Source organism: Malus domestica, chromosome 02, assembly GCF_042453785.1.
Source record: "Malus domestica chromosome 02, GDT2T_hap1".
In the NCBI taxonomy this organism is placed as follows: Eukaryota; Viridiplantae; Streptophyta; class Magnoliopsida; order Rosales; family Rosaceae; genus Malus; species Malus domestica.
The window spans coordinates 5,476,663-5,586,482 of NC_091662.1; the positions used below are offsets into that span (position 1 = coordinate 5,476,663).

Below are 109,820 nucleotides of genomic sequence, written 5' to 3' on the forward strand. Positions count from 1 at the left end.
TTTCTTCATTTGAGCCTGGAGTTCTTTGTCGATGCCTAGAGACCTTTATTCCATACATTGTGTTAGTTGGCACAGCACAGAACCCATGGTGGTTATATGTTGGCACGTGAAAGTTGTGCATGCCATTGCTGTCTCTAAAGCTTTCCAGGCCGAATTCACATCCAACGCTCCTCGAATCATTTGATACAAAATCGTTGTTAAATCCCATTCTGGAACTCAGGGTTCACCCACTGCACTATGTGGACAAGATCATCAATTTCTATGATTGCAGGTTGGCCAGTAAAACTCTCAAAATCAATTTTTTTCATTCTACCTTCGACAATTATAGTACCTGCAGACCAAAAAAAAGTAATATCAAACCACTCACTGTTCATGCATTTGTATTTATAACATGATAAAAAAAATCTAATAGAACGCAGAAACTTGAACATACTCTAGATCAAGATAACCCACTCTGCCCATGACCGACGTTACCACACAAGTCTCATTATCACTGAAAACAACCCTGGACAGACCGAAATCTTCTATTTACGCGTCCAAGCTTTTATTGCACTGCGCTTGCTCCTCTCTTAATGCAATTCTCCTACTGGATTCCCTTCTTAAGTGAGCTGAAATACAAATCCAATTTATCTGTGTTTAAAGTATTCTAGATAACTCGACCTGATTTTATTCAAGGATGAAAGATTGAAGAAAGAAGTTACATATTGACTAAACAGATTACCTTCTAAAAAATTGGTCTAAGAAAACTGTGTTAGTTGAGAGAACCTGCACACAGTGAGAAGAAACACAACCTTGTACAAAAGTGTATCTCAACATATGGAAATCACTCTAGGTGAACTCTGGCATGGTGAAATCGTAACACGAGTTTCTTCATTTGAGCCTGGCGTTCTTTCTCGACACTTAGACACCTTCATTCCAAACACTTCCAAACGAGATAGAGAGTGCAGCCCCTTGGGCAAATATTGTAATTTCCCACATTTATATAATTCCAAATGAGATAGAGATTGCAAGCTGGAGACATTGTGATCCGGCAGAGATATCAAATTGGAGCATTCACTGACACGCAAATCGGTAGACTTATTAATCCATCACATCCCCTAATTATCAACTCAGTGAGGGAGGTGGGAATAGCCTCTAGATTAGGGTAAAAATATATATCCATCTTCTGAAGAGAGACGGGGGTTTGTAGCCCGTGACCCGACAAAGTCCTCAAATTTGGACAATTACAGATCTGCAGTGTGCAAAGACTAGTTCAAGAATGGAGCCCACGTATACTTGCGAATCCATCGCAGTGTTCAATAGACAATCAGCGGAGGGATGTGCAACCCTTTAAAGACAAGTCCCCCTCGAGAGTAGTGCATCTCTCAAAAACCAGATCATGAAGTGAGGCAGACTCTGAAGTACGTCTTAGCTTTGGGCAATCAATTATTTTCAACTCCTGAAGAGATTGGGATGGTGAAATTTGGAAGGATTCTAGATTGCCGCAATCCTCAATTTCCACCGTCTCAAGTGAGGGGCAATATTCTAACCCACAACACAAGCTCGACAATTTCTCACAGCTCCTAATTCTCAATTGATGGAGATTGGTTACTCGACAATTTCTCATCATTCAAGATGCAAATTTAGTACCCTTGAATTCCTCAATCGTCAAGCTTTCTAAGTTGGGGTGCGGTTGGAATCCTTCAAGAATATCCTCGTCAAGAAAATTGCCATTTCTTTCTTTAGGAGGGACCCGCCCCCATTTTAATATCAATTTTCGTAGGTTTGCCTTTTCCACTAATTTTGATTTCACTGCTTCTTCCTTGTCTCTCACATATTCTAATGCTCCAATAACTAGTTCCCCTTTCAATTCATTTAACCTGCCCAACTCATCAATTCTATGACGCCTTGCTCTTTCCAATTTAAATGAAGGTAGCGTCTGCAGATGAGTCAATCTTGTCATCCCAAATGGAACTTCCACATCCTCGTCGAAATAAACATGTCTGAAGTTGATCAAATTTTCCATTTCCTTAGGAAACGTCTTAAGACTATATGTTCTTGACATTTTTAACGTCTGAAGATTATAGAGCTTGCCAATAGATTTTGGGAGTTTTTTTACTTTTGTCCTTTAAATGTTGAGATACCTTAATCGTTTCAACTTTCCAATTGAATTGGGCAACTCCTCAATTTCAACATGGAAAAAATTCAACATCTGTAAACCTTTAAACCTTTGAAAGATGTTTTAACGAAATATTCCCGGTACTATTCACTTTTGACGAAAAATCACATTTTTACCGTTCCTTGATATTGTTCACTACACCTTTATTTGTCATTTTTCATTCAAACTATTTTTTTTTTTTAACTTTTCATTAGTTTTCCTTTGAAAAATAAATAAATAAATATGGCATCAGTCATACAAAGTCAAGCTTTCTAAACCTCTTTTATGGACAGATACGGATTTCACGGTTCGAAGCTCAATCAACAAGTAATATGGACCACTCAAATTGAATTCAATAGTACTAATTAACTCATTTGCTGCCTCACCTTACATAATCTAAAGACTTCAATGTCTCTTTCACACAAAGGGCCCAAATTTTCTGGTCCTTAAGCTCTGAATACTAATGTCAGGAGGGGATCCAAATTCCTGTTTATTATCCATCTGTCAAATTGTCAACTGTTTGCTTTAGCTTGTTGTCCTAGTTTCTCTCTTCCTCATCCTCCTCTAGCTAGCTTTTGGACTCCGGCATCCGAATCACATGTCCATGCGGCCCTAGACACATTAAAGCTTACCTACTCAATGTAATGACTCCATTCCCCTCTCCAACTACCTTCATGGCCCAACACCTCCAGAGGTTTCAAACGAAAGAATTTCTAGGTTCTTGTGTCCGAAACCCCAGCTAAGTTTAATAGACGAGGGGTGGGAACATAATATCTTGTATCGTGGGCCTCACAATCATGGAGATATAGTGCTTTTTAGTGTCCAAGCCATATGAATTAGGTGGTCCGGTTGCTCTAAACTAGAATTTTATCCTCAATTTGACAAATTAACAATGGCTAATTGGCTATGCGTCTCCCTCTCTATGTTGTTAATAGTGTCGATATTGTCCCATCACATCAATTGAAGAAAAACCCCTATCAGGAATAATATGTATTAACAAAACATGATGCTTTATTTGAGAATTTATTTGAGAATCATAGCCTTTGGATGAGTTCACGATAGATAAATACCACAAAGTATAGATAGTCAAAGTTCAAACATTATTGACGGATGGTGAATGTGAACGATAATTCAAGAGTAGTGAGAAAGATGATTGGTATTAAGTCTTTGGTCACTATTATCTTGAAAGTTGATGACCAAAATGACAACTGCCTCCTTCTTTTGGCTGCAACAGCAGAAATAGGATGCTTACATGGAACCTGCATTTGTGGAATATGAACATCTGGAAATTACTCCGGGTGAACTCGTAACACGAGTTTCTTCATTTGAGCATGGAGCTCTTTCTCGATGCCTAGATGTACACCTCCATTTCCAAACACTCTGTTAACGCACAGCACAAAACTCTCTGCTGAGAGGTGGAAGTTGTGCATGCAATTGCTGTCTCTAATGGTTTCCAGAACGAATTCACGTCAAACTCTCCTCAAATCTTTCGATCTCAAAACCCCGTTCTGGAACTCAGGAATCAGGATTCACCAACTCCACTATGTAGAGAAGATCATCATTTTCTATGATTGCAAGTTGGCCAGTAAAACTCTAAACATCAATTTTTTTCAGTCAACCTTTGATAATTATAGTACCTGCAGATCAAATAAAGTAATCATAGATCATTCACTGCTCATAGATTTGTTTGTTTTTTTAAATCAAAATTCTAAGAACACGAAATCTGAACATACTCAAGATCAAGATACCCCGCTGTACTCATGGCCGATGTCACCACGAGTCTCACTGTCACTGGGAAATGCCATGGACAGACCGAAATCTGCTATTTTTGCTCCAAGTTTTCACTTAAGAGAATGTTGGCAGTATTTACATCTCTATGCACAGTACGTGGATTGCACCTTTATGCAAGTAAATAGTCCTGTGAGCCAAATTTCACAATATACATATGTTGAATTAGGCATATGAACTTGCACAATTATATTAGCGTACGAAATAACACAACGCACCAACCTATAGGCAATATCTAGTGTTATCCGAAGTCTCATTTCCCAAGTCACATGTGAGCTTCTATCTGCATTTGCAGCCATTGACGTGACACTTCAATATTTTGAAACCCTCTGATGGAGGACAATGCTTATAAAATATAGATCTACATACCTGAGAGATATTCTTTTAGGTTTCCTTTAGGAATGTACTCGTATGTAATATAAGTACCAAGTAATCGGTATCAACACAGTATCCAATAAATGAGGCCAAGTTTCTATGATGTATTCTCATCAGGAGCTCAACCTGCAGCGACAAGGAACTCATCAATCTCTAACCAACGAGACAAGGCACTTGCAATTCCAAGGAATTAAAATCCTAACTGTCAAACCTCTGTTTGGAATCCCCTAGCTCCTTGAGTTGACGATGGAGAAAGTATTTTAACCGCAACTTGAGTGCCATCTTCCAAGTAGCCATGGTATACAATCCCAAATCCTCATTTCCCAATTTCAGTTTGAAAGTTTTCGGTGATTTTTAAAACCTCATCACAAGTAAACTGGGACTTCATTGATGCTACCGGTGTGCTACAGGTGTTTTGTTATGTTTTTCTCCATCTGCAGCTTAAGGACAAAAAGTTATGAGTTCAGACTAACTGGATAGGAATACCACTACGCCTTAGTAGCAGTGCCGTTTCTAACTAAATAAGTATCAAGGTTATAAAATGGTACCTGGTTTTCTTATTCTTCTCAGCTTCCAGACCAGTAAGAGCACTACAACTTGAAGGAGGGCCATTGTTGAAAGTAATGATCCAAGTATTGGAACAACAATGTTCTTCTTGCACTTGCTTGAATCTGAGCTAAAAAGAACTTATCAGCAGATAGAAAATATAAATCTGAAGGACGCAATACCGTTCGCTTTCGTTAAAGAAAATGCTAACCTACTCAGCACTCTCCATGAATGAAACTTGCACATAGCAGTACGACGAGGAAACCAGTTGAGATCTTCACCTCTCTGTCTCATTGCAGCCTGTGAACTACCTGGTATTTAAAATGTGTGACAATGTCCTGACCAAAAAAACAGAAAAACGTATATGACGGTGTGGATTTGAAACCTCATGCTGCACAACTTGCAGAGTACATACAAGATCCTTATTACATGGGGATGCTTAGTCTACCCCAATCAATGGATCATGCAATGTTCATACTAAGAGAGCAATTTGGTCAAGCCAACGCATTTTCTAGTCAAAGCATTTAAAACATTGTTCCTATTAGGGTTATGTGGTGTGATACAAGTCAGGGAGACAACCCGAAGTATTAGACAAAAGTGATTAAGTCGAGGACAAAATAGATGCATACTTGTATTTAGCCTACACTGATTCACTGCACAACAGATCCCACACCCATTTTTAACCGACCAAGTTTTGAACATGGGATGAATGAGAGAGTTTGAGGCTACCTAGCATGGTGCTGTCATGGAACCTGCATTTGTGGAATTTGAACATCTGGAAATCACTCTAGGTGAACTCTGGGGTGGTGAGATCATAACACGAGTTTCTTCATTTGAGCCTGGAGTTCTTTCTCGATGCTTAGACACCTCCATTCCATACATTTTGTTAGTTGGCACAGCACAAAACCAACCATGGTGGCTCTATGTTGGGAGGTGGAAGTTGTGCAAGCCATTGCTGTCTTTAATGGTTTCCTGACCGAATTCACATCGAAATTTATATGAATCGTTCGATGCAAATTAGTTGTTAAATCACCATTCTGGAACTCAGGATTCACCCACTCCACGATGTGGACAAGATCATCACTTTCTATGATTGCAGCCTTGCAGGTTAGCCAGTAAAACTCTAAAATTCAACCCTTGATAATTATAGTACCTACAGACAATAAAAAGTAATCATAAATAAACCACTCACTGTTCATACATTTGTATTTATAACATGATAAAAAATCTAATAGAACATGGAAATTTGAACATACTCGGGATCAAGATAACCCGCTCTGCCCATGACTGATGTCACCACACTAGTCCCATTATCACTCGAAAAAACCACAGACAGACCAAAACCTGCTATTTTCGCGTCCAAGTTTTTGTTGTACTGTGCTTGCTCTCCTCTCTTAATGCAATTCTCATATTTGATTCCCTTCTTAAGTGTAGCTGAAATACAAATCCAATTTATCTGTGATTAACATATTCTAGATAACTCGACATGATTTTATTCAAGGATGAAAGATTGAAGAAAGAAGGTGCATATTGACGATACAGATTACCTTACACAAAATTGGTCTCAGAAAAGTGTATCTGCACCATAACACCATGTGGAACATGTCTTAGAACATATTTGAATGCACATTGGATGTTAAAACATATACAGAATGACCACGGATTCGTAAACAGTTGCAAATGTACTTCTATTTACTCATATTTAAGGACTAAAAAGCTTAATTTCCACAAAAGTCTTAAGTGCTGTTCCAAAAAGATTGTGAAAGCAAAGAAATTAATGTTCTTCCACGAGGCTAGAAAATGTATGATTTTGCAAACTAAATGCAACTAAGACAAGAGAACAGAACCAATCACGAATTACTGTTTCGGGAAAGAAATCTACACTTGACAGTTGGAAATGCGAGAAATCTTGGGCCAGTCAAGCAGGGTGCTTCTTTTAATTTAGAACACAACAGTAAAATTTGAACTGGCTTCCCTACTGTCAATAGATACTCCAGGTTCCCACAACGGTGAGTAGATAGATCATCGACACATGAAAGGTTCCGTCATCACTCTGGTAAGACCCTTCTGAATCATCAAGTGCCATTGTTGATAGTAATGATCCAAGTATTGGAACAACAATATTCTTCTTAAGCTTGCTTGAATCTGATCTAAAAATAACTTATCAGCAGATAGAAAATATAAATCTGAAGGACGCAATGCCATTCGCTTTTGTTAAAGGAAATGCTAACCTATCGGGCACTCTCCATGAACAAAACTTGCACAGAGCAGTAGGACGAGGAAACCAGTTGAGATCTTCATCTCTCTGTCTCATTGCAGCCTATGAACTACCAGGTATTTAAAACGCGTGACAATGTCCCAACCAAAAAAACAGAAAAAACGTATATGAGTGTGGATTTGTAACCTCATGCTGCACAATGATCCTTATCACATGGGGATGCTTAGTGTACGTCAATCAATGGATAATGCAATGTTCATACTAGAGCAATTTGGTCAAGTCTAACATATTTTCTAGTCAAAGCATTTCAAACAATGTTACTGTTAGGGTTATGTGCTGTGATACAACCCGAAGTATTGGACAAAAGTGATTGAGTTGAGGACAATATAGATACATACTAGTATGTAGCCTACACTGATTCACTGCATAAAAGATCCCAAACCCATTTTTAACCCACCAAGTTTTGAACATGGGATGAATGAGAGTTTGTAGCTCCCTAGCATGGTGCAGTCATGGAACCTGCATTTGTGGAATCTGAACGTCTGGAAATCACTCTAGGTGAACTATGGTATGGTGAAATCGTAACACGAGTTTATTCATTTGAGCCTGGAGTTCTTTTTGGATGCCTAGGCACCTCCATTTCCAAACGTTGTGTTAGTTGACTTGACACGGCACAAAACCCATGCTGCAGACCAAAAAAAGTAATCATAAACCACTAACTGTTCTTACATTTGTATTCATAACATGATAAAAAATCTAAAGGAACAAGGAAATTTGAACATACTCTGGATCAAGATAACCTGCTGTGCCCATGACTGATGTCACCACACGAGTCCCATTATCACTGGAAAAAACCATGGACATACTGAAATTTGCTATTTTCGCATCCAAGTTTTCGTTGCGCTGGGATCGCCTCCTCTCTTAATGCAATTCTCTTACTGGATTCCCTTCTTAAGTAAGCTGAAATACAAATCCAATTTATCTGTGATTAACGTATTTTACATAACTTGACATGATTTTATTGGAGGATGAAAGATGGAAGAAAGAAGCTCCATGTTAACTAAACAGATTACTTTCCATAAAATTGGTCTAATAAAACTGTGTTAGTTGGGTGAACCTGCACATAGTGAGATGAAACACAACCCCGTAAAAAAGTGTATCTGCACGATAACAATCAAATGGAACTAAGACAAGGGAACAGAACAAATCGTGAATTACTGTTTCGGGAAAGAAACCTACATTTGATTGTCGGAAATGTGAGAAATGTTGGGCCAGTGAGGTAGGTTGCATTTTCTTTTAATTTAGAACGCAACAGAAAAAATTGTACCGGCTTCCCCACTGCTGTAGATGCTTCAGATTCCCACAGCTGTGAATAGATAGATCGTCCACACACGAAGGGTTCCGTCATCACTCTGACAAGAGCCTTTTGACTCATCAAGGGTTCCGTCCACACACGAAGGATTCCGATTCTTCACTCAACTAATATCCCGTTTACTGCAGAAAACGAGAGTGAGTGAACAATATTGGACAAAATAAAATATACATGGATAATTGATTGGAAATAAAAATAAGGGCTCCAAAAATTAAAATTACCTCTGATAACTGGAATGTGATAAATCTTTGGCCATTCAGGGCCGTCCTTGGCGCATCTTTCTTTGAGACGGGGACACCATCGGATCTGTAGCTTACGTAATTTGGTTAGGCGTTGCATAGCTTCGACCGTAGGCAGATGCATCAGATTCTTACATTTCCAAATTTCCAACTCTGTAAGAGATGTAAGGTTGCCCAACCACTCTGGAAGAGCCTCCACACCATGGAAATATTTAATAGACAAAGATGTTAGAGAAGTAGAGTGTTGAATTGGCTGAGGCAGAGACTTGAGCTTAGGCCACCCGTATAATATTAATTTTTCCGATGGGACCTGAAGATCCGGGAAAGAATCGAGCTCCTTGCAGAACTTACCGATCCACAACCTTTTCAAACGAGATAGAGAGTGCAGCCCCTTGGGCAAATATTGTAATTTCCCACAATTAGACACAGATAGAGAGGAAAGAGATTGCAAGCTGGACAAATTGTGATCCGCCAGAGATATCAAATTGCGGCAATCATCGACAGACAAACTGGTAAGAGACGTGCAGGATGCAAGCCCACTCGGTATACTTGTTAATCGACCGCATTTCCTAATCTTCAACTCAGTGAGGAATGTAAGGTTGTCTAAACTGGGAATAGCCTCTAGACGAGGGCAATTAAAGATACTTAGACCTTCGAGAGAGACGGGGGTTTGTAGCCCATGACCCGACAAAGTCCTCAAATTACGACAATTCCAGATAATTAGTGTGCGAAGACTAGTACAAGATTGGAGCCCATTCAGTATACTTTTGAATCCATTGCATTCTTTAATAAACAAATAACAGAGGGATGTGCAACCGTTTAAAGACAAGTCGTCCTCCCCGTCCGCCTCCGGTGAGAAATCTACCGAGTTCTCGATTTGCAAATGACGGAGTGAAGACAGACTGTGAATTGAAGTGCATCTTAACTTTGGGCAAAGAGCTATGTACAACCGTTCAAGAGATTGGGATGATGAAATTGGAATGGATTTTAGATTGGGGCAATCCACAATATCAATACTTTGAAGTTTCCGCAAGTGTCCGAGCGGTGGGACCTCCTCACATTTTTTGCAATTGGATAGTTGAATCTCTGTTAACGAATCACTCATCATACATGATGCAAATTTAGCACCCATAAATTTCACAATCCTCAAGCTTTCTAAATTGGGGGGCGACTGAAGGCCTTCAAGAATATCCTGGTCAAGAAAATTGCCATTTCTTTCCGTATAATGGCTCCTCTTCCATTTTAATTCCAATTTTCGTATGTGTGTTTTTCCCACTAAATTTGATTTCATTGCTTCTTTCTTGTCTCTCACATATTCCAATGATCCAATAACTAGTTCCCCTTTCACTTCATTTAGCCCGCCCAGCTCATCAATTGTATGACGCCTTGCTCTATCCAAAGTAAAGGAACGTAGTGCTTGCAGGTGAGTCAATTGTGTTATCCGAAATGGAAATTCCTTATCCTTATTGAAATAAACATGCCTCAAGTTGATCAAATTTTCCATTTCCCTAGGAAACGTTTTAAGATTGTATGTTTTTGACATTCTTAACGTCTGAAGATTATAGAGCTTGCCAATAGATTTGGGGAGTTCTTTTATTTATGTCCTTGAAATATTGAGATACCTCAAGCGTTTCAACTCTCCAATTGAGATGGGCAACTCCTCTATTTCAGCCTTGTATAAATTTAACGTCCGTAAATCTCTAAACCTTTCAAACATGTTACTGAACTCAAAGCGTCGTGGAGGAAACAACGACCGCAATCTCGTAACACTCCCTTGTAGAAATCTTTCAAGTGTGGTGGAAGAAATCCGGGCAACATGCTGAATCTCAAGTGCTCTATCGTCCATCCAATCCAAGTCTCGCGTTAAGCTTTCAAATTTGAATACTTCCTCAGCAAGATCATGCACAAGATCATGCATCTTGCATTTGGTATTCCCATACTCATCTTCTCTTTCTCTTCTATGTGCATACTCATAGTTTCTAGCATCTTGAAATAAAGAGTTTTGCAATAGAATATTAAAATGTTCATTACCTTTATCCTCCATGGGAGAAGAATGGAGATATCCTTGAGCCATCCAGAGCTGGACCAAGTCATCTTTTTCAATTTCACAATCTTTTTCAAACATTGAGCAATATGCAAAACATTGCTTCAATGATGGCTCTCTTAAATTATCAAAACTCAACTTCAAGATCGACATGATTTGGTCCTCTCCATTTGGTAATTCCCATATTTTACTTTCTAGAATTGACGACCATTCCTGTGAACGCATCAAGCTTCCTAAAACCTGTTGATACATAAGATAATTAGTTTCTATATGTTTTAGAATATAAAAAGCTGATCAGCAAAATAATAACAGTGCCAAATTATAGTTTTATTGAATTTTGACTATAGTTATTGGCAATATAAAAGACGCATTGAACTCAACTTTGTTTTGTATCGATGAAAAGTGAAAGACTGCTCTTGCTAGAAGAGAAATACTTAAGGGACTTGCTAGCCAAGTAAGAATTGGTCTCAGAATTAATTGAAAGATACTTTATTAGATCATTTAAATATAAGTTTTAAATTTTTTTTTGAGTACATCAATATATTTTTACACCAAAAGATTGGAGAGTTCGGCTAAACCACACAATGGACAACCTAATTTGGTATCGAATTCGGCATCCACAAGATTTGAACCTAAAACCTTTCACTTCTAAATGAAGAAGAATATTATGATACTGTAGTACTAAGGGGCTATAAGTGTCAATTAGATACTTATGATAACTGAGTAACTGAATGGTTCGTAACAATGCACTAGGAATGTAGTATTTTGAAGGAGAGCTTTGATCCACATTTTCTAGAGCGTTTACATGTATATATAAGGTTAAGATTCGGAGACACTCATTTTTGAAACATATTTTAACACAAGTTTTCGTGGCTTTCATTCTGTAATTTTTTTTTCAAGGATCTCAATCGTTTATATTTCAATTCATCATTCATAGATCTTTCTTGTAAAAATTTAGACAAATCCAAACTCATTTTGACATTTATTGGTAGTGAAGAAAAAAGCCGATACGATTCTACAAAGATACACTAAATTTATGCAGTTGCACGATGAGCACAAAGTGAACTATTCTTTCGCCTTTTACTAAAGAAACACTGAATTTGATCCAATGGTCATATGACTTCAGATTTGGATGATTTTTTGATAGAGATGATATTTTAGGGAAGACATAAAATATAAGACGGTTAGATCGTTGAAATACGTTAAACACACAATATATATATACACACACACAGAGCTTAAGGGGAGGGATCCCCATTTTTTTGAAAAAAATGGGGACACGCTCCCCACCGTTAGATTGACTTTAATGAAATTGTGTGATTGAGATTGTGTGGCCTGTGTTTTAATCTCAACCACACAATTTCATTAAAGTCAATCTAATGGTGAGGAGCGTGTCCCCATTTTTTTGAAAAAATGGGGATCCCTCCCCTTAAGCAATTCCTATATACATATATATATATATATATGTATATATATATATATGTATATATGTAGATATATGTATATATGTATATATATGTATATAGAGAGAGCTTAAGGGGAGGGATCCTCATTTTTTGAAAAAAATGGGGATTAGGTGTGGGGCCCACTTCACATCAAATTTCAACGATTCGAACCGTCTATTTTGTTAGTTTCGATTCATAGATCATCCTTGCAAAATATTAGCTAAATTGGAAATGTTTAAGACATCTAATTGGGTTCAAGGAAATGAACGAATACTTTGTTATATAAGAAAATATGAAATTTGATATTGATAATTAAATAGGCAAATGGTTTCGGATTGAATTGAATTTTTGCAAGTATGATCTATGAATCGAGACTAACAAAATAGACGGTTCGGATCGTTGAAATTTGATGTGAAGTGGGCCCCACACCTAATCCCCATTTTTTTCAAAAAATGGGGATCCCTCCCCTTAAGCTCTCTGTATGTATATATATGTATATATGTATATATATGTATATGAAGGCTTTAAGGGAAGGGATCCACATTTTTTTTTATATAAATAGGGATCTGTTGTGGGGCCATACCACATCGAATTTTAACGATTCGAACCGTCTATTTTTCAAATTGCATCTCATAGATCATTCTTGCAAAATATTAGCCAAATCGGAAATATTTAAGACATCTAATTGGGTTCAAAGAAATTAATGAATACTTGTTATATAAGAAACAATGAAATTTTACCTTGATAATTAAATAGGCTAATGATTTCGGATTGAATTGAATTGTTGCAAGAATGATCTATGAATCGAGACTTTCGAAATAGACTGTTCGGATGAAGTTCGATGTGAAGTGGGCCTATGGATTGTTCAAAAAATGTGTCTCCCAATCCTAATCCATATATATGTTATATAAACAAAATTGACCCTTTAAAGCTCACTATTATGTTTTTCATGCAATTTTCCTTTAAAATTGTTGGACAAAATTAGATATACCAAGTTAAGGCTTTTTATAATGGCGATTCTGTTGAATATTTAATCATACTTATATTACTAACATATAATAATATTCTTTTTTACCTGTAACTGAAGGGTTTTTAAGTTTTTGACTCATATGAATGGTGATGACACATTATATTTATTTGAGTTTGAGTTAGAAATCTAGATAATTGTATGTTTGACTCTGAATAAATAATTAAAACTTAAAATTATGTAATTGATGCATTATTTAGGAGTTCAATTATCTGCTATTTTTTAGGGAGAAAGAGGCATAAATAGTAGTAGTTCGAACAAAAAAACATAATTGGACTCACTTAAAATGTAGCCTATGATTTTGGGCCTCTATCTAAAAACCTTAATATAATAATATATGAATACATATCTTCGCCGCCAATGGTACACCAGCACACTTTTTAGCTATGGCCCTTCCAATGCACTCTTGATCTGAATCTAGAGAAGAAGCATTACCATCTGGTAATGCTTCACCCTTTAATACAGACCAACAATCCTCCACCGATAGGCCCTTCAAATCACACCTCGGCATTGTCTCAGTGATTGATGCAACCTTAGCACTACGGGTAGTAACAATGGCAATGCTTCCGGGACCTGAATTGAGTTTCGACAAACAGTCCATAAACTCCCTCCAAAAATTCTTCTCTTCATTCCAAACATCATCAAGTATCAGAATATATCTCTTGTCTGTCAACCTTTCTTTGAGGTCATTCAGCAATGCTTCCCGAGTTGTAAGTCCTGTCCTGTTTGAGTTAAGGGATTCTAACATCCGATTTAGAATCGAATTAACCTCAAAAGTGTCGGATACACACAACCACATTTTTTCAACAAAAGGCGTACGAATAGCATCATGATTGAATATTGATTTTGCCAAAGTCGTCTTTCCGAGTCCTCCCATTCCCACAACGGCCATAACCGAAAGGTTATTTTCCTGATTCTTGGACATCAAGATTTTAATGATATCCGACACAATTTTCTCCCTTCCAATGATCTTGTCATACTGACCGAAGCTCGAGTCAGTTTCTCTGTTCCTCATAATTGGAGGAGGGCTATGATCTACTGGCCTTACAACTAAGCCAATGGAAGGTGCCTCACTCTTGAGACCCGCCAGTGACGCATTGATGTTCTTAATCTTTTGTGCCATCTTTTGACGAAATAAAATGGGATTGGAAAGCGAAAAGAAGTCAAGTACCTTCTTCTTCATGTGGTTTTGAATTTCTACTTTACGCCGGAGAACGTCGTAGTTGATGTCCTCCAAGACGTCATCGGCATCGTGAGCTACGTCTTTCAGTTTCTTGACCCAGTTTCTGACTGCCATGCTCCGATCCTGTGGTTGGTGGGCAACATCGCCTAAGTACTGTTCAATTTCCTCTAACGATACAGCAAGCTCAGTTGCTTCTTTTTTAAATCCTCGGAAAAGACAGATTTCTTGAGCAGCAAGCGAACCGACCGACTTCAGTATTCCCTCCACCGGATAAGTGATGAGACCTTGTAGCACATCCATACTCGCGCGAGAAAGGGAGATTAGAGAGTAGAAAGCAGAGAACTGAGAGAAAGCCAAGGAAGGACACAAGAAGAGCGAATAAGATGAATGAAAGGCTTAACAATAATTCAAGAAAATGTGGTATAAGAAGAAAGGACCCCTTATAATTGACGCCACTTACCTGTGAGCGTCAACATAATGTTCAAGAGCAATATTAACCCATCTTATCAGCAAAGATTCTTTCTAAACAACTTTAGTAAATAGTGGAGGCGGACTTTGATTAGTCAATATTTATTGGTCTTCCATGGATTTTTGTCAGGACTTAGTACTGGTGACTATTCAACCCTACCCGGTCCTGTCACTTCATCTTCTACATGATTTCGCGTAGGCAGTGGTATTTACACATTTAACTTTACTTTTCATTCTTAATTTTACTGAATGAATTGAAAAAGAATAATTATACAAAATTAACAAAAATGTGTCAGAAATAAAAATGATTGTGTGAATAAGACTTTCACATAAAATGTGTTTTCTTTTACACAATCGAGCTAGAAACTTGTCTCTTACACATCGAATTGACTATGGTAAACCTAAACCTAACGACAAAATGCGGTAGCTATTACGATCAAACGCTAGGAATTCGTCTCCAACCCTACACATATCTGATAAAGAGCGATTAAATTGGTCTTGGTTTTAGCAGTTTATACATACGTCAAATCCAACGAAATCAAACCAAACTAATTATAGTTTGATTTAGTTCAACCTAAAATTGCATTTTTTTTTCATTATAAAAGTCATACCAAACTTCTTAGATTGATTTTTATACAACGATATATATACAGAGATAAAAGTTAAATCAAAACTTTTTGGATTGGGGTGTAGTATAAATTTGTATTGAACTCTTCATTCATGAATTTCAAACTTAAGACCTATTATTTATAAGTAAAGAAAATTATTGTTAGATCATAATATTAAATGACACCCTCTTGGATGGTTTAGTTTGAACAGTATTTTCATACAACGATATATTTACGTTAAATTGAGATAAAATGGACAAGAATACTCTCCGAATCTCTATTTAGGAACTTCCACCACTATCTCTGAGAGCTTATTTAAAGATTTTAAAGAAATATTTGGGTCTTTAAAAGAATATTGTTTTTTATGAAAAGTTCTTATAGTGTAATCTTCAGATTAATATAAAAACTAAAATATTGAAAAATTATTATTCATGGATGAAAAAACCTAAAAAAATATCTCTACCCTTAGTTTTTCAACAATTAAAAAAAAATTACGTGAAAAACCAAAAATGAAAATTTCACGTGGGTGGGAATCGTGGGATCAACAAACAAGGTAAAAGACAAAAAACCAACTGGTGTGGGTCACTTTTCTCCACAAAATCAACAGAGGCCCACTATACAATTTTCACATTTGAGATTTTCTTTTGAAGTATTTAGCGAGTTTTTATCAAGGAACAAAATGCCGATAATATCGGTGATATTTCGCCGATATTATCGGTTTTTCAGGGTACCGATATTTTAATAGGTATCCAATGGGTTTTCGTCAAAATATTGCGATATTTCCGAAACTATCGCGATATTTTGGAACTGTGCTACTCGGAGAAGAACGCCGGAGCTTCTACAGCTCCGGCCGATTACAAACGCAAACCTTAGACTCCGATCTAATTACCAACGTGAAGAGGAAAGAGAGAGGAGTAAGTTTATACCCTTGGTTCGCCGTGAAATGGCTGAAGGTTTTCGGAAAGCTCCTTAACAGTCACGGGTTCGCCGGAGTTGGGTGAGCTTTCCCTTGACCTGATCTCGTTCCATAACACACACATAAGCTTACCTAACTGGAGAAAATGAAGAAAACTCACCGGAGGTTTCTGGGTTTCGTCAATCTTGCAGAGACAAGAGGAAGAGAGAGAAAGACGAGGTTTTGATGGTGATGCCGTCTACGGAACGATGGTGTGGGTGCCGTGTACTAGGGTAATCATGGGAGAAAGAGTGAGAGTGATGAGAGGGTTTCGAGAGAGAAGAGAGTGTGCAGAGAAGGAAAGAAAGAGAAGAAGAAAGAAAGGGGGTCTCGGGTAGGATCTGGTTGATCTCGGTGACGATGGTGATGAAGCCAGAGGAGGAAGAGGAGGAGGGAAGGCGGCGGAGGGAGAAGGAGTAGGAGGAAACGAAGAGGGTTTTGCAGGGGCGGAGATTGCGAAGAGGGAGATGAGGGCGATGAGGAGGAGGAGGGATCGTTTACTCGTTCTCTCTGTCTTCTCTTCTTTCTCGTTTCAATTGGCAATTTAGGGATTTAAGCAAGTTTTAGGCCCCCAAATCATCTACTTATATTGCCCTAAAAAACTCCAAGTAATTACAACATCGTATTAGAATTGTAATTGATCCTTGTTAGATTTGGTTTAGAAATTCTATGTAATTTAGTGATTGTTTCATATTAGGTTTAGATTTGAATTTTTTACTCCATTCAGATTTTAAAGGATTATAATAGATTTAAAAATTTATGAATTTTGATGAAGTTTAATAATTTTTAAAACTTTTATGTAAAATTTTAAGTGAATTCCCTCAAATTTTCAGGGAGCGATTTGAGAATGTTTAAAATATTATGTGAAATATTTCTAATTTTTTCGAGTTTCCCAACTTTTTAAAAATCTCTTCGAATCAATTTCTAAATGAATACATTTGGAATGTATGAATATCTTAAAAATCATGATCGAATACCCAAAAAACTTTAAAGAATCACTTAAAATCCTGATTAAATACCCTTAGATTTTTAAGGAGAATTAAAATGTTTATAAGCCCCAATTGGATGTACCGCTTAATTTAACTAATTGACACAACACAACAAAACTAGTTAAGATTACAAATTAACACAAAAGACGACTTGATGCGAGGTCATATCTAAAAAACTTGCCGCAATAAGCCCCAATTGGTGTGTTTAAACTTCTTTCATTAATTACTACATATTTTCTACACTCACAATGTTTGTCAGCTCGCTATATAATCAACTTGATAATGTTAAATCCATCATGCAATGCATTTCCTTCCAATTTTTTGTGATAAACTAATAGATAATTGACTAAATAAACATCCTGCAAAGTTTCAATAAAAATTTCCAAGTTTTTCTTACAATTTTCGTGGTTTCCATGTAATTTTTATCGATATCGATATTATCCCGATATTTCCATCGATTTTCCGTGTTTTCGGACTACCGATATTTCCGATATTACCGATATTTAATACCTTGGTTTTTATATAGGGAGTTTTAACGAAAAACCCACGGTACTGTTCACTTTAACGAAAAACCACATTTTTACACTAAAAAGTCAAACCTGGTACTATTCACTTTACCTTTTATTTTGTCCTTATCATTAAAACTCAAAGTTTTCAAGCTTTTTTCATTAGTTTTCCTTTTTATATATTTGAATATTTTTTGACAAAAAAAATATTGGAATATTTTAAAGACTTTATTTTCGACTCTTTAAATACTTTTTGTCTTTATGTTTAGAGATTGTACTATTATAAAGACTTTGTTTAGATTCTCTATTGGAGATGTTCAAACATGACAAAAAGGTGAAAGTAGAGCAAGACCACATAAATATAAATTCATCTTATCTGTAATCTCTTTCGACAACTTTAGATGATAGTGTAGACCCAACTTTAACAAAGTAAATTAAAGATATTTATTAAAAAATAATAACAACTTCGTTAGTACATTCAAAAGTGTATGTATGATAAGAAGATCCTAAGTATTCGTTTTTCAGTACTAACGAGAGTCATCAGATTGAAATACCTCCAAGTAATTGTAAACGATTCGAATTCACGGAACAACTATACAAATTCAACATATGTCATTTGGTTTCCAAGTTGATCACTACGTGTATTTCAATCAAGGATGAAAAAATCGATAATATCGGCGACATCGTTTTTTTGAAGTTCCGAAATTTTTTTAACTATCCAACCTATTTTCATCAAAATATCGCGATATTATCGATAATACCAATAATATCGCGATATTATCGATAATACCAATAATATCGCGATATTTTCGAAATTATCGACAATATCGTGATATTTTATTAAAAAAATACTTAAATATGTTGAGAAAACTCAACACATAGTTAACTTGATCATGGCCCAAAGGCCAAACAAGTTTTGGTTATCTCTCCAGGGAAGTGAGTTTTATAGCAAAAATTCATTTCTCACTTCCTTGCATGGGCGATGTGGGACTCGCCCAATGGGGGAAAAAATCAAAATTTCGGCCGAAATTTTACACTCACTTTAAACGGCCATAACTTTGTCAAAACTCAACGAAATCAAGCAAGACAAAAACTAAAGTTGTAGCCCTCGAAGAGACTAAGAGAATGGTACCTCACACTATGTCTTAATCGTAGTGGTTTGGCCGGAAAATGCCTCGAAAGTCACTGAGGTCGCTGAGGTCGTCGGAAACTGGGTAAGATTCAAATGAGTATAACTTTTTCAATACGCAACGAAATTGAGTGAAACAAAAAGGAAAGTTGTAGCCCTCGAAGAGACGAAGATAATGGTACCTCACACGATGTCTGAATCGTCGTGGTTTGGCCGGAAAATTCCTCGAAAGTCACTGAGGTCGCTGAGGTCGTCGGAAACTGGGTAAGATTCAAATGAGTATAATTTTTTCAATACGCAACGAAATTGAGTGAAACAAAAAGGAAAGTTGTAGCCCTCGAAGAGACGAAGAGAATGGTACCTCACACGACGTCTGACTCGTTGTGGTTTGGCCGGAAATTGCCTCGAAATCTACTGAGGTCGCCGGAAACTGGGTAAGATTCAAATGAGCTTTTTCAATACGCAACGAAATTGAGTGAAACAAAAAGGAAAGTTGTAGCCCTCGAAGAGACGAAGAGATTGATACCTTGCACGTCAGCCAAAATTCAATTGACACACTCCTAGCTTCCAAAATTCAATACTTTTACTTTATATCAAGTTGAAAAAACATAATCGGCATCCAAATTAAAGTTTAATCTTATTCAATGTATTGATTTTCAATCGTTAATTGATATACTATAATTTGGAACTTCAACGCCTAGACGCATGCTTATGTGTAAGAAATTTAAATTGTCAAATTCGGCACATTATTCTTCATCATTTTATTCACTTCCCTTTTTTTTTTTTTAATATCCTAAATAAAACCTCCAAATATTGTACTAATTAATTATATATAAATGATTATGGTGTGTTTAAACTTCTTTCATTAATTACTACATATTTTCTACACTCACAATGTTTGCCAGCTCGGTATATAATCAACTTAAATCAGTTAAATCCATCATGCAATGCATTTCCTTCCAATTTTTTTGTGAGAAACTAATAGATAATTGACTAAATAAACATCCTACAAAGTTTCATTAAAAATTTCCAAGTTTTTCTTACAATTTCCGTGGTTTCCATGTAATTTTTATCGATATCGATATTATCCCGATATTTCCGTGTTTTCGGACTACCGATATTTCCGATATTACCGATATTTTCTTCCTTGCTTTCAATAATATCTTGTTTAGAATTTGTTTGGATTTGCAGATCCTCCATCTTCTAACATAGAGGAAATTTCTCCAACACTGCCTTCCTTGTAATTGTTGTAATGAGATGCGTTGTTGTTTTCATGGGGCAGGTCCTAATGAATCCTATAGCTATTGGACCCCATCCCACTTGTGTTTGGCATCGGTGGCACCATTGTGTTTGGCAATCAATGCAAAATTACGTACAATAATTTAAGTATCAAACAAAATGTAAACTTCATTTTGAACATATGGAGTAGGGTTTGTTGCAAGTATATTATTGGAGATCGAATAATGACATGAGACTAATAATAATTTCTGGTGTAATTTGTTAATTTTCTGAGTATTCCACTGACTTTTTGGAAGGCTGGCTGGTGGAGGAAGCTGCTTTTAGCTTTTTATTACTTCTTGAAACTACCCGCTTCGGATTTGAATTTACCAAAAGCAACTTTCAGCTGTTAACTGCAATTTATGCAGCTGATAAGAGATATAACCCACTCTACACCTCGTAACGAAAAAAAAAACCCTTCTATAGACACTTTGATCACGTCATCTATAGAGTTATTTAGTGTAAGAGCTTTTCTAATACGTTGAAACTCATTTTCAAGTGAGAGACATCAAATTTGACTCACATAAATAGTAAATTTGAAAACATTTTTTGTCGAAAAAAAATATGTTTGTTACTTAATTGTTATATGTTGGATGTCGAGTTTCTATTAGAAAATATTCTTGTATATAAAAGGAAAACAATTTTAATTTCATTATGTACACATGTCAATATCACTGGCAATTTGACCAAATGGCTACTATTTGGTGTTTTAACTGCAAATGCATGAAATCAGTGAGAGATTTTTCAATGTGATCGATACACAAAATAATATATCACGTGTCACTATATAAATTTTTATGTATGTTAAAAAGTTAATAACTTAAAAAATAAAATTTCTCACAAATTCTATAAAAACATGTGATGTACCATTCGTGTTCCGATCACAATGAAAAATTTCTCGAAACCTTCACGCTTGCTTCCTCAATCACCAACATTGACCATTCTCTCTTTCCCATTAAAAAAATTAATAAATATGGCGTCAGTCATACAAAGTCAAGCTTTCTAAACTCTTTTATGGACAGATGCGGATTTTAGGGTTCAAAGCTTAACCAACGGGTAATTCGGATCATTTAACTTGATTTTAATAGTACTAATTAACTCATTCTGCTGCCTCATTTTACGCAATCTAAAGACTTCAACGTCTTTTGGACCTAAATTTTCTGGTCCTTAGGCTCTGAACCCTAATGTCAGAAGGGGAACAAATTCCTCTTTATTATCCATCTGTCAAATATTCAACTGTTTGCTTTTAGCTCGTTGTCCTAGTTTCTATATTCCTCATCCTCCTCTAGCTAGCTTTTAGAGTCCGGCATCCGAATCACATGTCCATGCGGCCCTAGACACATTAAAGCTTCCCTACTCCATGTAATGACTCCACTCCCCTCTCCCTCCACCTTCATGGCCCAACACCTTTGGGTTTCGGACAAAATAATTTATACATCTAGAGAGGTTCTTGTGTCTGAAACCCCAGCTAAGTTTAATAGAGGAGGTGGGATCATAATTTGGTGTATCGTGGGCCACACAATCAGGGAGATATACTGCTTTTTTAGTGTCCAAGTCATAGGGATCAGGTGGATTGGTTGCTCTAAACTAGAATTTTATCCTCAATTTGACAAATTAACAATGGCTAATTGGCTATGCCGCTCCCTCTCTATGTTGTTAATAGTGTCAATATTGTCCCGTTACATCGATTGAAGAAAAACCCATATCAGGAATAATATGTATAAACAAAATATGATGCTTTATTTGAGAATTTATTTGAGAATCATGGCCTTGGATGAGTTTACGATAGATAAATACCACAAAGTATAGATAGTCAAAAGTTCAAACATTATTGACGGATGGTGAATGTGAATGATAATTCAAGAGTAGTGAGAAAGATGATTGGTATTTAGTCTTTGGTCACTATTATCTTGAAAGTTGATGACCAAAATGACAACTGCCTCCCCTTCTTTTGGCTGCAACAGCAGAAATAGGATGCTTACATGGAACCGGCATTTGTGGAATATGAACATCTGGAAATTACTCCACTACGTAAGACAAGATCATCACTTTCTGTGATTGCAGGTTGGCCAGTAAAACTCTAAACATCAATTTTTTTTCATTCAACCTTTGATAATTATAGTACCTGCAGACCAAATAAAGTAATCATAGATCACTCACTGCTCATAGATTTGTTTTTTTTTTTTAAATCAAAATTCTAAGAACACGAAATATGAACATACTCAGGATCGAGATACCCTGCTGTGCTCATGACCGAAGCCACCACGAGTTTCACTGTCACTGGGAAAAGCCATGGACAGACCGAGATCTGCTATTTTTGCGTCCAAGTTTTCACTTAAGAGAATGTTGGCAGTATTTGCGTCTCTATGCACAATACGTGGATTGCACCTTTATGCAAGGAAATAGTCCTGTGAGCCAAATTTCACAATATACATAAGTTGAATTAGGCATATGAACTTGCGCAAGTATATTAGCGTACGAAATATCACGAAGCACCAACCTAACGCAATATCTAGTGTTATCCGAAGTCTCATTTCCCAAGTCGCATGTGACCTTCTATCTGCATTTTTAGCCATTGACGTGACACTTCAATATTTTGAAACCCTCTGATGGAGGACAATGCTTATAAAATATAGAACTACACACCTGAGAGATATTCTTTTAGGTTTCCTTTAGGCATGTACTCGTATGTAATATGAGTACCAGGTAGTATCATCACAGTATCCAATAAATGAGGCCAAGTTTCTATGATGTATTCTCATCACGAGCTCAACCTGCAGCAACAAGGAACACATCAATCTCTAACCAACGAGACAAGGCACTTGCAATTCCAAGGAATTTAAATCCTAACTGCCAAACCTCTGTTTGGAACTCCCTAGCTCCTTGAGTTGACGATGGAGAAAGTATTTTAACCGCAACTTGAGTGCCATCTTCCAAGTAGCCATGGTATACAATCCCAAGTCCTCCTTTCCCAATTTCAGTTTGAAAGTTTTCGGTGATTTCTAAAACCTCGTCGTAAGTAAACTGGGACTTCATTGATGCTACTGGTGTGCTACAGGTGTTTTGTTATGTTTTTCTCCATCTGCAGCTTAAGGACAAAAAGTTATGAGTGCAGGCTAACTGCATAGGAATACCACAACGCCATAGTAGCAGCGCTGTTTCTAACTAAATAAGTATCAAGGGTATAAAATGGTACCTGGTTTTCTTATTCTTCTCAGCTTCCAGACCAGTAAGAGCACTATAACTTGAAGAAGGGCCATTGTTGAAAGTAATGATCCAAGTATTGTTCAAAGTAATGATCCAAGTATTGGAACAACAATGATCTTCTTGTACTTGCTTGAATCTGAGCTAAAAAGAACTTATCAGCAGATAGAAAATATAAATCTGAAGGACGCAATACCATTCGCTTTCGTTAAAGAAAATGCTAACCTATTCAGCACTCTCCATGAACGAAACTTGCACAAAGCAGTAGGACGAGGAAACCAGTTGAGATCTTCATCTCTCTGTCTCATTGCAGCCTATGAACTACCTGGTATTTAAAATGTGTGACAATGTCCCGACCAAAAAAACAGAAAAACGTATATGACAGTGTGGATTTGTAACCACATGCCGCACAACTTGCAGAGTACATACGTGATCCTTATTACATGGGGATGCTTAGTCTACGTCAATCAAAACCTTCCCCAGAAAACTAAATCCCTAATATCAGAATTTCAAAAACCCTAACCCTTGGGATCCTGCTGACAGCGCTGGGGCTGGGCTGACGGTGCTGGGGTGACGGCAGTGGGGTGATGGCGGTGTGGCGACGATGTTGCTCCAAGCGGTGGCGTGGCGACCAGACCGGTGTTCTGGGCTTCTGGGCTTCTGGCGCGCGAGAGAAGAAGAAGCAAGAAGGCAGAAGGCAGAAGGCAGAGGTAGACGAAGGCGATCGAATTCGAAGGTATGGTATGAAGACTGAAAATCCTTACCCAAACGGCGTTGTTTTGGGTTTGGATGGTTTTCAAAAAACAAAAAAAAGGGTATGACAAGGCGCCTGGACGCCCTGAGGCGCGCCTCCGCCGCCTCGGCGTCTCCGGCGAAGCATTTCGCCTACTCCAGAAAAACTGAGGCGTTTGCCTCACCGCCCAGCCTCAAAGGCGCCCTAGGCGCGCCTCGAGGCGAGTTCTTTAAAACATTGCTTAGAACTTATTCGAATGCACATTGGACGTTATAACATATACAGAATGACCACGGATTCGTAAACAGTTGCAAATGTACTTCTATTTACTCATATTTAAGGACCAAAAAGCTTAATTTCCACAAAAGTCTAAAGTGCTGTTCCAAAAAGATTGTGAAAGCAAAGAAATTAATGTTCTTCCACGAGGCTAGAAAGTGTATGACTTTGCAAACTAAATGCAACTAAGACAAAAGAACAGAACCAATCACGAATTACTGTTTCGGGAAAGAAACCTACACTTGACTGTATGAAATGCGGGAAATCTTGGGCCAGTCGAGCAGTTGCTTCTTTTAATTTAGAACACAACAGTAAAATTTGGACTGGCTTCCCTACTGTCGATAGATACTTCAGGTTCCCACAACGGTGAGCAGATAGATCATCGACACATGTAAGGTCCCATCATCACTCTGGTAAGACCCTTCTGAATCAAGTGCCATTGTTGATAGTAATGATCCAAGTATTGGAACAACAATATTCTTCTTGAGCTTGCTTGAATCTGATTTAAAAATAACTTATCAGCAGACAGAAAATATAAATTCTGAAGGACGCAATGCCATTCGCTTTCGTTAAAGGAAATGCTAACCTATTGGGCACTCTCCATGAACAAACTTGCAGAGAGCAGTAGGACGAGGAAACCAGTTGAGATCTTCATCTCTCTGTCTCATTGCAGCCTATGAACTACCAGGTATTTAAAACACGTGACAATGTCCCGACCAAAAAAACAGAAAAACGTATGAGTGTGGACTTGTAACCTCATGCTGCCTGCACAATGATCCTTATTACATGGGGATGCTTAGTGTACGTCAATCAATGGATAATGCAATGTTCATACTAGAGCAATTTGGTCAAGCCAACGTATTTTCTAGTCAAAGCATTTCAAACAATGTTCCTGTTAGGGTTATGTGCTGTGATACAACTCGAAGTATTGGACAAAAGTGATTAAGTTGAGGACAATATAGATACATACTAGTATGTAGCCTACACTGATTCACTGCACAACAGATCCCACACCCATTTTTAGCCCACCAAGTTTTGAACATGGGATGAATGAGAGTTTGTAGCTACCTAGCATGGTGCAGTCATGGAACCTGCATTTGTGGAATCTGAACATCTGGAAATCACTCTAGGTGTACTATGGTATGATGAAATCGTACAAAACCCATGCTGCAGTCATGGAACCTCCATTTCCAAACGTTGTGTTAGTTGACACGACACAGCACAAAACCCATGCTGCAGACCAAAAAAAAGTAATCATAAACCAACTGTTCTTACATTTGTATTCATAACATGATAAAAAATCAAATAGAACAAGGAAATTTGAACATACTCTAGATCAAGAGAACCCGCTGTGCCCATGACTGATGTCACCACACAAGTCCCATTATCACTGGAAAAAACCATGGACATACTGAAATCTGCTATTTCCACATCCAAGTTTTCGTTGCGCTGGGATTGCCTCCTCTCTTAATGCAATTCTCTTACTGGATTCCCTTCTTAAATAGGCTGAAATACAAATCCAATTCATCTGTGATTAACGTATTTTACATAACTTGACGTGCTTTTATTCGAGGATGAAAGATGGAAGAAAGAAGTTACATATTAACTAAACAGATTACCTTCCATAAAATTGGTCTAATAAAACTGTGTTAGTTTGGTGAACAGATTACCCTGTACAAAAGTGTATCTGCACCATAACAATCAAATGGACCTAAGACAAGAGAACAGAACAAATCGTTAATGACTGTTTCGGGAAAGAAACCTACACTTGACTGTTGGAAATGTGAGAAAGGTTGCATTTTCTTTAAATTTAGAACACCACAGAAAAAATTGTACTGGCTTCCCCACTGCTGTAGATGCTTCAGATTCCCAACAGCTGTGAAAAGATAGATCGTCCACACACGAAAGGTTCTGTCATCACTCTGGCAAGAGCCTTTTGAATCATCGAGTGACAATGATTCCGATTCTGACTAATATCCCGTTTACTGCAGAAAACTAGAGTGAGTGAACAATATTGGACAAAATATACATGATAATTGATTGGAAATAAAAATAAGGGCTCAAAAAATAAAAATTACCTCGGATAACTGGAATGTGAGAAATCTTTGGCCATTCTGGGCCGTCCTTGGTGCATCTTTCCTTGAGACGGGGACACCTTTGGATCTCTAGCTTATGTAATTTGGTTAGGCATTGCATAGCTTCGACCGTAGGCAGATACATCAGATTCTCACACCAGGAAATTTCCAACTCTGTAAGAGATGTAAGGTTGCCCAACCATTCTGGAAGAGCCTCCACACCATCGAAAGCAGAAATGGACAAAGATGTTAGAGAAGTAGAGTGTTGAATTGGCCGAGGCAGAGACTTGAGCTTAGGCCACCTGTACAATGCTAATTCTTCCAGTTTCGATGGGACCTGAAAATCTGGGAAAGAATCGAGCTCTTTGCAGAATAAATCGAGCTCCTTCCAGTTTTGGTGTGATACAAGTCAGAGAGACAATCCGAAGTATTGGACAAAAGTGATTAAGTCGAGGAAATATAGATACAAACTAGTATTTAGCGTACACTGATTCACTGCACAACAGATCCCACACCCATTTTTAACCCACCAAGTTATGAACATGGTATGAATGAGAGAGTTTGTAGCTACCTAGCATGGTGCTGTCATGGAACCTGCATTTGTGGAATCTGAACATCTGGAAATCACTCTAGGTGAACTATGGAATGGTGAAATCGTAACACAAGTTTCTTCATTCAAGCCAGTTTCTTCATTTGAGCCTTGAGTTCTTTCTGGATGCCTGGACACCTTCATTTCCAAACATTGTGTTAGTTGACATGACACAGCACAAAACCCATGCTGCAGACCAAAAAAAGTATTCATAAACCACTCACTGTTCATACATTTGTATTCATAACATGATAAAAAAAATCTAATAGAACAAGGAAATTTGAAAATACTATAGGTCAAGATAACCCACTGTGCCCATGACTGATGTCACCACACGAGTCCCATTATCACTGGAAAAAACCATGGACATACTGAAATCTGCTATTTTCGCGTCCAAGTTTTCATTGCTCTGGGATTGCTCTCCTGTCTAACTGCAATTCTCTTACTGGATTCCCTTCTTAAGTGAGCTGAAATACTAAACCAATTTATCTGTGATTAACGTATTCTAGATAACTCGACATGATTTTATTCAAGGATGAAAGATTGAAGAAAAAAGTTACATATTGACTAAACAGATTACCTTCCACAAAATTGGTCTCATAAAACTGTGTTAGTTGAGAGAACCTGCACAGAGTGAGAAGAAACACAGCCTTCTACAAAAGTGTATCTGCACCATAACAACCATGCACAACAAGCCTTAGAACATATTCGAATGCACGTTGAATGTCGTAAGTTATACAGAATGGCCACAGACTTGCAAACACTTGCAATTTTACTTCTAATTAGTAATTACTAAAAGCTTAATTTCCACAAAAGCCTAAAGTCCTACAACAACAACAACAACAACAAAGCCTTTTCCCACTAAGTGGGGTCGGCTATATGAATCCTAGAACGCCATTGCGCTCGGTTTTGTGTCATGTCCTCCGTTAGATCCAAGTACTCCAAGTCTTTTCTTAGAGTCTCTTCCAAAGTTTTCCTAGGTCTTCCTCTACCCCTTCGGCCCTGAACCTCTGTCCCGTAGTCACATCTTCGAACTGGAGCGTCAGTCGGCCTTCTTTGCACATGTCCAAATCACCGGAGCCGATTTTCTCTCATCTTTCCTACAATTCCGGCTACTCCTACTTTACCTCGGATATCCTCATTCCCAATCTTATCCTTTCTCGTGTGCCCATACATCCCACGAAGCATCCTCATCTCCGCTACACCCATTTTGTGTACGTGTTGATGCTTCACCGCCCAACATTCTGTGCCATACAACATCACTGGCCTTATTGCCGTCCTATAAAATTTTCCCTTGAGCTTCAGTGGCCTACGACGGTCACACAACACGCCGGATGCATTCTTACACTTCATCCATCCAGCTCGTATTCTATGGTTGAGATCTCCATCTAATTCTCCGTTCTCTTGCAAGATAGATCCTAGGTAGCGAAAACGGTCGCTTTTTGTGATCTTCGCTAGATTGCTCCGGTCATTAGTGTGGATAAGTATATAAATGGATAGAGATAGGAAAGCAAACACAAGATGTACGGGGTTCACCCAGATTGGCTACGTCCACGGAATAGAAGAGTTCTCATTAATTGTGAAGGGTTTACACAAGTACATAGGTTCAAGCTCTCCTTTAGTGAGTACAAGTGAATGATTTAGTACAAATGACATTAGGAAATATTGTGGGAGAATGATCTCGTAATCACGAAACTTCTAAGTATCGGAGTGTGGTGTCGTCTTGACTTGCCTTATCTGTCTCATAGGTAGATGTGGCATCTTCTCTGGAAGTACTCTTCCTCTATCCAAGGGTGGTATCTTTAACTGGTGGAGATGCACAAGGTAATGTATCAATTTCACTTGAAGCTTACTTGTAGTTTCAGGCTTGGTCAAGCGCGATACAAACCATGTAGTACGAGTCCCCCAAGTCGCCGAGCTAGGGGGTCTGCTGAAAGAGGTGACAGACAAGGTAAGCAATCAGAGCTCCGACTGATTGTTCACCTTCTCCCCATCTTGCAGCAGCATGAAGGATAAAGAGAAGAAAAATGAGAAGAGATGATATGAGATACTTTTGCTTTTGAAGAAGTAACTTTCCACAGGCTTATTCTTGAATTGAGCTGGAGGGTTTTCTGGTTTCCTCCAGAGTATAAGGCCGACTGAAGAATTTGAGGGTCAAAACAAGTCCATCAAATCTAGAGTACATTCCACCCTGCTGATATGGGATGCTTTTGCTTTTGACAGAGTAATGGATGTATCGGCACGTGTGCTGTTACGCTTGTCTCCACATGCTTCCTTGTATCCTTCGCACTTGCCCTATCTGTTCCTCAAGTAGATGCGGAATCTTCCCTGGAAACATAAGATGTTGAAGATGAGTACTCGAGAGCAATGCCAGGTAAGTAATCAGGTAAGGGGTTCCAGGCAGTCAGTTCCTGGCTGGAAGCTTGATTCCAAGTGCTGACTGATTGCTCTCTTTCTCCTTGTCTTGCAGGTAAAAACAAGGCCAAAGGAAAAGACAGGGAAAAAGCATGATATGGGATACTCTTGCTTTTAACCCTGATGATATGAGATATTCTTGCTCTAGTATAGCTTGTTTGCATAGGTATTATCGGGGGGAAGGAAAGCTGAATATTTCGAAAGGCTTCGTTGGGAGTGCCCTCTCAGATATGATGAAGGGTTGAGCATTTTTGCAGGTCTGCCTGTCTGTTGGGGATGGAGGTCGACATATATAGGAGTCTCCCTAAGAAGTAGTAATGTTATTCCTTTACCCTGCTTGGTCATAGCACGGTAGTGGGAGCGGCCAGTTTCACATGTTTTAACTCTGTCAGAGCACTTTGAGAAAGTGGTCTGTGGTATCTGGCTCTCGAGATTCGGAGAACGATGCCTCTTCGATTTTTGAGAAAGCAATCATGCTAGGGGTCTGGCTCTCGAGATTCGGAGAGCGGTGTCTCTTCGATTTTTGAGAAAGTAATCATGTTGGGAGTTTGGCTCTCGAGATTCGGAGGGCGGCGCCTCTTCGATTTTGGAGCAAGCAATCTTGTTGGGAGTGTTGTCTCGAATGTGAGTAAAGGTTGGGCATGTTTGTTAGTCTACCTTGCCACGAAGCACAAAGGTTGACACACAGGGATTTTCCAATTATCCAGCAATGGTACTGTTCCTTTACCCTCTCTTCGATTTTGAGAAAGTAGTCATGTTGGGAGTCTGGCTCTCGAGATTCGGAGGACGGTGTCTCTTCGATTTTGGAGCAAGCAATCTTGTTGGGAGTGTTTTCTCGAATGTGAGTAAAGGTTGGGCATGTTTGCTAGTCTACCTTGCCACGAAGCACATAGGTTGACAAACAGGGACTTTCCAATTATCCAGCAGTGGTACTGTTCCTTTATCCTTGTGGGTAATAATATGGTAATAATATGGTAGCTAGACCTTCAAAATTTATGTGTCTAAACTTTGTTAGTGCTACTTCTTTGCTATTCTTTTACCTTTCTTGGTCAGAGCGATGTAGTGGGAGCTGCAAGCTTCACGTGCTCAACTTTGGCAGAGAACTTTGGCAAAGTTATCTGTGGTACCCATGAGCTATTGTTGCGTGTGGGAAGTGGGTGATTGAACAGTAAGATTCATGTGCTTTCTACTTCACCAGAAGTCTTCGACAGAATGCCCATAATTTCTGCAAAGCTGAGTGTGCGTGTGACAGGTGCTGACAAGGCTAGAAAAGTAGGTGCCTCTTCGATTTCTGAGATCGGCCCTCGTGGTCTCTAAGCAGCCCAGCTTTTGAGAAAGCGAGCGCCTCTTCGATTGATTCGGAGAACGATGCCTCATCGATTTTTGAGAAAGCAATCATGCTGGGGGTCTGGCTCTCGAAGATTCGGGGAGCAGTGTCTCTTCGATTTTTGAGAAAGTAATCATGTTGGGAGTCTGGCTCTCGAGATTCGGAGGGCGGTGCCTCTTCGATTTTGGAGCAAGCAATCTTGTTGAGAGTGTTTTCTCGAATGTGAGTAAAGGTTGGGCATGTTTGCTAGTCTACCTTGCCACGAAGCACAGAGGTTGACACACAGGGACTTTCCAATTATCCAGCAGTGGTACTATTCTTTTACCCTCTCTTCGATTTTTAAGAAAGTAGTCATGTTGGGAGTCTGGCTCTCGAGATTCGGAGGACGGTGCCTCTTCGATTTTGGAGCAAGCAATCTTATTGGGAGTGTTTTCTCGAATGTGAGTAAAGGTTGGGCATGTTTGCTAGTCTACTTTGCCACGAAGCACAGAGGTTGACACACAGGGACTTTCCAATTATCCAGCAGTGGTACTATTCCTTGACCCTTGTGGGTAATAATATGGTAGCTAGACCTTCAAAATTTATGGGTCTAAACTTTGTTAGTGCTGTTTCTTTGCTATTCTTTTGCCTTTCTTGGTCAGAGCGATGTAGTGGGAGCTGCAAGCTTCACGTGCTCTACTTTGGCAGAGAACTTTGGCAAAGTTATCTGTGGTACCCATGAGCTATTGTTGCGTGTGGGAAGTGGGTGATTGAACAGTAAGATTCATGTGCTTTCTACTTCACCAGAAGTCTTCGACAGAATGCCCATAATTTCTGCAAAGCTGAGTGTGCGTGTGACAGGTGCTGACAAGGCTAGAAAAGTAGGTGCCTCTTCGATTTCTGAGATCGGCCCTCATGGTCTCTAAGCAGCCCAGCTTTTGAGAAAGCGAGCGCCTCTTCGATTGATTCGGAGAACGATGCCTCATCGATTTTTGAGAAAGCAATCATGCTAGGGGTCTGGCTCTCGAAGATTCGGGGAGCAGTGTCTCTTCGATTTTTGAGAAAGTAATCATGTTGGGAGTCTGGCTCTCGAGATTCGGAGGGCGGTGCCTCTTCGATTTTGGAGCAAGCAATCTTGTTGAGAGTGTTTTCTCGAATGTGAGTAAAGGTTGGGCATGTTTGCTAGTCTACCTTGCCACGAAGCACAGAGGTTGACACACAGGGACTTTCCAATTATCCAGCAATGGTACTGTTCCTTTACCCTCTCTTCGATTTTTAAGAAAGTAGTCATGTTGGGAGTCTGGCTCTCGAGATTCGGAGGACGGTGCCTCTTCGATTTTGGAGCAAGCAATTTTATTGGGAGTGTTTTCTCGAATGTGAGTAAAGGTTGGGCATGTTTGCTAGTCTACCTTGCCACGAAGCACAAAGGTTGACACACAGGGACTTTCCAATTATCCAGCAGTGGTACTATTCCTTTACCCTTGTGGGTAATAATATGGTAGCTAGACCTTCAAAATTTATGGGTCTAAACTTTGTTAGTGCTGTTTCTTTGCTATTCTTTTACCCTTCTTGGTCAGAGCGATGTAGTGGGAGCTGCAAGCTTCACGTGCTCAACTTTGGCAGAGAACTTTGGCAAAGTTATCTGTGGTACCCATGAGCTATTGTTGCGTGTGGGAAGTGGGTGATTGAACAGTAAGATTCATGTGTTTTCTACTTCCCCAGAAGTCTTCGACAGAATGCCCATAATTTCCGCAAAGCTGAGTGTGCGTGTGATAGGTGCTGACAAGGTTGGAAAAGTAGGTGCCTCTTCGATTTCTGAGATCGGCCCTCGTGGTCTCTGGGGAGCCCAGCTTTTGAGAAAGCGAGCGCCTCTTCGATTTCTGAGATCAGCCTTCGAGGTCTTTGAGCAGCCCAACTTTTGAGAAAGCAAACGCTTATTCGATTTCTGAGATCAACCCTCGTGATCTCTAAGCAGCCCAGCTTTTGAGAAAGCAAACGCCTCTTCGATTTCTGAGCAGGCGCCTCTTCGATTTCTGAAGCTCCGTCGAGTGCAGATTTTTATAGGGGCTGGCATTAAGTTCCAAAGCACACTTGAATCTCCACCAGTAGAAGCTTCATTCTTGCACTTCTAAGATCTTGATTTGTCCGACCTCTTCTCTCTTCAACACCTTTGAAAATGTCTGGCCCCTCCGACCGTCATTTTGACTTGAACCTTGTTCAAGAGGCAGCCCCGCCTTCTCCAGACAACATATGGCGCCCATCCTTCGTCTCCCCTACTGGTCCTCTTACCGTTGGGGATTCCGTGATGAAGAATGATGACCGCTGCGGTGGTGGCCAGGAACCTTCTCACTCCCAAAGATAACAGACTACTTTCCAAACGGTCTGATGAGTTAGCTGTTAAGGATTCGCTGGCTCTCAGTGTTCAGTGTGCAGGTTATGTGTCTAATATGGCCCAACGCCTATTTGCTCGAACCCGCCAAGTTGAATCATTGGCGGCTGAAGTGATGAGTCTCAAACAGGAGATTAGAGGGCTCAAGCATGAGAATAAACAGTTGCACCGGCTCGCACATGACTATGCTACAAACATGAAGAGGAAGCTTGACCAGATGAAGGAAACTGATGGTCAGGTTTTACTTGATCATCAGAGATTTGTGGGTTTGTTCCAAAGGCATTTATTGCCTTCGTCTTCTGGGGCTGTACCGCGTAATGAAGCTCCAAATGATCAACCTCTGATGCCTCCTCCTTCTAGGGTTCTGTCCAGTACTGAGGCTCCAAATGATCCCCATCCGGTGCCTGCTCTTTCTGGGGCTCTACCGACTGCTGAGACTTCTCCTAAGCAACCTTTGTGAAAGCTCCCTCTTGTGTGTTTATTTTGACTCATGTATATGTACATATTTATAGTTTATCGGAGATATCAATAAATAAGCTTTCCTTCATTTCAACGTATTGTGTTAAATACACCAAAGCCTTCTTCGCTAAGTTCTTTGAATTTTCTTTTGTTGAAGCTTGTATGTTGAAGCTTTCTGAGTGGAGCATGTAGGTTGGGGTAGTGTTCCCTTAATTTTCCGAGTGAGGAAAACTTCTCGGTTGGAGACTTGGAAAATCCAAGTCACTGAGTGGGATCGGCTATATGAATCTTAGAACGCCATTGTGTTGGATCCTGTGTCATGTCCTTCGTTAGATCCAAGTACTCTAAGTCTTTTCTTAGAGTCTCTTCCAAAGTTTTCCTAGGTCTTCCTCTACCCCTTCGGCCCTGAACCTCTGTCCCATAGTCGCATCTTCTAATCGGAGCATCAGTAGGCCTTCTGTGCACATGTCCAAACCACCGTAACCGATTTTCTCTCATCTTTCCTTCAATTTCGGCTACTCCTACTTTACCCCGGATATCCTCATTCCTAATCTTATCCTTTCTCGTGTGCCCACACATCCAACGAAGCATCCTCATCTCCGCTACACCCATTTTGTGTACGTGTTGATGTTTCACCGCCCAACATTCTGTGCCATACAGCATCGCCGGCCTTATTGTCGTCCTATAAAATTTTCCCTTGAGCTTCAGTGGCATACGGCGGTCACATAACACGCCGGATGCACTCTTCCACTTCATCCATCCAGCTTGTATTCTATGGTTGAGATCTCCATCTAATTCTCTGTTCTTTTGCAAGATAGATCCTAGGTAACGAAAACGGTCGCTCTTTGGTATTTCTTGATCTCCGATCCTCACCCCTAACTCGTTTTGGCCTCCATTTGCACTGAACTTGCACTCCATATATTCTGTCTTTGATCGGCTTAGGCGAAGACCTTTAGATTCCAACACTTCTCTCCAAAGGTTAAGCTTTGCATTTACCCCTTCCTGAGTTTCATCTATCAACACTATATCGTCTGCGAACAGCATACACCAAGGAATATCATCTTGAATATGTCCTGTTAACTCATCCATTACCAACGCAAAAAGGTAAGGACTTAAGGATGAGCCTTGATGTAATCCTACAGTTATGGGAAAGCTTTCGGTTTGTCCTTCATGAGTTCTTACGGCAGTCTTTGCTCCTTCATACATATCCTTTATAGCTTGGATATATGCTACTCGTACTCCTTTCTTCTCTAAAATCCTCCAAATAATGTCTCTTGGGACCCTATCATACGCTTTTTCCAAATCTATAAAGACCATGTGTAAATCCTTTTTCCCATCTCTATATCTTTCCATCAATCTTCGTAAGAGATAGATTGCCTCCATGGTTGAGCGCCCTGGCATGAACCCGAATTGGTTGTCCGAAATCCGTGTCTCTTGCCTCAATCTATGCTCAATGACTCTCTCCCAGAGCTTCATTGTATGACTCATTAGCTTAATACCCTTATAGTTCATGCAATTTTGTACGTCGCCCTTATTCTTGTAGATAGGCACCAAAGTGCTCGTTCGCCACTCATTTGACATCTTCTTCGTTTTCAAAATCCTATTGAAAAGGTCAGTGAGCCATGTTATACCTGTCTCTCCCAAAAGTTTCCACACTTCGATTGGTATATCGTCTGGGCCTATTGTTTTTTTATGCTTCATCTTCTTCAAAGCTACAACCACTTCTTCCTTCCGGATTCGACGATAAAAAGAGTAGTTTCTACACTCTTCTGAGTTACTCAACTCCCCTAAAGAAGCACTCATTTCATGTCCTTCATTGAAGAGATTATGAAAATAACCTCTCCATCTGTCTTTAACCGCGTTCTCTGTAGCAAGAACCTTTCCATCCTCATCCTTGATGCACCTCACTTGGTTTAGGTCCCTTGTCTTCTTTTCCCTTGCTCTAGATAGTTTATAGATATCCAACTCTCCTTCTTTGGTATCTAGTCGTTTATACATATCGTCGTAAGCCGCTAACTTAGCTTCTCTGACAGCTTTCTTCGCCTCTTGCTTCGCTTTTCTATACCTTTCACCATTTTCATCGGTCATCTCCTTGTATAAGGCTTTACAACATTCCTTCTTAGCCTTCACCTTTGTTTGTACCTCCTCATTCCACCACCAAGATTCCTTTTGGTGTGGGGCAAAGCCCTTGGACTCTCCTAATACCTCTTTTGCTACTTTTCGGATACAACTAGCCATGGAATCCCACATTTGGCTAGCTTCCCCCTCTCTATCCCACACACATTGGGTGATTACCTTCTCTTTGAAAATGGCTTGTTTTTCTTCTTTTAGATTCCACCATCTAGTCCTTGGGCACTTCCAAGTCTTGTTCTTTTGTCTTACTCTTTTGATATGTACATCCATCACCAACAAGCGATGTTGATTAGCCACGCTCTCTCCTGGTATAACTTTGCAATCCTTACAAGTTATACGATCCCCTTTCCTCATTAGAAGAAAATCTATTTGTGTTTTTGACGACCCACTCTTGTAGGTGATCACATGTTCTTCTCTCTTCTTAAAGAAGGTGTTGGCTAAGAAGAGATCATATGCCATTGCAAAATCCAAGATAGCTTCCCCATCCTCGTTTCTCTCCCCAAAACCATGGCCACCATGAAAACCTCCATAGTTGCCTGTCTCCCTGCCCACGTGTCCATTTAAATCTCCTCCTATAAATAACTTCTCCGTCTGAGCAATTCCTTGCACCAAGTCTCCAAGATCTTCCCAAAATTTCTCCTTCGAACTCGTATCCAACCCTACTTGAGGTGCGTACGCACTAATCACATTGATAAGTTCTTGTCCTATTACAATCTTGATTGCCATGATTCTATCTCCTACCCTCTTGACATCTACAACATCTTGTACCAAGGTCTTGTCCACGATGATGCCAACACCGTTTCTCGTTCTATTTGTGCCCGAATACCAAAGTTTAAACCCTGAGTTTTCTAGATCCTTTGCCTTACTACCAACCCACTTAGTTTCTTGTAGGCACATAATATTTATCCTTCTCCTCACCATCCTTACTACCAACCCACTTAGTTTCTTGTAGGCACATAATATTTATCCTTCTCCTCACCATAACTTCCACTACTTCCATAGATTTTCCCGTTAAGGTTCCTATATTCCACGTTCCTAAACGCATTTTGCTCTCTTGAACTCTACCCTTCTGTCCTAGCTTCTTCAGGGTCTGGGAGAGGTGAATGTCGGCTAGCCTTACCCCCATTTTATGGAGAGCCTGCTCCCAAGTCTCGAACCCGAGACCTACCGCTCATGGGCGAAGGCACTTGCCATCGCACCAAGTGCGACCAGAGTGAGTAAACAATATTGAACCAAATACACATGAATAATTGATTGGAGATAAAAATAAAAATTACCTCTGATATCTGGAATATGATAAATCTTTGGCCATTCTGGGCCACTGTTCTTGGCGCATCTTTCTGCCAGACGTTGGTGATTGGTATTTAGTCTTTGGTTACTATTATCTTTAGTAAATGGAGTAGACTTGTACTTGAAAGTTGATGACCAAATTGACAACTGCCTCCTCTTCATTTGGCTGCAATGAAATCCTAACTAGCTACCCAGCAAATGGTGTTGTCATGGAACCTGCATTTGTGGAATATGAACATCTGGAATTCACTCAAGGTGAATTATGGTATGGTGAAATCGTAACATGAGTTTCTTCATTTGAGCCTGGAGTTCCTTCTCGATGCCTAGACACCTCCATTTCCAGAAATTGTGTTAGTTGGCACATCACAAAACTCATGGTGGCTCTATGTTGGGAGGTATGCAAAGCTGCCTCTGATGCTTTCCAGACCGAATTCACATTGAACTCTCCTCGAAGCCCTTGATCCAAAATAGTTGTTCAATTCCCGTTCTGGAACTCAAGATTCACCTACTCCACTATGTGGACAAGATCATCATTTTCTATGATTGCAGGTTGGCTAGTAAAACCCTAAACATCAATTTTTTTTTTCCTTCAACCTTGCTAATTATAGTATCTGCAGACCAAATAAAGTAATCATAGATCACTCACTGCTCATAGAATTCACATTGAACTCTCCTCGAAGCCTTTGATCCTAAATAGTTGTTCAATTCCCGTTCTGGAACTCAAGATTCACCCGCTCCACTATGTGGACAAGATCATCATTTTCTATGATTGCAGGTTGGCCAGTAAAACCCTAAACATCAATTTTTTTTTCCTTCAACCTTGCTAATTATAGTATCTGCAGACCAAATAAAGTAATCAAAGATCACTCACTGCTCATAGATTTTTTTTTTTTTTTAACATGATCAAAATTCTAAGAACAGTAGAACACGAAATCTGAACATGCTCGGAATCAAGATACCTTGCTGTGCCCATGAACGATGCCACCAGAGTCTCATTGTCACTGGGAAAAACCATGGACAGACCAAAATCTGCTATTTTGCATCCAAGTTTTAATTCAGGAGAATGTTGGCAGTCTTTACATCTCTATGCACAATACTGGATTGTGAATATATAGTAGCACAAAAAATAACACTAAGCACCTATCTAACGCAATATCTAATGCCATCCAAAGTCTCATTTCCCAAGTTTATGTGAGCTCCTATCTGCTTCTGCAACCATTAACGTGACACTTCAATATTTTGAAACCCTCTGTTGGAGGACAATGCTATGTAAAATATAGAATTACATACCTGATCAGAGATATTCTTTTAGGTTTTCATTAGGCATGTACTTGTATATAAGTGCCAACTTGTCAGTATCACACAGTATCCAATAAACGAGGCCAAGTTTCTATGATGGATTCTCATCGGGAGCTCAACCTGCAGCCACAAGGAACTCATCAATCTCTAACCAAAGAGACAAGGCATTTAACTTGCATCCAAGGAATTAAATTCAAACTGTCAAACCTCTGTTTGGAACTCCCTAGCTGAGCTAGCTCCTTGAGATGACGATGTAGAACCACAACTTGAGTGCCATATTTCAACTAGCCATGGTATACAATCCCAAATCCTCCTTTCCCGATTTCCGTTTTAAAGATTTCGGTGATTTCTAAAACCTCGTCATAAGTGAACTAGGACTTCTGATGCTACAGGAGTTTTGTTACGTGTTTCTCCATCTGCAGCTCAAGTAGACAAAAAGATATGAGTTCAGACTAACTGGTTAGGAATACCACTACACCATAGTAGGAGCGCCGGTTCTAATTGAATTAAGTATCAAAAAGATATGAGTTCAGACTAACTGGTTAGGAATACCACAACACCATTTGCTTTGGTTAAAGAAAATGCTAACCTATTCGGTGCTCTCCATGAATGAAACTTGCACAGAGCAGTAGGACAAGGAAATCAATTGAGATCATCTTCTCTCTTTGTCTCACTGCAGCCTATGAACTACCTGGTATTTATTATGCGTGACAATGTTCTGACCAAAAAAGCAGAAAAACGTATATGACAGTGTGGATTTGTACCTTATGCTGCACAACTTTACATGAAATCATTCTAGGTGAAATCGTAATATGAGTTTCTTCATTTTAGACTGGAGTTCTTTGTTGATGCGTAGACACCTCTATTCCATACATTGTGTTAGTTGGCACAGCACAAAACCCATGGTGGCTCTATGTTGGCAGGTGATAGTTGTGCATGCCATTGCTGTCTCTAAAGCTTTCCAGACTGAATTCACATCGAACTCTCCTCGAATCATTCGATACAAAATAGTTGTTAAATCCCATTCTGGAACTCAGGGTTCACCCACTGCACTATGTGGACAAAATCATCACTTTCTATGATTGCAGGTTGGCCAGTAAAACAGTAAAAATCAATTTTTTTAATGCAACCCTTGATAACTATAGTACCTGCAGACCAAAAAATGTAATCACAAATAAACCACTCACTGTTCATACATTTGTGTTTATAACATGATAAAAAATCTAATAGCACATGGAAATTTGAACATACTCTTGATCAAGATAACCTGCTCTGCCCATGACCGATGTCACCACACAAGTCTCATTATCACTGGAAAAAAAACCATGGACAGACCGAAATCTGCTATTTTGTGCATCTAAGTTTCCGTTATGCTGTGCTTGCTCTCCCCTCCTAATGCAATTCTCTTACTGGAATCCCTTCTTAAGTGAGCTGAAATACAAATCCAATTTTATCTGTGATTAATGTATTCTAGATAACTTGACATGGTTTCATTCAAGGATGAATGCTTTGAACAAAGAAGTTACATATTGACAAAACAGATTACCTTCCATAAAATTGGTCTAATAAAACTCTGTGAGTTGAGAGGACGTGCACACAGTGAGAAGAAGCACAACCTTGTACAAAAGTGCATCTGCACCATAACAAGTAAAAACCATGCGCAACATGCCTTAGAACATATTTGCAAACCAAATGGAACTAAGACAAGAGAAGAGAACAAATCATGAATTACAGTTTCGGGAAAGAAACCTACACTTGACTGTGGGAAATGCGAGAAATCTTGGGCTTGTTTGAATTTAGAACGCAATAGTAAAATTTGGATTGGCTTCCCTACTGCAGATAGATAGTTGAGATTCCCACAACGGTGAATAGATAGATGGTGGATTCATGAAAGGTTCCGTCATCACTCTGGTAAGAGCCTTTTCAATCATCAAGTGACAATCATCTAATTCTGCAGAAAACGAGAGTGGATGAAGAATTTTGAACAAAATATACATGGATAATTGATTGGCCCCAAAAATAAAACTTACCTCAGATCTGGAATGTGATAAATCTTTGGCCATTCTGGGCCGCTGGCCAAAAATAAATCTTTGGCGCATCTTTCTGCCAGACGGGGACACCCATGAATCACTAGATTATGTAATTTGGTTAGGCGTTGCGTAGCTTCGACCGTAGGCAGATACATCAGGTCCTTGCAGTACCAAATTCCCAACTTAGTAAGAGATGTGAGGTTGCCCAACCACTCTGGAAGAGCCTCCAGACCATCGAAATCCCAAATTTCCAACTTAGTTAGAGAAGCAGAGTGTTGAATTTGCTGAGGCAGAGACTTGAGCTTAGGCCACCCCTTCAATTTTAATTCTTCAAGTTTCGATGGGACCTGAAAATCAGGGAAAGAATCGAGCTCTTGGCAGAAGGCACCGATCGACAACACTTCCAAACGAGATAGAGAGTGCAGCCCCTTGGGCAAATATTGTAATTTCCCACAATTACATAATTCCAAACGAGATAGAGATTGCAAGCTGGACACATTGTGATCCGCCAGAGATATCAAATTGGAGCAATTACTGACCCTTAATTCGGTAAGAGATGTGCAGTATGCAAGCCCACTCGGTAGACTTATTAATCCATCACATCGATAAATAATGAACTCAGTGAGGGACGTGAGGTTGTCTAAACTGGGAATAGCCTCTAGATTAGGGCATTCACTGACGCACAAACAGGTAAGAGATGTGCAGTATGCAAGCCCACTCGGTAGACTTATTAATCCATCACATCTCCTAATTTCTAAATTAGTGAGGGACGTGAGGTTGTCTAAACTGGGAATAGCCTCTAGATTAGGACAATCCCGTATTTCCATCTTCTCAAGAGAGACGGGGGTTTGTAGCCCATGACCCGACAAAGTCCTCAAATTTCGACAATCCCGGATACACAGTGTGCGAAGACTAGTACAGGAAGGGAGCCCACTCAGTATACTTGTGAATCCATCACATTCCCAAATAATCAAATCAGTGAGGGACGTGAGGTTGTCTAAACTGGGAATATCCTCTAGATTACAGCAATAGCTGACATCCAAACGGGTAAGAGATGTGCAGTATGCAAGCCCACTCGAAAGACTTATTAATCCATCACATCCCCTAATAATCAACTCAGTGAGGGACGTGAGGTTGTCTAAACTGGGAATATCCTCTAGATTACAGCAATAGCTGACATCCAAATGGGTAAGAGATGTGCAGTATGCAAGCCCACTCGAAAGACTTATTAATCCACCACATCCCCTAATAATCAACTCAGTGAGGGACGTGAGGTTGTCTAAACTGGGAATAGCCTTTAGATTAGGGCAATCCCATATTTCCATCTTCTCAAGAGAGACGGGGGTTTGTAGCCCATGACCTGACAAAGTCCTCAAATTTGGACAATGCCGAATACTTAGTGTGCGAAGACTGGTACAAGAATGGAGCCCACTCAGTATACTTGTAAATCCATTGCAATTTTCAATAAACAAATCACGGAGGGATGTGCAACCGTTTAAAGACAACTCCTCCACCTGCTGTTGTTGTTGTAGGTTTTCCGACTCCTCAAGAGACGTACATTTTTTAATAACCAATTTGCAGAGTGAGGGCAGACTGTGAATTGAAGTGCATCTTAGCTTTGGGCAACCAACTATTTTGAACTCCTGAAGAGATTGGGATGGTGAAATTTGGAAGGATTCTAGATTGCTGCAATCCTCAATTTCCACCGTCTCAAGTGATGGGCAATATTCTAACCCACAACACAAGCTCGAAAATTTCTCACAGCTCATAATTCTCAATTTACGGAGGGATGTGCAACCGTTTAAAGACAAGTCCTCCACCTGCTGATGTTGTTGTAGGTTTTCCGACTCCTTAAGAGACGTACATTTTTCAATAACCAATTTGCGGAGTGAAGGCAGACTGTGAATTGAAGTGCATCTTAGCTTTGGGCAACCAACTATTTTCAACTCCTGAAGAGATTGGGATGGTGAAATTTGGAAGGATTCTAGATTGCTGCAATCCTTAATTTCCACCGTCTCAAGTGATGGGCAATATTCTAACCCACAACACAAGCTCGACAATTTCTCACAGCTCATAATTCTCAATTGACGGAGATTGGTTACTTGACAATTTCTCATCATCCAAGATGCAAATTTAGTACCCTTGAATTCCTCAATCGTCAAGCTTTTTAAGTTGGGGTGTGGTTGAAGCCCTTCAAGAATATCCTCGTCAAGAAAATTGCCATTTCTTTCTTTCCCCCATTTTAATATCAATTTTTGTAAGTATGCTTTTTCCACTAATTTTGATTTCATTGCTTCTTCCTTGTCTCTCACATATTCCAATGCTCCAATAACTAGTTTCCCTTTCAATTCATTTAACCCGCCCAGCTCATCAAGTCTATGACGCCTATCTTCATCCAAATTAAAGGAAGGTAGCGTTTGAAGATGAGTCAATCTTGTCATCCCAAATGGAACTTCCACATTATTGTCGAAATAAACATGTCTCAAGTTGATCAAATTTTCCATTTCCCTAGGAAACGTTTTAAGAGCCCACATCCTTGACATTCTTAACGTTTGAAGATTATACAGCTTGCCAACAGATTTAGGGAGTTCTTTCATTTCTGTCTCGGAAATGTTGAGATACCTCAAGCGTTTCAACTTTCCAATTGAACTGGGCAACTCCTCTATTTCAACACGGAATAAATTCAACGTTCGTAAAGCTCTAAACTTTTGGAAGATGTTACTGAACTCAAAGCGTCGTGGAGGAAACAACGACCGCAATCTCCTTTGTGGAAATCTGTCGAGTGTTGTGGAAGAAATTCGGGCAACATGTTGAATCTCATCAAGTGCTCCAACATCCATCTGATCCAAGTCTCGTGTCAAGCTTTCAAATTTGAATACTTTCTCAGCAAGATCATGCACAAGATCGTGCATCGTGCATATGGTATACCCATGGTCATCTTCTCTTTCTCTTCTATGTGCATACTCATGGTTTCTAGCATCTTGAAATAAAGAGTTTTGCAATAGAATATTAAAATGTTCATTACCTTTATCCTCCATGGGAGAAGAATGGAGATATCCTTGAGCCATCCAAAGTTGGACCAAGTCATCTTTGTCAATTTCACAATCTTTTTCAAACATTGAGCAATATGCAAAACATTGCTTCAATGATGGCTCTCTTAAATTATCAAAACTCAACTTCAAGATCGACATGATTTGGTCATCTCCATCTCGTAATTCCCATATTTTACTTTCTAGAATTGACGACCATTCCTGTGAACGCATCAAGCTTCCTAAAACCTGTTGATACATAAGATAATTAGTTTCTATATGTTTTACAATATAAAAAGCTCATTAGCAAAATAATAACAGTGCCAAATTATAGTTTTATTGAATTTTGACTATAGTTATTGGCAAGATAAAGACGCATTGAACTCAACTTTGTTTTGTATCGATGAATAGTCAAAGACTGCTCTTGTTAGAAGAGAAATACAAAAGGGACTTTCTAGCCAAGTAAGAATTGGTCTCAGAATTAATTGAAAGATACTTTATTAGATCAGTTAAATATAAGTTTTAACTTCTTTTTTTTTTAGTACCTCAATATATTTTTACACTAAAGGGATGGAGAGTTCGGCTAAACTACACAACAGACAATTTAATTTGGTATCGAATTCGTCATCCACAAGATTTGAACCTAAGGTCTCTTACTTCCAAGTGAAGAGGAATACTTGATACTGTAGTACTAAGAGGCTATAAGTGTCAATTAGATACTTAAGATAACTGAGTAATTGAATGGTTCGTAACAATGCACTAGGAAGGTAGTATTTTGAAGGAGTGCTTTGATCCACATTTTCTAGAGTGTTTACATGTATATATAAGGTTAAGATTCAGAGACACTCATTTTTGAAACATATTTTAACATAAGTTTTCGTGGCTTTCATTCTGTAATTTTTTTTTCAAGGATCTCAATCATTTATATTTCAATTAATCATTCATAGATCTTTCGTGTAAAAAATTAGACAATTCCAAACTCATTTTGACATTTATTTGTAGTGAAGAAAAAAGCCGCTACAATTCTACAAAGATACACTAAATTTACGCAGTCGTGCGATAAGTGAACTATTCTTTCGCCTTTTACTAAAGAAACACTAAATTTGATCCAATGGTCATATGACTTCAGATTTGGATGATTTTTTTTTATATAGATGATATTTTAGGGAAGACGTAAAATATAAGATGGTTAGATCGTTGAAATACATTACACACACACAATATATATATAGGCCCCCTAAGGGAAGGGATCCTTTTTTTTTTAAAAAAAATGGACACTCTTTTGACTGTTAGATTTAGCTTTAATGAAATTATGTGGTTGAGATTAAATCACAGGCCACAGAATTTCATTAAAGCCAAATCTAATGGTCAAGAGGGTGTCCCCATTTTTTAAAACTTACAAGAAATGTGAACTACGAATGACTTGAGAAATTTTAAAACTTACAAGAAATGTGAACTACGAATGACTTAATCTCGTCTTTGAGTACATGAGACATAAAGGTTAGATGCATCCATGTGATAAAAGAGAAGTTACTACGTTATTGACCTGTTGGTTTGTTTTTTGCCATGTCTTAGAAATGAGACATGACAGTTAGGTAGGTACATTCTAAAGTCACATGTCGGTCCTGTAGAAATCTCCGAATGGGATTCTACTAAGTACAAATTCTTTATAGAGGAAGCTAGCAATGTACGTCTTGGACACATTCCTATTGCGACCCATTTTTGTGTGTAATTAATGTCGCATATTACAAACTTATTTCTAAACCACTCATTCATCGTTCAAGACCCAAGAAGTTTTTATTCCCATTCGATTGATTGATTTAACATGGGATATGGGATAGATGTTATAGAAACCAACCACTTGAATCATATTTTACAGATCACATGATGTGTTAGCTCATGGTTGGATTCATTCTTTAAAGAGTGGTGATATTCCCACCCCGGTGTCTTATTTCCCCACCCACCATTTAATGAAAATGTTAATAACATATTTATCCTTTTAAAAGAAGACTCTTAAACCCCTATTTAATTCAGTAATAAAATCTTGAAAAAACAAAAAATAATTTAAAATAATAAATAAATAATGGTAGATGGGGTGTGATATCTTTGGTGGAAAGAGGTTGGGAAAGATTTGGGTTAGAATCGACGGAAAGGTTGGAGGAATGAATGGGCGTGTGCTAGACGAAGGCGAGAAACTTCAATGGACAAAAAAGAGAATTGAGTGTGAGATCTGCGGTTTTGACAAAATAGGAGGAAGAAGAGTGGTTTGGGGGTCCGAGGTCTCTGCAGGACGACGATAGGTGTGAAGGAGATGATGAATGTCTAGGTCTTAGGTCTTGCATTTTCTTTCATTTTTTTCTATTTTTATTTATTTATTTATAATATTATTTAAAAATATATTAGAGTTATTTAAAAAAATATATTATGGTTATTTTGGGAATAATGGTGGGTGGGGAAATAACATTTTACTTTTTTAATTTTTTTATGATGGGTGGGATTATCATGTGGGTGGGAAAATAGGACATTAGGGTGGGTCTAATAACACTCTTCTTTAAATCATTAAATAAACAATCCAACCATCAATCGCTACATCATAGGATCTAAATACGGTCTCCTACTACCTATCTTAAATTGCAACAAAACTTGATACGGAAAACAGTTTGTTTTATAATCGTTATCGATTAGCATCATCTTTCTCTATGATTAAAACAGTTCGGCTTTAATGACACTAGGACCAAATCTTAAAATCGTTATCAATTAGCATCATCTTTCTCCTGAACCCCAATCATCAAGAAAATAGTGGTAATTACTGTTAGATCTTAATCCAACAATATAAAAAGGGAACTATTATCTGCACTCCACAAATTTCATTATACACTCCTCACAAGTGTATTTTTCTTTTTAATTATAAAAAACTTGGAGTGCAAAATGAGATTTTTGGAATGATAATAACAATTCCCTATAAAAAAAATCACAACAAAAAAATGAACTAAGCACTAATAGTTAGTTTAAGATCGAACGGCGGATGACCATGCATGGTCACTAGGCTCTTGGAGAACAATTATATTGGGTTTGATATGGTCTCTTCTGTTTGTGGTTAATTCGCTATTCAATCGTATTGACTTCAAACCTCTGTCGCTCAGAGAAATAGAGGAAAGAAATCGAGCAAAATTTCAAAGCCAATTCTATGTTTGTCTCCTCTAAGAAATTTATAGTAATATTGTTGATGTAATTAAATTACTCCATATTTGTATAGTTTATAATTTAACATTTGTTTATACGACTGTATGCATAACGTTTTTCTATTCCTCACCCTTTTCTTTTCCTTTTTGTTTTTACTTTCTTTTCGTCTTCTTTCTCCTTCGTTTTGTTCTAAAACATTTTCTTGATTAGAATTTATTGCATCATGAAATCTTCTTCATTTTTTTGTGGTTTGCTAGTTATCTTTTTAGTTTTTTTACCTCACGCATCATCTATTTTGTATTTTATTCAATTTTTTCCTCATGGATTATCTACCTGTGATGTAGGTCTCCTAATTTTTTTTCTTTTATGGAAGGTTTCCTCTACTTAGCATGTTATTTATCTACCTATAACACATGATTTTTTTAAAGGAGACTTTGGATGTGGTCCTTAGTTATGAATATTCTTTGATTGAAATCTTGTTGGTTTTTAATTTTTGATCGAGATCATTGAAATTAATGTGATAATTTATTTCTTTTTACGTTACTATATTATTTTAAATTATAAATTAGAAATTTTAGTTGTTTATATAAATGAGATTTTAAATAAATAAAAAACATAATTTGTGGGATTAAAAATATAAATATACTATTGTGTGTGTGTATACATGGGTTCATTCATCAAAATTAACCAAAAACTTTATTGTATCAAAACATGGGTACATTCTTCAAAAATCACAAAAAAAAAGATATTAGTTTAATAACATTAGTAAATTTCTTCGATTAAACTTGACATGGATACATTTTAAAATCAAAGAAAAAAGAATATACCCATATAAGTTTAAAAATGGATTAGAAAAAAAATTGAATAGATTTTATATAAAAAAAGGGTACATTTTACATATAAAAATTGGTATATTTAAGAATGAGTACATTTTAAGATTAAAAAGTTTTACATGAATGGGTACATATAATTAGCATTGGTACATTTAGCAAAATAAAAAGTACAAATAAAAATATATATATGGGTACAAATACAAATAAACTTTAAAAAATATGGGTACAAAAAGAAATTAATATATGGGTACAAATTAAAACTGAAAAGAAAATTGGTACAAGTTAAAAAAAATTACAACTTAAAAATGGTAACAAACTAAAACTAAAAATATATGATAAAAAATTTAGTCATAAATATAAATATACTAATTGTAACATTTTTAACAATAAATGAATATATTTAGAAATAAAAAAATATTTTATTATTGAAATAATTAATGATGTTATTAATACCCAAAAACCTTTAAAATTTTGAAAATGAATAGGATTTTAATCAATAAAGTGGCAAAATGAAAGATGAAAATCTAATTTCTTTTTTTTTTTTTAATCTACTTCTGTCACAGACTCACAGGTTTCCTAGATAAATGTATGTTTGAATTTGGATAAATAATTAAAATTTAAAATTATGTAACTAATGCATTATTTAGGAGTTCAATTATCTGCTATTTTTTTAAGGTGAAATAGGAGTAAAAAGTAGTAGTTCCAACAAAAAAACATAATTGGACTCCCTAAAATGCAGCCTATGATTTCGGGCTTCTATCTAAAAACCCTAATATAATAATATATGAATGCATACCTTTGCCGCCAATGGTAGACCAGCACACTTTTTAGCTATGGCCCTTCCAATGCACTCTTTATCTGAATCTAGAGAAGATGGTAGTGCTTCACCCTTTAATACAGACCAACAATCCTCCTCCGATAGGCCCTCCAAATCACACCTCGGCATTGTCTCAATGATTGGCATTGTCTCAAAGATTGATGCAACATTAGCACTACGGGTAGTAACAATGGCAATGCTTCCGGGACCAGAATTGAGTTTCGACAAACAATCCATAAACTCCCTCCAAAAATTCATCTCTTCGTTCCAAACATCATCGATTATCAGAATATACCTATTGTCTTTCAACTTTTCTGCGAGCTCCTTCAGCAATGCTTCCCGAGCTGTAAGTCCTGCCTTCGTTGGGTCAAGGGATTCTAACATCCGATTTAGAATCGAATTAACCTCAAAAGTGTCGGATACACACACCCATATTTTTTCAACAAAAGGCGTACAAATAGCATCATCATTGAATATTGATTTTGCCAAAGTCGTCTTTCCGAGTCCTCCGATTCCCACAACGGTCATAACCGAAAGGTTCTTTTCCTGAGTCTTGGACATCAAGATTTTAATGATATCCGACACAATTTCCTCCCTTCCAATGATCTTGTCATTCTGACAGAATCTCGAGTCAGTTTCTCTGTTCCTCATAATTGGAGGAGGGGTATGATCTACTGGCCTTACAGCTAAGCCAATGGAAGGTGCCTCACTCTTGAGACCCGCCAGGGACGCATTGATGTTCTTAATCTTGTGTGCCATCTTTTGACGAAATAAAATGGGATTGGAGGGCGAAAAGAAGTTAAGTACCTTCTTCTTCATGTGGTTTTCAATTTCTACTTTACGCCGGAGAACTTCGTAGTTGATGTCCTCCAAGACGTCATCAGCATCATGAGCCACGTCTTTCAGTTTCTTGACCCAGTTTCTGACTGCCACGCTCCGATCCTGTGGTTTGTGGGCAACATCGCCTAAGTACTCTTGAATCTCAAGTGACGATTGACGAAGCTTAGTTAGCTCTTTATTGAATCCTCGGAAAAGACCAATTTCTTGAGCAGCAAGTGAACCGACCGACTTCAGTATTCCCTCCACCGGATAAGTGATGATACCTTGTAGCACATCCATACTCGCGCGACAAAGGGAGATTAGAGAGTAGAAGGCAGAGAACTGAGAGAAAGCCAAGGAAGGACACAAGAAGAGCGAATAAGTTGAATGAAAGGCTTAACAATAATTCAAGAAAATGTAGTATAATAAGAAGAAAGGACCCTTATAATTGACGCCACTTTACAGCTGTGAGCGTGAACATAATGTTCAAGAGTGGAGTGTGGTCCAGCAATATAAACCCATCTTGTCAGCAAAGATTCTTTCTAAACAACTTTAGTCAATAGTGGAGGCCGACTTTAATAAAGTAATGAGGATTTAATATAAAAGATGAAAATGAGGTCTTGTTATTTAGTATTACGATTTAAGAGAAGTTTTAGGTTCGATTCTTGTTAAAGGTAAAGTTGAATCACATTATTACTAAGCTCATACCATTCTTTTTAGTTTGGATAATATTGTTTGTTTATAAATAAATAAATAAAATATAAACCCATCTTATTAGCAAATGTGCTCTAAAAATTAATTACCTAGCATTATTCATATAAAAGATAAAAGATGACAACTTTCACTTAGAAATTATTGAAAATACACTAAAACCTAAAGATGCTGATTCAACATGATAAACAACAGAATTCGGGCTAAAATGCTCATATATCACAACAAAGCAGTGAATTAAATTTGTGATTTTTCTGAAAAGCCGGTTCAATACATAAAACAACCAGAATCCTCCTTGAGAGCAGCGTGGGCAAGTTCTTGAGCCACGGCTTTACCTACTGAAATCTTTCTCCTAACAAGTGAGACGCCGGGTAACTTGTCACGCATCCAAGGCCATCTTGAGCCCTTCATTGAACCCCACCAACATAACGTCCGACTCTGTTCTAATCAAACATGGGCCCCACACGTCCCCACATGGCACATCCCCTGACCCCCGTCTTCCTCAATTTCCCTCCAAGAAAGTTACACGGACATCAACATTCAAGCTGTAGTTTCATCATCCTTCCAACACGCAATATTTTAGTATGCGCATCGAATATTTTGAATTTGATTAGTTTTAGAGACTAAGCTAAATTAAGTTAAAATAAACTAAACTGAACTACTACGGTAATACATGTAATGCAATGTCACATTAAGAAACAGAATAATTAAGAAAAGGGAAAATGAAAATGCAATTACTTTGCTTTTAAATCAACATAAACTTTTTTCTCAAATAATTCAAGAAAATGTGGATAAGAAGATGAGAGCAACATATAAAGATGATAGGACCCTTATAATTGATGCCACTTTACACCTGTGAACTTGATTTGGTGAGACTGAGCACTTTTCTAACCGTAGTGGAGGCATAACATGGCAAAAAAGTGTAAAGCAGAGCAAGAACACATAAATGTAAATCCATTGTATCAGGAAAGATTTTCTCTGGATAACTTTAGACAATAACTAGAAATTATGCCCGCACGTTGCTGCGGGATTAGAAATTGTATAGATAAATATGTTTATAAAGATTACAATGCATTCAATCACTCGCAACCACAATACACTAATTAAAGATGAATTCAAAACTCTAAATAAATGTAAGTTCTCATATTTAAATTCTGTCTCCAAGGTAATCTTCTTGCTCGAAAACTTTGATCCACAAAACCAAATTACATTTTTCAGCAAAAAAGACCACTTTAACAAACCAAATACAATACACAAACACAGCTATTCAATTTAGATTGATTTACATCATAAAAAGTTCATTCAAACAACTAAACGGGCACAAATAAAAAAATTGAAAAACCAACCTTTTTCAAATAGTAACTGCTTCCCAATTCTTAGAACAAAATGCTATCATCTTTTGAACCACACAACTTTCATACAATCAGAAATCATCAAACCCTTTCATACCATCAAGTTTGTGCAAAAATATAAATACCAAATCTCAAACTTAAAAGCCAAAATTAAAATTAGTTAATAAATTGTGAATGTTTTGACGATGGATGATTACGTTATTAGGAGCGTCGTAATTAGATGAAATATGTGTGGTCTGCTCTGATTGACTAAAAAAAGAGAATACCATTGAGAATGGAGGGAGGGGCACATTGACTTGACCCAATAGAATTGCAAAAATGTATTCACAATTCGCAAAAGAAAGAACTCACTTGCTTAACAGGCGCAAGCACGCAAAATTTGCCTGCAACTCTTTTGCCTGAAAAATTAAGAACTCAAATCATGAGTACAGGATTGAGTAAAACAGAACGCTGGAATACATAGAAACACGGATAATTCAAGCATAAACTATCTCTGAAAAATTAATACCTCAAGTTTGTTTTCCCAATCTACACCATAAATATTACTCAAAATTGAACCAGCCTTGACAACAAACTGAGAAAACTCCTTGAAAAAATCTACGATGCTGTAAAACACCCCAAAAGTAGAAGAAAATAAGATGTCAAGAATTCATGAGCAGATAATTATAAGCTAAAGGAAAGAAAGGAGATTGGGAAACATACTTTAGCTTTGCAGCTCACAAAATTTGGAAGAGAGAAAATCCATTATCATCAGAACTCTTCTGTGAATTATCCGAATTCTTGTCATTCAAAGTTTTTCCAGAGTACAAAACAAAAGCAAACCAGAATCGTTTTGCTTCTTCAAGCAGTACATAGAAATGCATTTAAGTTAGACCAAATCCAGATTAAAGCAAGTGTTCCAGCAAAGGGATTCTAAAAGAACACCTCAAACCTTATTTCAACATACCATTATTAATATGACTATAGAATGGAGAAATAACAATACATACTATTCCGTTGCCAATGGCTGACGCATTTGATATTAACAGATCTTGCTTTCTTTGAACAGATTTGCAGCTTGCTTGTAAGAGTTCTCGTCCAATGACAATACTTTCTGTAATCAGAACCATATATATCCACAGAAACTAAAATCAAGAAACGACAACATAAACAAAAAGAAATTCAAAAAGTAAATAGAAGTAGTTTATAAACTAAACTTTACAAACAAAATGACATTTACAATAAGAAAGAACAAAACAATAACGTCAATCACAATCGAAAGGGGGCAAAGAGTGGCAACCTTGCACAATTCCATATAAGTATACAAACTAAAGGTCATATATCAAACAAACTCATAAAACCAACATACAATTACATATATCCTTAGCTCCTATGGAAAGAAAAAAATACTTGTACTATATTAATGGCCCTCTTTAAAAAATTAGAGAATAAGCAACTCAACAGCTGCATTGATAATTACAAAAAAAAGTGCATAACTTTTTTATACTGAAAGACTAAAAAACTGAGCAAATTAAACCTTATTTGAAGATGGAACACGTTTGCATTTCACAGAACCAACTAACAAACGAACTCACAACCTTATTTGATAAGAAGTTTGAGTCACTTGCTCCAAATCGTTCTCTTGACAAAAACAAAAACAAACACCCAAAATAAGGAGCTATGTTGGTTCCCAAACATTAACAATTGTTTCACTGGTATCTTTCATCAAACAGGTGGCGATCGCTGCTACTACGCAGGATTGAAGATTAAGTATCTGCAAATTGACCATAAAATAATAACAAAACCGCATCAAAATCCCAATTTTCAATCCCACTGAGCAAAACTAATATGTTAATATAGGAAAATTTTCTTACATATTTCAATATATCCAGAAAAATGGTTTCTTTGGCTTATGAACCTGACATGGACACATGCAACTCCCCTATAGAAATTTAAAAAAAAAAAAAACCCAACCTGAAAAACTAAAGGAAATGATTAGACCCAATACTATCTGATGAATTTCCAACAAATTGAACTGGGCTTCAGATAGATCGGCAGAAATTAAAAATGCATTCAAATACATGAACAAAATATTAAACAACAAAAATTCAAGAGAATTCAACTTTGCAATAAATTGTGGATCCCAGAACAAAATAATTATCCCTTTGTTTATTTCCTTAGCTATAAAAATTCCTCAATCTCTTATATCTCACAAAGAGAATATATGCATGTCAATCTCAGCTCATAAAAACGAAAGAAAATAGTAGGGTTTCTTAGTTTCTCACCCAAATCCACCAATTTGAATCAAATCTCTGCAACCCATCTTGAAATCCGTCTCAAATCACCTCCACGAACACAATTTTAAACATACATTAAGAGGAATCAAATAAAAACTAAAATCCAAAATTTGGAAAATTCCAACTTTGATATGCTATCGCTACTTGTGTTCATTAAATTTGATGTATCAGTGAAAAGGTAACCTCAGGGCTACTAAAATGTTCACTAAACGGCAAGGAAATCAATTCAGTGGGATAAATGGTCCCATATCACAAAACATACTAATTAGAATCGGTTACTTGGTGATCTCCTCATCGTTGAAGTGCAACAGGAGATAATCTACTATTAACTCAAAACAACTTTGAAATTGAAACATGATATATAAGTATTTCTTGTACATGCAACCAACAGGTCTCCAGAAAATTAAAGATAAATTGAAAATCAACTGTTTGTATCGAGATGTTCGATCAAATCGAAGAAAATTCACAGCAAAACCGAAAATGAAAACAGAAACTCACTTGTCATCAGCTTTTCTGGGAGCGTCAAACCTGCACTGGAAACTACAAAGAACAAAGACACAAAAATTGTTATTCACATATTATCTTTCACAGTTTCACGGATCCATCCTATTTGGACTTAATAAAGACATAGGTGAAGATCTATACCTTTTTCTTTTTGAGAGCCCCATCCTCCTTTTCTTCAGTCAGAGTCGATGCTATTTACAGAATACACACATGCATGAGTCAGAGTCGATGCTATATCAGTGTTGTCGGATGCTGAAGGAAGAAAGAGGCGGTGAAGAAAATGCGATCCAGAAATCCATTCCCTCTACCTACACTCAAATCATGCACCCAACACTCTCTCTTTCACTAACCCAAATCATGCCGTGAAGTCCTCTCTCCCCCAATTCCTGCACCAACCCACTGACACCAGAACCCATCCTTACTGTAAATTGACCCATCTGTCCTCAAATTCTATCCGTTGGATCTTGATTAAAGCAGGCAAAAGGGTAATTGTGTCTACCAACTGGGCAGCCCACTTCGAGCCCAAAACCCACCAGCCCAAATCAGACAACAATGGCACAACCCTAAACCCAAACCTACGGACACAATTACCCTCTTAACTTTTAATAATTACCCTCCAACCCATACGCAGGTTTGGTGGCTGTGATGTAAATAAGGCAAAATCATGGGTCAACCATTTAACTGTAGCTAAGCTACAGTCAAATGTCTCCTCAATTTTAGAATAGATAATGGAGATCCAATTTTGTTATATGAAGATAATTCTAGTGTTTGCTCTTTTGAACCTCCTAAGTGGCAAACTAATTTCTAACTTAACGATAATATCGTTCAACTCCCAACAAAAAAATCTGGCGATGTTGCACACTCACACTAATATGAGTAACATTATATTGTGTTTTATCCACCTTAAAATTAACCCCACCCCAAATGACGGAGTGAGTCTAGTGCCGAAAAATCATTGTATCAACAAGGATTCTCTCTAGACAACTTTAGACGATAGTGGAGATCGGACTTTAATAAAGTAAAGGACTGAACAAAAAATAATAATGCAAAAGAGGAAAGAAAGAAAGGACAAAGATTATCTAAAAAGAGAAATGTTAAGTAGATTCTTTTAAATTGAGATTCTATCACTTCATATTTATGTAAACTATTTTATAATATTAGCAGGAAAAAAAATTACCAAGAGCTTATTATAAGGAAAACTAATGAAAATGGCTTGAAAACTTTGAGTTTTAACGATAAGGACAAAATAAATGGTAAAGTGAATAGTATCATGTTTGACTTTTTAATGTAAAAATATGTTTTTAGTTAAAATAAACAGTACCGTGAACTTTTCATTAAAACCGTCTTTATTATAGCTATGCAACTATCAATAGCTTGCATTATTTTAAGTTGGAATTTAGAAGCATGGAGACAAAAAGCGTTTTGTAACCCTACCGACACGTAATAGGGGTGGAAAAGCAGGGAGACAAAAGGCGTTTTGTAACCCTACCGACACGTAATAGGGGTGGAAAAGCAGGGAGACAAAAGGCGTTTTGTAACCCTACCGACACGTAATAGGGGTGGAAAAGCAGGGAGACAAAAGTGGTATTGTAACACTACCGACACGTAATATGACAATGGAAAAGCAGGTGCTGCTTTTTCAAGAAAGCCAAGGGAAGGACGTTTGCACTTTCCAGTGGAAAACCACGATGCTACTATCTAATCATTGGAAGGTTCGCAAAAGTTTCATGAATACAATCGAGATTTTATCGAGATTTTATTAATAACTCAATTATCTATAATTATATTACTCGATTTGTAAATTTAGTTTGTAAAATTCAATCCCCCTCCTATTACTTATATTGAAACATCTAATCCAAGTCAAGCTCCTTCGATCAACAAAAACAAAAGTCATCTGCATCCATTATATCGACAAAAAATGACCAGAATGCTATCTGGATCCCTATATCTGGACATGACCGGGTCATGTAATCTAAATCGTCCATCCCAGTGTGTGGCGACGACTTCTTGTTTTTCATGCTTGCTTCGAGTGAAGACGTCCACACGCAAAAGATCTTCATCGTCCACTTTATTTCACGCGGTGATTCTTTTATTGGCTTTAAATTATTTTGATTAGTCAACATTTATTGGTCTTCCATGGATTTTTGTCAGGACTCAATACTAGTGACTATTCAACCCTACTTGATCCTGTCACTTCATCTTCAATATGATTTCGCATAGGCACTGGTATTTACATATTTAACTTTACTTTTTATTCTTAATTTTATTGAATAACTTGAAGAAGATTAATTATACAAAATTAACAAAAATGTGTCAAAAATAAAAATGATTGTGTGAATAAGACTATCTTTCACATAAAATGTGGTTTCTTTTACACAATCGAGCTAGAAACTTATCTCTTATACATTGAATTGGCTAATGATTTACACTCATCTTTCTGCCTTTTTCATTGACTAAGGTAAACCTAAACCTAGTGAGAAAATGTGGTAGCTATTACAATCGAACGCTAGGAATTCGTCTCCGACAATACACATATCTTTCACATAAAATGTGGTTTCTTTTACACAATCGAGCTAGAAACTTGTCTCTTATACATTGAATTGGCTAATGATTTACACTCATCTTTCTGCCTTTTTCATTGACTAAGGTAAACCTAAACCTAGTGAGAAAATGTGGTAGCTATTACAATCGAACGCTAGGAATTCGTCTCCGACAATACACATATCTGATAAAGAGAGTTCAAATTGGTTTTGCTTTTAGCAGTTTATAAAATATGTCAAATCCAACGAAATCAAACCAAACTAATTATAGTTTGATTTAGTTCAACCTAAAATTGCATATTTTTTTCATTATAAAAGTCTTACCAAACTTCTTAGATTGATTTTTATACAACGATATATTTTTGCATAGCTAAAAGTTAAATCAAAACTTCTTGGATTGGGGTGGGGTATAAATTTGTATCGAACTCGTCATTCTTGAGATTCAAATTTAAGACCTATTATTTATAAGTAAAGAGAAATATCGTTAGATCATAATATTAAATGACAACCGATTGGATGGTTTAGTTTGAACAATATTTTCATACAACGATATATTTACATTAAATTGAGATAAAATGGACAAGAATGCTCTCCGGACTCCTATTTAGGAACTTCCACCACTATCTCTGAGAGCTCATTTAAAGACTTTAAAAAAATATTCGAGTCCTTAAAAGAGTATATATTTTTTTGTATGAAAAGTTCTTATAGTGTAATCTTCAAATTAATATAAAAACTAAAATATTGAAAAATTATTATTCATGGATGAAAAAACTAAAAAAATATCTCTACCCTTAGTTTTTCAAAAATTAAAAAATTAAAAAAAAAAATAACGTGAAAAAACCAAAAATGAAAATAGAAAACTTCATTTTAATCCTTAAAAAAGATGAGTTTTAGATTATAACCATATGTAAGATTAAAATCCAATTTTAGTCCTTAGCACATTTAATCATATCATTTATTAGTGTATTTTGATGGTTTATTTTATCTTTTTATTTTTATTTTAATGTATTAATTACATTTAAATTTAATTTTTATTTCATTCATCATAATATATTTTAATGTCTACATTTAGGCAACTAATTTTTTATAATATATATTCCGATAACAATTTTGTATGTTCTTCATTTAGGTACATTAATACATTTGAATATTTTGGTATATCCATCGGTACAAACATGTAGTTACATTGATTCAATATAATGCATTTCGGTCAATATAATGCATTTCATTACGTACACTTTGGTACACACATTTGAGTATTGACTTTTAGGTACATTAATTCAATTATTATATTTCGGTAAATACATTTAGGTACATACATTTTGGTATTGATATTTAGGTACATACATTTTTGGTATTGACATTTAGGTACGTACATTTTGGTACATACATTTCGGTACGTATATTTTGGTACATACATTTCGGTATTGATATTTAGGTACATTAATTCAATATAATACATTTAGGTTCATTATAATATATTTCGGTACAATCATGTAGGTACAAATATTTCAGTACAAAAAAGTCAATTTTATATATTTTGGCAGAATCATTTATGTAAATGTATGTATTTATATATTTTTGTATCACAAATTTCTTTTAATATTTTCTCATTTACGTTCATTTCTAATTAAAAAAATAAATATGTGCATATTAATAAAATTAAAATTTAATATGGAGAGATTAAATAAAAATACATATTAAATAACAAAAATTGAATGTAAATTTTGATAATAGTACACTCAAGAGATTAAATTGAATAATTAATCTAGCACCAATTTTTTTTTTTAATTTTAATATTTTGCAAGAACTAATGTTCAAAAACCCTAAATGAAAATTTCACGTGGGTGGGATCAACAAACAAGGTAAAAGACAAAAATCCAGCTGGTGTGCAGCAAGGACAAAAAAACCAGCTGCTGTGCAGCACTGCATTCCCACGTTTATGGGTCACTTTTCTGCACAAAATCAACAGAGGCCCACTATACAATTTTCACATTTGAGATTTTCTTTCGAAGTATTTAGCGAGTTTTTATATATTGAAATATTTTTTGACAAAAAAAAAACATATTGAAATATTTTACAGACTTTAATTTCGACTTATTAAAAACTTTCTGTCTCTATATTTAGAGATTGTACTATTGTAAAGACTTGGTTTAGGTTCTTTATTGGAGATGCTCTAACATAACAAAAAAGTAAAAGCAGAGTAAGATCACATAAATATAAATTCATCTTATCTGCAATCTCTCTCAACAACTTTAGACGATGGTGGAGACCTAACTTTAACAAAGTAAATTAAAGATATTTAAAAAAATAATAATAACAACTTCATTAGTACATTCAAAAGTGTATGTACAATAAGGAGATTCAAATTAGATACGTATTCGCTCTTCAGTACTAACGAGAGTCATTAGATAAAAAAAACCTCCAAGTAATTGTAGACAATTGGAATTCACGGAACGACTATACAAATTCTACATATGTCATTTGGTTTACAAGTTGATCACTACGTGTACTTTCAGTAGTATCTTGGATTCTTGTTTACATTTTTTTTGGATTTGCAGATCCTCCATCTTCTAAGATAAGAGGAAAATTTTCCAACATCGGCTTCCTTGTAATTGCTGTAATGAGATGAGTTGTTGCTTTCATGGGGCAGGTCCTAATGAATCCTATAGCTATTGGACCCCATCCCACATGAAAAATGTTATCGGTGGCACCATTGTGTTTGGCAATCAATAATTAATGATGGGGTTGGGAAGAAAGGAAGGATTTATATACTCAAGGCAGGGGATTAATTAATCGCCATCATACCATTCATCTCGATGAATATATTGATATAATAGGAGGGAAGTCCAACGAAATACCTAAGTTAGAATTCACAAGCAATTTGAAACCATTAAAATTTGAGAAAATCTCAAAATCTACTGATTGAATAATATAAAAGGAATAATGCTAGAAATACCATTTATTTAAATTGTGGTAATGCTATGAAGACTATCTATTTAAACTATGTGGAGTGGTTGTTGACGATTGAGTTATTACATAAATGTTGATTAACATGCTTATTTTCTATTGGTGACATATCAAATTATAAATAGCACAACAATGCAGCAAGCGGAGAATCCCTCATATTAGCATCATGTAGACTTACGTACAATAATTTAAGTATCAAACAAAATGTATACTTCATTGTGGAACCAACCATGATGAATGAAATAATGACATAAGAGTAAATAAGAAAAGAGCTTGACCTAATATAGATATTTCATATCCAAAATGTCATTACGATTAAAACCAAATTGTAGCAAAGAGGTTTTCATTAAACCCCTCCAAAATTTATTGATTGAATAATATATAAGCTCACAACTCTAACACGTAGAATTAATACAAAATTACTAAAAATAATACCCTAAAATCTTTGAATGTTGATTTAACCTGGTAAAAAGAGAGAATTCGACCTAAAAAGCTCAGACATCACAACAAAGCAGTGGGTTGAATTTGTGACATTGTTCTTTATGAAATGCCGGTTCTACACATAAATATCACGTGAATTAATGATAACAACCAGAATTCTCCCTTAAAGCAGCATGGGCAAATTCATGAGCTGCATGGTACTTGGCTACATGAGAGTATGTCTTTCTTAAAATTGTGACATATCACGACTTTTCGTATTTAAGAATTTCTTGTGTACCAAACAATTTATGTTTGAGTATGGGAATTTTTAGTATACACCGATGTTCTTAGTTATTATATTTTTTATCACACATTCAACTGTATCACAATATTAGATTCTCGTGATTGCACATTCAACTATACCACATAACTCAACTGAACCAAAGAAGTATAGTAGAATTTTGAGAATTTCGCCATCTCCGGCAAGGGTTTTTTTTATCACAAATGGTCCCTGACATTGATCAAACACATCATTTTGGTCCCTGACATTGAAAATCAATAGAAATGGTCCTTGACTCAATCGTTTCTTAACCAAATTCGACCCATAGTATATCAAAATGAAGATAGGAAAGTGTAGAACAAGATTATAACTATTTTGAAGGCCAATCATTGCCGGAGATGGCCGGAAAATAGTCTCAAATGTGACTGGTCCGCCGAAAAACTGAAAAACTCGCCGGAAACTGGGTAAACTTTAAACGTTCATAACTTCTTCAATAATCAACAAAATCGAGTGATTCAAAAACAAAAATCATACTTCTTGACGAGACGAAGAGAATGGTATCTTTATGGATGACTACCTCGCCGTAGTTTGGCCGGAAAACGGCTCGAAATTAGATAACCATTTTCGAGTTAGCCAATTTCGAGCCGTTTTCCGGCCAAACTACGGGGAGTTAGCCATTAACAAAGATACCATTCTCTTCACCTCGTCTAGAAGTATGATTTTCGTTTTTGAATCACTCGATTTCGTTGATTATTGAAGAAGTTATGAACGTTTAAAGTTTACCCAGTTTCCAGCGAGTTTTCCAGTTTTTCGGCGGACCAGTCACATTTGAGGCTATTTTCCGGCCATCTCCGGTAATCATTGGGCTTCAAAATAGGTATAATCTTGTTCTACACTTTCCTATCTTCATTTTGATATATTATGGGTCAAATTTGGTTAAGAATCGATTGAATTACGAAGCTTTGAAAATTGCCCAAAGAGTTTTTAACGGAAGGACCATTTGTGATGTGTTTGATCAATCTCAAGGACCATTTCTATTGATTTTCAATGTCAGGGACCAAAATGATGTGTTTGATCAATGTCAGGGACCATTTGTGACAAAAACTCTTTAAACAAAGATCTAACTGTACCAGCTACTCCGAACGTGACATCTGTGAAATTGTGGTACGTGAATTGGAATTCAAGATAGGGGGAGTATCCATGAAATCCTAATCTAGGCTTGTTTCCACCTTTGGATTTCTGTTTACCTGACACGTGAGTGATAAGCTTTGTGATCCGACGGTGGAAGATTTGTCAACAACATGATAGGGTTTTAAGTCATTGATTTGGACTTGGATAATTACTATGGTTGATTTTGAATGTGTGAAGTAAGGTTTGTTGGAAGCACTATTAGAGATGGAATAATTGATTTACTCCATTGATTTACTCCATTGAACAAAAAAATTGAAGTGAACTAGATGTTGTATCTTATCTAATTTTCTTATCTAATTGGTTCACTTCAATTTTTTTGTTCAATGGAGTAAATCAATCAAAATTATGTTACTAGATGTTGTATCTTATCTAATTTTCTTGGAGGTTATCATGCAGGTTTGAGGCTTTAAACTTAAGTAGTGTGGGAGAATAAATTGGTATTGAATTTGTCATCAACGAGATTTGAATATAAAACCTCGCAATTACAAGTGAAAAAAATATATCACTAGATTAGTACTAAGTGACTTTAAAATACATTTTGTTAACCACCATACCTATCTTTGGGAGTGTACAAGTTAACGTGTACAACAACAACAACAACAACAACAAAGCCTTTTCCCACTAAGTGGGGTCGGCTATATGAATCCTAGAACGCCATTGCGCTCGGTTTTGTGTCATGTCCTCCGTTAGATCCAAGTACTCTAAGTCTTTTCTTAGAGTCTCTTCCAAAGTTTTCCTAGGTCTTCCTCTACCCCTTCGGCCCTGAACCTCTGTCCCGTAGTCACATCTTCGAACCGGAGCGTCATTCGGCCTTCTTTGCACATGTCCAAATCACCGGAGCCGATTTTCTCTCATCTTTCCTACAATTTCGGCTACTCCTACTTTACCTCGGATATCCTCATTCCCAATCTTATCCTTTCTCGTGTGCCCACACATCCCACGAAGCATCCTCATCTCCGCTACACCCATTTTGTGTACGTGTTGATGTTTCACCGCCCAACATTCTGTGCCATACAACATCGCTGGCCTTATTGCCGTCCTATAAAATTTTCCCTTGCGCTTCAGTGCCCTACGACGGTCACACAACACGCCGGATGCATTCTTACACTTCATCCATCCAGCTCGTATTCTATGGTTGAGATCTCCATCTAATTCTCCGTTCTCTTGCAAGATAGATCCTAGGTAGCGAAAACGATCGCTTTTTGTGATCTTCGCTAGATTGCTCCGGTCATTAGTGTGGATAAATATATAAATGGATAGAGATAGGAAAGCAAACACAAGATGTACGTGGTTCACCCAGATTGGCTACGTCCACGGAATAGAAGAGTTCTCATTAATTGTGAAGGGTTTACACAAGTACATAGGTTCAAGCTCTCCTTTAGTGAGTACAAGTGAATGATTTAGTACAAATGACATTAGGAAATATTGTGGGAGAATGATCTCGTAATCACGAAACTTCTAAGTATCGGAGTGTGGTGTCGTCTTGACTTGTCTTATCTGTCTCATAGGTAGATGTGGCATCTTCTCTGGAAGTACTCTTCCTCCATCCAGGGGTGGTATCTTTAACTGGTGGAGATGCACAAGGTAATGTATCAATTTCACTTGAAGCTTACTTGTAGTTTCATGCTTGGTCAAGCGCGATACAAACCATGTAGTAGGAGTCCCCCAAGTCGCCGAGCTAGGGGGTCTGCTGAAAGAGGTGACAGACAAGGTAAGCAATCAGAGCTCCGACTGATTGTTCACCTTCTCCCCATCTTGCAGCAGCATGAAGGATAAAGAGAAGAAAAATGAGAAGAGATGATATGAGATACTTTTGCTTTTGAAGAAGTAACTTTCCACAGGCTTATTCTTGAACTGAGCTGGAGGGTTTTCTGGTTTCCTCCAGAGTATAAGGCCGACTGAAGAATTTGAGGGTCAAAACAAGTCCATCAAATCTAGAGTACGTTCCACCCTGCTGATATGGGATACTTTTGCTTTTGACAGAGTAATGGATGTATCGGCACGTGTGCTGTTACGCTTGTCTCCACATGCTTCCTTGTATCCTTCGCACTTGCCCTATCTGTTCCTCAAGCAGATGCGGAATCTTCCCTGGAAACATAAGATGTTGAAGATGAGTACTCGAGAGCAATGCCAGGTAAGTAATCAGGTAAGGGGTTCCAGGAAGTCAGTTCCTGGCTGGAAGCTTGATTCCAAGTGCTGACTGATTGCTCTCTTTCTCCTTGTCTTGCAGGTAAAAACAAGGCCAAAGGAAAAGACAGGGAAAAAGCATGATATGGGATACTCTTGCTTTTAACCCTGATGATATGAGATATTCTTGCTCTAGTATAGCTTGTTTGCAGAGGTATTATCGGGGGGAAAGAAAGCTAAATATTTCGAAATGCTTCGTTGGGAGTGCCCTCTCAGATATGATGAAGGGTTGAGCATTTTTGCAGGTCTGCCTGTCTGTTGGGGATGGAGGTCGACATATATAGGAGTCTCCCTAACAAGTAGTAATGCTATTCCTTTACCCTGCTTGGTCATAGCACGGTAGTGGGAGCTGCCAGTTTCACATGTTTTAACTATGTCAGAGAACTTTGAAAAAGTGGTCTGTGGTATCTGGCTCTCGAGATTCGGAGAACGATGCCTCTTCGATTTTTGAGAAAGCAATCATGCTGCTCTCGAGATTCGGAGAGCAGTGTCTCTTCGATTTTTGAGAAAGTAATCATGTTGGGAGTCTGGCTCTCGAGATTCGGAGGCGGTGCTTCTTCGATTTTGGAGCAAGCAATCTTGTTGGGAGTGTTGTCTCGAATGTGAGTAAAGGTTGGGCATGTTTGCTAGTCTACCTTGCCACGAAGCACAAAGGTTGACACACAGGGACTTTCCAATTATCCAGCAATGGTACTGTTCCTTTACCCTCTCTTCGATTTTGAGAAAGTAGTCATGTTGGGAGTCTGGCTCTCGAGATTCGGAAGACGGTGTCTCTTCGATTTTGGAGCAAGCAATCTTGTTGGGAGTGTTTTCTCGAATGTGAGTAAAGGTTGGGCATGTTTGCTAGTCTACCTTGCCACGAAGCACAGAGGTTGACAAACAGGGACTTTCCAATTATCCAGCAGTGGTACTGTTCCTTTACCCTTGTGGGTAATAATATGGTAGCTAGACCTTCAAAATTTATGGGTCTAAACTTTGTTAGTGCTGTTTCTTTGCTATTCTTTTACCCTTCTTGGTCAGAGCGATGTAGTGGGAGCTGCAAGCTTCACGTGCTCAACTTTGGCAGAGAACTTTGGCAAAGTTATCTGTGGTACCCATGAGCTATTGTTGCGTGTGGGAAGTGGGTGATTGAACAGTAAGATTCATGTGCTTTCTACTTCACCAGAAGTCTTCGACAGAATGCCCATAATTTCTGCAAAGCTGAGTGTGCGTGTGACAGGTGCTGACAAGGCTAGAAAAGTAGGTGCCTCTTCGATTTCTGAGATCGGCCCTCGTGGTCTATGGGGAGCCCAGCTTTTGAGAAAGCGAGCGCCTCTTCGATTGATTCGGAGAACGATGCCTCATCGATTTTTGAGAAAGCAATCATGCTGGGGGTCTGGCTCTCGAAGATTCGGGGAGCAGTGTCTCTTCGATTTTTGAGAAAGTTTGGGAGTTTGGCTCTCGAGATTCGGAGGGCGGTGCCTCTTCGATTTTGGAGCAAGCAATCTTGTTGGGAGTGTTTTCTCGAATGTGAGTAAAGGTTGGGCATGTTTGCTAGTCCACCTTGCCACGAAGCACAGAGGTTGACACACAGGGACTTTCCAATTATCCAGCAATGGTACTGTTCCTTTACCCTCTCTTCGATTTTTAAGAAAGTAGTCATGTTGGGAGTCTGGCTCTCGAGATTCGGAGGACAGTGCCTCTTCGATTTTGGAGCAAGCAATCTTATTGGGAGTGTTTTCTCGAATGTGAGTAAAGGTTGGGCATGTTTGCTAGTCTACCTTGCCACGAAGCACAGAGGTTGACACACAGGGACTTTCCAATTATCCAGCAGTGGTACTGTTCCTTTACCCTTGTGGGTAATAATATGGTAGCTAGACCTTCAAAATTTATGGGTCTAAACTTTGTTAGTGCTGTTTCTTTGCTATTCTTTTACCCTTCTTGGTCAGAGCGATGTAGTGGGAGCTGCAAGCTTCACGTGCTCAACTTTGGCAGAGAACTTTAGCAAAGTTATTTGTGGTACCCATGAGCTATTGTTGCGTGTGGGAATTGGGTGATTGAACAGTAAGATTCATGTGTTTTCTACTTCCCCAGAAGTCTTCGACAGAATGCCCATAATTTCCGCAAAGCTGAGTGTGCGTGTGACAGGTGCTGACAAGGCTGGAAAAGTAGGTGCCTCTTCGATTTCTGAGATCGGCCCTCGTGGTCTCTGGGGAGCCCAGCTTTTGAGAAAGCGAGCGCCTCTTCGATTTCTGAGATCAGCCTTCGAGGTCTTTGAGCAACCCAACTTTTGAGAAAGCAAACGCCTCTTCGATTTCTGAGATCAACCCTCGTGATCTCTAAGCAGCCCAGCTTTTGAGAAAGCAAACGCCTCTTCGATTTCTGAGCAGGCGCCTCTTCGATTTCTGAAGCTCCGTCGAGTGCAGATTTTTATAGGGGCTGGCATTAAGTTCCAAAGCACACTTGAATCTCCACCAGTAGAAGCTTCATTCTTGCACTTCTAAGATCTTGATTTGTCCGACCTCTTCTCTCTTCAACACCTTTGAAAATGTCTGGCCCCTCCGACTGTCGTTTTGACTTGAACCTTGTTGAAGAGGCAGCCCCGCATTCTCCAGACAACATATGGCGCCCATCCTTCGTCTCCCCTACTGGTCCTCTTACCGTTGGGGATTCCGTGATGAAGAATGATATGACCGCTGCGGTGGCGGCCAGGAACCTTCTCACTCCCAAAGATAACATACTACTTTCCAAACGGTCTGATGAGTTAGCTGTTAAGGATTCGCTGGCTCTCAGTGTTCAGTGTGCAGGTTCTGTGTCTAATATGGCCCAACGCCTATTTGCTCGAACCCGCCAAGTTGAATCATTGGCGGCTGAAGTGATGAGTCTCAAACAGGAGATTAGAGGGCTCAAGCATGAGAATAAACAGTTGCACCGGCTCGCACATGACTATGCTACAAACATGAAGAGGAAGCTTGACCAGATGAAGGAAACTGATGGTCAGGTTTTACTTGATCATCAGAGATTTGTGGGTTTGTTCCAAAGGCATTTATTGCCTTCGTCTTCTGAGGCTGTACCGCGTAATGAAGCTCCAAATGATCAACCTCTGATGCCTCCTCCTTCAAGGGTTCTGTCCAGTACTGAGGCTCCAAATGATCCCCCTCCGGTGCCTTCTCTTTCTGGGGCTCTACCGACTGCTGAGACTTCTCCTAAGCAACATTTGTGAAGGCTCCCTCTTGTGTGTTTATTTTGACTCATGTATATGTACATATTTAACTCCGCCTATGTCTTACATGGCCGGTCCCAAGCCCGGGTAAAGGAGGAGGGGGAGGGCGTCAGGTAGTCGACAGCCGGCACTCCATGATCACGTCGAATCCTTATGAAAATGTATATGTACATATTTGTAGCTTATTGGGGATATCAATAAATAAGCTTTCCTTCATTTCAACGTATTGTGTTAGATACACCAAAGCCTTCTTCGCTAAGTTCTTTGAATTTTCTTTTGTTGAAGCTTGTATGTTGAAGCTTTCTGAGTGGAGCATGTAGGTTGGGGTAGTGTTCCCTTAATTTTCCGAGTGAGGAAAACTTCTCGGTTGAAGACTTGGAAAATCCAAGTCACTGAGTGGGATCGGCTATATGAATCTTAGAACGCCATTGTGCTCGATCCTGTGTCATGTCCTTCGTTAGATCCAAATACTCTAAGTCTTTTCTTAGAGTCTCTTCCAAAGTTTTCCTAGGTCTTCCTCTACCCCTTCGGCCCCGAACCTCTGTCCCATAGTCGCATCTTGTAATCGGAGCGTCAGTAGGCCTTCTTTGCACATGTCCAAACCACCGTAACCGATTTTCTCTCATCTTTCCTTCAATTTCGGCTACTCCTACTTTACCCCGGATATCCTCATTCCTAATCTTATCCTTTCTCGTGTGCCCACACATCCAACGAAGCATCCTAATCTCCGCTACACCCATTTTGTGTACGTGTTGATGTTTCACCGCCCAACATTCTGTGCCATACAGCATCACCGGCCTTATTGCCGTCTTATAAAATTTTCCTTTGAGCTTCAGTGGCATACGGCGGTCACATAACACGCCGGATGCACTATTCCACTTCATCCATCCAGCTTGTATTCTATGGTTGAGATCTCCATCTAATTCTCCGTTCTTTTGCAAGATAGATCCTAGGTAACGAAAACGGTCGCTCTTTGGTATTTCTTGATCTCCGATCCTCACCCCTAACTCGTTTTGGCCTCCATTTGCACTGAACTTGCACTCCATATATTCTGTCTTTGATCGGCTTAGGCGAAGACCTTTAGATTCCAACACTTCTTTCCAAAGGTTAAGCTTTGCATTTACCCCTTCCTGAGTTTCATCTATCAACACTATATCGTCTGCGAAAAGCATACACCAAGGAATATCATCTTGAATATGTCCTGTTAACTCATCCATTACCAACGCAAAAAGGTAAGGACTTAAGGATGAGCCTTGATGTAATCCTACAGTTATGGGAAAGCTTTCGGTTTGTCCTTCATGAGTTCTTACGGCAGTCTTTGCTCCTTCATACATATCCTTTATAGCTTGGATATATGCTACTCGTACTCCTTTCTTCTCTAAAATCCTCCAAAGAATGTCTCTTGGGACCCTATCATACGCTTTTTCCAAATCTATAAAGACCATGTGTAAATCCTTTTTCCCATCTCTATATCTTTCCATCAATCTTCGTAAGAGATAGATTGCCTCCATGGTTGAGCGCCCTGGCATGAACCCGAATTGGTTGTCCGAAACCCGTGTCTCTTGCCTCAATCTATGCTCAATGACTCTCTCCCAGAGCTTCATTGTATGACTCATTAGCTTAATACCCCTATAGTTCATGCAATTTTGTACGTCGCCCTTATTCTTGTAGATAGGCACCAAAGTGCTCGTTCGCCACTCATTTGGCATCTTCTTCGTTTTCAAAATCCTATTGAAAAGGTCAGTGAGCCATGTTATACATGTCTCTCCCAAAAGTTTCCACACTTCGATTGGTATATCGTCTGGGCCTATTGCTTTTTTATGCTTCATCTTCTTCAAAGCTACAACCACTTCTTCATTCCGGATTCGACGATAAAAAGAGTAGTTTCTACACTCTTCTGAGTTACTCAACTCCCCTAAAGAAGCACTCATATCATGTCCTTCATTGAAGAGATTATGAAAATAACCTCTCCATCTGTCTTTAACCGCGTTCTCTGTAGCAAGAACCTTTCCATCCTCATCCTTGATGCACCTCACTTGGTTTAGGTCCCTTGTCTTCTTTTCCCTTGCTCTAGATAGTTTATAGATATTCAACTCTCCTTCTTTGGTATCTAGTCGTTTATACATATCGTCGTAAGCCGCTAACTTAGCTTCTCTGACAGCTTTCTTCGCCTCTTGCTTCGCTTTTCTATACCTTTCACCATTTTCATCGGTCCTCTCCTTGTATAAGGCTTTACAACATTCCTTCTTAGCCTCCACCTTTGTTTGTACCTCCTCATTCCACCACCAAGATTCCTTTTGGTGTGGGGCAAAGCCCTTGGACTCTCCTAATAAAAAACTCAAAATAAATTACAAGCCATTTAGAAATGCTTCTTTAAAAAACACTTATGCTCATAAGTACTTCTAATAAAGTGCTTCTATTTTTATTTTAAAATCACTTCCAAACACATATAATATATACAGAAAGAAATCCAAAGTAATATGCAAAAAGATCAAAGAAAGAAAAGAACTTTATGGATATTGTTGTATGTATATTATCTTCTTCAACTAGCAGGAAATGTCACCAGTTACCTAGGAAACGGTCTGGTCATGGAATCAACATTTGTGGAATCTGTATACATGGTGAGACCTTCAGGTGAACCATGATTATATGGCCCAAACGCAGGGCGAAGTTCTTCTGTTGATGTTGGAGTTCTTTCTCGATGCCTAGACAATTCCATTTCCAAGCAATTTTTGAGCTCAGACAATACAACATCCATTGTGACTCTGTGTTGGGAGGTAGAGGTTGTGCACGCCATTGCTATCTCTAACGCTTTCCAGACCGAATGCTCATCGAACTCCCCTAGCATCCTTTGATCTACAATACATTTTAGTTCCCTTTTTTCGAGCTCAGAACTCACCCACGTTGCTAAGTGGATTACTTCATCACTTTTTATCACTGCAGGTTGGCCGGTGATTAGCTCTAATAGAACTACCCCAAAACTATACACATCACTCTTTTCATTCAGCCTCTGGCAATTGTGGTATCTGTAAACCAAAACTAATATTCATTAATCACAACGTCGTGGTTTATATGCAGCTTATTGTTGGTTTCGTGCCCCTTCAGTTTTATTTTTGATTAAGAGTTCGTTCCATTTTTTAACATCGTATTTTCGCATGATAATAATGCTAATAGAATGAGAAAACCTAAACATACTCTGGATCAAGATATCCGACTGTTCCCATGACTGTGCTGACCACTTTAGTCTCAATGTCACTAGAAAAAACCATGGAAAGACCAAAATCCGCTATTTTAGCTTCCAAGTTTTCGCTTAAGAGAATGTTGGCTGTCTTCACATCTCTGTGGACAATAGGCGGCTTGCATCCGTGATGCAAGTACTCGAGACCTGCGAACCAAATTTTGCAATCCGTTAGTAGCACTATAATTTGTGTAAACATGATCACATCTATTTTACTGAAATAACAGGAAGCACAAACCTTGTGCAGCATCAATTGCTATACGAAGTCTCATTTCCCATGTCATCCGTGAACTTCTTTCTGCATCTGCAACCAATAGTGTGTGTTGTGTTCGCTAGATTTAAGATGGACTAACATAAACTGGCGAAATTTCTTTATCTTGATAACAAGATTATACCTGAGAGATAGTTTTTTAGGTTGCCATTAGCCATGTACTCGTATATAAGCGCCAAGTTGTTTGCATCATCGCAGTATCCAATAAACGAGGCCAAGTTTCTATGATAGATTCTCATCAGGAGCTCAGCCTGCACTCAAGAACAAACTCATCACAACCTGCATCGAATGAGACTAGGCGTGGCATTTACCTTGCATTCCAAGAAATTCTAACTGGCAAACCTCTGTTTGGAACTCCCTAGGTCCTTGAGTTGATGATGCAGAAAGCATTTTTACCGCAACTTGGGTTCCGTCTTTCATGCAACCATGGTACACAGTCCCAAATCCTCCTTTCCCGATCGAGGTTTGTAAGTTTTTGGTGATATCTAATACCTCCTCATGAGTAAACTGCCACTTCGTTGATGCTATAGCTGTTTTGTTAAAGGGTTCTGCTTCTGTGCCTATAAGTACACAAAAAATTATGTGTTCGCACTGTATAAATATTCATTCGATCTAGACAACCTGTTTCGAGAGTTCTTTGTTCAAAGTAATACTGTTACAATTTGGGGATCTAATGAGATCTGTAAAGGTACCTGATTCTCTTTTTCTTCTCAATTTCCATACTAGCATCAGCACTATAACGACTACTAGTGCTGATACAAACGACGCAACTATTGGAGCAACAATTTTCTTCTTCTTTTTGCATGAACCTGAGCCACAAAGATTTTCGGTATCCACACTGAAATGAACACAAAAATTCTTCTTATTTCTGTTATTTGTCAAACCAAAGGCATGTTTCTAAACCAGATAAACAAGAAGCGATTTTTACCTCAGTACAAGTAATCCAGCTTCTGATCTCTTGCGAAGAGCGTTTGGAACCGAACCAGACAATTGATTGCCTTTCAAATTCCTGCAGATCAATTCTTAATAATATGGAATTCTGGTATCAAATGAGCCTATGATCATGTAGAGATTGCACTTACAAGAGAGTGAGCGACTTTAGTTCTTCCAAGAACTGAGGCATTGGCCCGGCTAGGTTATTGTTCGACAAATCTCTGGGACGAAAAGCATTATAGTTAGTAGGTTCTGCAAGATAGTAAAGTGGATAAATTCGGCAAGATGAGTCTTCATGGAAGCAAAAGTGAAGAACAATTACAAGGACTCCAGTGACGAGAGATTGGCAATGGAAGCAGCTATTATCCCACTCAAACTGCTTGAACTCAAGTTTCTAATCACAATAAAAGGAAAATCGGCTTAGAATTAGATTGAAAAGACAAAGAAATTGTAAGAAGACTTGTTCCTTAGAAGGACTCACAGGGAAATAATCCGAGGAACCAAAATGCTGTAGTTGCATTCTAGTCCTTCCCAAGAGAAATTCCTAGGTCCACAAGGATCACCAGCCCAGATTTTTTTTATTTGATATGTAGTTTTGACGTTCATTATGGCATCAGCTGCAGTCATTAACAAAACCAGATCAAACAGGACTGATAAAGCTAAGAATTGGTCAAATTTAAGAGAGAACGACCAGCAGTCACCAACATTGTTTCCAACTTAATCATCCGCACAGTTCGCTACTATATGTTGTATTTTATATTGTCAGGATTCCGAGGTGGGATTTTCATATTTTTCAACAGGCATTTCTTTTCCAGAGGAAATAAGCATATATCAATACTTGTAAGAATGTTCTTGTTGATTTAACAAAGGAAGACATACCATCTTCACCATAAGTAGGTGATTGAACTAGCTGCATAACTTGGAAAACTTCAACAGCATTCAGAATCGGCGGAAGGGAAGAGTCCTCTGTCTTGTGTAAAGAAATTTCGTGATCCTTTCCCACCAGAGCTCTTGAATTAGATATCACGTCTGCCTGTAAGTAACGGGGAGTGAATCGTCCAACCAATGGAGATCCATTCCATGATATATTGAATTTTCTTGACTGATTCTTCTCAAGATTCTCCACTTCAGCAAAGTACATAAAAACATAAAACTGAGCATTCATGTCAGTTGTTTTCCAGTACAAATTTAAAGGTTCACTTGGATTCTGAGGTGCAGCTGCAGTCTGGATTACTTCCAATGGTGCTTCATATCCGTTCTCATAGGTAGTAATCAACGAAGAAGTACTGACTGGATCCCAAGAAGGTGAAATGTGACGTGACCAAATGCGATCATAAACATCATCTTCATATCGACCTGTTCCATTGCCTTGTCCGATGTCCAGTCTTTCAACGAGTACTAGTGATGCAGAAGTGCCAAATTCAGTACCATAAGTTGAGCTATTAAGCGGTCTAAGTTCCAACGCCGAAATGAAAGGAGTTCCCAACCCTTTATTTATTAGACAAATGTCCACGGTATTTGATTCTGCAAAACCTATAATCTCCTTAGTAACAATATCTGAAGCATTTTCAAACCTCACCGTCGACCAAAAGTTGACGCCGAGGTAGAGATCAAATTCCGGTAACTTGTTTTCTCCATCGTAGTTTCCATACAAGAAGGTAGCTCTAATCAAATTCAAAATGTCATTTCCTTTGTCGGGTTTCAACACGTAGCAATTTTTGTTTCCTTGGGAAAACTCCTGAGGTCTAAGAGAGGGGCGGGGGGGAGGTCGGTATTATTTGGATTCATAAATTCAGAAGAGATGTTCTTGTTTATCCCTGTGTCTATGTAATCTACATCCGGTGAGTATGTTATGCTCGCATCCATGACTTTGTAGTGGTTCAATGGATAACCACAATCAATGCTTATGAAGTTTACTCCTAAACAAATAAATGAAATAAGCCTTAGAACTCAAGCAACAAATCGAAAGAAACAGATTCTTTTTCTAAAAGTATATTTTATCTATACTAAAACCCGGTGGATACGTACTCTTCATTAACAGTGCCTATCCGGTTTTGTCCCTCATTTTATTCATGGTTTTTGGGTTTTAGTGGGATTGTGCAGTGAAGTGGCCATTTTGCCCTTGGTCGTTTGGAGGAAATAGTGATTTTTGAGGGTTTTGTGTGCAGCCTTTAAAGTTTAATATTACTTGCTTTCAATCTGTTTTGAAAAATATTATTTTGTAAGTCATGAGGCATGGCGTCGATGAAATTGTTTGGTGCGGTACTGTTTCTTTCTTTATATTAATTGAGCTTATAATGCATTTTAAGGCCTATTATAGATTTGTTTTTCATATCAAATCTTAAATTATCGGTGTTAATAAAAAAGTGATGCTACACCTATTCTGTTATCCTATTTCCCACACTCATTATAATTTTGCTCACTATAAAAAGTTAAAAAATTGAAACACTATTTCTCCACGCACTGTTATACCTAATAGCCTCAACTATACATTTAAATTCTTTTTAATTTTTAGTAGAATAAATATTAGCTAATAAAGCTAGCGACTTTGTTTTGCAAACCCAACGAAAGATATATAAGAGCTTCCTCCCCGCGACCTTGTTTTGCAAACCCAATGATGATGTTGGTCCATGAGACAGTGCTTCTTCTTGGCATCTGCTTGAATAACTTATAGGCATCATCAATTAAACTGCAACTGGCATACATGTGTATGAGTACACCCCAACTCACAACTCCTTTCACGCATACCATCAAACTCCCCGCGTGACACCAAAACCCGACCCTCCACTCGTTGCATACAAATTAACCAAACTAGTCTGAACAAACACATTGGACCCAGACACACTTCCCAAAACCTCCCGTGCACATGTTACCTTCTCTCACCAACCTCAACCTTGCACTAATACATACGAATAGATAAACCGATCAGCCTCCGCCTAAGAACCCACCAGCCGTTTATACAATTTAACAGATTTTCGCAGTGTGGCCTATGATCATCTGGTTCCACACATTAATACTAGGTTTTCGACATTTTCAAAAACTATGAGGGCATGATCGAGACACCCACAAGCAACGTAGAATGATAAAATCCGAACAAGAATGTAGCTTTTTTTGTGTGAGTCCATGAATTGTTATTTTTGGTGTGAATTAGGGGTGTACTTGCAGATCAATGGAAGCAAGTACTTTTTGGTTTTAATCCATATATGTCATTTTATGAGAGGGTAAAAAGGGCATCAAAAATTTTATTAAGGTGTGGGGGGTAGATAAGACAATGAGGTGGAATTATCAGCTCTTTAATAAAATTGATTTGGTTTTGTAGATCATAATTTTTAAGCGACAAAATTAACCTGCAAATTCAGTTTAGGTATGAATGCTTGGTACATTATCGTATTACTTTATTATTAATAATACTAATTTGGTTTTGTAGATTAAGATTTTTAAGCGAGAATCAAGTTCAAAATTCAATTGAGGTATGAACTTTTTGCTTATTTGGGCTATTGAAATCATCCTTGCCTTTACTGCATTTTATTTTTTTAATTTCAGTAGCTTGAATGGAAGACGCAATTCTAACACCTATCAATCAGTTACAACAGTATAAAAAAGCAGTAAAAATTAAAGTCCGCCTGTGTAGAATGTGGAGAGCGAGAATTCCAGGAACGACTGATAAATATACAGGTCTGTATACTGATTGATGAAAAGGTGAGCAATTCATATGTAGAACTAACCATTGTAAGATTCAATCATGCTTTTTTTATTTTTATTTTTTTTAAAGTGATGTGTTTCAGATATTGTACTCTCCAACTAAGCTGTTGCAAAGCTTTTGTATAAAGCTTTTAGCTGTTGAAAGTGTTTTATCCATCCTAGCAATTAGTCTACTAACTTATGCCTAATTTGTAATTATTGTAGGAGAAACTCCAATGATGAATGGGAACAACGAAAAAAGTAGTGTTATCCTAGCCAAAAACCTTATTCTCACTACATTGGGTACGATTAGTTAAATTTTCAATTCATTGTAGTTGGATTGAAACAATATTCCCTAATATTTTTTTTATATAAATAGTCCAATTTTTCATAATCTTTCTTATTCGCTTGCAGTGTGGAAAGGTTGTTCATTATCTCATGACCCAAATCATTGCCCAAATTTCTGTGATATACATTTCAATTCACTTTCTGTGAGTAATGTCTCAATCATTGTCCATATTTCACACTAAATTGTTAATAAGAACTCATTATGCTAGGCTTTATACACGTGCAAAAGTGTTGTATGCATAATATCTCATTAGCATGGCTAGGATCCACTTTTAGTTTGTTTGCACCACATTTTTCAATTAGCTGAACCGGCAACTCAAGTTAACTGCTCAAATTGGGATCGTTTGGGCTGATTTGGAGTTTTTTTCATTGGTGAAAAAAAAGATGGTTACCAGTAAATTGATTGTATTTTAATTTTTTTTAATTTTTATTCAATTCAGCTACCCATGCTCAGTTTTTCGGTTTGATTTGAAGGAATTTCTTGCGCAGAAGAGCTAGGGTTTCTTAGTGAGTTCTTCGGGTTGTGCATCTGGGTAATTTTCTTTTGTTAAAATTTGGGGCTTTTGTTATTGTGATTTCGGGTATCGTGATTTTGGGGATTTTGTTTGTAGGTTCAGATTCCCCATCATGGTGTATAGTTTTGTTTTGTTTTTGGCTTTAGGAAATCGTGGTTTTTTGGATTTGGGGCTTTTGATTGCAGCCTTCCAGAGCTTGGCTTTTGTTTGGTTTTTGGTTATATTGGACTTGAATTTGCTTTTTTGTTGTCCGATTAAGTGGTTTGTCATTTTAAGTTAAGTGGTTTAGTTCAACCTCTGCTGGAGTAACCAAAACCGGGTATACAAAGAAGACTCGAGACTTGATCAAGTAGGTGCTTAAACGTTAATTTGTGGAAGAAGAGGTTGCAGTTGCCCTGGAAGCAAATCAATAAAAGAGGGCAAGACTTGAGAAAGAAATTTGTGACACAGAGAGCAACCTCTCCAGGCTAGAATCCAAACTACAGTCCCACAGGCCACATCCAATGCATCAAACAGATCAGCTTTTGGGTTTATCATCAAATAATCAACCTATTCATCAGTAAATTAACGTTTAAGTTTGTTTTTAATTTAGTTCATAAATAAAATCAACCAACTTGTCATGCCCTTTTGATAGGAAATTATAAAGCAATGTTGACCGCATTTGGTGTATTTTTTTTTTCTTCTTACTTTTGAGATGTATTATTCGTTTATATCATAGATTAGATGATGAAGAATTAAAGAAATTAAATGCCGCTTTGGATGAAAAGTTCATGTTGATGACAAGTACTGTTGCTGATATTAACTGTCCCTCATCTGCCTTAATGCTGCAGGTATATATATATTATGTAACAAGTTTTCTATCAGTTTGTTAATATGGATAACCAATGCAGGTTTTTTAACACTAAACATGTTTGTATTTCTTTGAAAAAAAATTAGGAAAAACAAAACAGGTTGAACCAATCTACATAGTGAATTGAAAGAAAATAATTATTTAAATCCGTAGACCTTCTGAAGTCACTCTTAATGTTTTTGAATTGAGCTCAACCCCACGAGCACGTAGACGAAGGCTGTACGTAAATCGGGACAGGAAAGAAAACGTTACGAACATTAGAAATTTCTTAAAAAAAAAAAGAAAAAAAAAAGAGGGAAGCTGCGGGTTGGCAGCAGAGGAGAGAAGAGGAAGAGAGAACATGAGGAAAAAAGGGGGAGAGGGCCGAATGGGGAGAGTAGAGAGGAAGGAGGGCTGACCAATGGGGGAGGAGAAAAGGGAGAAACATGAAGGAAAGGAGGGAAGGCAAAGAGACTGTGAGGCACCCAAACCGGATCCCAAAAGAGACCCGTTTTTCCCCCTTGCGACCGGGTTGCCCGACAAAGAAATTTAGGCTGTCTTCCGTCATTATTCCGGCGAATTTCACCAAAATATCACATAGAAACTCCCCATTGGCCTTCCCTCTCCATTCTACACCCCAGATTGCTGAGGTTTAGGTCCCGAATTGCGAAGAACGGACCCGTCGGTCTGGGGGTGCCACGGCGGAAATTCGCCGATCATGAAAGTTATGTCTACCACCACCTCCACCACCAAAACACTTCTCTAGAGGCCAGGAACAAAGCCCAAGCAGTGGTGGAGTCGTTGGAGCGCGTATGGAGGTTGATTCAAAACACACCTAAAACTAGGGTTCCGGCCGTTCGAGGGAAAATTCAGGGGTTTCCCGGCCAAATTGGACTTCGGCCCAAGTATGAAAGTTGTTCCCCCTGGCTTGTTTTACATTTCTGTGAAATTTGGTCATTTTTGGAAATAATTAGATTTTTCGGCGAGTCGGGGCGGCCGGCCGCCATGTGCGGCTGGGCGTGGCGGCGGTGCTTGGGCTAAGATCCCACCTGCCTTTCCTAGACTAATTTGGATACCCTGATTCCATACGTGAAGTTCGATTGATGAAATCTCGTCGTAAGACTATAGTTTTGATAGAGACCGCCACTTGGACATTAAATGAATCGACAATCTGACCGTTGGATCGTCACCAAACTTTAATACGTTATAGTACGTAATATTAGAAGACCATAGGAACGTACGGATCAGGAATCAATGTACGGATCTTTCCGAATTAGATTTCTAAGTTTGTAAAACCAAATGTCGACAACCATTTGATTTTGTGATTGGCAAATATCCGACCGTTGGATCTCAATGAAATTTTAGTATGTTGTTCTAGAAGCATAATGTGGACGTTAAGAAGTTACGGATGAAAAATCTGATAGGCGGATCTTCTGGTTTAGATTTCTAGGGCTGTGAACCTTATCCTCAATCTTGATCGATGGTTGACTTTTTAGTCAACTAAACCAAGTTTCTAGTGTGCCGTTTATCTTAGAGTGTTGTTGAGATTTCATAAAGCTTAGTGGGTTCATTGTGATGACGGGTGTCTTGATTTATGTATGAGTGATTATAATATAGGTGATTTATATTGAATTGTTATTTTATTTTATAGCCATCGTTCTATGCTCTTAATTGTGATTTGACTGTGGATTGGAAACATTTAGGAAATGTGATTTGACATGCATGTCTGCAATGTGGTTTGTGTTGTATGATTGGCATGATGTGATGAAATGTGAGGGCTAGTAGTGGACCGTTAACCCATTGTCTTGGGGTTTGTTGCTTCAACACTTGTTTCACATCCTGTTACCTTATTTCGCTTTTTGTTACGTTCAGCCCTTCTAAATTGAGTACTTGGTTCATGTTTTGTTTCTTCGAGCTGTTGATGTGTTCCTTAGCCTTTCACTCGGTTCCGTTGAGTGATCCAGAGCTGAGTATCCACTAGGGTTCTGTTGAGTGATCCGGTTCCCTGCTCCGTCTGGATTCCGTTGAGTGATGGTCTGAAATCCCTTTTATTTCACGATTCTGTTGAGTGATGGTTCGAAATCATATATGCTCAGATTTTGTTGAGTGATGGTCCGGAATCCCTTCTATTCCGCGATTCCGTTGAGTTATGGTTCGAAATCATATCCGCTCGGATTCTGTTAAGTGATGGTCCGGAATCATATCCGCTCGGATTTCATTGAGTGATGGTCCGAAATCCATTATACTCCATGATTCTGTTGAGTGGTCCGAAATCGTATCCTAGTTTGTATTTCGTTGAATGGTTCGAAATCGCATCATTTGACTTGTTGGCTCCTTGGATTTGATTTCAGCTTCAGAAATGTAGGCTACGGTCGAACAATGTCGCTCTAGCCTTGCATTTTGGTCTGTGATATGTGTTATTGATTGATGTGATTGTTGTCATTCTGATTAGACTTGATAACCAATGTGGCTAGAGAATAACATTGTGCTTCGTTGACTGTTACTTGAGATGTTGCATACTATTAATTGCAGTATTATGTGAAACATAGTGATTTATATAATGGATAAATTGGAAAGCTTATGTGTGAGAAAGGCATACCTGCATGCATAATAAGGTGATAATTGTTGTTTGGCGTAAGCTTGATGTGTAGTGTGGTACTCTATGATTTCTTATGGAAGTATTTTATGAAAAGATTAGAGTTTGACAAATGACGAACTACAAATAGCTTGATCCCTATTGAGGGTATGTAGGTAGTCTAACAAGGATGTTAGATGCAATCATAAAGTATACAAAAGACTACTATGCGAATCGATTCTCGAGTTGTGATTTGCCATATCCCAGAGGCGGGATATATTTGAGATATGAGTATTTGGTTGTCACGTCTCAATCCTGGACGTATGTTGGGATCGGGACGTGACAAATGTCGTGTATTTAATTGAGTTGTAATATATAAATTCTTGCTAGATTGAAGGGTTTTTAACTTATTCGTTTGCAATGTGGGAAGATTGTTGATTATCTCATTGACCCTGGCCTTTGTTGCCTGCACAAGTGGTGGACATCCCTAATCACTTTATTTAAGTAATGTCAATCTTTGCACACATTTCAGACTAAGTTGTTAATGGGATTGTTCCTTAACTAGACAATTGTTTCCCAAAATTTGTATTTATGTCGTTGCCATGCATTGAGCTATCTCATGAATCTTCTTATGGTCTCAGTAATTCTTTTGTGTTGTCATGTGATCCATCAAACAGATGCACCTACATTCTTTTCCAAATTTATGGAACGTAGAAAAAAGGTCCAAGTTTTCCTTTTTCTTTGTTAACAAAGATAATTGTTGCTTAATGTTTTCCATGGCTATCCTACTTTTAGTGTAGGTCGTGGGAAAATTCCCAAATTACTGCTTAGGAGTATTAGAATAGGCCAGTGTTTTTTCTTTCATAAATATCTATTCGATTGGAAAATAGGCCAGTGTTTTACTCATTGTTCATACACTAACCCGAGTGTTTAGAGTCATACTTTCTATGACTTTTTTGTGAAGTGAACAAATCAAGCTCCACTCTCTACCTGGTTAGTCTTCAATCTACCAATTACTTTAATGTCTTGTCCTCTAATTTGTATTTGTTCGGGTTTTCAAAATTAATGTCTGATTTCTACAGATGAAGTGTTATACATGTTAAGTAGAATTAAGAAGTGAATTAGGTCCTCTTGAGAATGCATGGGATAATTCTATGGGTGTTAACTTGGTTTTTAGATTGATTGTTTAGTTATAACATAAAATCTCAATATTTACATTTACAATATTAGAATGCACTGATCTAAATAAGAGATTATTAAATCATTGAAAAAAATCCTCTCTAACTAACTGGTATAAAACAAGATTCTTTTCCACCAATAAAAAAATTAGGTAATCATATTTTATTCTTAATTTTTTTTTATAGTATGAACCTGTTGAAGTAAATTAATTGCATGTATTTTAATATTTCATATTTTTCCTTGCCTAGGTTGCTTTCTTGACAATCAAGAGCAATGGAGGGAAACTTTAGGTGCTTCCGTAAATGACTGATTTTTTTTTCTATGTAGAGACAAAAGTTCTACAATTGTTTGTGTGTGGACTGTATCAGTTAAATATTTTGTTTGTTAAAATTTTCTAACATTTTTAATGTAAGTAATATTAATCATCTATGACATAATTTTTCTTATAATTTCTAATCCCGCAACAACACACGGGGTACCAATTTCTAGTTTAGATCTAAACAATAAGTTACAAGCAGATACATAAAGAAAATGATCAGACAAGACAACATATCATTTGGCGTCAAAGAAAAAACGCTAACCTCTCTGGTCCTGTGCACGAACTGAACTTGCACAGAGCATCAAAAGGAGGAAGAACCCAGTTGACATTTTCATCTCTCTATCTGTCTATCTCTCTCTCGCTCTTGGAGCCAAATAATCTGATACTGAAAATATATGAAACTGTGGAATATTAAAACTAATGCTGCAAAACCTGCTACAAATCCTAAGAGAACTACAATCTGGTTTTTTAGGTCAATGCATTTTTCCCTGGTCAATGAATTTTGGATATATTTGATTTCACATATGGAACACAAGTGTGCTTGTCATAGCCTCAGCCAATCAATTAGTCAGACTAATTTTTTTTTTAATTTTCAACCTACGAAGATTTAAACAATCGCGAAAATTGGCTGAAATAATAAAAATACAAATTTCAGTGGATGAAAATGTCACTTTTCGAATTTTACTGGTACATATGCAATATTTAATTGATAACGTCCTTAATATTTGATTGATATGTTGTTACTTACTTATTTATTTATTTTATCATTTTAACAATTGAGATATGTAAAATTCTCATTTCAGGAAAATTCCCTTCATTTTATAACTTTAATTGTGACTAGAATAGATATGCTGCCACATGTGCTCCCGAGGTCGAGTTTTGGTCCTGCAATATAGATTAATTCAGGATTGTATTTTTCACATGTTTATTTTTATTTTTCACACATATTTTTTAAATTTCATCCGTCAAATCGCATAAATTAAAAAAGATCTATGGTAAAAATTAACAAAAATTAACCAGAAGTAAAAAATGGTTATGAATAGCACAATCTTAATTTAAACCAGTGTGTGACTGACATAAATAGACAAACAAAAGAAAACTTAAGATGTAGCAATTAGTGATTAATTTAATAGATAAATAGCACATGAAAGCCAAAATCTTCATGCCGACAAAACGCAACTACAAATCCAAAGTCTAAAAGGCCGAAAAGGTGGAGCCTAGAAGGCTGTACTTTATAATTTTCCACAGCTTTGCTTATTATTATTACTTTAGTCTAAAGTAGGAGGGAAATTGCACTATTCACGTGAACAGTGATTTGGGGTGGATTTTGAGTTATTTACAAAAATGCCACCGCCTCTTCAGTTTCATATTGAAAATTTCGATTTATTTACGAAATTGCTAACCCTTCGGCTGTGCACGTGTCGACCATCGTAGAAAGGGTGGGGGATGGAAGCAAACCCGATTTTGTTGCTCCAGAGATCTCTTCAACGATAAACCCATTTTGCTCCGGAGCTCTTCAATGACAAAGTCGATTCGGCGCCTCACCGTCGCACACCTCGCCTTCCCCTCGCCGTCGCACTCCTTACCCGAATTCGAATCAATGGTAACGTGCCAATTTTATATATTTTTTGTCGATTTTTATCATTATTCTGGAAATTAGGGTTTGATCCAAATTTGGTGTGGCTGTGCTTCAGCCAAAACTCACGGATTAGGCTGAGAGAGAGATATATAGGACGATTTGTGGATGGATTTCAGGGAGAGAGGCGTGGGATGGCAGGGAGGGGAAATGAGATGGAGGAGTGAGGCTGCCAAAAAGGGGGTTAGGGTTGATTTTTTCTCCTCAAATCAATTGTTGGTGTCGGTGATTGAACGACCATTGGTTAGATTTGAACTTTCATTTCCTTTGTTTCTGAACTGGAATGGGGTCGATGGGACCATGCTTTGTTGCACGTTCAAATGAGTGATTTCAGAGATTGGTAATCCCATAGCGTGTTTTCCCCTCATCTCTGTCACACTTAACCTTTCTCTAACCCTTTCTCTTTCACTTTCTTTCAGACTCTCCCTTTCTCTCAACTCTTCATCTCTCTCAACTTTAGTCCTAACCCTAATTTGTTCTTTCATTCCTCAATTTTCTCCATCCGAGCAATGAAAAATCTGACTGGGTTTTCAGATTATTAATGCAGAGGGATTCACGGACAGAGAAGGGAGAGAGAGAGAGAGAGAGGGAGAGAACGATTACACAGAGACAAGGAGAGAGACAGATAGAAAGATCGCAGAAAGAGGAGGATGACGAAAATTTAGGAGGAACCCATGTCTGCAGAGAGCGAGTAAGTTTTGAACCAAAGCTTATTTCCTTTAATTTATGGCTATGCGACAAAAAATTTCTGAAGCGAAAGAATCAAGGAACCTTGCATTTAGAATTTAATCCTAATTTTTTTCTCTTTGCAGGACAAAAAACTACTAGGGAAGGAAGAGACTGTTAAGAAAGTAAAACCCAGACCAGAGAAGACAAGCAATGGTGGAGGAACCAAGGCTGTAGATCTTTGATAAAAGGTATAAATCCTTTTCGTTTCTGGTAGTTTGCCCTCGCCTAAAAATGTGAAATTTAATATGGTGTTGATGAGTGTGTTTGAAGGCGGAAGAGCTGATCCTGTAATTTGACTGCTTTGTCACACTCGAAATCATTTATCAATTTATTTAAGTAATGTTTATATCTGCACCGTCTTCTAACTTTTTTATAAATGTTTAACCCTGATCTATTGTTTGATGATCGTTTTGTAGCACTGCCAATATCATCGCTCTTTCCATTCCTTTATTTTTTGGTGAGTGCTCACTTATTAATACTGTTGTTGCTTTTAGTTTTTAAATTTTTTGAAAAATTCAACCTTCAAACCCTGTTGAAGTCGGTTTGGTATCTCAAGATTCCAAATTATTGTTTGTAGATTAGGGATTTGCATATTGGTAAAAGAGAGGAAGACATTGGCTACTGTGTTGGATATGTAGGTGAGTTGATGATTGTCACTACTTACCTTTCGTGTTCTTCACCATTTTGTTCCTTAACAAGTGTCTTTACAAACTTTCGTACTTTGAAGTGGCTTCATAGATATTTGGCAGAGTCCTGACATCAATTTTTTAGGGAATGGTGGCTGATATTGACTCAGATGAAGCCCCTATTTATATATCCTAATCATTTTTATGTTCTATCTTTTCTGACTTGGATGATTTTGATCGAATGAATGAGTTATAAACTGAAAGTTACATTTGTTCCATCAATATGTTGATCAAATGGATGAGTTAGAAGCTGAAAATTACATTAGTTTCTTGCTGCTTTTTATACTCAATAGATTTTGTGTATATGTAGTGCTTTATTTTCAAGGTTATTTCTCTCAACACCATGTGAATGTACAAATGGTTCTTTCCCAATTCAACCAATTTAAAAATTGGGATTTTAACCGATGTTCGTCCATGGTTCCTTGCTTTCCAGATATTGAAACATGCATAAATTCACTAGAAATTATTCATGTCTATGTCCCAAAGGATACAAACATGAAGGCATGGATGAAAAGAGTTGTATCAAAGACAACAAACGGTCAAAGGCCATTCTCCTCATTATTTCATTAGGTATGCATGTTTTTTTCACATGTTAATATATTGCATATACGAGCCTAAATTTATTTTATTGGAGCCACTTTTGGATCCAAAATTCTCATAAAGTATGTCATTGATGAAAGTTATATTCTGGTGTCCTTTAGTGATCTTCATGTTTTTCGTACGAAATGAGATTGTTAGCTTCTGTAAGCAGTATTAACTATCAGGGATTTGTTTTCATATTGCATGAAATTTCCACTTTTTTCATCTTTGAATAGTCTCAAGCATGGTAAATATAATAGCACTAGAAAGTGAGGAAATCCACTTTCTTTGGTGAGGTTGGATTCTCTACTATGACTACCATTTTTATCTCTAAACAAAATTTTAATGGTATGTATGATATAAAAGGGTAAATTTAACTATTTTGGTTTGTTTGTTCTCACGCTTTGGTGCCTTGAGTTTTAATTTTTATAGATGTGTCTGAGTTGTTTTCCAGTTACAATTTGGGTGCCATTGGAAACTTCTAGGGGACCAAAATTATTTTCAGGTCAAAATACAGGAACCAAATCGTAACTAGACTAGGAGATTACATTACCAAAGTAGGAAAATTCGGTCTTGATTTATAGTTTGGCAACATAATATGTATGTAGGATGTTGTTTTGGAACTGCTTGCTAAGTGTTAAATACATCCTATAACATGACTGACTAACAAGTATGGTCGTTCAGATATACATGCAATTGAGATCACTGACTAAATCAGATTTCTTTTATATTGAAGCAAATCTTGCCTATTATAGGTGTTTATGAAAATTCCCTAGAGAGTTAGAAACAAGGATATGATGCAAATCTGAATGTAGGCTGTTTTGGTATATGTGTGTACATACAGGGGTGTTATATTGATATGACATGCTGCCTTATTTATCTATTTTTCGATTGTTAGATCAAAGAAGGAAGTTCAATTTATCAAGGATCAAGGTTTGGACTACTAGACAGAACGCCGCCTTCGGTTTGAGGTATGGAAGTTTCGAGTTTGCAATCTGGCCGATTGTGTGTTTAAATTTCTGGTTCCCAAATAAGAAATATGCTTTATTTGATCCCGAATAAGAAATGACATGGGTATGTGGCTTTCATCGTTATTAAGTTGTATCCTTTTCTACTTGGGTTACAAAAAAGCATTAAAATGAATCAATCAATTTTTTTATTCTAAGGAAATATGTATTCAACATTGTTTTTTCTGAACAATTTCAATTAATATAACTATGACCATTTGTCTACTATTTTCTATCTTCTGGTCTTCTTCCTTTTATTTTTATTGAGATCTGGTCAATATTAAATTGAAATTGTTATTTTAGATTTTACTCCTTGTGTGGTTTTCGGAACCCAACATGTGAAGGGTTAATTCTATTTTTAGGTTGAAGGAAAATACGGTGTATAATTTGGGAAGTGCTTTCAATTCTACTCTCATCTCTAATATGAATATAGATTACAACTCTGACCCTGAGTAGTCCAAAAGCTAAAATCACACCCTGTTAATCTGAATTAATTGTAGACGTACTCTCTTTCCCTCTTAATTGCTTCTTAGATCATCTCCAACCCTTGGGCTAAAAGCCAAATTTTTTAGCCCGAAAAATTTAGCTTTTAGCCGAGAAACAACTTTTCTGCTCCAACCATTCTGGCCTAAAATTTTAGCCCGAGATTATTAAAAAATGAACTTAGGCTAATTTTTTTCTTAAATTAACTTTAAAAAAAAATTATGTAGACTATCGTAAATTAATTTTATGAACATTTTAATCTAAAAATATTTAAATTCCGATAAATATTAAAAAATCACTAAATTTTTCCACAAAGCAAGCCTTCATTTTTTTTTAAATTATTTTAGCCGTTGGATTTAAATTTGGGCCGTTAGATTTTTTATTTTTTTTTACCATTAGATTTGATTATATTCGATCTCAGCTGTTGGATTCAATGTATTTTAAAATAACATTTTTAAAAAGATTAAATTTGAATTTAGATCGTTGGATCAACCAACGGTCCAATAATGCCAACCGTCCAATGAACAAAAGAGCCGTTGGGCTCATAATTGCTTCCGACAGCAGCCCTGACAATGGGTCCCACCCTGTCGGGCGCTAAGGGCTAACGCCCGCGTGGGGCGAGTGACCGGGCTGAGAGTGGGCTGGGAAAGAGGGAGTCCACACGTTTCTGGGCTATTTCTTGGGGGGAATTTGGCCCTCAATTAGCATTTGGCTTTTAGCCCAAAGATTTGGCTTGGGTTGGATTGGGTTTGGGGGGGGGGGGGGGGGGAATAGGGGGGGGTGAAATTTGGCATTTAGCCCAAGGTTGGAGATGGTCTTAGACCATCTCCAACCCTTGGGCTAAAAGCCAAATTTTTTAGCCTGGAAAATTTAGCTTTTAGCCCAGAAACATCTTTTCTGCTCCAACCCTTCTACCCTAAAATTTTAGCCCGGAATTATTAAAAAATGAAATTAGCCTAAATTTTTTTCTTAAATCAATTTTTTTTTAAAATAAATATGTAGATTATTGTAAATTAATTTTATGAACATTTTAATCTAAAAAAATTTAAATTCCGATAAACATTTCACATTTAGCCCGGGGAGAAAGCTGGGGGGTATTTGGCCCAGAAATAACATTTGGCATTTAGCCTAAAATTTTAGCATGGGTTGGAGAGTGTTTGAGGGGGTAATTTGACTTTTAGCCCAGGGTTGAAGATGGTCTTAGTGCTTCTTTGTTTTGATTTTCATCATCCAATTTGTTAAATTTATTGTTAATTTCAGGGTACTATCAATTTCTTTGTCCCCGTGTTTATTAATTGTGGTTTTCTCTATTCATTTGGGATGTCTCAGTGGATTGAAGATCTCAGTCAAAGTTCTTTCCCTATCATTTCAAGCTAAATTAGCATGTAGAAGAAGCGATCAAGATAGTAGAAAAGAGATGGATTGATACAATTAAAAGGGAAACACAAAGGATCGGAGAATCTGTACAAGAAAAATATCACGCAAAATCGGAAGACGATCATCACATTGCCACATTGAACTTTAAACTTCATGCAGACAGTACCAACAATGAAGAGAATCACGAGGACCATAAATTATTTGCTCAAAAGTATATGTAAATGAAGAACAATAATTCTAACCTCTTTCTCAGCCTCAAAAAATTCTCCTTCTCCCTTCTTCTTTGCAACTTCCTTAGCAAAATATTTGTCATCAAACTTATCGATAGAAGTGGCAATCACGTAAGACTGATTTACACGTCTCAAAGGAACACCATTAATTTTAAAGGGGCCTGCAATGGCATCATACCAGCACTCAAGTTAGAACTTAGAACGGCACTTTTCAAGAAGCAGGAAACCCATTACCCCATTACCCCCGCCCACCACGGGATTGAAAAAAAATGAGCAAATACACAAATCAGTAGATGTAAACAAAATAAGAACATATATTTTAATAAGAAACAAAATAAGAACCTATGAAAGTTGAAGGCATAAAAGCTAATTCATATATTTTAACGAACAATCACGATTAAATAGATTACTAGATGATACTTCACGAGTGCAACTCCTTCATGTCATCGTTTCATACAGTTTCGGAAGAAAGAAAAATAGCAACACACCACTTCGAGTACTCACTCACTAACCCTATTTGAATATATCCACCCAAAGAAAACCCCAGCCTGCAAAATATCCCATTCAACCGGAGGGGAGCAATCCCCCAAGCACAATTCATACGAAACGGTGATGTATTTGCAAATAACTTGAAACATAAGAAACCTCCTTTTTTGCACCAAATTCTAATGGTGTCGCCACAAAACAACGTTATCGTCATTGGGTGGAATTCATGACCAAGGAACCTCCCAGTATCATAAAACTTAACATTCATTCGAAATTCCGGAACAATACTCATTAGTAACAAGAAGTAGCCCAGATGAAAGCTGCTTAAGAAAAACAACTCTCTTTCCCTTAAACCTTCCAGCCAATACAATCAGCACCGTCCCTGGTGTAATACTAGCCCTACATCCAACCAACCCAATCAAAAAACAAAACAAAAAAATTATCAAACACCAATTTTCTAATTTCTAATTTTGACAACAATTATAAATAAAGATTATTAAAAACCGAATGATTCGAATTTGAAAAATAATTAAAATCTGAGAGAAAGTAGAGAAAAAGAGAACCTGAGCTTCGTGGGCCTGGGCTTGCGTTTGTTGACGAGGGGTTTCTTGACGTCGTCGGCGGGGTAGAACTTGGGCGGCTTCTCAGGCTGGGTCTCGGCTGCCGGCTTCGCATCGTGGCGAGGGAAGACGCCGCCATTTTTGGCTTTGAGAGCCCAAAGACCACGCTTGTGGTACATTTTGGACCTCGAGAACTTACCCACCCCGCGGACGAGATTTGGGTTCCGGGTCTTTCTGGGGTTCCTTGCTTTTGCTGCCATTGCTGAGCTCACGCAGTCTCTCTGAGGCTTCCTATTTGCGATAGAGAAACGACAGAGGAAGTAGTGCGGTGGGGGGTTGAAGTAAAACCTCAGCTTCCGGTTTAATTTTCTTTTGTTTTTGGTTTTGGGCTTTGTATCTATCTGGCCCAAACTTTAGTTTCAATACTGAAATGTTCTGTATTTATTGAAAAACATTTGAATTTTTAGAATAATCAGTTGTAAAAGCAAAACGATCGAGGTCTCGTTTGTCATGTTTTACATAGCACCGGATAAAACCAATAATACAGAACCAATTGTTGAGCACTTATGTATCAAGCAGGCATTTGACTAATTATTCTATCCTGGTCTCACTTATTTTATACGTTTCACACATGCTAACTTGTACACTCCAAAAGATAGGTATAGTGGTTAACAAAATGTAGTTTAAAGTCACTTAGTACTCATCTAGTGATATTCCTTTTCACTTGTAATTACGATGTTTTATATTCAAATCTCGTTGATGACAAATTCAATATCAATTTATTCTCCCACACTACTTTAGTTTAAAGCCTGGAACCATGCACGATAACCTCCAAGAAAAGTAGATAAGATACAACATCTAGTAACATAATTTCAATTGATTTACTCCATTGAACAAAAAAAATGAAGTGAAAACTTGTATACCAAATAAAAAACTCAAAATGAATTACAAGCCATTTATAAATGCTTCTTTAAAACACTTATGCTCAGAATTACTTCTAATAAAGTGTTTCTATTTTTTATTTTAAAAACACTTCCAAACAAATATAACATATACAGAAAGAAATCCAAAGTAATATGCAAAAAGATCAAAGAAAGAAAAGAACTTTATGGATATTGTTGTATGTATATTATCTTCTTCAACTAGCCGGAAATGTTTCCAGTTACCTAGGAAACGGTCCGGTCATGGAATCAACATTTGTGGAATCTGTACACATGGAGAGAACTTCAGGTGAACTATGATTATATGGCCCAAACGCAGCGCGAAGCTCTTCTGTTGATGTTGGAGTTCTTTCTCGATGCCTAGACAACTCCATTTCCAAGCAATTTTTGAGCTCAGACAATACAACATCCATTGTGACTCTGTGTTGAGAGGTAGAGGTTGTGCACGCCATTGCTATCTCTAACGCTTTCCAGACCGAATGCTCATCGAACTCTTCTTGCATCCTTTGATCCACAACACTTTTTAGTTCCCTTTTTTCGAGCTCAGAACTCACCCACGTTACTATGTGGATTACTTCATCACTTTTTATCACTGCAGGTTGGCCGGTGATTAGCTCTAATAGAACTACCCCAAAACTATACACATCACTCTTTTCATTCAGCCTTTGGCAATTGTAGTATCTGTAAACAAAAACCAATATTCATTAATCACAACGTCGTGGTTTATATGCATATTGTCGGTTTAGTGCCCCTTCAGTTTGATTTTTGATTAAGAGTTTGTTCCGTTTTTTAACATCGTATTTTCGCATGATAATAATGCTAATAGAATGAGAAAACCTAAACATACTCTGGATCAAGATATCCGGCTGTTCCCATGACTGTGCTGACCACTTGAGTCTCAATGTCACTAGCAAAAACCTTGGAAAGACCGAAATCTGCTATTTTAGCTTCCAAGTTTTCGCTTAAGAGAATGTTGGCTGTCTTCACATCTCTGTGGACAATAGGCGGCTTGCATCCGTGATGCAAGTACTCAAGACCTGCGAACCAAATTTTGCATTCCGTTAGTAGAACTATAATTTGTGTAAACATGATCACATCTATTTTACTAAAATAACAGGAAGCACGAACCTTGTGCAGCATCGATTGCTATATGAAGTCTCGTTTCCCATGTCATCTGTGAACTCCTTTCTGCATCTGCAACCAATAATGTGTATTTTGTTCGCTAGATTTAAGATGGACCAACATAAACTGGCGAAATTTCTCTATCTTGATAACAAGATTATACCTGAGAGAGAGTTTTTTAGGTTGCCATTAGCCATGTACTCGTATATAAGTGCCAAGTTGTTCGCATCATCACAGTATCCAATAAACGAGGCCAAGTTTCTATGATGGATTCTCATCAGGAGCTCAGCCTGCAGTCAAGAACAAACTCATCACAACCTGCATCGAACGAGACTAGGCTTGGCATTTACCTTGCATTCCAAGAAATTCTAAATGACAAACCTCTGTTTGGAACTCCCTAGGTCCTTGAGTTGATGATGCAGAAAGCATTTTTACCGCAACTTGGGTTCCGTCTTTCATGCAACCATGGTACACAGTCCCAAATCCTCCTTTCCCGATCGAGGTTTGTAAGTTTTTGGTGATATCTAAAACCTCCTCATGAGTAAACTGGCACTTCTTTGATGCTATAGCTGTTTTGTTGAAGGGTTCTAATTCTGTACCTTTAAGTACACAAAAAATTATGTGTACGCATTGTATAAATTTTCATTCGATCTAGACAACCTGTTTCGAGAGTTCTTCTTTGTTCAAAGTAATACTGTTACAATTTGGGGAGCTACTGAGATCTGTAAAGGTACCTGATTCTCTTTTTCTTCTCAATTTCCATACTAGCATCAGCACTATAACGACTGCTAGTGCTGCTACTAACGACGCAACTATTGGAGCAACAATTTTCTTCTTCTTTTTGCATGAACCCGAGCCACAAAGATTTTTGGTATCCACACTGAAATGAACACAAAAATTCTTCTTTTTTCTGTTATTTTTCAAACCAAAGGCATGTTTCTAAACCAGATACACAAGAAGCGATTTTTACCTCAGTACAAGTAATCCAGCTTCCGATCTCTCGCGAAGAGCGTTTGGAACCGAACCAGACAATTGATTGCCCTTCAAATTCCTGCAGATCAATGCTTAATAATATGGAATTCTGGTATCAAATGAGTCTATGATCATGTAGAGATTGCACTTACAAGAGAGTGAGCGACTTTAGTTCTTCCAAGAACTGAGGCACTGGCCCGGTTAGGTTATTGTTCGACAAATCTCTGGGAAGAAAAGCATTATAGTTAGTAGGTTCTGCAAGATAGTAAAGTGGATAAATTCGGCAAGATGAGTCTTCATGGAAGCAAAAGTGAAGAACAATTACAAGGACTCGAGTGATGAGAGATTGGCAATGGAAGCAGCTATTATCCCACTCAAATTGCTTGAACTCAAGTTTCTAATCACAATAAAAGGCAAATCGGCTTAGAATTAGATTGAAAAGACAAAGAAATTGTAAAGACCAGTTCCTTAGAAGGACTCACAGGGAAATAATCCGAGGAAGCGAAATGCTGTAGTTGCATTCTAGTCCTTCCCAAGAGAAATTCCTAGGTCCACAAGGATCACCAGCCCAGATTTTTTTTATTTGATATGTAGTTTTGACGTTCTTTATGGCATCAGCTGCAGTCATTAACAAAACCAGATCAAACAGGACCGATAAAGCTAAGAATTGGTCAAATTTAAGAGAGAACGACCAGCGGTCACCAACATTGTTTCCAACTTAATCATCTGCACAGCTCGCTACTATATTTTGTATTTTATATTGTCAGGATTCCGAGGTGGGATTTTTATATTTTTCAGCAAGCATTTCTTTTCCAGAGGAAATAAGCATATATCAATACTTGTAAGAATGTTCTTGTTGATTTAACAAAGGAAGACATACCATCTTCACCATAAGTAGGTGATTCAACCAGCTGCATAACTTGGAAAACTTCAACAGCATTCAGAATCGGTGGAAGGGAAGAGTCCTCTGTCTTGTGTAAAGAAATTTCGTGATCCTTTCCCACCAGAACTCTTGAATTAGATATCACGTCTGCCTGTAAGTAACGGGGAGTGAATGGTCCAAACAATGGAGAACCATTCAATGATATATTGAATTTTCTTGACTGATTCTTCCCAAGTTTCTCCACTTCAGCAAAGTACATAAAAACATAAAACTGAGCATTCATGTCAGTTGTGTTCCAGTACAAATCTAAAGGTTCACTTGCATTCTGAGGTGTAGCTGCAGTCCGGATTACTTCCAATGGCACTCTATATCCGTTCTCATAGGTAGTAATCGACGAAGAAGTACTAACTGGATCCCAAGAAGGTGAAATGTGACGCGACCAAATGCGATCATAAACATCATCTCCATATCGACCTGTTCCATTGCCTTGTCCAATGTCCAGTCTTTCAATGAGTACTAATGATGCAGAAGTCCCAAATTCAGTACCATAAGTTGAGCTATTAAGCGGTCTAAATTCCAACGCCGAAATGAAAGGAGTTCCCAACCCTTTATTTATTAGACAAATGTCCACGGTATTTGATTCTGCAAAACCTAAAATCTCCTTGGTAACAATATCTGAAGCATTTTCAAACCTCACCGTCGACCAAAAGTTGACGCCGAGGTAGAGATCAAATTCCGGCAACTTGTTTTCTCCATCGTAGTTTCCATACAAGAAGGTAGCTCTAATCAAATTCAAACTGCCATTTCCTGCTTCGGGTTTCAACGTATAGCAATTTTTGTTTCCTTGAGGGAAACTCCTGAGGTCGGAGAGAGGGAAGGGGAGGTTGGGATTCTTTGGATAACTAAATTCAGAAGAGATGTTGTGGTTTATCCCTGTGTCTATGTAATCTCCATCCGGTGAGTATGTTATGTTCGTATCCGTGTCTTCGTAGAGCTTCGAGGGAGAACCACAATCTATGCTTATGAAGTCTACTCCAAAACAAATAAATGAAATAAGTCATAGAATTCAAGCAACAAATCGAAAGAAACAGATTCTTTTTCTACAAGTATATTTAGATCTAAACAAGAAGTTACAAGCAGATGCATAAAGAAAATGATCAGACAAGACAACGTATCATTTGGCGTCGAAGAAAAAACGCTAACCTATCCGGCGCTGCGCACGAACTGAACTTGCACAGAGCATCAAAAGGAGGAGGAGGAAGAACCCAGTTGACATTTTCATCTCTCTCTCTTTCTCTCTCTCTATTGGAGCCAAATAATCTGATACTGAAAATGTATGAAACTGTGGAATATTAAAACTAATGCTGCAAAACCTGCTGCAAAACCACCACTCTGATGGGGGCTAAAAGTCAAATTATCCTTTAAAATTTCCAACTAAACCCAATTCAACTAAGTGGAAATTTTGGGCTAAATACTAAATGTTAAACCAAGGCCAGATTCCTTTTCAAATTTAGCCCATAAATCAGAATTTAAATTTTTTTAGATTAAAATGTTCATAAAATTAATTTAGGATAGTTTACATATTTTTTTTTTAATTTAATTTAACAAAAAAATAGCCTAAGTTCATTCTTTAATAATTCCGGGCTAAAATTTTAGGTAAAAACGGTTGGAGCAGAAAAACTATTTCTAGACTAAAAGCTAAATTTTTCAGGCTAAAATATTTGACTTTTAACTCAACCATTGGGAATGTTAGAACTACAGCTTGGTTTTTTAGGTCAGCATTTTTCCTGGTCAATGCATTTCAGATATATTTGATTTCACATATGAAATACATAGCCTCGGCCAATCAATTAGTCAGACTAATATTTTTTTATTTTTAAAAAATTTTCAACCAACGAAGATTTAAACATTCTAAAAAATTGGCCAAAATGATAAAAATACAAATTTCGGTGGGTGAAAGGTCACTTTTCGATTTTTACTGATACCTGCGCAATATTTAATTAATAACGTCATCAATATTTGATTGATATGTTGTTGCTTATTTTTTTTTAATCACTTTAGCAATTGAGATTTGTAAAATTCTCATTTCAGGCAAATTCCCTTCATTTTATAACTTTAACTGTGATTACGACATAACACAATTACGTTGACTAGAATAGATATGCTGCCACATGTGCTCCCGGGGTCGAGTTTTGGACCTGCAATATAGATTAATTTAGGATTGTGTTCTTTACATATTTATTTTTATTTTTCACACATATTTTTTAATTTTCAACCGTTAAATAGCATAAATTAAAGAAGATCAATAGTAAATATTAACAAAAACGTACGATAGTAAAAAATGATTTTGAATAGCACATTCTTAATTTAAACCAGTGTGCAACTGGCATAAATAGACAAACAAAAGAAAACACAAGATGTAGCAATTAGTGATTAATTTAATAGATAAATAGCACATGAAAGCCATAATCTTCATGCCGAGGCGACAAGCAGAAAGATAGTAAGAAACGCAACTACAAATCCAAAGTCTAAAAGGCAGAAAAGGTGGAACCTAAAAGGCTGCATCTTTATAATTTCCCACAGCTTTGCTTATAATATTCTAAACTCAAATTGTGTTTATGGTTAAGGTCAAATTAGTAGGTATGAGGGGAAAAAATATAGAAGAAAGAATGAAGATTATAATCATCCACTGTTTTGGACACCCTGGCATCCATGCCAAACAGTATAGGTGTTCTAAAATAAATCAAATCTCATCGAAATTGTTCACTTTCTTAATTAAGTTAAAAATAGTTAAGTTTCTTAATCATGATTGAAATGTTATAAATAGGCAAAATTTATAGAGAGATAACCTTTACTCGGTGAAGGAACGAAGCAGTTGCAGAGTAATATACCGACACAAGCTGTTGCAGAGGAAGTAATGTATATTATTGCTATTAGATATATTTCTCTTTTCTTTCTTCTTCTCATTCACTAATCTTTGCACAATTGAATTGCTCTATTTATAGAGCTACTTCAATGGAAAATTACAAAACATTACTATTTAGCTTATGAGTATATAGTACACATGTGATACTTTACTATGCACATTACTATACACATGTGGGCAAACATACCCATCATTTACAACACTCCCCCTTGGATGCCCACATATCAACATCAGTTGCCTCATTAAAACCTTGCTTGGAAAAACCCTGTGGGAAAAAACCATAGCGAAGGAAAAAGAGTACAACTTTACCCGGATGGTGTTGAGCATGCTTAGGTTGCCTCGTTAAAACCTTGATAGGAAAAACCCAGTGGGAAAAATCCTAAGCGAAGGAAAAAGAGTACAACATGCATGTATCATGGATGCTCCCCCTGAATTGTATCTCCCCCTGATTCCGCATTTTTCAAATCTGTAAGCCGACGTAATCCGATTCCCTGTACCAACTTCTGAAATGTGCACTTTGGTAGAGATTTGGTGAACAAGTCTGCTAAATTTTCATTGGAACGGATTTGTCTGACTTCAAGAACTTTAGCCTTCTGAAGCTCATGTGCGCTGAAAAATCTTGGAGATATGTGTTTAGTCTTATCACCTTTGATAAATCCTTCCTTCATTTGGGCGACACAGGCTGCATTATCTTCATGGATGACAGTTGGAGTGTCTGTCTTTGAAGGTAGACCACATGAATTCCGGATGTGATGGATCATTGATCTTAACCAAGAACATTCACGACTTGCTTCATGTAAAGCAATTATTTCCGAATGATTGGAAGATGTTGCAACTAGCGTTTGCTTTGTTGATCGCCATGAAATTGCAGTATCTCCATTAGTGAACACATATCCATTTTGTGAGCGGGCTTTATGCGGATCGGAGAGAAAACCAGCATCTGCGTATCCAACAAGGATTTGTTCATTTGTGGGCTTGTCTGAGTAGAAGAGACCCATATCTGTTGTCCCACGAAGGTATCGTAGAACATCTTTGACTCCCTTCCAATGACGAATTGTTGGAGCAGAGCTGTACCTGGCTAACAAGTTAACTGAAAAAGCTATATCTGGTCTAGTACATTGTGCTAAATACAATAAAGCACCTATTGCGCTCAAATATGGTACTTCTGGACCAAGGACCAGTTCATCATCTTCTTTTGGACGAAATGGATCTTTCTTAATGTCCAAAGAACGAACGACCATTGGGGTGCTAAGTGGATAAGCCTTGTCCATGCCAAATCGCTTCAGTATTTTTTCAATGTAAGCTGATTGATGGACCAAAATTCCACTAACACAATGCTCGATCTGCAGGCCTAGACAATATTTGGTTTTCCCAAGGTCTTTCATTTCAAATTCGTTTTTCAGATATTCAGCAGTTTTGTTGAGCTCTTCGGGGGTTCCAACTAGGTTCATATCATCGACATACACTGCCACTATAGCAAATCCAGTATTTGATTTCTTAATGAACACACAAGGGCAGATGACATTGTTGGCATATCCTTCTTTAATCAAATACTCACTGAGACGATTATACCACATTCGCCCAGATTGTTTCAGCCCATATAGTGATCGCCTTAATTTGATTGAGAACATACCCCGTGGTTTGTTAGTTGCTTCAGGCAACTTAAGTCCTTCTGGGACTTTCATATATATGTCAGTATCTAATTCTCCATATAGATACGCGGTGATGACATCCATAAGTCGCATGTCAAGTTTTTCTGAAATCACCAAACTTATTAAGTAACGAAACGTAATTGCATCCATTACAGGAGAGTATGTCTCTTCATAATCAACTCCAGGTCTTTGTGAAAAACCTTGTGCAACGAGTCGTGCTTTATATCTTGCAATCTCGTTTTTCTCGTTGCGTTTCCTTGTGAATACCCATTTATAACCTACGGGGTTCACACCAGGCAGGGTTTGGACTACTGGTCCAAAAACACTTCGTCTTTCCAAGGATTTTAATTCTGCCTGGATTGCATCTTTCCACTTAGGCCAATCTTGTCTCTGTTTGCATTCATCAACAGAGCGGGGCTCAATATCATCACTTAATATGATTTCAGTGGCTATTGCAAATGCAAACATGTCATCGATGATTATTTCATTTCGATCCCACAATTCATTAGTACATGCATAATTTATGGATATTTCTTTGCTTTCATGTACTTCTGTCTCTTCAGGGACATGTGTCTCATCAAGGACATTTTCTTTTTCTGGAAGTACAGAGTCACGAATTGTGGATTTATCATTCAATTCCTTTTCTTGAATGATATCATTTGGGTTCAATTGGGCCCTCATCTTTCTCTTTCGAGGAGCTGAATCTTTTGAACCTGGGGGTCTACCACGCTTCAGGCGTGCACTGGATGAATCATTCGCTGCCACTTTATTTTGTCCAACAGGGACATCAATTCTTGCAGGTGCGTTTGCAGCCGGTATATATGACTGTGTCACTTTCGAAGCATCATTAAATGCATCTGGCATTTGATTAGCAATACCTTGAAGATGAACGATTCTTTTCACTTCGTTTTCACATTGAGTGCTTCTTGGATCAAAATGAGATAAGGTGGGAACAACCCATGTTAGCTCTTGTCGTTCTTCTGGAACGGTCTTTTCTCCCCCTAACGACGGGAAAATTGTCTCATCAAAATGACAATCAGCAAAACGAGCTGTAAACACATCACCAGTCAAAGGTTCCAAATATCTAATGATAGATGGTGAATCAAAACCCACATAAATTCCCAATCTGCGCTGAGGTCCCATTTTAGTTCGTTGTGGTGGTGCAATAGGCACATAAGCAGCACAACCAAAAACTCGTAAATGTGAAATATTTGGCTGATGTCCAAACACGAGTTGTATTGATGAGTATTGGTGGTTGGCTATGGGTCTCAATCTAACCAATGATGCAGCATGTAATATGGCATGTCCCCATGTAGAAACTGGCAATTTCGTTTTCATGAGCAGAGTGCGGGCTATTAATTGAAGCCGCTTGATAAATGCCTCTGCTAAACCATTTTGAGTATGGACATGAGGAACAGGGTGTTCAACATTAATGCCCAGTGCCATACAGTAATCATCAAAGGTTTGAGACGTAAATTCACCAGCGTTATCAAGTCGAATGGACTTAATGGGATGATCTGGGAACTGTGCTCGCAACTTAATTATCTGAGCAAGAAGTCTCGCAAAAGCTACATTTCGAGTAGACAATAGGCAAACATGTGACCATCGGGTAGATGCATCAACCAAAACCATAAAATATCGAAATGGTCCACAAGGTGGTTGAATAGGTCCACAAATATCCCCTTGAATTCTTTGCAAAAATGATGGGGATTCATCATCAACCTTTAGTTGTGATGGTCTAATTACCAACTTCCCTTGGGAACAAGCCTTGCAAGGATTATCATTCGGGACATTAATGTGTCTGCTCAGTAATGGATGTCCATTAGAGTTGGTAATGATTCTACGCATCATGGTGGATCCTGGATGACCTAGACGGTCATGCCAAAGCATGTAAACCTTTGAATCAATGAACTTCTGGTTCATGACAGTATATGCCTCAACTGTCTTTATGTATGTACAATACAATCCACTCGATAAACCATGCAACTTCTCCAATATACGCTTCTGGGTATCGTTGGAGGTAATGCATAAATATTCCACATTTTCTACACTTTTCGTTTCAAGGTGGTATCCATTTAAACGTATGTCTTTAAAACTCAACAAATTTCGAATGGACCGAGTAGCATATAATGCATTCTTTATAGACAATATTGTTCCATTTGGTAACATAATCTGGGCTTTTCCTGAGCCTTCAATTACATCTGATGGTCCTGATATTGTTGTTACCTTTACTTTTGCAAGTACCAAATTCGAGAAATACTTTCGGTCTCGAAGTATTGAATGCGTGGTTGCGCTATCTGCAAGACAAAAGTCTCCGCCATTGATCTTGTTTTGAGAATAACCATAATTTTTATCCATGATCTCTGAGTAAAGAAAAAGCAATTTATTCATACTGGAATACTACTTTTATTGAATTGAAAATGCGAGCATTAAACCACAGGTACAAATAACATGAGTACATTAAACATAAATAATTCAATCGGACCCATAAACTTCATTCCCTCTTTCATTAATAAAGTCTGTAACATCCAGGTGGGTTGTGTTTAACTGTCCTGATAAATTGGTCACTGGATCAGGGGTTTCCATTGGTTTAGCCTGGTCAAGGAAATTGATCTCGACACCCTTCTCCTTGAAGGAGGCTTGATATAGTTCCACCAGATGCTTTGGGGTGCGACAAGTACGCGCCCAATGTCCGTTGCCACCACACCTATGGCAACCTCCTTCATGATTTCTAGGAGTGTTCACATGAGCTTTTCCTTTCTGGCGATTGGTATTTTTAAAGCTCGGGCCTGGATTATACCTTGGAACCTGGTTGTGAAACTGGACACCATGGTTCTTGCTTTTTCCTTTCCACCGACCTTGCTTGTGACCACGTCCTCGTTTGTAATTATTGCCACGGGAGGATATGGTATTTCTTTCAAGGGACGCAACATTCACTTCTGGGAACGGTGCTGATCCAGTAGGTCGGGAATTATGGTTTTTCATGAGAAGCTCATTGTTCTGTTCAGCCACCAAGAGCACAGATATCAGCTGGTTGTATTCAGTGAAGCCTCGCGCTCTATACTGTTGTTGCAGTACCATGTTAGAGGCGTGGAATGTGCTGAAAGTCTTTTCCAATAACATCTCCTCAGTGATAGTATCCCCACAGAGTTTCATCTGAGAGGTAATTCTGAACAACGCCGAATTGTACTCAGCCACTGATTTGAAATCCTGGATCCTTAGGTGAGTCCAGTCATAGCGAGCTTTTGGAAGAATCACCGTTGTCTGGTGATTGTATCTGCTTCTCAAGGCATTCCAAAGGGCTAACGGATCTTCAACCGTTAAGTACTCGCTCTTTAGTGCCTCATCAAGATGGCGACGAATAAAAATCATGGCCTTTGCTCGATCTTGAGAGGATGAACTGCTTTCTTCCTTGATGGTATCTCCAAGATTTGCTGCTTCCAGATGGATCTTGGTATCCAGTACCCATGTAAGGTAATTCTTTCCAGTAATGTCCAGGGCAGCAAAATCAAGCTTTGCCAAGTTTGCCATTTTCTTTTCTGAAAGAAAAATGAGGTGTGTAAGAACTTGCAGTAATATGTGTACTGGAGAAATATATTGTTAGAACTTCTGGTTCTTACAAATTTTTTTGATCTTCAGGCCAAAATGATAAGTACTCGAAACTTCAGGCTCGAGATTTACACAATTAATGAGAAGGGCAATTGTACCGCACCATTCTCATCGAAATAAGTATAGGATGGGTGATTATCCCGCACTACTTTAAACAGCAGGAAAATTTAAATATGTAGAGCAAGGTGGACGATTATACCGCACCACCTAAAATTACGATAAAATTTAAATATGCAAAGCAGGGTGGACGATTATACCGCACCACCTAAAATTGCAATAAAATTTAAATATGCAAAGCAGGGTGGACGATTATACCGCCCCACCTAAAATTGCAATAAAATTAAATATGCAAAGCAGGGTGGACGATTATACCGCGCCACCTAAAATTGCAATAAAATTTAAATATGCAAAGCAAGGTGGACGATTATACCGCACCACCTAAAATTGCAATAAAATTAAATATGCAAAGCAGGATGGGTGATTATTTCACACCACCTAAAATTGCAATAAAATTAAATAACGGGAAAATTTAAATATGCAGGATAGAGCGGGCGATTATACCGCTCCACTTAAAATTTGCAGTAAAATTAGATCTGCAGTCCAAGATAGGCGATAGAACCGCACAATCTTGGATTGCATAAATAATCAGTGGGTTAGTAGTCAATATCTACACCAAACAAGAAATCAAAGATATAAGTGACAGTTAGTTGGAGAACTAGAAGTAAACATGGTGCAAACAGTTCTTCGCGAGGGTATACCCAGCAATTGAGGGAGAGGAAGAAGAAGAACAGAAAAAACCTTAGAGGAAACATTTTTTTTTTTTTTTCTTTCGGTGAAAGGAAATGAGAAAAAGATTAGAGAGTCGTGCTGATAACGTGTTATAAATAGGCAAAATTTATAGAGAGATAACCTTTACTCGGTGAAGGAACGAAGCAGTTGCAGAGTAATATACCGACACAAGCTGTTGCAGAGGAAGTAATGTATATTATTGCTATTAGATATATTTCTCTTTTCTTTCTTCTTCTCATTCACTAATCTTTGCACAATTGAATTGCTCTATTTATAGAGCTACTTCAATGGAAAATTACAAAACATTACTATTTAGCTTATGAGTATATAGTACACATGTGATACTTTACTATGCACATTACTATACACATGTGGGCAAACATACCCATCATTTACAACATGAAAGACTTTATAGTTGTTAGTTACATTATTATATAAAAAGTATCATCCAGAAACACCTAATATAATAACATCTCTATGGAACTTGTGATGTCGGTAACGAATTTTTTGAACATGTGACAAATATATATTAAACATTAAACAGAGCGATACACTTATAAACACCGGAAGGGTGGCGCCCCTTGGATTATTTGGTTTATCTTGTCCGGGCGGCAGCAGGCAGAAACAGATGCCATTGTTCTCTCTCTTTCAGTCAATGTTGACCTATTTTTAAAGACAAAAAATTAAATAAAAAAATGAATCAAATTACATAGAGATCTGTTGAAGCTGGCAATTGATATATTGCATTCTGTCACATAAAGGGATCAGGATCCTCTCCTGATCCTTAAAATTGAGTTTGCTTAGCGGCAATCGTGACTATTAAAATTTGATCAAACGATTACAATTATTCTAATTTTTAGAAAGTTTTCTTATTTGTAACTATTGAATCAAATATCAACGACGAAAACTAAGTTTTTTAAGATAAGGAGAGGATCCTGATCCATTGGGAAGTACCCAATATACTGATTTTATTGCGTAGAACAATTAAATAACGACACATGTTGATTTAACATATAACCAATCAGCCTTTATTCTTCTAGCCAAACATGTGTTATTCTGCTATCCAAACACATGTCTTCTTCCTCAGTGAAACGCTACCCAGCCGTCCATCCCAATCCACCATATCTTTTCCCACCACCACCAACCAGAGTCGCCCAATCCACCATCCTTTAAACACACTGATCCATCTCCTTCATTCCTCCCTTGATTTTGTGCTGCCATGGCAAATCTACCATAGCTGCCGTCAGACCCACCCCCGTCCCCTCTCCACCCACTCGCCTCCCTCATTACCAACATGTTTCCTCTTCTCCGGCGAGCAATTACCAATCTTTCTCTTTTCCGTCGACCCCAAAGCCAACCCCACTCTCTCATGCTCTTCAACGGCGACGATGGGTTAGAAGATGAACAGTCACGGAAGAGAGTGAGTGTTCCTGGACGTTTGGTTACAAGAATAGTGGGTATATTTAATTTGTTTTAAAATAACATGAGTCATGATACTATTAGGCCAACTAAAAGGGTCAGTAAATTGGATACTCACAATTGAGTACCCAAGTAATGTCCGTTACTGGCAATTCAAGAGTTCTTAGGCGATGTCGCCCACCAGCCGCGATACCAGGGGAAGCCGGTGGAAGACTGGGTGAATAGACTTAAAGGCGTAGCTCATGATGCCGATGATGTCTTGGAGGACATCAACTATGAAGTTCTCCGGTGTAAAGTAGAAAATCAAAATCAAAATAAACCACATGAAGAAGAAGAGAACAAGAAGGTACTCAACTTATTTTCACTTTATTTCGTTAGAAAATGGCTCACAGGATTAAGAACATCAATGCGTCACTGGCGGTCCTCAAGAGGAAGGCATCGTTCATTGGCTTAGTTGCAAGGAGAGTAGATCCGAACCCTTCAATCTTACGTCTGGGGAACAGAGAAACCGTCTCAAGCTTTGGTCATGATGACAAGATCATCGGAAGGGAGAAGATTGTGTCGGGTTTAATTGCAACCTTGATCGAAACCAACAATATTCGGGACAAGAACCTTTCGTCTATGGCGATTGTGGGAATGGCAGGACTAGGAAAGACGACTTTGGCAAAAACAATATTCAATGAAGATGCTATTGGCAGGCCTTTTGATAAAAAATGTGGGTGTGTGTGTCGCTCGAATCGCTTAACTCAAACAAGACTGGGTTTAAAAGTCAGGTAGCATTGCTTAACAACCTTAAAGAAAAGTTGATAGGGAAGAGGCATATTCTGATAGTACTCAATCATGTTTGGAATGAAGATGAGAAGTTATGGAGCAATTTTACAAGTTAATTGTTTGTCAAAACTCAGTTTTGCATCATTGTTACCACTTGCAGTGCCAAAGTTTCATCAATCACGGAGACGCTACCGATGTATGATTTGGGGATCCTATTAGTAGATGATTGCCGGTTAGAGGACTTTTGTCAAACGCTTTGCTCTCATGAGTCATGGCATCTATACTCGAGGAAAGCATAGACAATAACTTTCACTCTTTCTTCAAGATTGATCTTCATCCATAAGGATTCAACAGTTGAAAGTTATTATACACAAAACATGTAGTTTCTAATGAGTAGTTTCGACCGTGAGGCAAAGTAATTTCAACAATGAAAATAAGAGCTCGTTTGAAAATGTTTTTAAAATAATTGAAAACTCTTTTGGTAAAAATGTTTTTGAAACAATTCTTAGTAAAAAATCAAGTAGATTGCGCAATTTAAGTGTTTCCTACAAGAAACACATATCTGAGACTTCTTCCAAAAGCTACTTCCTCCAAAAAGTACTTAAAGTACTTTTGGAACTCAAAATTAATTTTTTTTAAAGTGCTTTAGTTATTTTAAATGCACATCCGAACAATTTCTAAGTAGTTTCATAACATATAATAATTATCTTATCGCATCAGTGTGTAAATACGTAATGATTGATATGTAAATGTAAATGTGAGGATAAAAATTATGTGACTTCCAAGTTGCTGAAATTTGGTTTGAAATTTTGATCAAATTGTTAATTTGAAAATTTTATTTTTTATGAGATGTCACGAAAGAACTAATGCATGTGTTGCACTTCACATTAAAACAGCATGTTGCTTGAACAAACTAGCCGCTTCATATAAAAGGACACAAGAGTCACATTCAAACAGCATGTTGCTTGAACAAACAGCATGCTGCTCTATAATCTTCGGACGTTAAAAATGTATACAGAGAGTCTTCAAACATTTCCTACGGAAATGGAAAATTTGATCAACTTGAGACACATTTATTTCGATGAGAATATAAAAGCTTCATTTGGGATGACAAGATTGACTCATCTGGAAACGCTACCTTCTTTTATTTTGGATAGAGCAAGGCGTCATAGACTTGATGAGCTGGGAGGGTTAAATCAATTGAAAGGGGGACTGCTTATTGGACCATTGGAACATGTGAAAGACAAGGAAGAAACAATGAAAACAACTTCAGTGGACGGAACTGAGTTTTAGTAGATAGTATTGTGTGATAAACCTAATTCGGATAAATCTCCAAACCCTAACAACCAGTCCACGTCAGCACCACCAATTCCACCACAACCTTCCCGCTGCAATCTGCAACCGACTAGCTGTATAACCTAGACAAAAGGAATGTTGCACATGGATACAACATTCCTTGACAGCTAAGACTATCACATGGTTTCTGCACCTTGTGTTCTGGTTGCTGCATCGTGGGCAGCGAGGACACCGCTTGCATTTCATTTGTTTATTGCATGCGTATGTAACAATGTATGTATATAAAATCTGCTGTCCATTGCAGCATTGTATGTAGACAACAATTATTGAATATCAAGTTCATTATGGTATCACAGAGCTAATAGTCTAAACGACCAAAAGCTTTAATTTTTTTTTTCTCTCATGGCGTCCAGTTCAAGTCCCTCAAATCCCATTGTTATTCCCTCTCTTCCAAATACTTGCAATTTTCTGACTATAAAGTTGGATCGTACCAACTATCCCCTATGGCATGCTCAGATGTTGCCCTTGCTTCGCAACAGGAATCTGGTGTCTTTTGTCAATGGAACCAACTCATGTCCTCCTGCCTTCTTGAAGGATGATGCCGGCCAACTCACTGATAAAGTCAATCCTGACTTTGATGCATGGATTCAGCAAGATGTTATGGTTCTCTCTTGGATCAACAGTTCGGTCCATCCCACAGTTCTTGCCTCTCTTATTAGTAAGACAAGTTCTCTTTCTGCATGGACTTGTTTACGTGACAGGTATGCTTCTCAGTCTACTGGCCGCTTCCTCCAATTGCCTAGTGAGCTTATGAATACCCATCGTGGTGATTCCTCTATTGCTGAGTTTCTTGATCGCATTAATTGTCTTGCTGACACTCTCTCCCTCTCTGGTTCTCCTGTGACTGACTCTGATCTTGTTGCCATTATTTTAAATAATGTTGGGCCTGCTTATGAGAGTACTGTTGCTTCTGCACAAGCACGGGATGAGGCCATCACTTACAGTGCCTTGGAGGCTCTTCTTCTTGGTGCCGAGAGACGTCAAAAGCTTCATACTGTGTTTGAAAATGGGCCCACTGCCCTTGCTGCTGGAAGAGGTCGTCCAGGACCTTCCCATGGTCGCGGTGCTCCTCGCGGAGGCCGTGGTCACTTCAATGGAGGTCGTGGCCAGTTTCTTCCTCGTCCTCAAGGACAGGAACACCATGCTCCTCCACTCTGACACCCTCATAATGGTGTTCTAGGTGCTCCTCCTTCTCCAACCCAATCTGGTGGCCGTATCCAATGCCAAATATGTCGCCTGGTGCGAGAATTACTTGACACACAAATTAAACCCTCTTTTTGACAATTGTAGTATAGATGTAAGTAGGGTATCGTTCTAGGCCGAGGATTAGGAGGGCTTGCTAAATCCTCTAAAAAAAAACATAAAAACAAAGTTATAAATGTAAATAAAAGACTTTAAAAGTAAAGGGGGATTTGGATTTGATGAATTTAGAAACAAAACATAAACTTTGGAAAACAAAACAAGTTTTAAAACGAATTTGGTTTAAATAAATGGATGGAAGGCTAGCTAAGGGGTTCTTCTCCACACATGTCTCGCTTGCATACAAAATGATTTCCAATTGCATTTCAATAACTTATTAATTCTCAATGCCCCAAGTTAATTAGGTACGCTTAAATTAACCCTCAGATTTTCCTACTTTTATTGAGTTGGATGATTGCATACGACAACCCAAAGCATTCTTCACAAGTTCCCTACATGAATTGCATAATAGAGATACAAGCAAGAATCATTAAGTTCTATGAAAATCATAAGCATTGACGAGGCATTCATAACTATGGAATACGCATGTTACTCTTGCCAAGATTTTACTTAACGCGATTGTGACTAGCAACCTTCACTACTTGTGAATATAAGTTCATGACAATTAGGTGAAACTCCCTTATATTCTAGCATCAAATTCATGCATGCAAACTAAGTGTCGACCCTCAATCAACATACATAAATCAGTTTTTATACGAACGGATAAGTAAATTGAATTCATAACTTATGAAACGCAATTAAAAGTAATTAAATCATATTGCAAGCAAGGACATGTGTTTCGAATTCCCCCCTAGCTAAGGGGGGTTTAGTTCCTCATTATTACAAAACAAAGATAAACAAATTTAAACATTGAAAAACAAAGGAAAGAAAGCACCTAAACGTTCCAACGATCCATGTTGGATAGCAAGCGCGTCCAAGGACTTTTCTCCTTCTCTTTGCCGCAACAACAAGGTTGGAATGATGTTGAAGGGTTGGTTATTTTGAGGAATGGATGGGAAGGGGTTTAGATATGTAGGAGAGGCAAGGAAAAGCTTGGAGAATGGTTAATATTTTGATGATTTGAATGAGGTTGCTACCATGGTATTTATAGGAAGAGGATGGACTTGTTTAACACAAAATTTTGGTGGAATTGAGTAGGTGAGCATGGCAAAGAGTGGGAATTGTTGGTGGGTTAGGTATTGAGTCATCCATTCACATGTCATGGTGATTTAAGCATTGCATCATCCACTCACATGTCATGGTGATTTAAGCATTGCATCATCCACTCACATGTCATGGTGAGATAGGCATTGCATCATCACTAAAAAATCTGGTGGAAGTGAAACAAAGGGAAGGCCACGGCATTGATGAATTTTATGAGGTATGCATGGTTTTTAGTGAAGTTTTGGCCAATCCTTCTAGAAATTTATCTCTTCTTGCACTTTGTATTTGTTTCACCACATTTTTAGCATGTTTCTATCCTCATTTGACTTCAAATTCGTCCATCCATCTTGCTCATATCATATGTAATCCATTCCAAGCTCAAAACTGCTCCAAAATGCACCAAAATGCACTTTCTTGCTACCTTAGCCCTTTGGACCTACAAACACACGAAAATAGCCTAAAGTACTAAAATAACTAAGAACTAATAACGTAAATGCAAGAAAACTAGTTAACTAAGTCGCATAAATATGCGTCTATCATCGCCGTCACGGTCATTCTGCAATCGATTGTTTCAATCGCCTCAATATGGCCTATGAAGGACGTGTTCCTGCTCCACGTCTCCAAGCTTATGCTGCTGCTGCACCGTCTCCGGCATCTGCCTCTCCCTCTAGCATTCAAAACTGGCTTTTTGACTCTGGAGCCAATGCACATATCACCTATGATTTGAATCAAGTTTCGAATCCTCGTCCTTACAATGGCACTGACAATGTTAATGGCATGGTGGATGGATCAGGTTTGCACATTTCTCATGTTGGCACTTCTTTTATTCACACACCCCATCACTCATTTACCCTTCCCAACACCCTTCACTGCCGTAATGCTTCTACTAATGTTATTTCCATCCATCAATTTACCAAAGACAACCATTGTTCACTGACCTTATATCCCAATTCCTACCGTGTTCAGGACCTTCAAACGGGGAATACATTTTTGCAAGGCCGGAGTAAAAATGGTTTTTATCCATTTTCAAGTTCTTCTGTGGTCCACCATGGAGTCTCTGCATTTGTCGGTGTTCGAGTGTCGGATGCTATTTGGCATTCGAGGTTAGGTCACCCTGCAATTTCTGTTTTGCGTAGTCTCATTTCCCAAAATAAATTACCTTTAACTGGTAATGCAACCTACGACTTTTGTTCATCATGTCCCCTTGGCAAAAGTCATAAGTTGCCATTTAAATTATCTTTTTCCCAGTCATCGTTTCCTTTGGAATTAATACATTCAGATGTATGGATTTCTCCTTCTTATTCAATTAATGGTTACAAGTATTATGTTGTTTTTGTGGATAACTTTTCTCGTTATGCATGGCTTTATCCTTTAAAGTTAAAATCTGAAGTTTTTCAAACCTTTGTCATTTTTAAAAAGCTTGCAGAAAATATGTTCAACACCAAAATTAAATTTTTTCAATCTGATGGTGGAGGAGAGTTTGTCAATTCCTCTTTTAAACACATTTTCTCTCAACATGGCATTCATCATAGACTCAGTTGTCCTCATCATCCCGAGCAAAACGGTCTCGCGGAATGCAAACATCGTCATCTTGTTGAAATTGGCTTAACTTTACTTGCTCATGCGTCTCTCCCTCACACTTTATGGGATGACGCTTTTCAAACTGCAAATTATCTCATTAATCGTCTTCCCACCAAAATCTTGAATGGCGTCTCTCCTTTCCAAAAACTGTTTTCAAAATCACCCCAGTATGATTTTCTCAAAGTATTTGGTTGTGCTTGTTTTCCCTATTTACGTCCTTACACTGATTCTAAACTTAAGTTTCGATCAAAACAATGCATTTTCTTAGGATACTCCTTAAATTATCAAGGTTATAAATGTTATGATCCTACCACTGGCAAGTCTTTTCTGTCTCGTCATGTCGTTTTCAATGAAAAGAGTTTTCCATATAAAGAACTTGCTCCTCCGATCTTGTCAAACCCTAGTCAGTTGGACCATGTCCTCGACATTAATACCTTCCATTATACCCAACCACATTCGACCCCACGGACCCCTCCTTCCCTTCCAACACCGATTGTCGTCACCTCACTCCCTCACTCCCTACCACTACCTACTCTTCCGTCATCTACCCCAGCCTTCCATTCTCACCCACCAACTCCCACTACTCATGTGAATATTGAACCTGCCAACACCACTTCACATACTGTTCCATCCACTCATCCCATGATCACGCGTGGTCAACAAGGAATTCGAAAACCAAATCCCAGATATGCTTGCCTCACTAACGTTACTAATACTTTGGTTGAGCCCACATGTTTCTCACAGGCCAATAAGTCTTCCCAATGGCGCCAAGCAATGGCGGATGAATTCAACGCTTTACAGCGTACCGGCACTTGGACTTTGGTACCCTACAAGTCTTATATGAACGTGTTACCTAATAAATGGGTGTACCGCATCAAAAAGAACTCTGATGGTTCCATCGAGCGTTTTAAAGCTC

At 37.8% G+C, this 109,820-nt stretch overlaps 5 protein-coding genes and 2 long non-coding RNA genes across 20 annotated transcripts; 1 reads left to right on the forward strand and 6 right to left on the reverse strand.

Annotated features, from left to right (window-relative positions):
• Positions 1-3,126: 3,126 nt before the first annotated feature.
• Positions 3,127-49,822, reverse strand: LOC103406797 (putative disease resistance protein RGA3). 4 transcript variants are annotated; one of them, XM_070806864.1, is made up of 28 exons: positions 48,347-49,822; positions 40,506-43,783; positions 40,229-40,426; positions 40,022-40,108; positions 39,727-39,906; positions 39,065-39,623; positions 38,683-38,891; positions 38,467-38,595; positions 38,136-38,385; positions 37,823-38,012; positions 27,765-27,851; positions 27,495-27,651; positions 27,167-27,322; positions 8,658-9,012; positions 8,304-8,558; positions 8,138-8,224; positions 7,849-8,024; positions 7,078-7,749; positions 6,394-6,991; positions 6,103-6,280; positions 5,576-5,999; positions 5,058-5,184; positions 4,849-4,971; positions 4,512-4,740; positions 4,295-4,426; positions 4,148-4,208; positions 3,871-4,055; positions 3,127-3,774 (listed from the first exon to the last, which is right to left on the reverse strand). In XM_070806864.1, the coding sequence occupies exons 1-3, from the start codon at positions 49,484-49,486 to the stop codon at positions 40,417-40,419; spliced, it is 4,428 nt and encodes a 1,475-aa protein (XP_070662965.1). In that variant the 5' UTR covers positions 49,487-49,822; the 3' UTR covers positions 3,127-3,774; positions 3,871-4,055; positions 4,148-4,208; positions 4,295-4,426; positions 4,512-4,740; positions 4,849-4,971; positions 5,058-5,184; positions 5,576-5,999; positions 6,103-6,280; positions 6,394-6,991; positions 7,078-7,749; positions 7,849-8,024; positions 8,138-8,224; positions 8,304-8,558; positions 8,658-9,012; positions 27,167-27,322; positions 27,495-27,651; positions 27,765-27,851; positions 37,823-38,012; positions 38,136-38,385; positions 38,467-38,595; positions 38,683-38,891; positions 39,065-39,623; positions 39,727-39,906; positions 40,022-40,108; positions 40,229-40,416. The 4 variants fall into 4 exon arrangements, with proteins under 4 accessions (XP_070662965.1, XP_070662968.1, XP_070662966.1 ...); XM_070806867.1 differs by lacking the exons at positions 3,127-3,774; positions 3,871-4,055; positions 4,148-4,208; ... (10 more) ...; positions 8,304-8,558; positions 8,658-9,012 and adding exons at positions 22,118-22,432; positions 22,530-22,715; positions 22,808-22,867; ... (7 more) ...; positions 26,287-26,505; positions 26,599-26,980; XM_070806865.1 differs by lacking the exons at positions 3,127-3,774; positions 3,871-4,055; positions 4,148-4,208; ... (10 more) ...; positions 8,304-8,558; positions 8,658-9,012 and adding exons at positions 22,118-22,432; positions 22,530-22,715; positions 22,808-22,867; ... (7 more) ...; positions 26,287-26,505; positions 26,599-26,980.
• Positions 5,927-14,674, reverse strand: LOC114819452 (putative disease resistance protein RGA3). The gene is made up of 6 exons (XM_070811094.1): positions 13,537-14,674; positions 10,707-10,787; positions 10,298-10,661; positions 8,658-10,183; positions 6,103-6,280; positions 5,927-5,999 (listed from the first exon to the last, which is right to left on the reverse strand). The coding sequence occupies exons 1-6, from the start codon at positions 14,672-14,674 to the stop codon at positions 5,927-5,929; spliced, it is 3,360 nt and encodes a 1,119-aa protein (XP_070667195.1).
• A 1,199-nt stretch (positions 49,823-51,021) lies between the features above and the next one.
• On the reverse strand, positions 51,022-54,634 carry LOC103426658 (uncharacterized). Its single transcript, XR_011572223.1, has 9 exons — positions 54,171-54,634; positions 54,024-54,065; positions 53,514-53,573; positions 53,103-53,170; positions 52,827-53,002; positions 52,239-52,373; positions 51,952-52,087; positions 51,758-51,854; positions 51,022-51,647 (listed from the first exon to the last, which is right to left on the reverse strand). It is a non-coding gene; the product is annotated as an uncharacterized lncRNA (long non-coding RNA).
• Positions 54,635-69,219: 14,585 nt separating this feature from the next.
• LOC103418052 (probable LRR receptor-like serine/threonine-protein kinase At4g29180) lies at positions 69,220-93,840 on the reverse strand. Of its 8 annotated transcripts, XR_011572236.1 has the most exons (15): positions 93,602-93,771; positions 92,396-93,427; positions 91,998-92,133; positions 91,841-91,912; positions 91,668-91,739; positions 91,514-91,594; positions 91,274-91,423; positions 90,925-91,138; positions 90,707-90,833; positions 90,550-90,615; positions 88,484-88,742; positions 88,214-88,319; positions 87,447-87,596; positions 80,970-81,092; positions 72,355-73,180 (listed from the first exon to the last, which is right to left on the reverse strand). XR_011572236.1 is itself a non-coding variant. In XM_070806888.1 (14 exons), the coding sequence occupies exons 1-14, from the start codon at positions 93,678-93,680 to the stop codon at positions 81,545-81,547; spliced, it is 2,592 nt and encodes an 863-aa protein (XP_070662989.1). In that variant the 5' UTR covers positions 93,681-93,771; the 3' UTR covers positions 81,403-81,544. The 8 variants fall into 8 exon arrangements, 6 of the variants coding, with proteins under 6 accessions (XP_028944015.1, XP_070662983.1, XP_070662989.1 ...); XM_070806888.1 differs by lacking the exons at positions 72,355-73,180; positions 80,970-81,092 and adding an exon at positions 81,403-81,592; XR_011572240.1 differs by lacking the exons at positions 72,355-73,180; positions 80,970-81,092; positions 88,214-88,319 and adding an exon at positions 81,365-81,592 and having other exon boundaries at positions 87,447-87,595.
• LOC139187951 (probable LRR receptor-like serine/threonine-protein kinase At4g29180) lies at positions 71,411-73,032 on the reverse strand (the record flags this gene model as incomplete). The annotated part of the gene is made up of 3 exons (XM_070804605.1): positions 71,411-71,513; positions 71,743-71,878; positions 72,141-73,032. Coding segments are annotated over 3 exons (1,038 nt in total), but the record flags the coding sequence as incomplete, so codon positions are not given.
• On the forward strand, positions 82,120-87,381 carry LOC108169631 (uncharacterized). 4 transcript variants are annotated; one of them, XR_011572244.1, is made up of 8 exons: positions 82,120-82,310; positions 82,878-83,034; positions 83,156-83,260; positions 83,489-83,529; positions 83,650-83,710; positions 84,192-84,328; positions 85,236-85,308; positions 87,157-87,381. It is a non-coding gene; the product is annotated as an uncharacterized lncRNA (long non-coding RNA). The 4 variants fall into 4 exon arrangements; XR_001785971.3 differs by lacking the exon at positions 87,157-87,381 and having other exon boundaries at positions 85,236-85,468; XR_003766621.2 differs by lacking the exon at positions 87,157-87,381 and having other exon boundaries at positions 84,245-84,328; positions 85,236-85,468.
• Positions 93,841-99,340: 5,500 nt separating the features above from the next.
• On the reverse strand, positions 99,341-101,740 carry LOC139192312 (uncharacterized). The gene is made up of 2 exons (XM_070814226.1): positions 101,496-101,740; positions 99,341-100,515 (listed from the first exon to the last, which is right to left on the reverse strand). Exons 1-2 carry the CDS (start codon positions 101,611-101,613, stop codon positions 99,452-99,454), a joined length of 1,182 nt encoding a protein of 393 aa, XP_070670327.1. The 5' UTR covers positions 101,614-101,740; the 3' UTR covers positions 99,341-99,451.
• Positions 101,741-109,820: the final 8,080 nt, after the last annotated feature.

What these genes read in the sequence shown, in the direction of transcription:
- LOC114819452 (XM_070811094.1), bottom strand. Translation starts at nt 14,674, where the DNA reads ATGGATGTGCTACAAGGTCTCATCACTTATCCGGTGGAGGGAATACTG. An exon ending in ACCATTGGCGGCGAAGATAT is followed by an intron (nt 10,788 to 13,536) that starts GTATTCATATAT and finishes TGTTTGAAAAAG; the next exon opens with ATTGTGAAATTGAAAAAGAT. An exon ending in GGAGAGTTGAAACGCTTGAG is followed by an intron (nt 10,184 to 10,297) that starts GTATCTCAATAT and finishes AACGTTTCCTAG; the next exon opens with GGAAATGGAAAATTTGATCA.
- LOC103406797 (XM_070806864.1), bottom strand. Translation starts at nt 49,486, where the DNA reads ATGGATGTGCTACAAGGTATCATCACTTATCCGGTGGAGGGAATACTG. An exon ending in GTCTACCATTGGCGGCAAAG is followed by an intron (nt 43,784 to 48,346) that starts GTATGCATTCAT and finishes ATGTATCAACAG; the next exon opens with GTTTTAGGAAGCTTGATGCG.
- LOC103418052 (XM_029088182.2), bottom strand. Translation starts at nt 93,680, where the DNA reads ATGAAAATGTCAACTGGGTTCTTCCTCCTCCTCCTTTTGATGCTCTGT. An exon ending in CTTCCTCGGATTATTTCCCT is followed by an intron (nt 91,913 to 91,997) that starts GTGAGTCCTTCT and finishes TATTGTGATTAG; the next exon opens with AAACTTGAGTTCAAGCAATT. An exon ending in GTCGGATATCTTGATCCAGA is followed by an intron (nt 69,846 to 70,014) that starts GTATGTTTAGGT and finishes TTTGGTTTACAG; the next exon opens with ATACCACAATTGCCAGAGGC.
- LOC139192312 (XM_070814226.1), bottom strand. Translation starts at nt 101,613, where the DNA reads ATGAGAAGAAGAAAGAAAAGAGAAATATATCTAATAGCAATAATATAC. An exon ending in CGTTCCTTCACCGAGTAAAG is followed by an intron (nt 100,516 to 101,495) that starts GTTATCTCTCTA and finishes TTTTTCTTTCAG; the next exon opens with AAAAGAAAATGGCAAACTTG.